The sequence below is a fragment of the Mytilus trossulus genome, unplaced genomic scaffold (genome assembly GCF_036588685.1).
Source record: "Mytilus trossulus isolate FHL-02 unplaced genomic scaffold, PNRI_Mtr1.1.1.hap1 h1tg000085l___fragment_1__unscaffolded, whole genome shotgun sequence".
Lineage (NCBI taxonomy): Eukaryota > Metazoa > Mollusca > Bivalvia > Mytilida > Mytilidae > Mytilus > Mytilus trossulus.
In genome coordinates, this window is record NW_026963295.1 from 5,607,448 (window position 1) to 5,751,626 (window position 144,179).

Here is a 144,179-nt window from a genome sequence, read left to right on the forward strand (position 1 = left end):
TGAGGTAAATTGTCTTACTTTTTGGTTGAAAATTGCATTACAAGCATCTATATGCTTAGATAATAAAATAATTGTCAATTGGAAAAACGGTTAAATCTTGTATATAAGCTTTGGATTTCAAATATGTTGGCCACGAGCATCACTGAAGAGACATGTATTATCGAAATGAGCATCTGGTGCAAGAAAATTGGTACCGTTAAATTTCTTATAGCAGACAAAGGTAACAATAACTTTATAGTATAATAGTAATTATAGCAATATTTTGACCAATGAAAGCGCATGCAGATAAAACATGAAAAGCATTACAAATCAAAGATTTAAAATAATACCAGCGTCATACATCAGCGTATATCTCCGACGTACGCCGGGCGTGTTGAAAAAAATCGTGTACGCTGTCAATACGCTAGTTATTTTGGATGCATTTAACCTGTCAATCATATCTGTAACGTGTGCACCACGAACCTTTATCGTGTGCTGCGCGTACGAAGCACGTATGGTTGCGTATGCCTGTCGTTTGTCGTAGATGGAATGCACGCTACGTGCCCTTAACGTGTCTCAAACATAACTGCAGCGCGTTAACGCACTTTTAGCTTCTTATAACGTGCGTGTAGCGTACATGTATACACTAGACACACGCTTGAGCTAGATGAAATGTTTTATGCTGCATAAAAATTTCCCCGAGATATAGCGTTCACAAAGCGTATACCTTAGTATTGCGACGCACTTCAAACTTGCAACGCTCGTTTACCGATTGCTTAGTGTTCCTCTGGCGTGCAACTAACGTATACTGACTTTTATATGCCAATGTGTGATGCCGGCATAAGACGTACACATATTATTTGGTCATGTGCAAACGATGTTACTCTCAGTGTCATTTGGATGCTCTTCTACACTTTGTTCCTTAGTTTAACTGTTCGTAACGTGCATGTTTTGCACACTACTGTCGATAGAAAGGATAGTGACAATCAATAACACAAATCACATCTTCAATTTACCAAACCACATATTAGTAACGATGTTTATAGTTCAATAACATTAGATAATTTAATATTCGTGCAGATGCAAATTCCAAGATATTGGTTTTTCTGCAACGTTTTCTAAGCATTGTTTTCGCAAAATAGAATATTAAGAAAATGTAATAATAGTTTAACAAATAAAGAGTGAAAATTTGAAAAATATCATTCTGGCTTTGCGCTTTCATTTTTAACCTTTTTACATTGCTACCTTGTACAGTTAGATACATTAAAAAAAAGTTTGGCAAGAGTGCCTTTGAGACAACTCTCCATCCATGTCACAATGTTTTAAGAATTAAACAAGTATGTGTTATAGTACGGTCCACAACAAGGAGCGGTTGCTGACACCGAACAAAAAATCAAAGAGGGCCCAACAATTACTAGTGTAAAACCATTTAAAGAGGAAAACCAACGTGCTATTGTTAATTAAAAAAAAAAGAGAAACGAAAAAAAACTTATGAAACACATCAACTAAACATAACTACTGAGCCAGCTGTATTTGACTTCGGACAGGAGCAAATAAATGAAGCGGGTGTAAAAGTCACCATAATCTGAAGTGGTAGTGTAACATTAAAACATAGAAAGAAACACGTTACAATGTCAATTGAAATGGCCTATATGAAACTCAATCAAAAAAACATTTACAAAAACAAAACATACGCTGAACGATTAAATTTGATCTATGACACAACATAAAAACAATGAAAATAAAACAAGGTCAGATGAAAACAATATCAGACATATGTATGTGAAATATTTTATAAGTAGTGATGCATTTTTATATAACCGACAGTAGATTACTGAAAATGTAAAAGACGATGTTGTTTTTCTAATTCTCACCATTTGAAGTTCAAACTATATATCAATAGAGATATGTTGTTTTAACAGGCAAGTAAATTAAAGTACTTAAGTCATTTCTACACATTTCATTTCAGGTTTTAGCAGATGAAAGCAATGGAGAAAAGGCAAGAGTGACAGAGATTTTGACAAAACAATGCGCACTACTTGCTAGTATTTATGGGTTTTTCTTACTGGAACTGACATGTTCTTTTCTGAAAAGTAGCACAAAAGACAAGGTAGACCAAATAAATGTATACTAAAATGTTTGTTGGGGATGCTGTTTAAAACACAAATACGTAAAATTGATTTTAGTAGCACAATGACAGTGTACAGAATAGAAAAGCACAAGATTTGATATCGTTTCCTTTAAGGGTTTTTCATTTACTTTGTTGAAATATTGTCTAGTATATTATTATGATTATATGCATGACACTTATTTATATCTTAAAATTTCCTAAAGTTCTGCCAAATACAGCTAAGGTATTCTGAGGTAGAAAAGCCTTAGAATTCCAATGAGAAGCATAATAAGTAACAATTTATTTGTTTTTAAATATTTTAAATGATTTTGAAATGAGCTGATACTGTCTTCATATTTTCGAATCCAAAAAACATCTCGCAAGAACTTGTGCTAAACAATTAATTTGTATTCTCCATTTAAAATAAAGATTGACAGTTGTACTATTTACATATAGTTCAATTCACTACAACGGACAGAAATAAGTTGATTACATCTCAGATATAGTGACTTTTTTAGTACAAAGTTACTCCCACATTTGGTTATATATGTCCCTTTTGTTGATATTGATCGTAACGATCTCATGTCTTTTAAGGTGGTACCTTACACTACAGGGAGATAACTCTGTAAAATTAGCTGAACGTTTTAATTACGTTGTGTCTTGAGGGAATATTTAGCTTCTCGATGATCAAAATAAGTATGTCAAACTGCTATATAACCAGTGTATTTTTTCTGACAAGACAATTGGTTAAATTATTTTGAAATTTTTATATTTTTGTCAAAGGGTCAAAGTAAATACTCTGTTAAATTAAATGAAAATTAAGTTTAGTGAAAATGTTCGGTACCACCTTAAATCATTTACATTCTAATAAAAGTAGTTGGATTTTAGTGTATCCTTGTAAATCTAGAAATATGTTCGGACGCAAGAAAGTAATCGAGAACAATTTTAATTTAACCGCTGTTTATTCTTGGTTTACAGAAAGACGATGATTACCAATGCCAAAACGAAGAGAACCAAACTAAAGGTCAAAGAGAAAAAGGTATTTTGTAATGGTAGCAGTCTTTATAAAAATGAAGATGTGGTATGATTGCCAATGAAACAACTGTCCACGAGAGACCAAAATGACACAGATATTAGCAACTATAGGTCACCGTACGACCTTTAACAATGAGAAAAGCCAATACCGTATAGTCAGCTATAAAAGGCCCAGATATGACAATGTAAAACAATTCAAACGAGAAAACTAACGGCCTTATTTATATAAAAAAAAATGAACGAAAAACAAATATGTAACACATAAACAAACGACAACCACTAAATTACAGGCTCCTGACTTGGGACAGGCACATGCATAAATACTGTGGCGGGGTTAAACATTTTAGGGGGATCCCAACCCTCCTCCTAAACTGGGACAGTGGTTTAACAGTTCAGCATAAGAACAAACTATAAAAATCAGTTGAAAAAGGCTGAACTCATCAGATGGACAAAAATAATGGTCGAAGTGGCCGGTTAAGTTTGTTTACTTCGGTGATTCTTTACAAAATAAATAAAATTTAGGATCGAAACTTGCATTCATAACAAGTTTTGTTTGTTTGTTCTGTTTGCATCGTGTCTGTTTTATTCACCCCCCCCCCCCTTTCTATAAAACTTGTAGCATTATTTCGACATCAAAGCAAGAAGTTCTGAAAAAAAAATGAAACAGGTAAAAGAGTAACTACATGTAGTTGAAGAAAGGAATGTTAATTGAATACTGACAAAGAATGGAACAATAGTTTTGCCTTTAAAATTGCAGATAAATCTGCCCTTGCTTGGATGGTGATAGTAGGGGACGCCATACATAATTTTGCAGATGGTCTTGCTATAGGCGCTGCCTTCAGTAAAGACATAACAGTTGGTTTATCTACCTCAATAGCTGTGTTTTGCCATGAATTACCCCATGAGTTAGGTTTGTTATTTTTTTTTATTTATTAGAGACAAAAATAGCTAAGAAAGAATCTTTTCGGCAGCGTTTCAGGGATGGCATGAATTGTCAACTTATTGTTTCTATATTTGTATAAATATATATTTTTTGAATACTCTTTCGGAAATTTTGGGGACCTCAGTGATTTTTAACTCCGTGCTTTTCGCCTTTTTAATTCTATTGATTCAATTGTCACTGATTAGTATTTGTAGACAAAACGCGCACATGTCGGCGCACGGCATGTTAATCCTGGTAACTCTTATGATTTATATAACAAATTGTCCTGACTGCCTCAGCATAATAGCATATAAAATACTCGAAGCTTGAATTCTAATTACTCACTATTTCAAAAAGAGACGAAATATACCTGACGGTAATTCAAACTCATTAGTCGAAAATGAACTGAACATTTAATGAGAAAGACAAGTTACATAACACAAACACATGATAGAAATATTTCAGGTAGAGCTACAGGGAATGCTCTTAAGTGTTCCAGAAGGGTAAGCACATCCTTATCTATATGTGGCACCCGTTGTGTTGTTCTTTTTAATACAAACCCGGTGATAAGTGTTAAGCTGAAATTCACATTCAGAAAAAAGGTTGACGGGATTGTTATAACGTTTCAATTTTATTCTGAGTCATCTTCGAAACATATTTTCCATTACGATTAATCAAATCGTAAAGCCGTCCAATATTTTGTCGAAGAGTGTACAAATGACAGTTTTATCAAGATGATTGTTATTAAAATGAAAAGGCTATTCTCTGAGCAACTGATTTGAAGTAGAAAAATTATGTTTTCCTTATGTTCATTGAAAAGTATTTTACTAAATATAAGCGGAGAAAATTCTGAGTACATTTGAACCACCTTTAATCCGATGACTTTCCATATTTATAAGTATTTCGTTCTTCTTGCAGGAGATTTTGCAGCCTTAGTGTCTAGCGGTTTGTCTATCAAAAGAGCCATGGTTTTGAATTTCATTTCAAGTCTGACAGCGTTTTTAGGGTTATATATAGGCATACTAGCAAGCTCAAATGATGTTGCTAGATCCTGGATATTCTCAGCTGGTGCAGGCATGTTCATTTATGTGGCCTTAGCAAACTTAGTAAGTATAACGTTTTTGTTTATGTTTTTGGTGACTGTGGTAAAAGTAATTATTTACACTATCATTAGCAATTAAACACAGTAGTTGAAGTTCAAACGACGCAAGTAGTTCGATCTCAATCTTTAATGATTTAAATTGCTAAAGTTCTCATTGGATTTATGTAGTTTTCTCTTGATACAAATAAATAATAGTTTATAAAATTACTTAGTACGTATAACACCTTTTTTGATGGCCGTGGTATTAGTAATACTCTTACACTATCATTAACAATTCGACACAACAGTTTAAGTTTAAACAACGCACGTAGTAGGTGCTTGTGATTCTTATCAATTATTACATTAATCGCAAGTTTTCCTGCCGAAGTTAAGCCAATTGTTCTATGAATATAACAGTTTATTTCCAATATATAAAATGGCTACCTAGATAGCTATGGGTACCGATTGGGCCCTTAAACAAAACCAGCAACAAACAAATTATTTACTATAAAAAAGATTATATTCTTTGAAAAAAAGAGTGGGCATTCAGTAAAACTAAAATATTCTCATAATGTAAACACGGTTTTATAAAAGACAACGATTCGAAAAACATGATTAATGTGTTTTAAGTAATCGACGACTAAAATGATTAGAAGGAAATGAGACCATTCAAAAAATCTGTGATAGGTCTCTTTTCAAACAAAACATCAAATCCGATCATGTACAAATTTATTTATAAACATAACAAAGTTGGTCAGCGAATGTTTTGAACTCTGTTATTTGTAATTGTATACCATACTCGCCATATATTCAAAATAAAATATTTTTAGTCAACTGCAAATGTCGATTATGTTTTCGCAATGTCTTATAATTGATGCCAAAAGTCAACTGTGTTACTGGCATCATCTTTCAAAAGTGGTATTATTAAACTATAATTTGTTGACGCTATTAGTTATAAACTTTAACAATATCAAATTGCATACCATGCACCTTATTGAGTAACCAGTCAACATCGGTCAAATAAGGATTTATAAAAGCTAACTTTTGTCTGTGAAAGGTAACTGAAAACCCTAACGAATGCGTTGTCTGTATTTTAAGCCCTCCTTAAGCGCAACATTTGATATCAAATATAATTTAATTTTCCATTTTTTTTAAATCAACTCATCATATATACCGGAACCTAATTTTGTAACCCGAATTTGTCTACAAAAGACCCATCAATGACGCTCAAATTTTACAAGTTTCAGAAGGTTAACCAAAGGAAGAAATTGAACGGCATTGAAAACCTTCAATTTTGAAAGGTTTTACAGGTTCGGTAATCTATTCAGGATATATTTTATTGGATTATTTTTTATTTCTTTTATTAAACTTGAAAATGGAAACAGCCAAACTTAATTTATTCCTTTTTGGTTTTTTTTTCAGATTCCAGAAGTACTGAGCTATTTCAAAAGAATACCAAATTTGTGTATGTTTCTGTCGTTGAACTTCGGACTATTATTCGGCTACGTCTCAATGTTGCTTTTGGCTATATACGAGGCAGATTTTAAATTACCATAAATCTGTGTAAATATTAGACTATCTAGCAGACATTATTCGTCCATAAAACAAATACTCAATGAAAGTTACACTCCATTTCCTTTGTTGGAAAATGTGCTAATGCATTGGTCCGTTTACACACTATCAAAATCTTATTAACTTATAACTCAGAAATTAAATTTCATTTTTGTAATTATTTGTGTACATGTTTAGACTTTCCCTCTGGTATCGTTCGTCCCTCTTTTAGGGTGTCGATTTCTCAAACATCTGCTTGAGATCCACAGCTTGTCTCAAATGCATTTGAATGAATAAGGGCACAGCTTTGCATATCAGAATATGGTTCCAGTCTTATCTACTGTATTGAATAATTGTACAGCTTCCTATTCATCTGAACAAGGTCTTAATATAATGTGATAATGTTGTATCTAGTGGTACCTGCCAAGATTGTACTTAATCGTATGTTAATATAATGTACCTAGTGTTATGTTTTAAGTGAGGACTTAGTGCTATGCTATAATAATGTACGTTTCATTGAGTAATTGTACAGGCGTTTTTATTCATCTGTCTGAGTACGTAATCCATAAAGTTCAGAATGTGTCTTATGTTATGTTATAAATATGAATTTAGTGCTATGCTATAAGAATGTATCTTGCGAAGTCTGATTAAGGTTAAAATGCTATGTTATCATATGATTTCTAGTGGTACCTAACAAGAATATACTTAATCTTTTGATATAATAATGTTCATAGTATTATGTTTTTACTAAGAACTTAGTGCTATGCTATAAGAACGTACGTTTGAATGAGTACGTGTGCAGTTTTTCTTTCATCTGATTGAGTACTATAGTTAAAAAGTTCATAATGTGTCTTGTCCTGTGTTATGTTATAAGAATGTACTAAGTGCTATGCTATACGAATGTATCGTGCAAAGTCTTTAACGAAATAAGTAACAACACACATTCTCATACATAAGATTGAGAAAGGATACACCAAAATTGATCGTTTATTTTCGATTTATGAGTTTGACTTTACCTCTGGTATCGTTCGTCCCTCTTTTAGGGTGACGTGTTTTCAAACATCTACCTGAGACCCACAGCTTGTCTCAAATGCATTTAAATGAGTGCTGTTACAACTTTGCATATCAGAATACATTTACAATCTTATCTACTGTATTGAGTAATTGTACAGCTTCCTATTCATCTGAACAAGGTCTAAATATAATGTGATAGCATTTTATCTATTGACACCCTCCAAGAATGTACTTAATCTTATGTTAATATAATGTATCTAGTGTTATGTTTTTAAGTGAGAACTTAGTGCTATGCTATAATAATATACGTTTCATTGAGTAATTGTACAGTTTTTTTTTATTCATCTGTCTGAGTACTAAAACTATAAAGTTCAGAATGTGTCTTATGTTATGTTATAAATATGAACTTAGTGCTATGCTATAAGAATGTATCTTGCGAAATCTTTAACGAAATAAGTAAGAATACACCTTCTCAGACATAAGATTGAGAAAGGATACAAAATATGTGTCTGTATGGCTTAGGGTGAAGCGTTCTCAAACATCTGCCTGAGATCCCAAGCTTGTCTCAAAGGCATCTGAATGAGAAAGGGCACTGCTTTGCAAACATATCAGAATATGGTTCCAGTCTTATCTACAGTTTATTGAGTAATTGTAAAGCTTCTCATTCGTCTGATTAAGGTTAAAATGCTATGTTATCATATGATTTCTAGTGGTACCTAACAAGAATGTACTTAATCTTTTGATATAATAATGTACATTGTATTATGTTTTTACTAAGAACTTAGTGCTATGCTATAAGAACGTACGTTTGAATGAGTACGTGTGCAGTTTTTCTTTCATCTGATTGAGTACTATAGTTAAAAAGTTCATAATGTGTCTTGTCCTGTGTTATGTTATAAGAATGTACTAAGTGCTATGCTATACGAATGTATCTTGCAAAGTCTTTAACGAAATAAGTAACAACACACATTCTCATACATAAGATTGAGAAAGGATACACCAAATCTGTCTGTTTGACCATTTGTGAGTAGCAACATTGCACCAGCACCTGCATACGATGTGTATATCTCATAATTGACACGCCATTCCCGTGTTTGCATTTCCTATCATGATGTTCTTGATACAAGGTTGTTATTCACAATGAAGCTTTTAAATCAAGAGTTCGAAATGGAGAATTTTAAATCCTATCTTAGTTAATTTTACGAACGCAATCACGACTTGGTTGACAGTTATGGAATAACCGTTTAACAAAATGATATCGGATAGGTTTCTTACGTCGTAACTACAATCCCCTTCCCTTTCATAAATGTGGCATACCGCATTCTACTATTTACCGGATTTGTTAAATCATAAGCAATACGACGGGTGCCATATGTGAAGCAGGATCTGCTTACACTTCTGGAGCACCTGAGATCACCCCTAGTTTTTGTTGGGGTTCGTGTTGTTTATTCTTTAGTTTTCAATGTTGTGCTATGTGTAATATTGTTTGTCCGTTTGTCCTTTTTATTTATAGGCATGTAGTTGATCGTTTATTTTCGATTTATGAGTTTGACTTTACCTCTGGTATCGTTCGTCCCTCTTTTAGGGTGAGGTGTTCTCAAACATCTACCTGAGATCAACAGCTTGTCTCAAATGCATTTAAATGCGTGATGTTACAACTTTGCATATCAGAATACAGTTACAATCTTATCTACTGTATTGAGTAATTGTACAGCTTCCTATTCATCTGAAGAAGGTCTAATATAATGTGATAGCATTTTATATATTATTATCCTCCAAGAATGTACTTAATCTACTGTTAATATAATGTACCAAGTGTTATGTTTTTAAGTGAGAACTTAGTGCTATGCTATAATAATATACGTTTCATTGAGTAATTGTACAGGGTTTTTTTATTCATCTGTCTGAGTACTAAAACTATAAAGTTCAGAATGTGTCTTATGTTATGTTATAAATATGAACTTAGTGCTATGCTATAAGAATGTATCTTGCGAAATCTTTAACGAAATAAGTAAGAATACACCTTCTCAGACATAAGATTGAGAAAGGATACAACATATGTGTCTGTATGGCTTAGGGTGAAGCTTTCTCAAACATCTGCCTGAGATCCCAAGCTTGTCTCAAATGCATCTGAATGAGTAAGGGCACTGCTTTGCAAACATATCAGAATATGGTTCCTGTCTAATCTACAGTTTATTGAGTAATTGTAAAGCTTCTCATTCGTCTGATTAAGGTTAAAATGCTATGTTATCATATGATTTCTAGTGGTACCTAACAAGAATGTACTTAATCTTTTGATATAATAATGTACATTGTATTATGTTTTTACTAAGAACTTAGTGCTATGCTATAAGAATGTACGTTTGAATGAGTACGTGTGCAGTTTTTCTTTCATCTGATTGAGTACTATAGTTAAAAAGTTCATAATGTGTCTTGTCCTGTGTTATGTTATAAGAATGTACTTAGTGCTATGCTATACGAATGTATCTTGCAAAATATTTAACGAAATAAGTAACAACACACATTATCATACATAAGGTTGAGAAAGGATACACCAAATGTGTCTGTTTGGCCATTTCTGAGTAGCAACATTGCACCAGCACCTGCATACGATGTGTATATCTCCAAATTGACACGCCATTCCCGTATTTGCATTTCCTATCATGATGGTCTTGATACAGGGTTGTTATTCACAATATAGCTATTAAATCAAGAGTTCGAAATGGTGAAGTTCAAATCATATCTTAGTTAATTTTACGACCGCAATCACGAGTTGGTTGACCGTTATGGAATAACCGTTTCACAAATGATATCGGATAGGTTTCTCACGTCGTAACTACAATCCCCTTCCCTTTCATAAATGTGGCATACCGCGTTATACTATTCACCAGATTTGTTAAATCATAAGCAAAACGACGGGTGCCATATGTAGAGCAGGATCTGCTTACACTTCTGGAGCACCTGAGATCACCCCTAGTTTTTGTTGGGGTTCGTGTTGTTTATTCTTTAGTTTTCAATGTTGTGCTATGTGTAATATTGTTTGTTTGTTTGTCCTTTTTATTTTTAGGCATGTAGTTGATCGTTTATTTTCGATTAATGAGTTTGACTTTACCTCTGGTATCGTTCGTCCCTCTTTTAGGGTGACGTGTTCTCAAACATCTACCTGAGATCCACAGCTTGTCTCAAATGCATTTTAATGAGTGATGTTACAACTTTGCATATCAGAATACAGTTACAATCTTATCTACTGTATTGAGTAATTGTACAGCTTCCTATTCATCTGAACAAGGTCTAAATATAATGTGATAGCATTTTATATATTATTATCCTCCAAGAATGTACTTAATCTACTGTTAATATATTGTACCTAGTGTTATATTTTTAAGTGAGAACTTAGTGCTATGCTAAAATAATGTACGTTTCATTAAGTAATTGTACAGGGTTTTTTTATTCACCTGTCTGAGTACAAAAACTATAAAGTTCAGAATGTGTCTTATGTTATGTTATAAATATGAACTTAGTGCTATGCTATAAGAATGTATCTTGCGAAATCTTTAACGAAATAAGTAAGAATACACCTTCTCAGACATAAGATTGAGAAAGGATACAACATATGTGTCTGTATGGCTTAGGGTGAAGCTTTCTCAAACATCTGCCTGAGATCCCAAGCTTGTCTCAAATGCATCTGAATGAGTAAGGGCACTGCTTTGCAAACATATCAGAATATGGTTCCTGTCTAATCTACAGTTTATTGAGTAATTGTAAAGCTTCTCATTCGTCTGATTAAGGTTAAAATGCTATGTTATCATATGATTTCTAGTGGTACCTAACAAGAATGTACTTAATCTTTTGATATAATAATGTACATTGTATTATGGTTTTACTAAGAACTTAGTGCTATGCTATAAGAATGTACGTTTGAATGAGTACGTGTGCAGTTTTTCTTTCATCTGATTGAGTACTATAGTTAAAAAGTTCATAATGTGTCTTGTCCTGTGTTATGTTATAAGAATGTACTTAGTGCTATGCTATACGAATGTATCTTGCAAAATATTTAACGAAATAAGTAACAACACACATTCTCATACATAAGGTTGAGAAAGGATACACCAAATGTGTCTGTTTGACCATTTCTGAGTAGCAACATTGCACCAGCACCTGCATACGATGTGTATATCTCCAAATTGACACGCCATTCCCGTATTTGCATTTCCTATCATGATGGTCTTGATACAGGGTTGTTATTCACAATATAGCTATTAAATCAAGAGTTCGAAATGGTGAAGTTCAAATCATATCTTAGTTAATTTTACGACCGCAATCACGAGTTGGTTGACCGTTATGGAATAACCGTTTCACAAATGATATCGGATAGGTTTCTCACGTCGTAACTACAATCCCCTTCCCTTTCATAAATGTGGCATACCGCGTTATACTTTTTACCAGATTTGTTAAATCATAAGCAAAACGACGGGTGCCATATGTAGAGCAGGATCTGCTTACACTTCTGGAGCACCTGAGATCACCCCTAGTTTTTGTTGGGGTTCGTGTTGTTTATTCTTTAGTTTTCAATGTTGTGCTATGTGTAATATTGTTTGTTTGTTTGTCCTTTTTATTTTTAGGCATGTAGTTGATCGTTTATTTTCGATTAATGAGTTTGACTTTACCTCTGGTATCGTTCGTCCCTCTTTTAGGGTGACGTGTTCTCAAACATCTACCTGAGATCCACAGCTTGTCTCAAATGCATTTTAATGAGTGATGTTACAACTTTGCATATCAGAATACAGTTACAATCTTATCTACTGTATTGAGTAATTGTACAGCTTCCTATTCATCTGAACAAGGTCTAAATATAATGTGATAGCATTTTATATATTATTATCCTCCAAGAATGTACTTAATCTTATGTTAATATGTTGTACCTAGTGTTATATTTTTAAGTGAGAACTTAGTGCTATGCTAAAATAATGTACGTTTCATTAAGTAATTGTACAGGGTTTTTTTATTCACCTGTCTGAGTACAAAAACTATAAAGTTCAGAATGTGTCTTATGTTATGTTATAAATATGAACTTAGTGCTATGCTATAAGAATGTATCTTGCGAAATCTTTAACGAAATAAGTAAGAATACACCTTCTCAGACATAAGATTGAGAAAGGATACAACATATGTGTCTGTATGGCTTAGGGTGAAGCTTTCTCAAACATCTGCCTGAGATCCCAAGCTTGTCTCAAATGCATCTGAATGAGTAAGGGCACTGCTTTGCAAACATATCAGAATATGGTTCCTGTCTAATCTACAGTTTATTGAGTAATTGTAAAGCTTCTCATTCGTCTGATTAAGGTTAAAATGCTATGTTATCATATGATTTCTAGTGGTACCTAACAAGAATGTACTTAATCTTTTGATATAATAATGTACATTGTATTATGTTTTTACTAAGAACTTAGTGCTATGCTATAAGAATGTACGTTTTAATGAGTACGTGTGCAGTTTTTCTTTCATCTGATTGCGTACTATAGTTAAAAAGTTCATAATGTGTCCTGTCCTGTGTTATGTTATAAGAATGTACTTAGTGCTATGCTATACGAATGTATCTTGCAAAATATTTAACGAAATAAGTAACAACACACATTCTCATACATAAGGTTGAGAAAGGATACACCAAATGTGTCTGTTTGACCATTTCTGAGTAGCAACATTGCACCAGCACCTGCATACGATGTGTATATCTCCAAATTGACACGCCATTCCCGTATTTGCATTTCCTATCATGATGGTCTTGATACAGGGTTGTTATTCACAATATAGCTATTAAATCAAGAGTTCGAAATGGTGAAGTTCAAATCATATCTTAGTTAATTTTACGACCGCAATCACGAGTTGGTTGACCGTTATGGAATAACCGTTTCACAAATGATATCGGATAGGTTTCTCACGTCGTAACTACAATCCCCTTCCCTTTCATAAATGTGGCATACCGCGTTATACTATTTACCAGATTTGTTAAATCATAAGCAAAACGACGGGTGCCATATGTAGAGCAGGATCTGCTTACACCTCTGGAGCACCTGAGATAACCCCTAGTTTTTGTTGGGGTTCGTGTTGTTTATTCTTTAGTTTTCAATGTTGTGCTATGTGTAATATTGTTTGTTTGTTTGTCCTTTTTATTTTTAGGCATGTAGTTGATCGTTTATTTTCGATTAATGAGTTTGACTTTACCTCTGGTATCGTTCGTCCCTCTTTTAGGGTGACGTGTTCTCAAACATCTACATGAGATCCACAGCTTGTCTCAAATGCATTTTAATGAGTGATGTTACAACTTTGCATATCAGAATACAGTTACAATCTTATCTACTGTATTGAGTAATTGTACAGCTTCCTATTCATCTGAACAAGGTCTAAATATAATGTGATAGCATTTTATATATTATTATCCTCCAAGAATGTACTTAATCTTATGTTAATATATTGTACCTAGTGTTATATTTTTAAGTGAGAACTTAGTGCTATGCTAAAATAATGTACGTTTCATTAAGTAATTGTACAGGGTTTTTTTATTCACCTGTCTGAGTACAAAAACTATAAAGTTCAGAATGTGTCTTATGTTATGTTATAAATATGAACTTAGTGCTATGCTATAAGAATGTATCTTGCGAAATCTTTAACGAAATAAGTAAGAATACACCTTCTCAGACATAAGATTGAGAAAGGATACAACATATGTGTCTGTATGGCTTAGGGTGAAGCTTTCTCAAACATCTGCCTGAGATCCCAAGCTTGTCTCAAATGCATCTGAATGAGTAAGGGCACTGCTTTGCAAACATATCAGAATATGGTTCCTGTCTAATCTACAGTTTATTGAGTAATTGTAAAGCTTCTCATTCGTCTGATTAAGGTTAAAATGCTATGTTATCATATGATTTCTAGTGGTACCTAACAAGAATGTACTTAATCTTTTGATATAATAATGTACATTGTATTATGGTTTTACTAAGAACTTAGTGCTATGCTATAAGAATGTACGTTTGAATGAGTACGTGTGCAGTTTTTCTTTCATCTGATTGCGTACTATAGTTAAAAAGTTCATAATGTGTCCTGTCCTGTGTTATGTTATAAGAATGTACTTAGTGCTATGCTATACGAATGTATCTTGCAAAATATTTAACGAAATAAGTAACAACACACATTCTCATACATAAGGTTGAGAAAGGATACACCAAATGTGTCTGTTTGACCATTTCTGAGTAGCAACATTGCACCAGCACCTGCATACGATGTGTATATCTCCAAATTGACACGCCATTCACGTATTTGCATTTCCTATCATGATGGTCTTGATACAGGGTTGTTATTCACAATATAGCTATTAAATCAAGAGTTCGAAATGGTGAAGTTCAAATCATATCTTAGTTAATTTTACGACCGCAATCACGAGTTGGTTGACCGTTATGGAATAAACGTTTTACAAATAATATCGGATAGGTTTCTTACGTCGTAAGTACAATCCCCTTCCCTTTCATAAATGTGGCATACCGAATTATACTATTTACCGGATTTTTTAAATCATAAGCAATTCGACGGGTACCACATGTGGGGCAGGATCTGCTTAAACTTCTGGAGCACCTGAGATCATCCGTAGTTTTTGTTGGGGTTCGTGTTGTTTATTCTTTAGTTTTTAATGTTGTGCCATGTGTACTATTGTTTGTCCGTTTGTCCTGTATATTTTTGGGCATGTAGCTGATCGTTTATTTTCGATTTATCAGTTTGACTTTCCCTCTGGTATCGTTCGTCCCTCTTTTAGGGTTACGTTTTCTCAAACATCTGCTTGAGATTCACAGCTTGTCGCAAATGCATTTATATGAGTTATGTCACAACTTTGCATATCAGAATATGATTACAGTCTTATCTACTGAATTGAGTAATTTTACAGCTTCCTATTCATCTGAACAAGGTATAAATATAATGTGATAGCGTTTTATCTAGTGATACCCTCCAAGAATGTACGTAATCTTATGTTAATATAATGTACCTAGTGTTAAGTTTTTAAGTGAGAACTTAGTGCTATGCTAAAATAATGTACGTTTCATTAAGTAATTGTACAGGTTTTTTTTATTCACCTGTCTGAGTACTAAAACTTTAAAGTTCAGAATGGGTCTCATTTTATGTTATAAATAAGAACTATAAGAATGTATCTTGCGAAATCTTTAACGAAATAAGTAAGAATACACCTTCTCAGACATAAGATTGAGAAAGGATACAACATATGTGTATGTATGGCTTAGGGTGAAGCTTTCTCAAACATCTGCCTGAGATCCCAAGCTTGTCTCAAATGCATCTGAATCAGTAAGGGCACTGCTTTGCAAACATATCAGAATATGGTTCCAGTATAATCTACAGTTTATTGAGTAATTGTAAAGCTTCTCATTCGTCTGATTAAGGTTAAAATGCTATGTTATCATATGATTTCTAGTGGTACCTAACAAGAAGGTACTTAATCTTTTGATACAAAAATGTAAATTGTATTATGTTTTTACTAAGAACTTAGTGCTATGCTATAAGAATGTACGTTTGAATGAGTACGTGTGCAGTTTTTCTTTCATCTGATTGAGTACTAAAGTTAAAAAGTTCAGAATGTGTTTTGTCCTGTGTTATGTTATAAGAATGTAATTAGTGCTATATATGCTATACGAATGTATCTTGCAAAATATTTAACGAAATAAGTAACAACAAACCTTCTCATACATAAGGTTGAGAAAGGATACACAAAATGTGTCTGTTTGACCATTTCTGAGTAGCAACATTGCATGAGCACCTGCATACGATGTGTATATCTCCCAATTGATACGATATTCCCGTGCTTGCATTTCCTATCATGATGTTTTTGGTAGAGGGTTGTTATTCACAATAAATCTATTAAATCAAGAGTTCGAAATGGTGAGGTTTAAATCATATCTTAGTAACATTTACGAACGCCATCACGAGTTGGTTGACCGTACTTGAATAACCGTTTCACAAATGATATCGGATATCTTCCTTGTGTCGTAAATACAGTCCCCTTCCCTTTCATAAATGTGGCATACCGAATTATACTATTTATCGGATTTGTTATCTCATAAGCAACAAGAAGGGTGCAACATGTGGATCATGATCTGCTTACCCTTCTGGAGCACCTGAGATCACCCGTAGATTTGATCCCTGCGCCCTTTTTGCTTGGAATTTCTTTTGGCAAAATAATTAACCCTAATAGATTTCGTGAACTTTTCCATTTTCCGAGTATATATTTTTATGCGACAATTTTTTACTTATAAATATATTGTCGCTGGTATTTACTGATTATGTCAAAGTCATGTGATACGCTATTGTGGAGTTGACTAGTTAGTAAAAAAAACGTCACTCAGGCATTTTTTAATTCAAATTACAGTAACACATTGCTTAGGCTACGGATGACAACCATTATACCTACATGAACAAATAAACTCATCATAGATACTAGGACTAAATTAAGTATATACACCAGATGCGCGTTTCGTCTACAAAAGACTCATCAGTGACGCTCGTATCCTAAAAAGTTAAAAAGGCCAAAAAAAAATTACGAATTTGAAGAGCATTGAGGACCAAAATACCTCAAAATTTTGCCAAATACAGCTAAAGTAATTCATGCCTCAGGTAGAAAAACGACGTAGAATTGAGCAAAATGTAGTGACTTCTATTTCGCAATTCAACCAAACAGAAAGTAATACTCTTACACACTCTCATGGAAAAATTCCACAGTAGTATTATTTACATACGAAAACGCCAAAGCCTAGTTTAAAAGGACATGATAGTTGAATAAAAAGATCCAGTCAATATAAGCTCTAGATAGATTTTAAGTCTAAGGTACGAACAATTCAATTTGAGGAGGTGGTCTAAGGTATTTGAGAGAAAAAAATCTGACTCTGATTTTTGCTTAAAACAAGAATTCTTGTCGTATCTGGATTAAAAACAATAATCTTGTCCACTTTTGTGCTAATAGGAACGAAAATGTCCAACAGAATTAATTAGCATTAAATGAAAAAGATGACTAAAAGATCTGCGCATTTATTTCAGACCGGGGTTTGCATGCCTGACCGGACCGTCTGTTTCGCAAAACTGATATATTGAATACTTTTTCCCAAGACCAGACTGCAACCTGCCTGATGACTGAGGCATTCATGTCTCAATGTGTAGACAGTCATTCATAAATTCGTTGTCATTTCAGACTCTTTCGTAGACATTGGTTGATTTTGGTAACCTTCTCTTCTCCTTATTTTGTGAGTGAAACATATTAATTTGACTTTTTTAGCTTGTGTCGGTTATTGTAAATTTCATCGAATATCCCGACTGTTTCTTGTTTGTAAGGTAATGGTAACTTAATACACAACAAACGAGACTGTTTCGTATCTACTTTTTACTGACAAGTCCCATGTCAAATATATAAGTACACAGCTTTGAATCAATACTATCACTTTATGATAAACAAATAATACGGGAGAATACAGCATAAAAACTGTCCAACCCTTACACTTTTATACAGCAACTATAGAATATACATGCCTCACGCCAGGTTTCGTTTAAAAAGTGCGTTTCACGCTCATTTTATATTTTTAGCCCACAAACGGTCCAGCAAATGTTTCGCCCCGCTACGCCCGGCAATCTTGAAGACCTTCGCCCCACCTTTTCAAATTTCGGGATCTGCGCCTGCGGCATTTAATAAGAATGTACTTATTCTTATGTTAATACAATGTATCTAGTGGTATCTCATAAGAAAGTAAATAGTGCTATGGTATCATAATGTACATAGTGTTATGTTTAAGAAAGTACTTAGTGCTACATGTATGCTAAAAGTACTTAGTGCTATGCTCAAAGAATGTACATGCTACAATAAGGATACAGTTTTTCAAGCTTTCTCAAATGCATCTGACTAGTAAATAAGGGCACAGTTAAAAAAGTTAATTCGTCACTTTATGATTCATATGACGCTTTACATGAACGAATTGCTGTTGTGAATTCAACTTACTCGCCTCAATATTCCCCTCCACAATTTAAATAAAAAAGTAATTGGCCTATAATTAGATAATATCTCATTTTCAAAAAAAAAAGCTATTACAACAATTTTATAGTCTTTCAGCTAATTGGAATCTGATACTATTGTAGGGAATTATCACTATTTATTTTGAAAAGAATGTCTATTTTTTCGGGATTAATTGTTAGCATTTTATATCTTATGACATCATGAGCTTATTCCGTATCAGAATATAAAAAATGTTGATATAAACTGTTTATTTTTTAATAAGACTGTATAACCTGTCGATCGGAACGGCGTATGAAAGTCTAAGAAAAAAAATATTTACTTTCTCTGGATAGATTCAGTCGATTTAGACTTGGGCAAAATGATTATTCAGACTGAAATCATTTAAATAGTGCTTAATGACCGTGTCAAACTGAAATCTTTTACTAGTGCGTCATGACCGTTTCAAATTGAAATATTTTAACTAGTGCTCAATTACCGTTTCAGACTAAAATCGTGTTACTAGTGCTTAATGATCGTTTCAGACTGAAATCTTGTAACTAGTGTTAAATGACCATTGCAGACTGATATCTTGTTACTAATGCTAAATGAGCGTTTCTGATTGAAATCTTGTAACTAGTGCTTAATAACCATTTCGGACCATGATCGTTTCAAACTGTAATCTTGTTACTAGTGCTAAATGATCATTTCAAACTGAAATCGTCTTACTAGTGCTTAATGACAGTTTTAAAATGAAATCTTTTTGCTAGTGCTTAATGACCGCTTCAGACTGAAATCGTATTACTAGTGCTAAATGACTGTTTTAGACTGATATCTTGTTACCAATGCTTAATCACCATTTCAGACTGAAATCTTGTAACTAGTGCTTAATGACCGTTTTACACTGAAATCGTATTACTAGTGCTAAATGACTGTTTTAGACTGATATCTTGTTACCAATGCTTAATCACCATTTCAGACTGAAATCTTGTAACTAGTGCTTAATGACCGTTTCACACTGAAATCGTGTTACTAGTGCTAAATGACTGTTTCATACTGATATCTTGTTACCAATGCTTAATCACCATTTCAGACTGAAATCTTGTAACTAGTGCCAAATCATTTAAATTATGGAATTAAAATACCTTTCTCCTCTAAAAAAGAAAGACTATTTTTCAACATTTCTCGTCGTCTCCTTGCACTCATCTTTCCATGCTTGCTGTTAATTGCGAATAATACTAATAAGTTGCAATCTACCTGATGGGCCATTCACGCTACGCTACAATAGCGTAGGCGTGTTATAGTTGAGGCGTGCTAATATATGCATGCTATAGTGTAGGCGTGCTAATATATGTTTGCTATAGTGTATGCGTGCTATTATAAGCGTGCTATGATGCAGGCGTTATATAGTGTAGGGGTAGCATGAGTGGCCTAGTAGTAAAGATTAATTAAATTCGGGTAAATCTCCAGGACATTTATTAGTTTTAATCAGTATTTTTAATTTTTTTCGGGTAGGTCACGTTATTTATGAGACTCGGAACCGTGATAGTATCGTATAGTGGAAGATATTCACGGGGTGTACATTATAGCTCATTTTCACGGATGGAAAAATCGCCAAAATAAATTCTGCCCATTTGGAAGTGTACAAGCAAAAGTATTGATAAAAGTTTTGAAGCCTCCACAATAATAAATGCCAAACATTTCGTATAACCTTTTCATTGAAAATTGCGATTTTTTTCATCCGCGAAAAAAACCCGCCATTCTGTACACCGAACCAAGATGTACAGGCTGAGGTGCGATGGTTTGAAGCTTAACTGGTCAACATAAACTTTACAGGTCGACGGAGACGTCAATTTGTTGTAAGAAAAAAATTTAGGATTTTATTTCTATGGGGTGTTTTACCGAATAGAAAGCTATAAAGAGCCACTAAACGGACTAATGTCAAACCTTTCAAACAGAAACAAACGGTATCATCTACATACAAAAGATCACTTATCAACCACATCGACACACGACAACCACTGAGTAACAGGTTTCTGACCTAGGACAGATGTAGTTAAATGATCCGGGTTTAAACGTTTTAATAGGTACCAACCTTCACCCTAGCCTGAAACATAATGTAACATAACAAAATATAGTGACGAATTTAAAAATATCAATTGAAATGGCTTAAGTTAATCGAAAGACATATTTAAACACAAACAAGTGAACATACAATGCAAGAATAAAATTACATACAATTCAGCAAGCAAGCAACCAAATTTCTTTATTCTTGGTCTTGTGTTCTTTTGTCATTACGAGTCATTCTGTTTACGTCATCTCCTTTCTAAGAAGTACTGTATTCCATGTGCTACAAATAACAAAACATATGTCCGTTCTCAATTTTATTCTTTACACAGCAATTTTCTTTATCAGTTAATGTTTTACCTGATTATTAAACTAATTTTAGTAATGGCATAATTTTAAATCATGCTGGAATCCTTCAGACATTTTCTGGAATAGAACATTTTAATGTGATTAATGATTATCAATCATCTCTTGAACATAACAAATACTGAAAGCAAGACATAATATAATCTTAATAATTCACAACAAGAGGCTGTTAGAGCGACAGTAAACCAGATTCATTCATATTTATTCGTGTCCTGGCATTTTTCAATATCACAAGAACCATAAGTGATGAACGGCGAAAGCGAAAATCTTCAATATCCGACTTTACCACCATTTTGTCATCCAGTAACAACATATTAAAATTCATTTGATTGAATGGTTCATGAGTAAATGAACAAAATGACTGGTAACACAATTTTTAATCTTTCAAGAACCAGAACACAGAAACAGTGAACATTGCCTGTATTAAACTTGACCTCCATTTTGTCATCAGTAACAACATCTTAACATTTTAAAATATTTGGTTGAACAGTTCATGAGTAAATGTGCACAGACAGGACTAGAAACGCCATTTTTCAATCTTTCAAGAACCATAACTCCAGAATCGTACAAGTCAAAATCGTCATTATTGAACTTGACCTGTGTTTTGTTGTCAGCAACAACATATTAAAATGTCAAAAGCTTTGGTTAAACGGTGCACAAGTTAATTCATGGACAGGACTGAAAACGCCATATATCAACCTTTAAAGAACCATAACTCCAAAACCGTAAAAGTTAAAATCTACATTATTAAACTTGACCTCCATTTTGTAGTCAGTAACAACATATTTAAATTTCGAAAACTTTGATAAAACGGTTCACGAGTAATTGTACGGACAACATTTGGCTGCCGCCCGCCCGACCACCCGACCGCCCGACCGCCAGCCGTACATCCCCAAAACAATAACCAACATTTTTTGTCAAAAAAATCCGGTTAAAAATACATCCCCCTTAAACTTTTTAGGTTAATTCCCCTTTTTATACTTTTACTTTTTACGAAGTAGCGAATCCAGATATCAAAAATATCATTCATTCCATCATGGAAACTTAACATTATCATTATCCACGAAAAGGTCATAAAAATGAGGTCGCAGTCAGATTAACCTTGCTAGAGGTACACATGACAAATGCCGATTGAGGATTTTGGAAAAGAGATTGAGTCTTGCGAATACCTTACCAATATTTCCGTACACCAAATATACTGGTTCGTTTGCTCATCATAAGTACGAGAAACTGACCAATATCAAAATATCAAGCATTGACCGATGAATCATTAAATTTTACGGACAAAAAAAATAGGTCAATGTGATATGAGCCCTTCCAAACAACATATATTCCTTACAATTAGTCCATACACCAAATATATGTTAAGTACTGATTAATTAAAGCTTAACTAACTGACGTAAACTGTTATCACAGAGATATGTCTGGCTTTTTTTTGTAATTTAGATAATGCAAATGTTGAAATTAGAATAGCACCACTCGAACATGTAAGTTTTGCAAATGTTTACAGTCACTGAACCATAACTGAAGGTACATGGCTGAACAATCTCCATGGAAATGAGATTTACCAATGATAATACACACTAAATATAGTGGCCTTATTGCTTATAGTGCCTTAAAAATAGACTACAACACCAGAGACATATATACACAGAGATTGGCAACTGTAACAGTGGTCAACGAAATCTAATCCACGACACGCATCTCACGAGACTTTAACGAGATCGCCATATTGATTCTAACACGACAAGTACACCACCACGCTTCGAATTTTATTACACATCAAGCATTTCAAAACAGCATAATGTAAGTATATATTTCAATTTCTACTATGAATTACCTTGTTTTATTCAGTTTGTAGTAGTTATTATCTAAAATATTGAGACGATTAACGTTTTATTGCAGTATTTAATAATGGTAAAAACTGGGCCGAGATGCACGTTATGGAAATTTTTAGCACGGTCGTAATTTTTATCAAAACATTTTCATTTGAAGAGGAATAAAACAAATTGTGTGATGAATTACTTTCCCCAGACATATTGAATTTGCATGTAGAGGTTGTTTTTATCATATTTTCACCCACTTTGATGCAATTTACAATTAAAAATCAGTATTATAGCTGACGGCCATGTTTATTTTCTTTAATATCAAGACAGACCCCTGTCCATGACTACAGTTTAAAACTTTTCCATCTTCAGAGAATAATTGTTCCCAGCACATTATTTTTTTTCCTATGACATACTGAATTTGCATATGGAGGTTGTTTTTATCATATTTTCACCCACTTTGATGTAATTTACAATTAAAAATCAGTATTATAGCTGACGGCCATGTTAATTTTCTTTAATATCAAGACAGACCCCTGTCCATGGCTACAGTTTAAAACTTTTCCATCTTCAGAGAATAATTGTTCCTAGCTCATTATTTTTTTCCTATGACATACTGAATTTGCATATGGAGGTTGTTTTTATCATATTTTCACCCACTTTGATGTAATTTACAATTAAAAATCAGTATTATAGCTGACGGCCATGTTAATTTTCTTTAATATCAAGACAGACCCCTGTCCGTATACACTTGATACTGTAAATTCAGAAATTATTGCGTGCATTTATTATTGATTTTCTCATTTTAAACTGAAATGCGATTTTAATTTTTACAACTTCTGTTAAGAATCCTGTTAAATTCATTCAAAATTTTTCAAAAAGTGAGTTTTAAACTCTTTCGCATTTTTCGCAATAATAAAAACCTTGCATTAATTTCTGAATTTACAGTAGACTTTTCCATCTTCAGAGAATTATTGTACCCAGCACATGCATTACTTTCTTTCATGACAAACTAGAATTGTGTATAGAGTTTTTTTTTTTCATTATTTCCACCACTTTGATGACATTTACAATTTTATATATTTTTACATTCAGTATCTGACAGCTTTCTCTTTTTTAACAGGGTCCTGCTTGCTATAAAAGGACAAAGATGTTGATCAAATTTACCTGTCAGTGCAGCATACAAGAGATATAATATCATACATGGGCTGAATGTAGGACTCCCAAGTCTTTCTGATTGAAAATAAGACTCCCTGGCAAACAGGAACAACTAGTGATGACTTTTTTCCAAAAGTGACGGCACAGTCATGTTGTGGACTGATTACTACTATCAATGTGATACTTAAAACTAACAATGGTTATGTAAGAGAGAAAAGTACATGTGCTTATCCTGACTGTAAAATGGATAAAAAAGCAAATAAATATCTTGTGTTCAACTTCATTAGTCTTATTTATGTTAACAAAATTTACATAGTTTTTACAAGAAACCATACATGTAGATGTATAACAATATGATGTAGTATGATTTCTAATGAGACAAGGATTTACATGTATGACTATCATTAGAAGACCACTCTATTCACAAATTCCTTCCTCTTCATGGAAAGTAAAATATGTAATTGTTTACATAAAATGACAAAATGTGTAGGAAAAGAAGCAAGAAATGTTCACTATACTTCTGTACACTAGTCGCTTACATTGGTCACCATCTATGTTTGTTTCAGTCCTTTAAAAAAATGTCAATGGTGCTTATTTATATTTATCTGTTGTGCTGTGTTGTTTCAGTTTTACATGTCCTCATTCTGTGATCACTATTTCACCTCTCCTGTTTTGAAAAAATGTTTATGCTAATATTTTCTGCAATAAGTTGAAAAGGCACAGATGCTATGACTAAACAGAAATGTGAGGTATATATGTCAATGGGACAACAACCCAACGACAACAATATTCTTTGCACATTTATAAATGTTTAAAAATTCTTGTGAAGGTCAAAAGCACATAACGTGTACTTATATTATATCCATGACCTGGTACATGTATGTACCTATTGATGCATTCCGTCCTAACTGACACAAGTTGTGGGAAGAGACCAAGCAGTTGATATGCTTATAAAAATCTGATATTAAAATGAATTCCTGTATAACAAATTCCGGGAATGAGACTTTTATTTAAAACAGATGAGATATTTGTGGTTAAGGTTTAAACAGAAGCAGCAGATGTCAAGGGGCAAATCAAAAAGTACAAGGTCGTGTAACACAGAGGAAAAAAATAACAAATGAAATGAAAATAACTGCACAGAAAATTACCTTGAACAACATAAACCCACAAAAGATCAGATAAAACTTGTGCACAATTTTAAATCTTTCTAATTTCAAACTCAAGATTCACTGTGTATATATGTCTCTGGAAAGAGTAAAGATAAGAATGTTGAAATACTCCAGTGGTTTATGAAACAAAACATTAAAATTCTACAGTTGAGCAGGAACATATATATTAACGTAAGATATATATACTGTTCCCAGAGTTGAGCAGGAACATATATATTAACGTAAGATATATATACTGTTCCCAGAGTTGAGCAGAGCATTTTACTGTACATATTGTTTTTAATCAAAGTCTGTGATATTAAGTCTTTAAAAAAATACAAATAATGACGGATTCATATTCAATATTTCATGGCGACAACACTATAATGTACGTTCATTGAGGAAATTTACGCAAATGTTCCATAAATAATTTTATTTTAGGTCAATCGACAATTAAACATTATAATTAAATTAAAACAGATATAAATTCAGTTTCTCACGAGACAAAATTCGGCCACAAAATTCTACTGGCTACATATTTTGTATATATGACCAGAGACATTAGATATGACAAAATTGCCTCATTTCTTTTTTTGACATGTTAAAAGACTCTTTTTGTTTTCCTGATTGAATATACACTATAGTATTGCCGAGTGCTTCTGTTAAAATAAAGTTCTGGTCATGGTTAAAATAGTATGTCAGAATTTGTTAATCTTTAAAAAACAATTGCCAAGTAATAATCCATTTAGAATTCACCTCCGGTAATATTCAGGTGATCGGAGGGCAATAAATTGTGTAATCGCACACCTGTGAATCAACAATCACAACTCTATTAAGGACCTAATTACCAGAAAATCGGACACACACAATTTCACTGTATAATTAAACAAACTATTGCAAAGATATATGCCGTACCGAAAATTTTCTTGTAATAACAATTGAGCATTACCAGATTTGAAATTTTAATTATGAAATGCATATCATATAACAATATTTTTCTCAATAAATGCTGAAAGATAAATATAACATTCAAGTATTTTTTATTAGAAAAGAAATTATAATATGATCTGATATAATTTTCCCATTGCTTTTCTTGATTATCTATCGAGGTTATTCATCCCCGACTTGATTGCATGTTCTAAATTTTATCGACGAGAATCTCATTCTGGGCCGCGATCTTTAACGGGATTTCACGGAGTTGCCAATCTCTGTGTATATATGTCTCTGACAACACAAACACACTAATATATATTCAATATACCATAAGATGGGGTCAAGGTTACAGAACACTATCAGTCTGCCATGCTCACCTAACAATCATTCCATACATAAAAATGTTCACTTATTACTTATAGCATCTGAGCTATAAATTTGACAACGAAAACATGATATGAGGACGAGGTTATGTTAACATTCAGTTGTCTGACAGACACGTTTCCATTGCAAGGAACCCTTAAGTTTCCAAGTGGTTAGGTAGGTAACATCAAACAATCTTATTATAATTATATTTTCGGCCTCATTCAGATATTTCAAACATTGCGATTCAAAATAAGAAGACGTAAATCCTAATTAAATATAATGTTGTAATCTGAAATTACAGTTAGAGTTATTATCAGACTCAAACTCGGCCTACATATCCAAAACGTATGTGCTTATGTTGTACTGTTATACCTCTGTCCAAGGTTAGGGGGATCCCGCTAACATGTTTAACCCCGCCACATTATTTATTTGTGTGCCTTTCCCAAGTCAGGAGCGTGTAAATTCAGTGGTTGTCGTTTGTTTATGTACGTGTTCATATTTGTTTTTCGTTAATTTTTTTACATAAATAAGGCCGTTAGTTTTCTCGTTTGAATTGTTTTACATTGTCTTATCGGGGCCTTTTGTAGCTGACAATGCGGTATGGGCTTTGCTCATTGTTTAAGGCCGTACGGTGACCTATAGTTGTTAAAGTCATTTTGGTCTTTTTGGGAAATTTGTCTCATTGGCAATCATACCACATCTTCTTTTTTACATGGTCGTATTTTTACATGAGCTTTGGGACTCCAATTTTTTATTTTTTTTATTTTTGGGTTATTTTTTGTTTGTATTAGTTTTTAGAAGATTAACTATTTTTACTTCTGTCTTTTTGTTTGTTTGAGGCAATGGATTCAATATAACACCAGAAGTAGTTTATATACGATGCCCTTTTATTGTTCTTCCTGATATGTTTGATTGGAGCTACATGTAGAAACTATAATTAAATAAGTTCAAATAAGTTTAAATATTAAGAATGTACTCTTGTCATGTTTTGGAATTTTTGTCAGATTTTCGGAATCATCTGGTTTTATTCGTTTGAATGCCTTAAAAGTTTTGCCTATTGACCCCCATTTTTCTTTTTGTAAATCTTTTGCACTCATATTTATAAGCCATTTGTAAAAGTCTTATAACATTTTATTTATTTTTTATTAGTTTTTGAGAATTTTAACTTGTTAAAAGTTAAACTATGAAAAATCAAGAGAGAAAATTTCACGCAAAAATGGATTGGCTAAATAAATATATCATGCAAACAAGCACATTGCATTCTATATAATGTTTTGCTTTTTTCTTATCCTTAGGGACGACATCAAAAGATCGATATAGGATTAAAAAAAAAACACTTAAATCAAATAGTTTGGGGATTGGGGGTCAACATTGCTACAAGTTTTGTTAATCTGAAATTGATTTTACATATATCCATACAGGTACATGTAAATCATTTTTTCCTTAAATTAATTTCAGAAGGAGGAAAGAGGGATCAGCGAAAAAAAATAGTCACAATTTAAAAGTATGTTGCGTTGGGGCCAAATAATGTCCATGGAAACGAATGTGCCCAAATGAATGATTACACAACTGTATTCCAAATATCAGTTTCAAATTTCTTAAATGCTGTTTTTCTTTCTTTATGGTCAACAGCTGACAAAAAATACTGACAAAGACTTTAGCTCTACTGGTATTCCTTATCGATGCTCAACATAGAATGTTTGAAAGAATTGCAAACTTTAATCCAAATGGAAACAATATACATGCACAGGGGGTTTGAAATATAGCATCTCACATGTAGTTAATTTGACATTCAATTTGGTTAGGGAAAAACGGACAATAGATTTGCATGTTAAAAAATAGATAACATTTCTCATTAAAGTATAATTTGACAGATTTCTTGCTTGACTCTCTCTGGTTAAGACTTCATGTATACTCAGGACGATCAAATCAGTAGAGACAAAATCCTGCGTTGGAGAAAGTAATTTTCAAAAAAGTAACTCGCCTACAAATCAAAAATTAAAACTAAATAAAACGCCTCCTACAGTGAATGGGACATTTGGTCTTCGCAACCAACGATCTATTTTATAGATTTTATAAAATTCTGACTATCCGTATTAAATTATAAAGTTTTCCGTCTGGAGCCACTTTATAAAAAAAATATCAAGATGCTGGTTATTTTGACTGTAATTGACCTATAAGGATAAAAATATTCAAGTATTTCATCAATATGTATAAGCTTTTAGCCTTTTCTGTAAAATAGCCAATGGAAGCTTATCGGTTTTTTCATTCTATTGTCTAACACGAACCTAACAGTTTCATCAGTCACTACTTGTAAGGGAGCTACCATTTGATTTCTAGGAGGGGGTGCTAGGATGAAAAATTCTGTCCTGCATTTTTTTTTAATTGTAATCTCTGTCCTGCCTTTTTATTTTTCACTCTTTCCGGTCTTGCTTCTCTTTTTTTTAGTTTATCCTGACTTTGTTTTACATAAATTTTCATCCTGACTTCTTTTTTTTGCAAGTGTGTCATCCTGCCTTTTTTTTACTCAAAACTCCTGTCCTGCCTATTTTTTTCAAATTTCATCCTATCCCCCCCCCCCCCCCCCCCCCATGCATAAAAATCAAATGGTAGCTCCCTAAAGATTAAAATCTAAATATAGATGGATAAATGAAAAAATTATCACCATGGGAACCCTCGAAATCACATAATTAAATATCTTGAGCCTTGTGTGCATGTCCTATCAATTCCTCACAAGAGAGTGCATAATATCCAGTGGCGGATCCAGCCATTTTAAAAAGGGGGTCCCAACCCAGAGTAAAGGGGTGTTCCAACTATATGCTCCCATTCAAATGCATTTATCGGCCAAAAACAAGGGGGGGTTCCCCTATATCTATAAAATGAGTATAACTTTGTCGAAAATCAAAATCAGGTAGTAATCTGTGTCATATCAAAGATTCAAGAGTAAACGAAAAAAGATTCAAAAGTCGTGTTTTACAATGAATAACATAAAATGAAAATAATCAGGGAGAGAATAAAGGAATAAATATTTACCTTGTATGTGATGCTGTTCGAACATTTTCCGATTTAACAAAGTCATATTCATCTTAAAACATGGCTGGCTAATTTGACTATTTAAAAGACTGTGGATCGCAAAACATTAAACCAATGAAAACCCACAGAACAAGACACACCCTTTACACTAAAACTACTCACAACATTCATTTGACTTTTGAATCAATTAACTTTTGGTCAATTAGAAAAATAGTAGCCTACGGACAAAATATATAATAAAGATTGAATATTCGTTGTAATTCTAAATAAGAAGAACTTAAAATATTTCATGATAGATATATTAATATGTTTAACAACATACATGTATAAACCAATGGAAGTTTCAAATACGAACTTAGGCAGCAACCATTTGATTTTTTTTTGGGGGGGAAAGGGGGGGGCTTTATATATTTGGAAAAAAAGTTTGTTTCCAGTTATTTTTTTTGGGGAAAATAATTTGTTTTTGACCCTGAGAAAAAAAATAAGTGTTTCCCCCTCAGCTGCCACTACATGTAATGTAAAAGTTAAAAGAAAAAAATTGTCACCCCCAAAAAAAATGGTCTTGCCAGAGGCGAAAAAAAAAGTTTGTCTGGAAAAAAATCCCTAGCCCCCCTCCCCCAGAAAAGGTCCATAAATGTCAAGTTGCAAGTGGAAATGTTCGGACTTACTTCCGACAACGATAAATCATAGTCCTGGCCCTACACCAAATGAGAGGGGGGTTTGGGGATAGGTGCCAATGCAAGGACTCCCCTGATTGAACTACATATAGTGTTAGTGTATATACTTCTCTTGTGTTCTACTCCAACCGTTTTCTAGTTTAGGGGTCCGATAACAGTGTACCCTTGTATCAAAATCATAATGACCATACGTATAGTTTTGTTTTAGTTTAGCATGTGCATGTTGCATATTGAAGGTGAGAAAAGCGTGTAAGGTTTCTACAATTAAGAAAGTCTGAGACTGGTTGGTCTACCATCCCTGAATAAGTATGTTAAATCCAGGTCGAACTCTTGGCTGGCTAGTTTGACGGAAACCATAAAAAGATTACGACAATGCTTTCGCAACTTGCAGAAAGCGTTATATTTATCATACACGGAGATGGATTTCATATTAATCATACTATTTGGTAGTTGTCCAGTTGCAAATATGTCATGATTTGGTACATGAATTTCTTATGATCGTTTAAACTTCGGTTTTATTGCCTGGAATAGAAAATATTGTCCTTTGTATATGCAGTGAATACATTTGTGAAAAAAGTAAGGGCACTAAGTACCGGGTTCTATCTTAAGGATGTATTCTTCTGACGATTTTAACGTAATTTGGAATCGGTCTACGGGAGATAACTCTTATCTTATCACAATGTCGCAAAATTGATGACAAAATTCATAGTTCGCCAAAAATAAATAAAAACTGTTAAATACACTTAAATGTTGTCTTTTTATGTTTTTTTGGGAAATACATGTTCAAAACTTAAATAGAAATTATTTTAAAATGTTGAACGAAACACTCACTTTCCCGGATGCACGGGTATGACGGGTCGCCAATGTAAACAACAGTTAACGGGACATAACTCATGAGGCAGCAGACGATAACATAAGATGGGACGCAAATTAAAAGGAGGATTCAAAACAAGACAACAGAAAGAAAGGTTAAAGAAAGTATCTGCGGGATTGTTAGAAAGGAGAAATAATGTCGATCTAGACCCCTCTGTCTTGCAGTTGCACGACCATTGTTATTCGTCTCTTGACAGTGAACAGAATGTCCCTTCAAACGTCAAGTCATGGAATTCAGGAAGGCGTATTGTAGAGCTTGGTGTACTCGCAGAGGGTCTGTCGGGCTGTAAGAAATGTGGACTACCTCTGCAATTGGCCTACGCATCTGACATTCTCACATATGGATTGTCAGCTATTATAAAGGTAAACACTACAAAACGTACACCAAAAGTTCGTATTTATTTCAAGTAATCTTCAGCCCTCATTCATACTGTTATCTATTTGAGTATTTCATACCCCAATCTCCTAACCTATAACATGCTTAAGAAGACACATTGTAAAAGGTTTATGGGCTTTGTTTATTTTGAAATTGAAAATGGTATGAGGACAAAGATGAGGTTAGTAGTTTTTTTACTTATTCTATCATAGGCACGAAATGGTGTATGGTTTCATGTTTTATAAATGAACCTGTCCCACACCAATCGTTTTCTTTCTTGATTCCAATATGTTGGTCTGCAATTAATATAGTTAAGGTTGAAGCGCACATTTCTTAGGGGAAGTGCTGCCCAATTTTTTTCATCTATGGACTCCCTGGCGGATCTAGAAATTTTCATAATTGGGGGCCCACTGACTGCGCTAAGAGGGTGCCCCCTCCAGTCACGCTTCAGTGATTCCCTATATAATCAACCTTTTTTTCCCTGGCCCCCCCTCTAAATCCGCCTATGGGACTTAATTCATTTCGGCCATTCCCCCCTCTACTATTGAGCAGCACAGACTGGAATGTTATCGTACTTGTAATAGAATTTTGATTGATTTTGGCAGTTTGATTGTACAACACCGTCAGGTTTATAGAATAAAATTGAGAATGGAAATGGGGAAGGTGTCAAAGAGACAACAACCGGACCAAAGAAAAAAACAAAAAAAACAACAACCAACAGGTCTTCAATGAGGCAAGAAATTCCTGCACCTGGAGGCGTCCTTCAGCTGGCCCCTAAACAAATATAATTATACTTGTTAAGAAGTCTGTATATCTGCTTTTACGAGACACTGTTTACAGTATAAAAAAATATTTTCAGGAGTATCAATTGAGAAAAGGGGTTAGAAGGGGTCCTGAATAGGCTGATCATGAAATCTTGGGCTTAAAACATGTAATCTGAATAAAGTTGCTATCCCCCCTCAAATAACTATTACCATATTTTTATAAGTTTATATCATGTTTAACAATACAAAATTAAAAGCTCCTTACTGAGCATCCACCAACCATAGTAAAAATAGATTCATCCAGGTAGAAATGTTACAACCAGAATTTAAGATTTATTTTATTTGCTGTTTATTTGAATAATAAGATATAGGAAGATGTGGTTTTTATGCCAATTAGAAAACTCTCCATTCAAGTATAATAATACCATTAATTCAGAAATTATTGCGATGTTTTGGTTATTGAAAAAAAATACAACTGGGTTTTAATCTCAATAATTTAAACTCACATTTTGAAATATTTTAAACAGGTTTTCTTTTTCGTGTCGCAAATATTAAAAACGCATTAAAGTCTTACAGCTAATTTCCTAATGCATGTAGAGCAACACTTTGGAGTTTTCTTGCTTTGTTTGTATAGTTATAACAGGATAAAATTCAATTGAATTTAAATATCATATATGCAAGTTTACATACCTATATGAAGATGTCAATCTAAAACTACAAGGCTTGAAATAAACAATTATACAAAAAAAGAAAGGAATCCAACCAAACTTTTACTCTACAAGCAGTAGGGAATAAGCTGTAAAGGATAAAATCACAATAATAAATGCACACAATAATTCTGAATTTACAGTATATAAAAGTAAACCATTGTAGGTCAAGGAACTATCTTCAACTTTGGAGAACTGTTAATTGTACATCTATTTTTACCCAGTACACACAACTTTGACACATTTTTTGTTACCAACATACAAAAAATCTACAATGCACTTATTATAAATTTAGCAAGGTTTTATTTTGAGAACACCAAATCTGCATGAGGACTACAGCTTTCCCGTACTAGATTATCCCTGTAAAAATATAAGTTGAATTGTACACATAAATCCACTGAATTTCTTCATTTTCTTTTAAAAATGTCATTACTACAGTTTATAGGCTGTTGCAAATATGTCATGATTTGGTACATGAATTTCTTATGATCGTTTAAACTTCGGTTTTATTGCCTGGAATAGAAAATATTGTCCTTTGTATATGCAGTGAATACATTTGTGAAAAAAAGTAAGAGCACTAAGTACCGGGTTCTATCTTAATTGTATCGTTTGGCTAAAAGCACCAAATTTTGAAAGTTTGAACATTTTTGTACTGTTACAACACTGTCCCAGGTAAGAAGGAGTGTTGAGATCCCGCTTACATGTTGTGTATGTGCTTGTCCCAAGTCCGGAGCCTGTAATTCTGTAGTTGTGGTTTGCAGATGTTTTACATATTGTTTTCCGCTAGGTTTTTGTACATTAATTAGGTTGTTAGTTATCTCGTTTGAATTGTTTGAATTTTGTCATATCGGGGCCTTTTATAGCTGACTATGCGGTATGGGCTTTGTTCATTGTTGAAGGCATTACGGTGATCTATACTTGTAAATGTCTTTGTCAGTTGCTCTCTTGTGGAGAGTTGTCTCATTGGCATTCATACAACATCTTCTTCTTTATATATATGTAGGACTCAAATATATGGTGGGTTCCAAATCTATGGCAGATTCCTAATCTATGGTAAATGTGTCGTCATGCCATCCCAAATCCATGGCAGATTTTTTACAATCCTAATCTATGGCAAGTTTTGTAGTTTCCTAATCTATGGCAGATTTTTGTTGTTTCCGAATCTATGGCAGATTTTGTGCAAATGTAGAACAATTAGGCAGTACATATACTATCACTAACTTGTCTTGAATAAGTTGACATGTACGACAATGGAAGCATGTCTAAATCATTTGTGAAATAAAAATTCCATAATGGTCAACCAGATTGTGATGTCCAACATAAAAAAAGTGTAAAATTGATATATACCATAATACCGACATTAGGATTAAAATGATCTTTCCTGGAAAAATAAGCATTTCTTGATCTGTGAATTGTGCCAGTTTAATCCATTTATTAAAACAACTAGACAAAAAAGTCCATTAACAATCAAGAAAGCAGTTTTTATATAAAACATTTCAACAGTTTGACTTTTCCTTGTTTTGACTTTTTACATTATATTTATTTTATTGTTAATCAATCTTTTTTAACTGGTGACGATTTGAGTCAACTTGGTGGTATCCTGTAATTTCATGTTCTCACTTTAAATACTTTGCTAGCCGTAGACGCTGAAATATTTACTATAATTCTATTCTCAAAATATCCACTACTAAAACAGCTGTGCCTTTCTTCATCGCGGGATTCGGACGGTTCCAGTATATCAAATAATTATTATTCGTCCTATAAGATAAAAGATCACAATTTTCTTTAAATTATTGGCAAATTGTTCTAGATGGATTTTTTTAAACACAGGACAACTTATATATGATGTGTTATTATATTGTGACGTTATATTTTACTCTTTTTCCTGGAAATTTACGTAGGTCATAAATCTGCCATAGATTAGGAGAAAACAAAAATCTACCATAGTCTAGATTTTACGTTTGTAACGTCATATTTGCCATAGATTAGGAATCTGCCATAGATTTGGAACCCGCCATAGATTTGAGTCCTACATATATATATATATATATTTGGATAGATATAGGAAGATGTGGTGTGAGTGTCAATGAGACAACTCTCCATCCAAATAACAATTTAAAAAGTAAATCATTATAGGTTAAAGTACGGCCTTCAACACGGAGCACATTTTTCACAAAAGAACAATTATGTGAAACTGGTAAAACATGATTCAAGGACTTAAAAATTAATTGTGTAAATACTATACAGCACAAAAAAAAAAAACTTTAATAACGATCTAGTCTATGGTGCAATACAGTACTGCTGTGTTCAAGGCACAACGACCGCATAGTTTCGTCCACTGGTTAGTCAATTTATTTTTAAAATCATAACATGTAAATGTACATTGTATCTTCGTTCTTATCTTGAAACTATATATGCATTTGCAAATGGCGACACGCATTTTGGTACGAAAGCAGTATAGCAACTCACATTGTCGAAACTTATCAACATATTTCGATCAAATTAAACCAAACACTTTACGCTATCATGCATTTGAATGTAATGCATAGTGTAACGGGTCTTTCTTATGTGTTTGCTTTGGAACTTACATTGTTTCGGATTTATGTATCCTGGATCGTAATCTTTGTTGCCCGTTAACATAGGGAACAAACTATACTAGTAAATTTTCGCCGTAAGCTCACTGTAAGAACTGTCTGCATGTATAACGAATATAAATGAGAAAAGAAATGGGGAACGTGTCAAAGCGACAACAACCCGACCATAGAGCAGACATCAGCCAAAGGTCACCAATGAGTCTTCAATGTAGCGAGAAACTCCCGCACCCGGAGGTTTCCTTCAGCTGGCACCTTAAAAAAAATTGTATACTGTATACAAAATATGTATAGCGAAGTCTGCTTAATGTTCACAATTCTATCATATAAAAGTACATGTATATACAATACATTTAAAGGTTAACAGTTTAGAATTCCAAAACAAAACGATATTTAATTTCAACTCTATAAAGCAACATGCTACTTCATTCTCATCTATAAGACAACTAGCTGTTACTCCATTCTCCTCTATAAGACAACTAACTGTTACCTCATTCTCGTTTATAAGACAACTAGCTGTTTAATACTTCATTCTCGTCTATAAGACAACTAGCTGTTACTTAATTCTCCTCTATATCACAACTGACCAATACATAAAGTTTTTACAAGATCGTGCTGTAAACATCTGTTCTTGATTTCAAGTCAAAATTGCTTTACCGTCTTAAACTTATAAATGTTATTGCATCTCTACTGTGCAACCCATGTACCGTTTAAACTGTCACATTTATCAAGATGAAAGATCATTAAACTGATTAAGAACTGACCATCAACTCTTTGACATAATTGACCACGCCACAATAAAATAACAAACCTAAAATAAGAAAATAAAAAGAAAAGGTTATAATTGCTAGATAACAATTATAAACACATTATTCTAATAACCCTATGCCACACGTCTTATGTATAGTTTATTTTTGCAGTGGTAGAATCCTCCTTGTGAAAGATTTAAAAGATTGCACCGCATTGAAAGGTAAGACACTGTATTGTTGTATAACACTTTCACAAACACAAAGCATGTTGAAGTTGTTGAGTTTTACTTTTAATTCAAAACTTAGGGGATTACTTCCGACAATTGTTTTATGTATGGCAAATTAACAATTAAAATAATTAAAACAGTCAAAAAAATTATATACAAGTTTAATTATGAATTACAACAAATACACTATAATTGCCCAACAATAACTTTACTACATGTACCTCAATATTTATTTATGTTACTATATTCTATAGAGGCATTTTGAAACATTGAAAAGTTGGAAGAGTTTTATGATCATTTATTGCTCCGTGCTTGTTGTAGTATAAACTGATTCATAATTGTCAATGGCATTTGTTAGCAAGTACTAAACTATCCCCACAAAAGTCCCTTAAATTTTGACGTCGATCGTCATAAAAAAATGTCTGAGGTCACAATGGAAAAGTAAACACCCGATACCAGAAATACCGGAAGTAACTTACACGAGAGGCACTACTCTGGGTTTTGGGCACGAGATGCATCTGATATAGGTTATCAGCCCGGTGGGAAATTATGGTTTCTGTACTTCCGCTTATTACACATATGCTAAAGCTATCATATCAGTGCTAAGTATATGATAGATAATTTTATTAAAGATATAGCAATTTTTGAATACTGTTTGGTACCGGACCATTTTAGCAATACCAATATATAACTTGGTGTATTCTCGTCCTCAATATATACCCTCATGCATTAAATGTTACGATGATAGCGATTAATAGATGGCCTTTTCCATATCGGCGCGGGTATCATCCCTCTACCCATATCAACACCTCAACTACATGTACGTCTCGGGCTGATATAGGGGTCTCGGGATGAAACCCGGGCCGATATGGAAAAGGCAGTGTATTAATCTCTATATACTATGAGGAAGGCGCTACCTTCAATGCCAGCTTTATACCAAGACAATGTCCTTTATATTGATTTGTTGTTGGTTACTTTACGTTCAGTGGCAAATATTTCATGCATGTTAAGGACAAATAAGGTATTTTTTTTCTTTTTTTATAAAATAAAATATCCAATTCCGAAATCGACATAAAAAAAAATCGATTGAAGCAGAGGACAAAAAAAATATTTTGAATCGAGATCTTCACCAAAAATGTTTTTTATCTTTCAGAGACTAGTATGCAAAATAAATTTAACCTTTATATATCTAAAAAGCATTTAAAACATCCCAAACCACATACAGGTACATGTAAGTTAAATGTTCACATAGTTTTTTACGTGAAAATGCGACCGTATTTGCAAATTTGTTATGATGAATCTTAATACTAGTGTTTAATTTTGAATAAATAATTTTAATTGATAGCGCTGAAGGGCTTGGTGAAAAAAAATCTAACTCTCACAAAAAACCTTGATTTCATATTCCTGATCATCTTCTGATCAGTTTGTGGGTTCTACATCAATGTCATGTACTAATAAAGAGTCAATTTTAGGTCATGTCTTGCATATATTTTTGTTGTTAGCTTTCTTTTCAAGTTGTATATGACAGTAAAATAAAATTGAGAATATGATTTATTAGGAGATGCACACAAACTAGGGTGTTTTAATTATTTTCTCTGTAATTTGTGCATTTTTCATATGCTGTGTACTTCTTCATAATGTCGAAGTGAGTATCATGATTAATTACCCCTTATGTAAGAATCCTGGGTTTTGATTGGTTGATAGCCGGTGTATTTTTCACCAATTCATTTTCATCAAATGAATATCGTTCATTTTTTAACGCCGCCGGGGTATTTGCCAAAAAAGATAAAGCCTTGTTTACCCTCTCTACTGTGGTATTTGCCAAAAAATACTCTATCCGACTGGACGCTTGTAACGTCACGATCATCAATGCGTTTTGGAACATTAACATTCGGTGTAATTAAACAGATATACCATATTCTTAAGGGGTATTTGCCAAAAATACTAGTCTTGAGAATGAATTTCCCTCGCCTTACGGCTCGTGAAATTTAACTTTCTCTCGACTGGTATTTTTCGAAAATACCCCTCCTTAACATGATATATATTCTGTTTAAAAAGAAAATATATTTGGTAAGTATATTCACAATTGACATGCGACAGTGCACCGCAAATATATCTTCTTTCCCTTTAATTCCCAAAATTGAACAAGACTTTTCTTTCTCACAGAAACACATGAGTTATTTGGTAAATGAAACACTTGTTATTGATTAAAACTTTCAGAAAATTAATACAAATTTAGTTTAGCCTATTTCAATGTTTCACTGATTGTGTGAAAATTTTAACAAAACATTTACAAAACACTAGATAGGACTAGATAAAATTGCATTATCTGCAGTATTATTGATAACTGTCCTCACTATATATTCACAAGGACATATAACTAACATATTGTCCATGTTATTTTGATCTGAGTTTTTATTTATAAAAATACTGGCATGGCTGGTGCTGTTCCAAGATGTCTTCTTTTTCTGTTTCTTGAAAAGTATTTGTTTAACCTGTTCAGTCACTATAAAGTGTTAAGATTCTTATTTAGACGCAACATATAAATAGTGACCAAAAAGGTACCGCTTGCAAGTGCTCCACGAAACCTTCTTCTAAATTATTAACATCTATTTCATCAGCAATCAAAGACGGGCTTCAAAGTTATCGTGAAACTGCCTATTCTAGATGTGGCGTGAATCAGATGTGGATACTTAAAATTCCAAAGATCTTTTAGAGTACATACAATATAACTCTCTTTCATCTTGTAACAGTATTAAAAAAAATGACTTTTCTACTCTTTACGCAAGTATTCAACATTCCAAACTAAAAGACAAATTGAAAGAGTTGGTATTACTTTGCTTCAAAAAAAAGAATGGCCAACGTAGATACAAGTATCTTGTCTTAGGGAGGGATAAATCCTACTTTGTAAAGAATCACTCTGATTCAAACAAAAAATTCTCTGAAACTGATATTATCAAGATGCTTGATTTCTTGACTGACAACATATTTGTTACGTTCGGAGGACGTGTTTCTCAACAGACTGTCAGCATTCCAATGGGAACAAACTGTGCCCCTCTACTTGTCGACTTGTTTCTTTATTATTATGAGGCTGACTTCATGCAGAAACTTCTTAGGAAGACAGATAAGAAATTAGCAATATCCTTTAACTCTACTGTCCGCTATATAGATAATGTTCTTTCACTAAACAATTCAATTTGGTGGCTATGTGGAACGCATCTACTGCATCGAACTAGAGCTGAAGGATACTACAGATACAGTTAAGTCGGCTTCATATCTTGACTTGCATCTCGAAATTGACAATGAGGGTCGGTTGAAAACAAAATTTTACGACAAAAAAGATGATTTCAGCTTTCCAATTGTGATCTTTCAATTTCTAAGTAGACACATTCCAGCAGCACCTGCATACGGAGTATATATCTCCCAATTGATACGAAATTCCCGTGCTTGCATTTACTATCATGATTTTCTTGATAGAGGGTTGCTGCTCACAATGAAGCTATTAAACCAAGAGTTCCAAATGGTGAAGTTGAAATAATCCCTTCGGAAATTTTACGGACGCCATCACGAGTTGGTTGACCGTTATGGAAATACCGTTTCACAAATGATATCGGTTATGTTCCTTACGTCGTAACTACAATCTCCTTCCCGTTCATGAATGTGACCTACCGAGTGAGACTATTAACCGCATTTGTAATCACATAAGCAACACGACGGGTGCCACATGTGGAGCAGCATCTGCTTACCCTTCCGGAGCACCTGATACCACCCCTAGTTTTTGGAGGGGTTCGTGTTGTTTATTCTTTAGTTTTCTATGTTGTGTCATGTGTACTATTGTTTTTCTGTTTGTCTTTTTCATTTTTAGCCATGACGTTGTCAGTTTGTTTTATATTTATGAGTTTGACTGTCCCTTTTGGTATTTTTCGTCCCTCTTTCACATGAGAGTAGCTAGAAAAAAATTAAATGTACACATTTTCAATATTTTGGTAGGACTTACTAATCGTATGAAATTAGGGAGATATGTAGTTAGAGACTTCTGCTGAATAGAAATGTTTGTGTTCACCTGATACCAGTTTTCAAATTAGTCCATATTGAAGTTTGAAGGGTCAAAATTAAAATATGTTGACATAAAAAAATGGTGTTCTCTATATGCTTAATATACATAATTTTGTATGTGGTCGTATCAGGATGTGTGTGGCGAAGCATTTTATTGCCTTAAGGTTAAACCTAAATGTTTGTGTTTTATTTTTTATTCTGGTCATGAAAATAAATTTGTAGTTTTGTTGTGAAGTAGCTAACATGAGAATACCCAAAGTGCACCTTTATTGTCAGTCCTTTTTTCACCAACTTTTGTTTATGAACCTGACAAAAGATTCTTCTGTGCTCATTTTGTATACTATTTTTGTTTACAATATAGTTTCACCAATTTAATTTTGAGTTCATGTAGAGTCATTTAAAAATAGGTTTGAACTGATCTCCAAACAATCCATGATTCTGTCATGAGGTCAGTGCCCAAATTCCATACATCATGGACATTACATCCTAAAAACTTCAAATATTGCGAACAATTTGACATTATTCCGTGCTTCAACTATTATTTTCTGAAGAAAAGGATGCTGGTTACAAATTTAATTTGCTTATTTTAAAAAGATGATAAATAGATAACTTCACAGGGTGAAAGAAAACTTGTAAAATTTCTGCAGCTTTTTTTGTTGAACAGGTTCATGCAATTTGGTTACTGAGTGCAATGTTGATGTATTGCTAAATAGGTTGAAATGTGAACCTGATCATATAGTGATAATCTGTGTGCTACATGTTTAACAGGAGACGGTTTAACCTCAGTATTTTTCTATGTATAAAATATCTTTCTTTTATTATATGTGTGTTTTATTTGTTAAAGTCAGCTATAATGTTAACTCAGCCTCTAAAACTATAGGTATTTCTACATCATTTATCTTATGTAAAACACCGAGAACCCTTAGTGATTAACCAATAGAAATCAACTACACTTTTTAGTTTACCCTGGATACGAACATGTAAGCAAAAAAATAACAATGAAAATGAATTGTAAATTGAAATAAGCCATCTAACATATAATTTTAGATATATAAAAACCGATTCCGCTACACATGAATAACCGTGATATATTATTTAACAGTTTCCGACGTCATTATCACTGTTCTTTGATATGGGGAAGTTATGTGGCAGATGAACGTAAAAAGTCATGGTCAACCAGTGCACCGGACTTGCCGGAGTTTTCCCCGCATGCCGCATGGCCAAAAATAACGAAATGTATTGCTTGCAGAGTTTTTTTCTGTGTTCCCATTGCTGGACGGAACTTTTACTCTAAATATGTTACCATTAATAATGATTTTGTGACTTTTAAATGAAGTACCTGTGATTATTTAGATAATTTGTTTTGATCTCACTGATAATTGAAAAATAAAGCAGACGAAACATGTCCTCAGATATTGTTGTCCAAACTTCGGTAATTTCCGTGGTACAATAAAATTTAAGATATCTAAACAAGTTATCAAAATTTCTGAATACTTGATTTCTTGTTTTTGTAAACAAATAAAAATTCATGTCGTTTTTAACATCGAAATTATTCCGATCTGTCCCGTTTTTTTTTAAGTTCGCGTTGAAATAAATTCGGCAGCCATTAGAACAAATAATCATACGAGATTTAATGAGAGTGACGACATTTTTCAGATGGGTCGTGAAGAGAGAGTATTTGTTCTTTATTCCAAAACGATGCTTCTACCATAAGTGCCACCTTCAGCTTGCATATGATCTTATGCTCATTTTTTGACAACGGATAATAGAACTTTTTATTGAAAATTCTATATTAGTTCCAAATTGGTGTTAGATGTTTGTAGGTAAAATGTTCAGTTACATATACCTGTTATAATGTTTTAAGATTTTGACATAATTTTGCAGATGATTTTTTCACCATTAGACTAAAACTTGAGGTTTAATTCACTGACAGATATCAAATGATTTGCAAAAGAACTACCATTATATAACAGCTTATCCAGGGGTACAATGTGAACTTTTAATTGAAAATTCTATATTAGTTTCACAGTAATGCTGGATGTTTGTATGTAAGATTCGGGTAAATATAATATAACTTTATATTTTCTATATTATGATAGGGTGCTCCCAAACAGGAGCACACCTTTAGTAAAATGTTCAGTTACATATACCTGTAATCATGTTTAAAGATTTTGACATAATTTTGCAGATGATTTTTTCCCCATTAGACATAAGCTTGAGGTTTAATTCACTGACCGATATCAAATGATTTGCAAAAGAACTACCATTATATAACAGCTTATCCAGGGGTACAATGTGAACTTTTAATTGAAAATTCTATATTAGTTTCACAGTAATGCTGGATGTTTTTATGTAAGATTCGGGTAAATATAATATAACTTTATATTTTCTATATTATGATAGGGTGCTCCCAAACAGGAGCACACCTTTAGTAAAATGTTCAGTTAGATATACCTGTAATCATGTTTTAAGATTTTGACATAAATTTGCAAATGTTTTTTTCCCCATTAGACTAAAGCTTGTGGTTTAATTCACTGACCGACATGAAATGATTTGCTGAAGAACTACCATCATATTATATAACAGCTTATCCAGGGGTACAATTTGAATAAACATCAATAAATATCATTGTTAATAAATTAAATATATCATAAATTGACTATTCCTCTCGTTCATGTTTGCTTATCATCTCGATGTGGAGCTTTTCGTTCCATACGATAATCACGTCATCTTGAAATTTGAACTATAAAACAGTCAGTTGTATTCAGTTCTATTAAGGTGGCACGATTTTTGATTTCTGGTCCACAGGGGAAATGCTAACCTTTTTTGAATTCGCAAGCTCTTTCTAATACTGCACAACATCCAAAAACTCGATTCAGAGAATACATTTGAATATACATAATGAGTAATTACTTGTTCTGTAATCCTTTTAACGCAAGGTCACTGGTGCTTAGGTCTTTTGTCATTCAGCGAATATAAAATTCTCAAAAATGAAATTTACCTTTTCGCCATGGCTTACACAAAAGAAAAGTCCATAAGATAAACAACAGCAGCTTGAACACAACACAGAACACGAAAAAGTGAGCTACACGAACTCAACAAAAAACTGTGCACTAATGAGTTTACTCGATGCTGACCAATATCAAATTATCAGCAATTTATTTGTTAAAAATAATGTATTAAACTATCATATCAGAGAGCCTGAACAGTAGTTGGAAATAAGCAACGACAAAACAGCACGCACTCAGCCATTGTCTCTGTAACCTTTGGAACAGGGTAAATCACCAATGTATCAGTAGCTCACGTTGTGTACTTTTATAGGTGATGACCAATTTGAGGTTATAAATTGACTCTCACCTGCCCAGATAAGCTGAATATTCATTATTGAGTGTTAAAAAGGTCTTACTTGTACATTGTATCAAGTGGATCCGATCACAATCTCACTGCTTGGTCGAATAGTGTTCAAGTTTTAAACTATTTGATTCTATATTTAGATTGCACAATCCCTAAATTGTGACAATATGAACTGAGCCTAGTAACATGATAGGAAACACAAGCTCTGAATAATTACATTACATGTATGTTTCATTATAATACGTTATTTTGATTGGCTAACAGCAATCTCGCGTCTTTCTGGAATGTACATTTATTTCGAAAGGCATTGTAATGTAAAAAAAATGAAAAACTTGATAGTAATCTAGTTTTCATGATCATAGCGGGAAAATGTAATCATAAGTATTGAATGATTCCGTAATTTCACAGATTATAAAAGCGTTTACTGTACGCACATTTGTTCGGTCAACGCTTTTACACCCTAATGAATTTACAAAAAGAAGCATTCAATTCTTAAATTGATAACGTATCTACTGTGAGAGAAATAATTGTATATATACTTCATATGCAAGCTTCTGAAATGTCGCTACATATATATGAATAGATAACTCACATTTAATTCCGAAATTATCCCTTTTTTCGAAATCGTTTTGATCCCAATCGATCTTTAAAATAGGTTTATTAGCAAAGTGTCCGTATACATGTTCTTTCATAAAACTTTGCTTGATTTTGAAATATCAAAATGCGAAATTTAGTTTGAAATATTAAAATGCGAAATTTAGATTCATTGTTATTCAATTGAATAAAGCTGATTTCTATTGGACGCAACTCAGTCTTTATAAACTTAGTCGACCACAAGTTTTTCTGGATTACAGCAAAAGTATTAATGCTCAAACTAACAGAAAAAAATATAATTTCTATTATTACAATCCGAACCTTAATGACCTGGAAATTGTATTCAACTGGATGCTCCATTTATTGGATGTTAGAAGAACAAATCAAATAGTTACGCCCGTTCGTAGTCGGGGTAAATGGGGATAAAATGGGATAGAAGAAAATTCGACAAAACAACTAAAGAGTAAAATGTATTGTGTTGATCAATTAGTCTGTTTTGTAGAAAATGGGGGCTTAAATAGGTTACATTCTCGAGCTTTTTCAATTATATTCGTGTCAGACCTCTGAGCAATGTTTATGCATTTGAATCACGATCGTCATTAGCTAACATACGCATCTTCTTTTTATGCAAACTGCAGACAGTAAACTGCAGATTACAAAACAAACATAAAACACTTGAGACTGTACAAAACCAACTCACAAAATATCATAGGTGATTTCAGGTGCTCCAGTAGGGTTAGCAATATGTTCTACTTGTGACGCTCGTTCAAATTGATATATAAAATAATAAACAATTAATCTTGAATATATTGTTCATATAACATGTGAAATAATATGATAACCTACATGTACGTTACGAATTTGTGTTTTTTATTTTATTTATTGATTTAAATTATGGTCCAGTATGGGTAAAGTCTAAATATGAATAGAGTTGGTCATGGATCGTTTCCTATGTATAAAAGTTAAGTAAAAATACCCTTTACATTATCTCCAAGATGACACATAGTCATACATGCAGTTAATACAGTAAACATAATACATGTACGCTAGCATATTTAAATTTTTTTTTGAAACACATTAGTATACCGTCATTTTATAACACTGGTTTTTAATTTATTTCAAAACGTAAAACCCTGACGATTTTAAAACAGTCATAATATACACAAGAAACATAAAATACATTAAAAAAACAACATGCATTTCTGTCTACTCATTTTCTCTTTTGTTTTTCTCTCAAAAAAAATGTATAAACGAATATAAATCAAAATACGACCTTTCAACATGTTAAAGCATTTTAACCATAGAAAATATAAAAAAAAAAAAGAACAAATGAACAAGTTATGTCAAAATAACGCGATATATCGAAAGCAGATTATTTTGCATTAATCTTTTTTAAGCTTTCATTATAAGCTTACACGACTTGTTCATTATTTCATCAAAAAGATTTTGGTTGTAATTAACCTTCAAAACAAACGTTTGACCTTACACCGGAAGACGTCTGATTGTACAAATGTAACATAAACATAAATAATTAAAGAAAACTCTTGAAAGAGCATTGAGATCATTATATACTATGACGAAAATATTAATAAAACAAAAACTGAAAAAAGAGAAGCACTCTATAAAAACGAATGATTAATAGTAAACAAAAACATTGAAGACAAAACAAAACGTTGAGAGAAGGGATAAAGGCATATAACTTTGAATAACACCTCCGATTATCAAGCCAGACACGTCATGTTCCTGCTGTTTAAAATAGTCTAGGGTGTAAAGGTAGAACATCTCACAAAATGATCCCCATTCAGAAGTTGTTTACAGACAACACAAAAATGATGTGAATTAAAACATCATAAGAGGTGCACAAATGCTCTACAATGTACAGGCACTACAACAGTGCATTCGTTTAAGGAATTTTATAATGCGTTGCAGACACAAGATATATATCCCTTTGATTAAATAACTGTACATTTGATGACTGTTTGGTGATTACACTATAAGACAAGTTGTGTCATTAAAGAACAATCTTGAGAAAGGCAAATAAAATATTAATTAGGGTGATACCTAACACTTTAACTAAAATTAATTTGGCTCGTTTAATTTTCTTAAAATTTTAACAAAGTATTTACCTTGACCCTTTGACAAAAATATCAAAATTTCAAAAGATTTGAACCAACCGTTTAGTCAGAAAAATTACACTGGTTATATAGCAGCTTGACAAACACTTATTTTGATCATTGAGAAGCTTAATATTCCCTTAAGAACACAACGTCATTAAAACGTTCTTTTGATTTTACAGAGTTATCTCCCTGTAGTGTTAGGTACCACCTTAATGTATCATCTGTATTTGGGACAACTCTTTTCTGTCTTTGTATAATTGGCGAATACTTTCAGCTAATCCGCCTTCGCCAACACTTTCAAGGGCAGATAATAACTTATCAACCTTGTTGTTCTTCAGTTGATCGAGAGCAGTCTTTAGCAATGTGAAAGCTTGCCTGTTACTTGATGGTACTTTTTCACAAATCTGGTCATATTGAACCTGTTTCATATCTAGATGAAGAACAGTTTCAAACATTTTGTCTGCATTAAGAAGCTTTCCTATAGCCATTATACCTTTTTCTGTCAGGAAATCTGAAAGAAATTTAATTGTTATGAAAAATTAGAGTAATTTTACGAAAAATATTCATATTTGAAGATTTTATACGATGTATAAATTAACATAGTTGATTAAACATGTTAAAAGACAATTACAAGAAGAAAACATAACTCTAAAAGCGAATGTCATGAAATATTGAAAATAATTCAAAACATCATCCCATTTATCTTTTTAGATGAACACCAAAATGTGTTATAAATATTTATCAAAGAACTTAAGTTGTATATATTTTGCATTAATCCTAGTTAAAGTATTAGCATGATAAAATTCTTTAAAACAAATCACATATAATTATCTGATTTAAAAACAGGATGCACACTGCTAACTGGATTATCATATTAGTGTACACAAGTGAATATGGCATGATTGCCAACAAATATAAAAAAAAAAGATAAGTGAAACATATGTGAACACTGCATACCTTTAATATAATTGTGTATTAAATTATACGCAATGTATATTTTATCAGTTATTTATGACATGCCGAATTATAATTTGAGAGCGTTGAAGCTAACAAATGTCTACCATTGAAAAATCTCACCAGTTCGTCAAATGGAGACTCTAATATCAATACAAAACTTATATGTATTCAGTGCAGATATTTTATAAGTAGCCGGATGGAAATATGACTTTTGCTATGTATCGATATGGACCGATTGCAGGACCAACGTTGTAATTAATTGTATAGCTATAATTTGTTTTCTTATGAGTTAGACTATTAAAATAAATTCAGTATGTGTATCGTTTTCATACCATCTTCACTGCATTGGCGAACTGACAAGGTTGGTTGTCTGCTAATGTAACTTTTTCCCTTCGGGGACGTCATTTGATCAGGTCGTGCCGTTCTAGCTCGTCGGTCAGGAGTATTGTGTCCTTTCAGTAGAGTTGCATTTGCGTATTCTTTGGTGCTCAATGTATTATAGCTTATTTCATCGATTATTTCTTGATCTTTGGTGAGTAACAAAAGTCCATAAACATCTTGATCAATCTTGTGTTTAATTTCGACTACGAATCGGGTAAAATTTTCCGCGGAGTTAGGTAAAAATGTCAGGTCTAATCTTTTCCTTGATGTAAAGCGTGGCAAGCCAAAACACCCTTTCAAATTGATATCAATTTTAATTTGTGGTTTGAAGACAAAATCTTTGCTTATCCAGTTCTTGAACAGATGAAAACCCCTATCTTCGCAACTTTGGCAAAACGCTTGCATCTTTGATTTTTCAATGCATGCCAGCAAAACAGTGAGGCCACGTGATGTCACATCGTTTACAAAGAATAGAATTTTACAAATTGACGTATGACCATGCATTTCCTCGATTGTTCCTGATAATTTTAGAGGGCCTTTCTTCAGTTCTTCCTTTCCAATCAAAGAAACACTAGTTCTGAAATAGATTAAACCCGGATTATAAATTATGAAGTCCGTGGTGTCTATACGTCATCATTATCGACCACTAGAGTATAAATAAGGTAAAGAAAAGTCCCCATTCAGGAGCCTCTGGTCAATGTTAGTTGTATATGGATTTTTTTTTTATCTAAATTCATTTATCTGTTTCTGAGTTTTGTGTGACGTCCATTTTCACTAAGCTAGTACATACTTGTGTGAAGTAGCCAGTTAAAACCCTCTTCCGTTAGCGTATTTTTTTGCTATGCTTAAGACCCATTTTTCGCCATTGGCAGTTTTTGCTCTTTGATAGGGTAGTTGTCTCTTAGAATACATTCTCCATTTCATTTTCCTTATTTTAGTGAAATTCAATCCTCGTTTCAATGTTTAGGTTAAAACAGATAATGGTTTCTTAACGTAATTAAGGTAAAAGATGAATTGTTTCAAAAGCAAAGGAACTTACCCAGAAATCTTATCCGTTTCAAAGACTGCAGTATGGTTTTCATCAACGGTGACCACGTTATCTGTTAATGTAAACTGACCATTGGTGTTCTGTCTAAATAGGCGGTAAACATAATCTTCATCTGTCTCGTATGGGTTTCTTATATCGTTGAGTGGTAGTTTGACTTGAACCTTCTTTTTCAATGGTGTATTTCCAGATGTGTACAAACAATCAGAGATTGCCAGAATTGCTTCTCCTTTCTTACTCCGTTCTTCATACTGTCTTCTCAAAATCTCTTTATTCACAGGAATAACCTAACAAATAGATGTTTTTTAAAATGTGTGAAACTATGACTCCTTCTCCCATTTCAAGCAAAGTAAAAATGTGATAATTTTCGATATTAAATCGAAAAAGACAGCTAAGTGTTCTGTGTATGCATCATAGCGTGTTTCAATTTTTTTTTTTTACCTTGTGAACAATTTTGTTTTTTTTTCAAATATGGTTTGTTGCTAAATTAGAATTTACTTGGATTTCATAAAGCATTGAAAACAAGTGTTCGTAAAAAATACAAAGACGTGTGAAATTCAAATTTTCTTTTTTTATTTAGATTGACAGTTGGACATGAACGTTCAAATTGACCTTAAATTACTTTGGCTTTTATTTTGATTTAATATCGCACGTTTCGTATTATTTATACAGTCATATTTTTCATAAGTTTAGTTTTAAGCTTTGAGAGGAAAATCAGAAATTAACGCATCGGACGTAGAAATGTAAAGTGATTGTTTTATTATGAAGATTTAATTTTATTAATTGAGACGATGAAGCTCCTATTGAATTTTGTAACCCTACAATTAAATCACCTGCATACAAACATTTGATAAAAACAATGTTTTCACGTTAATGGTAAACTATTTCTATAAATTTCAGAACAAGGTAAATATCTAAACATAGTCAAGTAAGATTGTAGTCGATTACAACCGATCGTAACCTTCTTATCGCGACTCATTTATAATTGAAATACGTACGTGTAAACATATTGATTCTTCTCTCTGGACAGCACCAGGAGGGAAAGTAATTTGAATCCTCTTGTCAGTTTGGGCAATATACTTGTAACCAGTTGGTAAAATATTCACCCGTTCTTTTATTGGATTGGATACAATACAGAGTGCATCTAGTTTGACTGTGTGAAAGGTCACTAATTTCTCCTGAAGAAATGTACATTTGAAATAATCAGATATACATGTTTAGTTAAAATTGTGTGCAAATTTTAAATGTTACAGTCGTTACATGTATAAACACGAATATTATCTAGAATCAACTATTGTGCCGGCTAAATAATTGCTAATACTTTATAAAACAATTCAACTAGTTATTAATCAAAAATATTTACGCTTATATATCGTTGAAACCTTTTGTCTGAACCATTTCTGTATTGCCCAAATACTTCTTCTTATCTTGCATTTTTGTATCTAGTTCAAAACAATTTTAAGGTAAGATCCCCAACATTGTGGAAACTTTACTTACATGTTTTACCCCGCCACATTATGTATGTATGTACCTGTCCCAAGTCAGGAGCCTGTTATTCAGTGGTTGTCGTTTGTTTTTGTGTTACATGTTTGTTAACGTTCATATTTTATATAGATAAGGCCGTTGGTTTTCTCATTTGAATTATTTTACATTGTCTTTTCGGGGCTTTTTAAGCTGACTATGCGGTATTGGCTTTTCTCATTGATGAAGGCCGTACGGTGACATATAGTTGTTAATTTATGTATCATTTTGTTCTCTTGTGGATAGTTGTCTCATTTGGCAATCATACCATATCTTCTTTATTTTACATTTACTGAACTGTGATTTTCGATTGGATGGATACACAGTTTTTCTTTGTACTCCTTATACTGAGTTTTCATATATATTCGTTGGTTCCTTATTTTCTTGGATATCGTGAATACAGGAGAATCACGCATGAATTTGAATGTTCAACGAATTCAAAGTTTTCTGAAGGCATTATGCAGACTTTGCCAAAACCACGAATTTAAATATCCACGATTAATCAAGTTTCCTTTAATCCACGAAAATATACATCAAGCAAGCTACAATCAACACATCAACTTTTGTGTATGATTTATTTAAGATATATTGCACTCAAAATCGGTCCTGAAATTTTTTAATCCAAGTCTAATGATGGCTGTGTATGATTAAAATTTGTGTCATCATATCAACTACATTACAATGGTAAACTACTACTAGTATGCTTCGCCGGAATATCATCGAACGATTTGTATTCAGAGAAAGACTTTTCCATATTTTTTAATCGGTATTTCATTGTAAATTCTTTTACGGTATTTGATAACGTAATGACAGATGAAAAATACCATTATAATAAAATCTGATGGACGCCATTTCAATATCAAAATTGATTGATATATCGATTGATGGTGTTAAACCCAATTTTTTGCACTAGTGACTTTTTTAATGGCGGCAATACTTAATTTACAGATGATGCAGGAATGTCTAAAGACAACCACCAACCTTCAACAGGAAAACCGACAATTATAGTAATTTTACGTGCCTTGTGTGTACCTTTGTACCATTGTTCCCTAAATTTCAGTGTTGATAGGTTATTGATATATGTGTTAAACTATTTACACCACCAGAGTGGTTATCGGAACGCAGGCATGAATCTGATGTACATAATTATAATACTGAAAACAATTGATCGGAAGTTGTGATCACATAATTATAATTGTTTCTGTCTTAAAAATAACCAGTTAGAGGTTGTTTGAATAATATTGATCATCAGCGTGTTATTTGTATCCTGTTCTTTATATGTCTATGACAATATGGTGTATGGTAAACGCCACTGAGCAGTCAACATATTGATAAATATGGGTTAAGACGGACCTACACGCTATTACATAGAGAAATATTATATACCTTTAACGAAGCCTCAACTAAACTCCACTTTGGTCCAAATTTAATGTAGGCCTTCAAATGCAGAAACTGATAATTTATCTCGTTTGGAAGCTTAACTCTCACAGTAATCATTCCAGAACTATCCTTCGGAAAACTCCGATTAGCTTTTGGATCTTTTGGCTCAATATGGAAAAAATCTGTCTCAAATTTGTAGTTGGTTAACGCAGCATCTGGTTTGTAAAAACGTTGAAAATCGTCAGATCTCCATCGTTTTGCTTGAAATATGCTGGAGACATCCGTTGATGAATAAATTTGTATTCCGCATCCAATATCATAGAAAGTTCTATCAATGAAATGCAAAAAAAGTTAATCAATTCCTTAAAAAAAATTATAAAAGTAATTAGTTTTTAACTTTCAACGGATGGCACATGTTGGTCAGTGTATTTTTACCATTACGGAGTGCGTGCAATTGTCAGTTTGAATTTTACTCTCGCGTTTGAAAAACCAAATGGTATCTACCACCTTTTATTCTTGCATTTGTCAAGTGATGTAATGCATTACATTCTGAATTAAAGGCATTGTAATACACATAAAAAGTAAAATCACAAAAATACTGAACTCAGAGGAAAATCAATTAGGAAAGTACATAATCATAGTCCATAAAAACTATAGCAATCGTATACATAAACCTACACATGCCGGCGTCAACCATCAGCATCTATCACTGATGTTTGCCGGTTGTGGTAAAGAAAACTTTCAAAGCTGCCATTATACTAGCAATATTGGACGCAGTCAACTTGTCATACATATCTGTATGGTGTGAACGGTTTTGGACGTACGAGAATCGTGCATAAGCATTTATCGGTCGTATGTTAGGCATTTGTCGAACGTAGATGAAATTCACGCTACGAAAGAAAAAAAAATCCTTTGAACATATTTGATAAGCAACCCTGTCGTATTAGACACGATTATCTGTGGCTTCGGCATGTCTGCAACGTGTACGTATGCTTAAACTACTTCTGGATAAACTAGATCTTATGATACCAACAACATATGCCACTCTATTGTGTGAGCAAGTTTCGTTGAATGTCAGAATACGCTAATAGTTATCAAAAGTACCAGGATTACAATTTTATACACCAGACGCGCGTAAAACGTAACACTACAAAAGACGACGTTACAAACACGACGTTCAGGTAAAAGTCAAAATAATTGCTTAACGATCTTAAGGAGCATACACCATGCCCTAAACGTGTCACAAACGTATATGTAGCGTTTAACAAATAGCGTGTACCGTATGTAGTACGTAAGTGTAGCAAACAGGTAAACGCTTGACAAACATTAGAGCTAGATGAATTTGTTTATGCTGCATACACATTTCCTGGAATTGTAGCGTTCACCAAGCTTATACCTCTGCATGTGGACCTTCTTTAAACTTGTTCAACGCGAGTTTAACAATTGCTTATCGTTCCTCTTGCATGCATCTAACGCATACGGTCTATACGCTAATGTATGATGCCGTCATTAAATGAGTTTATTGGTTCATTGTTGGATTTTATAACTATGATGGTGCACTTATTTCTTAATGATTTTCAAAATGTAAAATTTCATACAAACCCTGTAATCTCTGCACGTTTATCTTCAGTTTTTGGCTGGGGGATCAATGTTGACCTGTATATAGATATATAAGATACAATAACACAACCTAGAAAAACAATAACTGAGAAACACAAACATAAACAAAAATAAAACGAGTTCTTAGGTCCTGCTAAAATTTTAAAAAACCAACTCTTCGTGCAGTTTATGTAGATTCAGCCATAAGTAATATTTGTAGATGTCGCGTTATATGGTAAAGACAAGAGTGTTACTACGACAATATAAACGTGCATTTTTACACCAGCAATGAAAACCTTCTTTCCTTTACGGGTAGACTTTATATACATAAATTAAGTGGTACAAGAAAAGTAAAATGAGTATGTTAAATTTGATGTATGCCTTTTTTATGATTCTTCGTTACATTTGTTGTTTTTATAGTGATATTAAGATAATAACACAATATTGACTGCTGTACCCCTGTTTTTGACATTTTGACTCTTTGAGTATGTTTGTTTTGTTCATACATCGTTGACAATGTAATGGAATTTGATGCGACTGTCATACAAGTGAGAGGTTTGGCTAGCTATAAAACCAGGTTCAATCCACCATTTTCTACATTAGAAAATGCCTGTACCAAGTCAGGAATATGACAGTTGTTATCCATTCGTTTGATGTGTTTGGACTTTTGATTTTGCCTTTTGATTTTTGATTTTCCTTTTTGAATTTCCCCGGAGTTCAGTATTTTTGTGTTTTTACTTTTTTATATATTTACGTGAGCTATAAAACCAAGTTTAATACAAAGTGTTCTGCTACAGGAAATGCCTATATCAAATCAGGATTTTGACAGTTGTTTTCTATTTGTTTGATGTGTTTGAGTTTTTGATTTTGTCATTTGGGTAGCGATTTATCGATATAATTTTCTTTGGAGTTCATTGTTATTACACTTTTACTGTACTTTCGTAATACAAAAACATATCTAATTTTTTTCAACACTAACTCTTGTGAATTTTGCGGTGGCTAATTTTCACTATGAAAATGGTATGTGTTTCTAAGGGAACCAACAAAATCAAATTCAGCACATTTTTATATATAAAATAGACATAATCAAACACATTGAACTTATTTTAAGAAAGTTTGAGTTCATTTAGGTTCAGTGGAATTATCGAAACATACTCAATAATGTCTGGTGTTCTGCCGTTGACTTTTTGTTGCATAACTGGTTTTGCTATTTCTGTTGACCTGTAACATCGATTTTATAAATTGACTAATTACCACAAATTGACATCGATATAAAAATTGACTAATTAACACAAAAAACTATGCAGGCTTTCTTTTGTACCTTTATCGGTATTTGTTTGAGTTACTTCATATAACATTTGATACATTAGTAAATATATGCTAAACTTAATCACACAATTTTACAGAACACGCTGTGAGGGAACATTAAACATTAACATTAAACATGCTAAAGTGTTTATGAATTTCGGTCAAATCGATATAGTTGCAGAGGTTATCAACTGCAACGTTTTTTTCTGGAAATGACTCTTCAGTCAAGCTCAGATCTAAAACATTAGAAAGCAAAAAATGATTTTGATATCATTGTAGATCCATGATTACGCAAAGGATTTCCCAACTACAGCTATGGTTATCTTTTCCTTGGCGCACAGTCCTCCGTTTTTGCAAATACTAATGTTTTGAAAACAGTAATTTCAAAACATGACCATATAAATAACCGGTTGATAATAAACTTGGTTTTAGATTGATTTTCTCACTTTTCCATAGTAAATTTAGAGAAAATGAACAATACAGTGATATACACATGTAACTAGTTAATATAAAGTAAAAACAACTACTACATTGTTTTCTAGAGTACTTAACGTCAACTATCAATGGCATCTATTCTTCAGATTTTAAATGAAGCAGGTTTTTTTTAGGTGTTTTTTTTTTAGCGATTGTATATATTGTTTGACACCACCTAGACTGAACAAAAATGTTTTAACTGATATCCACAATTTAAGATTTGTATGGAAATCACTATCTGAACGCTTTTGTTAAAGGTAATATCAAGTTTTCTTAAAACTTATTATTTTTGTTTGATTTTCCGCATGATGTCTACTCATAACGATATCGAATCGAATTCGAGGAAAACATACCGAGATCGAAAACAGAAAATATAGTTACAATGTACCTTTTTTATTTAAGCTTTCCAAATAACCAATATTGCCGTGTTTCTTGCATACTAATGATAAGCATAGATGCATCTATCAAGTATGTACCATTTTTAATCGTAACTCATGTTTACATATTATAAGACGACTTGAGCAACTATAACATCTGATACAGGTTAACTGTTTATAACGTATACAATTATTGTACGTTGAAAATACATACTTGAAAATATCTGAACTATTGTCTTCGTCAAGCTCTGGAATTCTTTCTTCTGCGTCTGTTTCTGAAGTTCTGAATGTATGTATAATATAACTCACACAATGATTATATAAGAGAAATTTTCGACTGATATATTTGGTTTCAGACGTTGAACACCATTTGTACATCCTTTTTGTCGTAAACTGTTTTGTTGGTTTCGACTTGTTAAATCAGAAGTCTTATAGGATTTGTATATTCGAAGTCATGGGTTTGTTTGTTCACGGTTTTGTTTGGTATATTTTCAAATAACATTTTTTAGAGCCATTTTTAAAATTCAAAAATGTTAAAAATAATACATGAAATGCAGCAATTCATTATAAGATATGTTACACGGGCAAATATCTTCTTAATAGGGATTATATTTTAAAGGAGGTTCAGTACTCAGTTTCAAAATAACAAGCTTCTCTTAATACTAGTATATATTGATAGGGGATTATTAAAGGAACAAAAAGATCATAAAAATATATAGGTCAACATGCTTGTTTTCGAGATATTCGAGTACGTACCTTTCATCAGATTTTATTCTTTTCTTTAGAATAGTATTCAGGGTTTCTGTTAATTTGTTCACCATCATCTTGAAATCAAAGTCTGATTTAGCGTGTCTGAACAAAACAAAAACACAAACGTTATTAACGTAGCAGGTCAGGTCATATTAAGATACCTAGAACGAGAATTTACAAAAATCCAGTTACGGAATGATTTCAAACTTCCATTCAGACTTAAATAAGTCCTGTGTAAAATCATCAAATCGCAGGGTGTTCAAAATGTGAACATGGTAAACTAATTTTTAATTTGCGCTTCTGCAAATTCACATTATATGAATGGTATGACCATTAGTTGACCACAGTTAACATTAAAGATTTTGAAAACTGTCTCTGTTTATGGCAACCGTCTTTTTTGGCTGACTTTAAATATATAGTCACTCACCAGAATAGGTTTTCAAATTTGGCAATTGTCTCCTTTGCCTACTCGTGCTATTTTAATGATAGATGAGAGATATCAGACATGATACAAAATAACATGTCGATCCACGTTGCCTCACATTCAGTAATGCATTTGCTTTCATAGAAAATATTTTGGTATGTTTTTGGGGGATGGGAGGGAAGATTTCAAATGCATTTACGAGCTTTTACATTCTTCAATGTATCCAAAATTCTAGAACGATTATCAACTTTATCTGAAATTATGAGAAATAAAATTAATTTCAATGTATCTATCTCAACTGAAAGAATATGGTAAAAATGTATGGATGTATAGAATTTGCTAATCTCCTTACTTAACAACTAATCAACCTAAATAGAGTCACTGCCTTATAACACAGTATAGAAGACTTAATGCAATTTACAATTTGATAGTTTGCTTTTTTATGTTTTAAGAGGAATACAGTAATGAAGCAGACATTAAAACTTGTCATATACTTAAAATTGAGAAAGGAAATGGTGAATATGTCAAAGCGACAACCATCCGACCATAGAGCAAACAACAGCCGAAGGCAACCAATGGGTCTTCAATGTAGCGAGAATTCCCGCACCCGTAGGTGTCCTTCAGCTGGCCTCTAAAATATGCATAATAGTACAGTGATAATGGACGTCATACTAAACTCTGAATTATACACAAAAAACTAAAATTTAAAATCATACAAGACTGACAAAGGCCAGAGGCTCCTGACTTGGGACAGGCGCAAAATTGCGGCGGGGTTAAACCTGTTTATGAGATCTCAACCCTCCCCCTATACCTCTAGCCAATGTAAAAAAAGTCAAAGAATAACAATACGCACATTAAAATTCAGTTCAAGAGAAGTCCGAGTCCGATGTCAAAAGATGTAACAACAGAAAATAAATAAAATGACAATAATACATAAATAACAACAGACTACTAGCAGTTAACTGACATGCCAGCTCCAGACCTCAATTAAAATGATTGAAAGATTATGTCTTCATCAAATATGAATATCAGGTACAATCCCTCCTGTTAGGGGTTTAGTATCATACTATCATAAAATATATGAGAAGAACATAACCCGTGTCATGCCAACAACTGTTTTTAGAATACATGTGTTTAGTTCCGATGCAAAGACCCTATCAGTGAATCAATGTTGAAGCCAAAATATGCAATCTTTAATGACCTGACAACAGTATCGTAACTATATCCCTTTTTTATAAACCTATTTAAAGGTTTTGTTAGTTTCTGAGGAGAATACTGACATTTTTGTGCTTTATAAAGAATATTTCCATAAAATTTTGGATGTGAAATACCTGAACGTATAAGATGTCTGCATGTTGACTTATATTTACGAATTATTTCCTTATACCGGTGATAAAATTTAGTAAATGTTTTGACCAGTTTGTGATATCGAAAACCCTGGTGTAATAATTTTTCAGTAATACATAAATTTCTCTCGCTAAAATCTAATACGTTGTTACATACACGAGCGAATCGTACAAGTTGAGATATATAAACACCATAAGATGGTGACAAGGGAACGTCACCATCTAAAAATGGATAATTAACAATAGGAAATGAAAAATCATCTCTTTTATCATAATTTTTTTTATTAAGCTTCCCGTTTATGATATAGATATCAAGATCGAGGAAAGGGCAGTGGTCATTGTTATCATTAGCTTTATTTAAAGTAAATTTCTCTAGTTTACATACTGAAGTCGTCATTATTGAGAGCCAATATATCATCCAAATATCTAAAAGTATTGTTAAATTTTTGTATCAAATGTTGTTTTGATGGGTATTTGCTAATTTTAGTCATAAATTGTAACTCATAACAATACAAAAACAGGTCCGCAATAAGTGGTGCACAGTTAGTCCCCATTGAAATTCCAATAACTTTACGATATACGGAATCTCCTAAGCGAACAAAAATGTTATCAAGTAAAAATTCAAGCGCATAAATAGTATCAAAGCATGTCCAATTGACATAGTTCTTTTGTTTATTGCTACTAAAATATGATCTAAAAGAGTTTGAACATATGTACTCGCATTCAGACTTTTTAAATGGCCAGTTAATTAGGGATGTGATTTTTTTCTTAATAAGAATATGAGGCAAAGTGGTATATAGGGTAGACAAATCTAAACTTTGAACAGATTCAAAATCACCAATATATGCATGCAATTTATCAAGTACTTCCAACGAGTTTTTGACACTCCAAAAGTAATTAATTCCACTATTTTCAAAGGTCTTATTTGAACAATTTATTATCAGGTTGTACCAAGTGTACTAGTAAGTAAAACAGACAATTTAGAAGTTGAACAATGGCTAGAAGATGAAATAAATCTGAGAACACTTCATGTTTACCTGTTTTCCGATAAAAATTTGAGATTTTGCTTCAATCGCTGAATAATTCCCAAAGTGTCTTTGTCATATTCAATTACATCCCTAAATAGGAAAAACACGTATCAAAACAGATTATTATTTATGATTAATGTTAATGCTGAACAACTCTTCATAGAGTCAACTGTTTTCATCATTGTTTGTAATTTCTCAACTTCCAGTGTAGTCAATCAATAAGTATCATCAAAGATGGTATTTTTTGTATCGTTTATCTAAATTCGACGTTGTATTCTCATCGAACCTGTGAGATGTGACGTTCACATGTTTCTATTGGCTTGCTTTATTTCATCAAAGTGCATCAGTACATTGTAGGTTAATTTACTGACACGCGACGGGTGCCAGATGTGGCGCACGATCTGCTTATTCTACCAGAGCACCTGAGAACACTACATGTTAACGATGGTGTTCGTGTTGCTAAGTCTTTTTTATGTTGTGATTTTTTTGTACTATTGTTTGTCTTTTAGTTATTTAATTTTGTTTTAGTTTTAATGTCCTTCTTCTATCTAAAGCCTACATCATACTGTTGTGCTTACTGTTCAGGGTTATTTCCAGAATTTATCTTTGAAAAACATCAACCAATTACTTATTACTGCAGACAATGCAATCATAATGAATTATAAATAAATTATACATGTAATAGATTTGGCTTCCAGAGAAAAAACAATGACTATACATATATAACTTGTACCGACAAAACATATCAATTTCTATGACTTAGTAATTTATAACATAAAATTGAGTAATCCTTTTACAGTTACACTTTGAGATTGAATAGTCGATAATCAACCTTGTGATAACAAAATCGCATACATTCTGAAGCGTTTTTCACAGAATACCTGTGTCGTATCACATTTTGTTTTTTAAGACAATATTAACTAGAAAACAATTGATTTCAGTTGCTATAATTCATATTTCAAGATGAATTGAAGCCGATAAAATATATATGGTCATGCGCACAAAGTGTGTTTAAATGTTATTTTTTTCTCCCTTTATTGTTTAAACCTCACTAACAAGCTTTCGCCTAGAATTAACTTTTTTTTTTTTCACCCAATCAGAAATCATACAAGATTGTATTCTAAGAATCATCCTGCGATAAAAAATAAAACTTGACGGTAAAATGTTAACACTCAATTGATCTCTTGAACCATGATTATCCGTTGCAAACAGGTATTACATACCTCTCGGAAAGTATATTTAAGTATGTATGTACATTCGTTATACTTTCATTTAAAAATGTTTCTTCGGTTGAAGTTGGCGTATCACATCTACAATTACAAATAAATGTTTTATAAAAACTATATTTAACAATATTTGAAAGATTCAAATATCAGGTGGTACTAAATAGCTTCGAGAAAAGCATGGCGCTTATACATTAGTAAACACTGTCATACAATTGAAGCATTAAACATAAATTGATCATGTGGGTGACAATGTTGACGAATACATCGTTCAAAAGTAGCAAAAACTTTAAAGTTTGAAGTGCATTTAATGTACATAATACAGATGTAACTAAAACCATCATAGATACAAAGAATGAACATGTTTGCAATATTTTGTATGTTTTTTGGGGTTTTTTTTCACTCTGAATTCCTTCTTTCTTTCTTATAAGTGAATCGGTTGTGGAGACTCTGATTAGATTTAATAATTTATTTGAAATGTAATAATAGTTCCACGAATCTATATCTTCATTATGGAGTTGAACACACCAAATAATGAAAGGCCGAGTTTACTCATTTTCCGAATTTCTGTTACTTCTACATTTACGGTTTTTTGTCTTGATACCTGATTTGTTACCACACTTTATATGTTTATGTTGACATTTTTGCGAATGAAATATTTTTTGCTACATATACACCTACTTTTTTAGAACACTTTCCCTAATTTCTGCCAATTTGAGAATAAGTTGCTCTGTTTGTGCTTTATTAAAGGGGTCCATTCCTAGAAAAGAACAACCGATAATTGTCAAACATTTATTGTACATCGAAACCTGACTAAACAGAATCCTGTATCAACAGAAAAACCTGTATAAACCAAACATGTTCGTCATATCAAATAAAGAGCTTTGTGAACCTGATTTAACCGAACAAAAAAAGTCCAGAAGAGGTTCGGTTAAAACAGGCTTCACTAGTGTATTAGCAAATCATATTGTAGTGTTTATCATTGCTGACGTTATCACAATTACCCTTAGTTGGAAAAAAAAGTTTTTAAGTTCTCGATATTTGAGGTTTTCTCGAAACGAAATGGATTATGATTTATTATCTGCTAAAACATATCAATCATTTTTCTAAGCATCAAAAGCTCAACATTCTGTAGTAAATGGGTGTTCATCATATTGTCTACCGTTTGGTTTTTTGCTGAATCAACATCTGGTTCGTGTTCCCGCCAAATCATTTGATTTACCTGTGATATTCTGTAACAACATAGACTATACAATTTTAATCGATTGTCATCTCGACAATTGAAGTTTCTCCATTGATGCTCGAGACCCAAAAGTAAAAAACAGGTTTTAAACATTAATCTGATCAAACAAAAATGACCGAAAATAATCCCAAACTTGCACGCATTTATAATCTAATGTTATAAAAGACATTACTATTTTACACTAGTTCCCAATACCATTTGTTTAGGTTTTTCCCTTCCGAATTGATACTTTCAGTTCTAAGTTAACATTTCTCACTTCAAAGTTAATATGAGACAATATACTTATAACATTTGAATGTTGTTCTTCAGGTAAAACCTGTTGTTTCTCATTTTCTTTTTAACATACATTTTGTAACTCAGTTCGACTCAGTGGTGAGAAATGTTCTCTTGGAACTATATAAACAGTGTATTTTAACAATGTAGTGTCCCTATCGGTCTTTTGTTTGTATCAATTTCGTTTCAATTTGCAGAACATTGACATCAGTGAATTTTTGCTCTTCCTTATATTTTGACGTGACAAAAATAATAAGCTTTCATCTATCTGAATTCTAGCTTGTGACAATTATCTTTTTTTTGTTGGCTATACAATTAAACTAAATGAATTAACAATTATCAATTTAAAACGATCATGGCATCATTCCGTTGATTTTCAAATTGTTTAATCAACACATATAAATTATACATGCGTCAAACTATGTTATTAAATTACGATTAACTACCTGGTCAAATGTATTGTGTTACAAGTCGTACCCTTCTGATTTATGATATGAATCTTTGTTAGGGATGCATCTTCAATTTCAAGTCATATAATCTTTCTTATTTAATAATTGTATGATAGATATTAAAGATAACGAACATATAATCATCCGTTGTTTGAAGTACTTTAATGACTGATCATTTATGCAATAATTGGAATTAATTCAAGTTATATGACAGTTTTATATACAGAATATAAAGTGTGTTGTATATATAAATATATAAAAAGATGCTTAAAAGGAAGAGTTCAAAGTATGTAAATAAGCATACAATATCTTAAGGTCTGCTTAACTTAACAATATATCTATATATCTATTTGAGTTTATTCTAAAAAGCTGTGTTGAACTGTTTTGATTATTAAACATCATTAGCTTGCAAAGCTAAATACACAAATTCAAATCGGATGCATACAATAGAAAAGGAGTCGTTTTTATGTTACTGTCAGCTTAATCATCTACAAAATTACCTATTGGATTATCTATGGATATAGGAAGATGTAGTATTATTACCAATGAGACAACTCTTCATCCAAATATCAATTCATAAAAGTAAACCATTATAGGTCTTCAACACGGGAGCTCACACTGAAAAACAAGCTATAAAGGGACCCAAAATTACTAAACGTGTAAAACCATTCAATCGGGAAAACCAACGGTCTAATCTATATAAAAAACGAGAAACGAGAAACACGTATAAATAACATAAGCAAACGACAACTACTGTACATCAGATTCCTGACTGAGGACAGGTGCAAATATATGTATTGCTTTAAATTCAGTTTTCAAAATTAAAAGTTGAATATTTAATCTTTTCCCCATCACAATTGATAATGAGTAGAAATTACAAATGTCACTTAAGTTATCATTAATAAATTTCCCCGCTTGAAAAAGCATGATAAGGAGTCTTTCAAGTCATTTGTCCTTTCCTTCTATTCTATCACATGGGAACATACCTGACCTCTTGACCGCAATTGTTACCGCTTTGAGGATGTATACCTTACATGTTAGGTAATTCTTGGCATTGATAGAAAAGTTCTGATGAAATAGAAGTTTTTTGGGGTTAAAAAATAGCTTAAAAGAACCATTATTTAATTAAATATTATAGGATTTTAAACATGCTGTGGTTGACGGTCACAGCAAATCGAATTCACAAATCACAAATCTTAAAAGTTATATACACCAAAACTGATCTAAAAGTGTTCATGTTTCGTCAAATAACTTTATATTTAACATATGTATATATTGCAATCTTTGAACAATGTTTTTATAATATATTTTGTTTATAACAAATCTACATACAGTGTATTTACCTTTGTCTTGATATGTTCGATGTTAAATCTTCGGTCGATCCGCGCTTTCTGATCAATTAAAGAACTGCTCAGTTTTTTAGACTGTATGAATTGTTTTCGCTAAAGGGACATTGACTAATAATAAGATTCCGAGAAATATGCTATCGATACAGCTATATATATAGTATTAGCAAATCAAATTGCAAGCACAATATGAAATATGAATCTGCAATTGATGACCTCTTGTTACTAGTATCAAAGATCAAATTTTAAAAACAAAAGGGGAACATATACCTAATTGATATCATCATTCATTATCTGATACCATAGATATTCGGTTGAGATACTAATGTTTAGTATTCCCAAACATACATCTATACTCTTAAAATGTTTTAAATATACCAACTGTGTTATTTATGTTTAACTTTAAACACCTATATACTGTAATTATGTCAAATCATCTTTAGTCCTATGACATGAAAACATGCATTTAAAAGCCAAAACGGGAATATATACTTAATTAATATCATCGTTCATTATTTGATACCATTGATATTCTTTTGAAATACTAATGCTTCAACGAATTTCAATGATTGATCTTAAGGAAATGAGTTAAATAGGGAAGTATACAGTATCAACTGCGTACATTTGTCGTGTAATATCTAATATAAAAAAGAGGATGTAGCCTGGTAACAAATCATCCCTTCGTAAATTTTACGGACGCCATCACGAGTTGGTTGACCGTTATGGAATAACCGTTTCACAAATAATATCGGAAATGTTCCTTATTTCGTAACTACAATCCCCATATCCCCTTTCCTTTCATGCATGAATATATATTTGTTTAGGGGCTAGCTGAAGGACGCCTCCGGGTGCGGGAATGTCTCGCTGCATTCTCTTTGACACATTCTCCATTTCCATTCTCAATTTTATGAATGTGACCTACTGATTTAGACTATTTACCGGATTTGTTATCACATAAGCAGCACGACGGGTGCCACATGTGGAGCATGATCTGCTTACCCTTCCGGAGCACCTGAGATCATCCCTAGTTTTTGGTGGGGTTCGTGTTGGTTTTTTTTAGTTTTCTATGTTGTGTAATGTGTACTATTGTTTGTCTGTTCGTCTTTTTCATTTTCAGCCATGAAGTTGTCAGTTTATTTTCGATTTATGAGTTTTACTGTCCCTTTGGTATCTTTCGTCCCCCTTTTACCGAAATATTACGTTAGTCTTATTTGATTGGTTTATTCTAAATAAAGGTGTTCAACTGATTTTGTTCCTAAACATATTTGGCTTTTACATAATTGCTTTTGAACGTTTATGACAAATGCTCCAAAACTAGCAATTTAAACATAAGATAGGAGGACTTATAAGATAAGCTATATAATCATTGCTTTTAACTAAATGTTGCCAAAAATCAGTTTGATATTTATTATTGTCATCGCGAATTATTAAGCCTAGAAATTAACAAACTCACAATGTCTTTAATTTTTTTGAAATACTTCTCTTGTTTGTTCGTCTTGGAGTTCGTCCTTTTTGTTCTACTTATATTTTTCTTGGCAAGTAATGTCTAACATGATGTTCTTGTTTAATTTGCTAGAAATGGAAATAGTTTTTTTGTTGAAAAAAAATACGCCAACAAGAACCTTAATTATATCAAACATTAAGGGATCGAAACAATAAATGTGACGATTAGATATAAAACGATCAGTACAATCACAACTGTGACAGTCCTTGTAATAGTGATTATGATAGATCTGCATATCGACGGGTCAATAACAGTGTACCCAGGTATAGTAGAACAAACCGTCAAATTACACCGATTACATGAGTTTTATATGTCATTGAGTATTTGCATTTCATATATATGATAAATATCAGTAGTTTCATTATTATATGTTGTGGTATTTAAATTATGTTTGGTACTTCTGGCGTTATATTCAGTACATTTTTCATTATGTTCAGTACTTTCGACATTATGTTCAGTAGATTCAATCTTATTTGCAGTACATTATGTAATACCTTCAGTAGTCCCGGTTTCTTTATATCCAGTAGATTATTCATTATGTTCAGTAAAAGCATCGGTATCATATTCGGTTTGTTCAACTTTATGTTCAGTAGTTGTTACATTATGATGATGTAGTAAAAGTCGGGAAGTCAATATTGGAAATTGTCGGGGAAAAAACGAACGTGGATTTTTGACGGACGTTTTATTCATGATACCTTTACGTGATTGGATGAAAATGGAAGAAATGAAAGCAGTTTCAAATCGGTGTGGTTTACGTTCGCAAGTTGGCTATTCCACCAAGAAAAAATAACTCCTGACTTAATTTGTAACTTGTCGCTACAATATTTCGCATATTTAGGTATAAACGACAGAAGAAAGTAAAGGAATGAAGAATAGCTTGTGTACATTTCAGCAGCTATATTTTGACTAAGAATTCTATCAAGTTTTTCATTCCCAAAGAAGCACTGGAATACCTGCTTTAAATCGATTTAACTGTTCTAGAAATTAGTGAGATGTTTAGTGTATCGGAGAGAACAATTTATCGGAATACGAAATTGTATTTAAATTTTAACCCCTACTTTAAATTATTCAGGTTATGTGAAATTGTAAATGACAACTTATCCAAAGCAACGAAAATTCTGACCTGGAATTATAAAAAAAAGATAAGGGGCGGATCCAGCCATTTTAAAAAGGGGCGTCCTAACCCATGTCAAAATAGGAGAGGGGGTTCCAACTATATGTCCTCATTCAAATGCATTGACAGTCCAACAATCACATAAGTCCATCAGTTTTTGATTAACGAAGCGATCTTGCTTCCTTCAGAACACATTTAAAGCATACTATGGCTAATAATATCTGTACCAGATCTTTATTTAATTTTTATATATTGATAATGTCAACAATTCCAACTAAATCAATGTTCATCGTATCATATATCGTGATTTTCAGATCTATTGTAAATGTCTGTAATCATCATATCCATATCGTCAAGCCGGGAATTATAGATCAGAAACATCCTAGTGTTTAAAAACATTCAATTGAGGACTGGGGTTTGGGAACAAACCTTAATGTTTTGTTATGCTAATATCTGCTTTAGAAGAATCACTCCACAGCAAGGAAATTCCACTACCTGTTTTGCAATAACATCATCTAAATCCTCGTCATAAATGTTAGAAAATTCAACTTTACTCAAATTATACATTTTCATATTCCGATAAATTGTTCTCTCCGATACACTAAACATCTCACTAATTTCTAGAACAGTTAAATCGATTTAAAGCAGGGATTCCAGTGCTTCTTTGGGAATGAAAAACTTGTTATAATTCTTAGTCAAAATATAGCTGCTGAAATGTACACAAGCTATTCTTCATTCCATTATTTTTCTCCTGTCGTTTATACCTAAATATGCGAAATATTGTAGCGACAAATTACAAATCAAGTCAGGAGTTTTTTTTTTCTGGGGGAAAAGACAACTTGCGAACGTAAACCACACCGATTTGAAACTGCTTTCATTTCTTCCATTTTCATTCAATCACGTAAAGGTATTCATGAATAAAACGTCCGTCAAAAATCCACGTTCGCTTTTTCCCCGACAATTTCCGATATTGATTTCTCGACATTTACTACATCATCATAATGTAACAACCACTGAACATAAAGTTGAACGAACCGAATATAATACCGATGCTTTTACTGAACATAATGAATAATCTACTGAATATAAAGAAACCGGGACTACTGAAGGTATTACATAATGTACTGCAAATAAGATTGAAGCTACTGAACATAATGTCGAAAGTACTGAACATAATGAAAAATGTACTGAATATAACGCCAGAAGTACCGAACATAATTTAAATACCACAACATATAATAATGAAACTACTGAACATAATAACTAAAGCACCGAACATAATGTAAAAACTACTGAACATAATATGAAAACTACTGAACATAGTATGAAAACTACTGGACATTATATAAATACTACTGAACTCAATGCATCAAGCACCGAACATATTAAACAATCTACATCAGAAGACAGTCATGGCGTTCCATACAAATGCATGTTTTCGGTTTTGATGTTATATTTTTTATTCTCATCGGATTTTGCCTAATGCTTAGTCCGTTTCTGTGTGTTAAATTTTAATGTTGTGTCGTTGTTCTCCTCTTATATTTTATGCGTTTCCCACAGTTTTAGTTTGTTACCCCTATTTTGTTTTTTTGTCTATATATTTAGAGTTTTGACCAGCAGTATACTACTGTTGCCATTATCTAAATGATTGATGTAAGTAGATCTACATGTAATACTCCACATCCCATGCAGAATAATGACATGCAATACAGATCGTCAATGAGCGCAACAAATTCTAGCATCTACCACAAGCTACCAAAATTGAATTTACCATATTTTAATGGCAATTTGTTAAACTGGCAACCTTTCTGGGATGCGTATCAATCAACAATACACGATAACCAAACATTAACAGACGTGCAAAAATTTACGTATTTGCAAAATCAGATTCAGGGAATAGCCGCGCATTGTATCGCCGGTTTACCACTCACAAGTGCAAATTACTATCAAGCCGTATCAATACTGAGAGAGAGGTTTGGTCAGAACCACAAAATCACGAACGCATATATTCAGAATTTAATTGATTTACCCGCACCGAGGTCAAACGCAGACAGTTTGAGAAACGTTTCCGACAGAATTGAGTGTAGCATACGCGGATTAGAATCGTTAGGAACAAACGAGAGTACATTTGGAGCCATTCTTACGCCTATAATATACAATAAGTTGCCGTCCGATGTACGAAAAAACATAACCCGAGACCGCGGAAACGACGACTGGGACATCGAATCATTGAGAACAGCAATAAAGAGGGAGGTATGCGTACAGGTCGCAGGACAATCTACAGGTTCAAGTAATGAAGATTTAGAAATTTTACCGACCGCTTCGTTTATTGCCGAAACATTTAAAGGAAAGAACGGAAAACAGTCACGTAAGAAATGTTTATTTTGTGAAGAATCCCATCATCCAAATACATGCAAGATGTTGAGAAACGAATAGATATTGTGAAGCGAAAAAAGGTATGTTTTAACTGTTTCGGAAGTCAAAGAGTAGCTGAATGTAAGTCTGAATTTAAATGCCGCCAGTGCGGAAAGAGACATCACACGAGTATACATGTACAAGTACATAACACAGAACCAAAGAGCTTGACCGAAAACCAGTATAGTACACAAAAGACTGTAGCACATACCGCCGTAGAGGAAACGCCACTGGAGCTAACCACATCCTTACATTCTACTGTTACTGCACATACAGATGTTTTACTGAAAACTGCCGTAACTCCAGTTTGGTCCGAAAATCGATCGATAATGACAAATATTTTACTTGACGAGGGAGCACAGAACTCATTCATAACTGAAGATTTAGCTAGAAAATTAGAAATTGAGTCCACCGAAAAGATTGCACTGAATATATCTGGATTTGGAGGAAACGAAGGACAAGTTCGTCATCTTGATAAAGCAAACATAGCTATTGAAACAGTTGACAATCAAAGAATAGAAATTGAAGTAATAATTGTACCAAAAATTGCCGCTCCTATTCACACAAAATCACAAAAGGAAATCAAAGCACTGCCATACTTACGTGGTTTACGACTCGCACATCCGATATGCGCAGAAGACAAGTTTAACATATCTTTATTGATTGGCGCAGACTATTACTGGTCAATAGTTGAAGATGAAATAATAAGAGGAAATGGACCGACCGCAGTAAAGTCGAGAATAGGTTATCTCTTGTCGGGACCCGTACTTACTAAAAACGGAAGTACTTCAAAACAGTCAGCAATGCTGAATATTTTGACTGATCACAGAGCCGTTGTTTGCGACTTGAAAAAGTTTTGGAACTTAGAAGCGTTGGGGGTTTCAGGAAGCGATACCATTAAAAGTCAGTCTGAAGTTGTACGAGAATACGGAGAAAAGTCTATAATACTAGAAAATGGAAAGTACACAGCTAAGTTACCATGGAAACCAGATTTCCTTCCGCTGCCTCAGAACAGGGAATAGGTTAAACAGAGGACAAGTAGCGTTATTAGGCGTTTAGCAAACAAACCTGATTTATTAAAAATGTATGGAGATAGCATAAGGGAGCAGGAGAGACGACATTTTATTGAAAAGGTTGAGGAAACAAAACTTCCTACCGATCGACCTGTACACTATATCCCGCATCATCCTGTTTCCAAGGAATCATCTACTACGCCAATACGCATTGTTTATGATTGTAGCTGCAAAGATGGAAGAGATAATCCAAGTCTAAATGAATGCTTAGAATCACACCCACCTGTTATGAATGATATTACGGGAATACTTATGAGATTTCGCGCTAAGAAATATGCTACAACTTCAGATTTAGAAAAGGCATTTCTACAAATACAGCTCGACGAGAAAGACCGAGATGCAACGAGGTTCTTATGGCTTAGCGATCCTACAAACACATCAAGTCCGCTAATAACATATCGCTTTAAGTCCGTACTCTTCGGAGCTACATGTTCGCCATTCATTTTGAGCGCCACACTTCTCAAGCACTTTAAGGAAAATCCGGGGAAACTTTCAGATACACTTGAAAATGGGTTATATGTGGACAACATTTTAACTAGCTTTGATAACGAAAGTGACTTAATAGATTATTACAGGAGATCGAGAGAATTACTTACGAAAGGCGGATTCAACCTACGCTCATGGAATTCAAACAGTCCAAAATTACAAGAAATCGCTAGCAAAGAAAAAACCTTAGACAAAGATGAGCTTACTAAAATTCTTGGTATGAAATGGAACGCTAAATCGGACAAGTTGTTTTATCAAAGTAACACGTTCGAGATGGACAAAAAAGGAAAACTGACTAAAAGATATATTTTACGGCAATCATCCAAGATTTTCGATCCTTTAGGACTATTAAGCCCAGTTACTGTAAAAGCGAAAATCTTTATGCAATCACTTTGGAAGCTAAACTTGGAGTTGGACGAAATATTACCGGAAGATATCCAATCAAAATGGATATTAATTTCACGAGATCTAGCAACGAGCTTAGAAACAGAGATTCATCGAAGTACTCAAACACAGAACGAGAATAACAGAAATTTACCAACTCTTCATGTATTTACCGATGCTTCAACTCATGAGTACGGCGCATGCGCGTACATCTTGTATGACAGAAAACCAACAATAGTAATGGCAAAGAATCGAGTTGCGCCTATCAAGACTATAACTTTACCAAAACTAGAGCTTATGGGGGCTGTAATTGGAGCAAGACTTGATGATCATATCTGCAAAAACTTTCCAGAAACTTTCAGTGAAATACAATTTTGGAGTGATAGTCAAATCGTACTTAGTTGGCTTTCATCCGTAAAACCACAGAGACAATTTATCAAAAACAGAATTGAAGAAATTAAAAGTTTGTGTGGAGATAATGTATGAAGAACTGCAACAGAACGAAATATGGTTTAGTGGACCTAAATGGTTAAACAGCAAAGAAGATTAGCCGACATGGAACGAAAATAACGTAACGTCTAGTGTATGTACAACTATTTCGGAGAACGATGACAAAATTGAGTCTATGGAGAAAAATCAAAATGTATGTATTGGTATAGGAGAAATCATAGATATTGAACGGTACAATTCTTATAGAAAACTAACCCGCATTACCGCATATGTAATGAGATTCGCAACAAACTGCAGAGCAACCGAAACTGAACGAAAGAAAGATTTGTTACGTAGTGATGAAATTGAAAATGCAAAATTCCTATGGATAAGATATACACAAGGTAAAATATTTAGTGACGAAATAAATTGTATAGATAATTCTACAAAACGTAAAACACTTGTGCGACAATTAAAACTCTTTCTAGACGAAAAGCAATTATTACGATGTGGTGGCCGCCGAATAGACAATGCGACAGTAGGAGAAACAGTCAAGTTTCCATATATGTTACCGGCAAAGGACCGTCTCACACATTTGATAGTGTTAGAAGCACATGAGAATACACTACATTCAGGAATAAATATCACTCTAGCATACATACAACAAACATTTTGGATTCCGAAATTAAGACAGTGCGTCAAATCTATATTGATGAAATGTGTAACGTGCCGAAAAGTAATCGGAAAATCTTATCCCGCACCAGAAATTCCACCATTACCAAAAGAGAGAGTTCAAGATGCCACACCCTTCAGCATAACCGGTGTAGACTTCACAGGTGCGCTAACGACAAGAAACAGACACAACGAAGAATCGAAGGTTTACATTTGCCTATTTACATGTGCTGTCACTCGAGCCGTACATTTGGAATTAGTTTACGATCTCAGCGAAGAATCTTTTTTATTGTGTTTCCGGAGATTTGTAAGTCGACGATCAGTGCCGAAAATAATGATGTCAGATAATGCGCTAACAAAGCTGCTTCAAACGAAATTTCACGACTTTGCAATTCTAGAAAAGTTAAAGAAAATATTCAGAATTATGGCATTGAATGGAAGTTCATCCCAAATAATGCTCCATGGTTCGGAGGCATGTGGGAAAGAATGATTGGCTTAACAAAAATATCAATTAAGAAAGTATTAGGACGTGCACATGTCAACAATGAGACTCTAAGGACTGTATTAACAGAGATCGAAGCCACACTCAACGATCGACCAGTGACGTATATTTCAACAGATATCAGAGATCCGGAGCCGCTTACACCATCCCATCTTATACATGGACGAAGGATAACAACTTTACCGTATGGATCGTCAAAAAGTGCTATTGACAATCTAAATATTTGTGAATTAACACACACAAACTTGAACAATCAAGCGATACGACAGAGACAATTGATTGAGAACTTCTGGACAAGATGGAAAGGAGAATACCTTACTTCATTGCGAGAATATCACCAAATAGCTGGAGTCGACGTTCGGAAGATCAACGAAGGCGATGTCGTTCAGATACACGACGAATCAAAGCGCGTGCATTGGAAACTTGGAGTTGTACAGGACACTATTAAAGGCAAGGACGGCTTAGTACGCGTCGCTATGGTGCGTACCAAATCAGGAATTACAAATCGACCCGTGACGAAACTCTACCCATTAGAAGTCAACAGCATGGACTGTTATCTGAGACGAAGTGAACGAAGAAACTAACGTGTGTGAACAGACTTGTTAATTTTTCTTATTTGTGAAAAGACTGTAAATTCAAAGAGTTTTTTACGTAATTTAATACTTTAATCCTTTTTTCATTATTTGTCAGATCAATCTATTTGTGTTCTTTCCGCATGCCACTACATATCACAGCTAATAGACATTGCATCTGGTGGCCCCGAGTATGTCGGTGATTTAGAGACAGTTTTAACTTACGCGTCAAACGTTAACACTACTTTTAACGCCGTTTCCATTCACATTGTTAACGTCATCATTATCTTCTGTTAACGTTGTGCTATTGTTATGTATCATGTTACTATATTGAGTTGAGATTATACGATCAAACGAACCAGACGTTATTTTACTGCCTGTCTAGACTTTTAGCTTACCCATCCGTCACAAAATCATTTACAATGTTCATGACCATTTAGAGATATAATTAAAATATACAGTTGTAATATAAGCGTTGTGGTTGCAGTTTACACAATGAACATTAAACAAAAAGGTAATACAGAAAATGACCAAAGAATCTAGTACAGCTAATAATATATACTTAGATAAAAACAGTATTACCATTTGATAATCTTTATCTGTTATATATGTACTGCGTAATTTTATACAAAAGGTGAGACGTTAATAAAATATTGATTTCATTTTGATAATTTGAACATTATGGGTATATAAATACATGGAAGGTTAAAGTACAGAAATAATGACCCCCCTCTGTCAATACCTTCATAATTGACAGAGTTTTCATTGCTGCGACTAATGATTGACAGACGTGAAATAATAGAATAACAGACAACACAATTTCTATCAATCAGACCGTGGGATCAAATAACTAGAATACATTGATCTTTTGTCAGATTATGAACCTTTAATGGTTTAAATTAACTTTACGCGTTCAGTTTACTAGTAACAGATAGAAGGATTAAACGATATCAAATGTAACGTTATATATAACACATCGTTTTTATATATAAAAAAGGTCTAGGTTAAGCATGCAAAGCGGAAATAGAAGTAGTGGTTACAGTACTCTAGTTGTCATTACTTATCATTAAATTATTTTATTCTTATTGTTGTTTATTCTCATTTTGATAATAATTATTTTTCATTTTTCATTATTATTATTATTAGTAGTAGTAGTATTATTATTATTTATTATTATTATTATTATTATTATTATTATTATTATTATTATTATTATTATTATTATTATTATTATTATTGACAGAGTTTTCATTGCTGCGACTAATGATTGACAGACGTGAAATAATAAGATTACATACAACACATTTTTTATCAATCATACCGTTGGATCAAATAACTAGAATACATTGATCTTTTGTCAGATTATGAACCTTTAATGGTTTAAATTAACTTTACGCGTTCAGTTTACTAGTAACAGATAGAAGGATTAAACGATATCAAATGTAACGTTATATATAACACATCGTTTTTATATATAAAAAAGGTCTAGGTTAAGCATGCAAAGCGGAAATAGAAGTAGTGGTTATAGTACTCTAGTTGTCATTAATTATCATTTAATTCTCATTTTGATATAATTATTATTATTATTATTATTGTTATTTATTATTATTATTATCATGATTATTATTATTATTAATATTATTATTATTATTATTATTATTATTATTATTATTATTATTATTATCATTATTATTATTATTATTTTATTTACCCTGAGACTACGTAAATGGTCATTTGTTATGGCAACTAGTAGTATTGGTATTACATTGTATTAAGCAAAGTATAATAGACATGTTTGCAACCAAATTACTGTAAAAACACATAAAGATACTACATTTAACAAATTCTAAAATTTGATTTTAAACAATGTAGATCATTTTTCCAAACTAATAAAAGTATGAAATAAACAATTAACAGGGCACGGGCATGTAAATACATAGCTTTGCTTCGTGTGCATTTACGTCTAGTCGCCCTCCAAATAATCATCGGGTAGACCTCTAAAGCCATCCGATGACCATAAGCGATGTAAGCATAAATAAGGATATAAAAAGATTACTCAAACCCGTGCTATTGAATTATTCTAGGACTACTTAATTTCATATTATAGATGCAAAATAATGTTTATCAACGTTTTAACCTGTTCAAGAAGGATTTTTTATGGACCGAGTCGATCAATTCAATTATTCATCATAGGGGCCCGCTTGTCAACCTGTAGTATAGAATTTGTTCAAATAATATTAAAATGAATGCAAATACCTTATAAAATAAAAAGCATAACAAAAAAACGACATCCGAGGTATATTTCAAAAGAAGAAGTCCACTTAAAATAGACAAAATCAAACGTTAACAATTGAGGAGACAAGTGAAAATTGCCATATTGTAGAAATGTTATAGAAAATCCACTGCCTTTTTCTTGTACCCTCATATTTGGCAATTTGATGATTAATAGACATGCAGTGCTAACATTCATTTCCTTCAAACAAAATTAATTGAGGTGCAGGTGTTTGGTGGGATTCTAGTTGGTAGTTCTGTAGATTTCAATGTTGGGATTTCTACCAGTAGCAATGAGTACATGAGTAGGTAACCAAAACTAATTATCTAAGAATATATAATATCTCACCAAAACAGGCGTGGTTTATGAAACAGCTGTATTTAAAAATTCAAACATCTACTTTCTACGATATCAATTTTAACAATATTTTATTCCTCGAACAAAATCAGGTTATATAAGAGAAAACAGTATATACAAGTAATAGGTGTAAGCTTTCTAAACAAAAACATATAATAAACAAAAAATAAAGTAGTTTGGGAAAAAAAGGTTTACATGAAGGCTTTACAAAACATACGGTTTATAAAAGAGTAGCGAAAAATACCAAAAAGACATTTGAACTCATAAGTCGATTTAATAATGTTCTTTAAAAGCACTTCTCTGTATATATACCTTACTTTATAACACTTGTATCATTATATGTTTAAGTTAATGAAATCGTTGAGAGATATATGACAAAACTTATCTAATTGGTACAAGGAAATATTGTCCTTGTTACTTTTGTATTTTGGACAGATCCTGTCGCTCTTCGTATAGTTCGCGAATACTATCAGCTAACCCACATTCTTCGGCGCTTTCAAGGGCAGATATTAACTTGTCAACCTTGTTACTTTTCTGAAGATCTAAAGCTGTTTTCAACAATGTGAAAGCCTGTCTACTGCTGATCGATACCTTCTCACAAATCTGGTCATATTGAACTTGTTTCATATCCAGATTTATTACGGTTTCAAACATTTTGTTTGAATTAAGCAACTTTGCTACGGCCATCACACCCTTGTCTGTCAGGAAATCTGCAAAGTACAAATATATTATTGTTTTGTGAAATAAGAGAGAAAGATATCGGCAAAGCAGAAGGAATGGAGACTTTATGATTAACAAATTAATCAAAAATCAAAAAAGCAAGTGAATATTTTTTGAAAGGTACTAAGTGTCAATCTAATCGAATGAAATGAAACATATATTATCAGGAAACTAAGCGGTAAAGTGAATATTAAACGTTATGAAAGTACAGCTATCGTATAAAAATGTTTAACTAGATATAAATATAGATGTTAGTCATTTTTTTTGTCAAGGGACGAATATGAATGTTTTTCACTATTTTTCATTTGTTGGTAACGTTTTATTTTGTCAGTTTTTATGGATTATCACTTGTTGCATTTACCTCGGTGTTCACCATTTTCTACATTTTAAAATGCCTGTGTCTGTCAGCAATATGACAGTTGTTGTCCAGTCGTTTTGTATGTGTTTTGTTATTTGATTTTGCCATGAGATTGGGGACTTTTCGATGGAATTTTCCTTGGAATTCAGTTTTTTTGTGTTTTTACTTTTTCAGTATTTCTTTTTTATTTTTTATTCTCACTGTAAGTCACAATGCATACTAGTTTCATTGAAAAATATATGATAAATGATGAATAATATGTGTAAAACTCATATGTAAGAAAGCTTTATTGCTAGATTACACAAAATTTGGTAACAATTATCGGACCAAAAAAATAAGGTTAATTAAAACTTCTGCGAAAACACCCTATATAAGTTGACTAATAATTCTGCGTGAAATTATTAAACTCAATGTGATAGAAAAATGGGATGTGATACAATCATATTTTTACAAGTTATATAGTTAATACAAAATAAATCAGAAAAAATATGCATACACCTTAGTGAACTATAAAACTTCAAAGAATACGACTGAACTTATGCAGCATTTGACAGTATAAAACGAATATATATTCTCTTCAATTGTTAAACATTTAAACGCCACTGACGCAGTAAAGTTAATGTTCTTCTAATGAATCTATATATAAGATTGTAGGATAAAAACGGTAATAACGATTTAATATATTTGTAACAATTGTAATAAATTCATTATTGGTTTGCACAAGGTCATGTTTTTCTCTGGCTGTTTATGACGTCTTTACACTAAATCCATTGTATGTTGGATGTGTACGGATTGAGTGTTTAGTCTTAGAGGCATGATTTTTGTATTAGTTGTTAGTGGCTTTGAACTAGCTGTCAGATAACTGCGAGTACTCTCAGATCTGTTCATTGTGTCTTTTTGTGTCGGGATTTATAAATACCCGGCCACGTCCACTTGTATTTTTCTATCTGATGAGTTAAGCTTTTTTTAACTGATTTTATAGTTCGTTCTTAATTTGTACTGTTATACCACTGTCTCAGGTTAGGGGAGGGTTGGGATTCCGTTAACATGTTTAACCCCGCCACATTATTTATGTATGTGCCTGTCCCAAGTCAGGAGCCTGTAATCCAGTGGTTGAATATGTGTTACATATTTGTTTTTCGTTAATTTTTTACATAAATGAAGCCGTTAGTTTTTTCTTTTGAATTGTTTTACATTGTCTTATTGGGGCCTTTTATAGCTGACTATGCGGTATGGGATTCGCTCATTGTTGAAGGGCGTACGGTAACCTATAGTTGTTAATGTTTGTGTCATTTTGGTCTTTTGTGGATAGTTGTCTCATTGGCAATCAAACCTCATCTTCTTTTTTCTATTGCTATTCGAATTGTTTTTCGTACCTTCCTCACTGTATTTACTAACTGGAGGTGCAGCTTGCTTGTCAACGCTCTCTTTTATAAACGTCAATTCTCGGCCCGCTCCGAAATCCATAGTATTTCTTCTGGTAATGGATAATGATGCATGTGCATTATAGCTTATTTCATCGATGATTTCCTTATCTTTTGTGAGTAACAAAATACCGTATGTATCCTGATCGATTTTATGTTTAATTTCAACTACAAATCTGGTAAAGTTCTCCGACGAGTTTGGTAAAAATGTCAGGTCTAATCTTCTCCTTGCAACGAATCGTGGCAAACTGAAACATCCTTTCAATGCGATGTCAATTTTTATTTGAGGTTTGAAGACCAAATCTTTACTTATCCAGTTCTTGAAAAGACGATATCCTCGTTCCTCGCAATTTCGACAGAACGCTTGCATCTTTGATTTTTCAATACAAGCGAGCAACACTGTTAGCGAACGTAGCGTGACGTCACTAACAAAGAATAGAATTTTACAAACGGAATTATAACCATGCATTTCCTCGAGGTTGCTAGATATTACTAATGGACCCTTTTTTAGTTCGTCATTTCCTATCAGAGAAACGCTTGTTCTAAAATGAAAAAAAATCAGGTTATGAATACCAAAGTACTAAATAAATATAAAATATAAAAAGTTTCGAGTATTATAATGGTCATAAATGGCTCAAAGTACAGCCTTCCATACGAAGCATTGCCTCACACCGAACAGCAAGCTTTAAAGGACCATAAGAGCACTTGACTAATTGTAAACCACCCAAAGCAGAAATTTAAATGTCTATTATATATAAAAAGTACATTAATGAACCACAACAACAACAAACAAAGACCAATGTACACGACGTTCCTGATTTAGGACAGGTGCAAACAAATAAAGCGGTTTCAAAAGTTTATACAGGAGCCAACAGTCACCTTATCGATGTATCCGTATCAGTCCGTCCGTCACATGAATATTTTTCGTCGCATTTTTCTCAGGAACTACAATACAAGGATTTCTGAAATTTGGATTCAGGGCTTATCTTCAAAGGAAAACTATTGTGCCGAGTCAAGAGTATGATATATGGGACCTTTGATTGCCATTTAATTTGGGACTTTCCGTTTTGAATTTTACTGTATGTTTTAGTAATTTTGTGATTTCAAGTAAATTTTTGATTTGTGTTTGAACCCATATATTTTTTAACAATATAAAGGATCAACTGATTACTATCGTCTTATATTAAAGTCAAAACATATTCAAACGAGTCAAACAATTAATCAGATGCATTAGTTAGTACGTTGTTCTTCAAATAAACTAACCACTCTTAGCGTACCTTTGTTATTTGGTATGCAAGCGTTTGTCACGTAGGATTTCATCGAACTCAGTAACACTGTTTTTCTGTTATGGAGTATTATAAGATGTTTTTAATTTCAGTAAAAATGAAGAAATTGTATTCCTGCTTTTTTATCTCATTTCTTCCCAACTTTGGCATTATGTATGGGTTCTATCTTTTTTTCTAATATAATTTGGCATGTATTGACTCAATCTCTTATAGTACAGTTTCTAGCATCACAATGTCTCATTTCCAAAAACCGCATCTGGTGTTGCAATGTAAAGTACACGTGGTCTCGATTAAGGACTTTCCATTTTTAATTTTCCTCGCTCTCAGTATTTTTGAGATTTTACGTTTAATGCTATTATTGGGGTTATTCATACAACGAATTAAATCATAGTTAACCATATTTACCCAGAGATCTTATCCGTTTCAAAGACTGCATTGTGGTCTTCATCAACAGTGACCACGTTATCTGTCAGTGTAAATTGTCCGTTGCTGTTTTGTCTGAAAAGTCTGTATACATAGTCTTCATCTGACTCTGTGGGTTTTCTAATATCATTCAGTGGTAGTTTGACTTGAACCTTCTTCTTTAGGGTCGCATCTCCAGTAGTATACAAACAATCGGAAATAGCCAAAATTGCTTCTCCTGTCTTAGTTCGTTCTTCGTACTGTCGTCGTAAAATTTCCTTGTTTATTGGAACAATCTGACAAGAGAAGATATTTGAATGATAATATCACTTCTATTTTTTATACCAAATGATGCGGATGATTTGAAAAGGGAAAGTGTAATGCCATAATCAATTTAGGATTTGTATAACACTTAATTTTTTGCAGTTGTCCTCACTTAAAGTTCGTCGTCGTCGTTACGGTATAAAACTACTAATTCGTAGCCCCTAGCATTGCTTTCTATGTTGAATTCTGCAATTTCAAGCACTCCTTTAATTGAATATAAGAGCGTGCTGGTTCCCGGATGTTTGACAGTACAAAAACAGAAACTTCAGATCTGAACAACAGGCTAAATGTTCCCTCCTATCATAATTTCTTTAACTTCTTTATTATTTTAATAAATCTTTCAACAAGGGTTCTACAGTGATCCCAAGTCCACAAGCGTTCATTTGATACAAAAACTACCCAAATATGTATCAGCTATTGACAAAGATACAGTTATGAGCAGTAACTATTTTGTTTAAAATATGTACTACTTTCTTGTATGTTCTTTCCGACCAGGCATGACTTATTGGTTGTATACCTTAATTTTTTTTCAATATTTTTCTCCATAAAACAAAAGCTCAATTTACTACATACTGACGAATGCTTTAAAGATGACTTAGTATAACAAGATGTTCTACCTACTTCATGTATGTACCAACAAAATAAGATGAATGCTTGACAATGCATTGCTATTAAAAGACGAATGTTATCCAATTTTAAAATTTTGGCTTTTAACTCAAAATTCCATATTAGAAAGGTAGAAACTTTTTAACGCAAACAAAATAACAGCATGACAAGTTTTAGCCGTAAAAGGAGTTCCTATGGTAAATTGCATTGTCTATATTAACAAAAATGTAACCTAAACATATAGAACACTTCTATACGTACATGTAAACGAATCGACTCATCTTTTTCAACTGCACCAGGGGGGAACACTATTTGAATTCCCTTGTCAGTTTTTGCGACATACTTGCAACCATCTGGTGTGATATGTATACGTTCCTTTATTGGTTTTGAAACAATACAGAGTGCGTCTATTTTAGCAGTTTGAAACGTGACAGATTTCTCCTGAAATAATTTCAAAAAAAAAGAAAAAGACAGTCGAGTTTATTTTGGAATGTTGCGTATTTCCTTAAATATTAAACACACCACTAGTCTGCTAGAACACAAGTCTAATTTTTTTTTAAAACAACTTGAAACTTTTAAACTGGTAAGAGATTTGAATGAAGGTTTGTGTTTACTTATATAGCGATTAAGATGAAATAATCAATGAAATATCATAATAGTTATCAAAGGTACCAGGATTATAATTTAATACGCCAGACGCGCGTTTCGTCTACATAAGACTCATCAGTGACACTCAGATCAAAACAGTTAAAAAGCCAAACAAATAAAAAGTTGAAGAGCATTGAGGACCAAAAATTTCAAAAAGTTGTGCAAAATACGGATAAGGTTATCTACTCCTGGGGTAAGAAAATCCTTAGTTTTTCGAAAAATTCAAAGTTTTGTAATCAGAAAATTTATAAAAATGACCATAAAATTGATATTCATGTCAACACCGAAGTGCTGACTACTGGGCTGGTGATACCCTCGGGGACGAAACGTCCACCATGCAGCAGTGGCATCGACCCAGTGGTGTAAATAGTTATCAAAGGTACCAGCATTATAATTTAATACGGCAGACGCGCGTTTCGTCTATATAAGACTCATCAGTCACGCTCAGATCAAAACAGTTAAAACATAATAATGGACAATAATTTCACCGTATTTAAAAATTGCCATAGGATTTTACCCTCAAATTGTTAAATCAAACTCAAAAAAATAAACCTCTTAACAATAGATAGTTTTAAAAAAATCAAATATGGAATACCATTTCAAGGCGATACCTTCACAAAAGTTGTTTTCAGAAATAAATATAATCATTCCAACTTCATGTAAAATTGTTTATTCTGGGTGGTAGGATGAAACAACCCTATTTCAACTTATGGAATTGATAAAGGAGTGTTCTTAATTACTAATATCCAGCATTGCCAAATGGAAGCCACACTGTGGTAAAGGTGGTAATGCCTGTCAGAAGGAGACAACATTGACCATTTTTCTATTCCTTCGAAGAATCGTTAAGGGACTATATTTTTATTCCACAGTTACCTTGAAAGTCGTTTCCACCATGTTCCACTTTTGTCCAAATTTAATGTAGGCTTTCAAATGCAGAAACTGGTAGTTGATGTCATTTGGAAGCTTTACTTTCACAGTGATCATGCCCGAATTATCTTTCGGAAAATTCCCTTTGTATTTGGGATCTTTTGGCTTGATATTAAAAAAATCTGTCTCCAACTTGTATTGTTTTACCGTTGTATCTTCTTTATAAAAACGTTGAAAATCATCCGATTCCCATCGAATTGCCTGAATAATGCCCGAGACGTCTGATTCTGAATAAAGGTATATTCCGCATCCAATATCGTAGAACGCTCTAAAAGGAAAACGAATACACAATATGACATACCTGAACCGTAATTCAAATGATTTAACATATTCTTGTTAAAAATATTCGCTTTGCTATACATTTTTCCAGTGACTTAGTATTTTTATTAAAACATGCAATACATTCTGTATCAAAAGCGAAGAAATTTAGATACGTCTGTTCAGATAGTGTACAAATAAACACACATACACTAGTAAATTTATTGTTAATTTCTCCATTGTTAACGCAGATATAAAGATTGACGTGGGTATTTTCATACACTCAATTTGATACTTAAAATAGCACAATTTATAGATATCAGACGCTCTTAATAAATCATATTTTGCATTTTACATATTTCAGAATCTGTATCCACAGTCTATCGAGAGACCACTCCATAGAGTAAAGCGTTTTAATTTTCAATCATTCTAAGGGGCAAATTTGCATGCCGGTCACAAATCAAGGCTGTTAATGTAAGGAAGACGAATATAGCACTTTCAGCTTCTCGATATATTGAATTATACAGTACTCTGCGTGCATTTTAAATGTAAAACGTCCCAGTGGATTTTGTATAAGATTTCGCACTCTATATATTCTGCTAAGTCTAAGGTTTGAGGAGACGAAATGTGCGTCTTCCTTTCCAAATTACACGCCTGATACCATTATTATTATTTTTTGTAATTTGCAATACGCAATACGAACGGTCATGCAAATGTAAAAGATATACATCATACACACCCAATAATCTCAGTACAATGTTCATTCGTGTTCTGCTGTGAGGTATGTGTTGACCTATAGAAAAAATAAATTTAAAAGAACACTATGAAAACCAAACATTACTTGTACTTTAAAAAAAAGTTATTCTTTTGCAATAAACATATGTTAACAAATGTGTTGACGGTTTTTAAAAAATGTTTTTATCTTTATAGTCAACGTCAGATATCCACAAAAACTGGCTACTGTTGATATAATTAATTTTTGATTAGATTGCTTACGTTCTTATAGAAAACATATTTTTTTACTTTTTTGAAAAGACATTCAATTGCAAGTAGATGTATATTTATATAAATGGTATCTAAAGAAATCACTGACTTTCATTTTGTCAATAAAACTAATACATACCTGGGAATTTCTTCACATTTTTCATCAGTATCATCCTGGACGATATTTGTTGAACTTTAAATAAAAAAGTTGATTTAAAAAATCTTATGAAAAATACTAATCATGCTAATAGCTCATTTAAATAGGTTCTCCCTAATCAATGCACATTAAAAAAATCACAACTTAAGATTCGATATACTGTATAGTCACATATCTATTGTTGAAGACATTTTTTTGTTTTTCAATTTTATCTGTATACTAGTTCTTACATATGGAGTCAACATTTTATTGTACTTTTATGTTAAAAAAAAAAAAAATAATTAGGTAGACGATTACGTAACAAAAAATACATGCAAAGTAGTAAGCAAACTGACAACGTCATGGCAAATGGAAAATAAACGACCAAGTGACATCAGTTTAAATACCAAAAACAACATAAAAAATCAAAGACTGAGCAATATGAACCTCATTAAACTCCAGTGTGATACATTCAGAAAAGTAAGCAGGTTCTTCCACATATTTTACAGCCATCTAGTTGCTCATGTTAGTAACTTTCTGGTGACAAACATGCCCACTAAATTAAGAATATGTAAGATAGTTACAGAAATGCTGTAGAGAAACTGCCTTACAGTTGATAGCGTTCTCTCATTTTTTTCAATCGAATGGTTATACCGCCCAGACATTACTGCTTCAAAATGGCATAAGCTCGTAATTAATCATCTCATTATGTTAAAAGACGATTAACAGCGTATTAATTTGAAATTCGTAGACGACCCCGTCAACTATATTTGATTTGACATTTGATTTGAGTGGATCCAAAACTTGTGTCTGATATTTCAGATTGAATAGATTTATATCTGATTACTGCCAAATTGGATTGTATTTCCATTTGTCGTTGGACATGTTACGAAGTTTTAAAAAAGAAAGATCTATACAAACCCTGGTATCTTTGTGGATGTTACTCCTGTCTTCTTCTTTGATCTATTTGTTGACCTGTTTATAAAGAAAAACGTTACTAGTACAAAATGCATATAATAACCAAGCCCTATAGACATTTCATAAGGTTTTGAGGTTTTATAAAAAAAAAAAAGCTTTTAATAAAATATTGACCGATTCGGAAAGATTTTGTAAAGAGTGTGTCATCGTTTCATAAGAAACCCAATTAAGTCGCCAATCGGACTCCATAATCAACAATACCATACATGTATATCAACTAAAACGAAAGTTTCCTTATTCAAAAAAAGTGAGTACAACATTTTATAAATTTCAAGCATTCGATGAACCTTTTCTGTATTTGTATTTACTATACATCACTTTCTTTATCATGTTTGAGCTCACCTGGCCCGAAAGACAAAGTGAGCAATCTCATCACTTTGCGTCCGTCGTTCGTCGTGTCGTTAACTTTTACAAAAGTCTTCTCCCCTGAAAATACTAGGCCAAATTAAACCAAACTTGGCCACAATATTGTTCAATCTTATTATAGTGATCTGAATGGTTATTACGGTCATACATTGATACTTCAAACGTGATAATCTCATCCCTTGTGCAAAAATTTACTGCGAATTAATATGAAATTCATAGACGTCCCTGTCAACAATATGTGGTTTGGCGTTGAACTCTAGTGCAAATATAGAGTTTTGTGGATCCAAGACTTGTGTCTGTTATTTTAAATTATATACATTCATATCTGTCATTGGACGTGTTATGCGGGTTTTTTTTGAAAGAAAGGTCTATACAAACCCTGGTCTCTTTGTAGATGTTACTCCTGTCTTCTGCTTTGATCTAGATGTTGACCTGTATGTAAAGAAAAACGTTACTAGTATATGAAAACCAAGCCCTATAGGCATTTCATAAGTTTTTGCGCTTTTAGTAAAACCTTTTCTAAAACATTATATATGAAAAAAAGCATACATACCCAGAACTCTCTGTACAATTTTCTTCCGTCTTCTGTTGATCGATATCTGTTAACCTTCAATTGGGAAAATAAATGAAACCATAAAGAAATACGAACAAAAAGTATACATCGAACGCCTAAGTCACCATTCTTCAGTCTTTTATAGGAAATGCTAATGTCTGATTATATATAGTTATCAAAGGTACCAGGATTATAATTTAGTACGCCAGACGCGCGTTTCGTCTCCATAAGACTCATCAGTGACGCTCATATCAAAATAGTTATAAAGGCAAACAAGTACAAAGTTGAAGAGCATTGAGGATCCTAAATTACAAAATTTTTTGCCAAATACGGCTAAGTTTATCTATTCCTGGGATAAGAAAACCATTCTTCAGTCTTTTATAGAAAACATTAATGTCTGATTATGCTAATAAATTAAGGAAGCAGAATATTATTTTTAATGCTACTGGGGTAAATTTTTTTTGATTGCATTTTGTCATACAGTATAGAAAGAAACATAATCTATTAAAATGTTTACAAACCTAGAAATCTCCGAACAATGATCTTCTCTCGCCGGCTGACCAATTTGTGTTGACCTTCATTTAAAAAAAATAAAGAGAAGATCTCAACTCAAATCTAGAAGCAAACCAACACTCGTTAAAATTTTGACATCTTTTTTTTTTTAATTATGATTTTAAATTAACAGCTCAAACTTTTCCCCCGAGTGTTTACATCTAAATAACGCATTACCAAATAATGTCTTAACGTGTCAACAAAACATTTGATATGAAAATAAAACGATGAGGCATGATTGCATAGGAAACACCTTACCACAAGAATCAAATCACGTGAATATAAACAATTATTATAGCATTGCATTGTGCATGATTTGTGTCAGATATTCAAGCTTATTAATATTATATGCTCTTTCGACATCCAAGATCAGTATGTTAAAGCTATCATTTATGTCTGTGTTAAACGTGTTGTTTTTCATTTTTTACATAACTGGGTCGATACCTCTGCTGGTGGACTATCAGTCCCCGAGGGTATCATCAGCTCAGTATTAAGTGCTTCGGTACTGACATGATAAAAACACACTTTACTAAAATTTTAAATTTTAAAATCATAATGAAACTAATGTTTCATCTCTCTCAGACAAAGTTGGCTTTAGATGAATTTGGCTATTTATTTTAGGTATTTTTACATATAGCTCTTCAACGATGATCGGTACTTATACATCTCCGGATTTCAAATGTTTGACTTTGAGCGTTCCTGGTGAAGTTAGATCCAGAAAAGCGCTTCGGACGCAATAAATTATTAAACTTTTGGTTTTCAATTTTTTAACATGAAACATATCTTGTTTTGCCTCCCAACTGATTCGAGCGATGCCTAGGAGTATCTTGGTTAAGAATAAACAGGCGCATGGCGTTTCAATTTATACCAGGTATCTTTAAATTATTACTTTTTATGTGTCAAAAGAAAAAAGTTCATACAAACCTAGGCCTAGGAATATGAGTATATTTTCCTCTGGTCAACTTCGGAGAATTATTAGATGGTCTAAAAAATAGGGGTAAAAATGTAAAATGTAAAGGAATACAAACATTATTATGCTTCCAAAGTTAATCGTTTTTGTTTTTAACTGAAAACTTTGTTAACAAATATGTAGAATGATTCATTGTGATTGATTGCTTGTTAAAACTCTTGACTGTTAACGTGATTTCAAATATTAAGTGTCACGGACTGAAGTATCCGCATTTCGGAATGACGCCTTTTTAGATATAGGAAGTTGTGGTTTGTTGTTAAGTATACTTCTTTTGTATCTTAATCTTCCGTTAAGGAATACCACGGATTTTTTTTGTATATCAATAAAACTATTCTAAAATTTGGCACAGGTGTTGTGAATATCAACAATAAAACTATAAATTTGTTGTTCGATAAAACTTCGTATTCCTCATATACAGGTACTGGAATTGTGATGTACATACTGTTACTTGACGAAACTGTCATGTGTGCTACTGTTGATACAATTATGTAGTAAGTTAAGAATATGATTTTGAGTACGGACTTTTCATTTTCAATTTACTCGTAGCTCTGTAATTTTGTTATCTTACTTGTGATATTGATGTTAACAAGATAATCCCCTTTAAGTTCAGTTTATCTTCACCACCAGTGATAAAATAGAACAAAGAAAATTACACAAACCCAGAAAACTCTGCACATTGTTCTTCTGTCCTTCGTTGGAAGATATCTGTTGACCTATAAATAGAAGGGATAAACATATATCATAACATGGGAATTTTGTCGTTTTTGATAAATTTTTGGCCCATTACTTTGACACATGTTTGATATAAATTTTTCAACTTTCTGACCAACATCGTTTCTTTGACCTACATTTTGCATATACATTTGTATATAAATAAGTCACTTCACGACTTTCAACAGTATTCAGAACAAATAGTAAATAACATGAATTATAAAAGGGAAAAAAAGGTGACAACATATAAATTTCAATCTAATGTCTGTCGCCAGTAAGGACTTCGAAAATGTTCTTTGGAATATATGATTAAATTGTTGTATTATTTAAACATACTCAATGATATCTGGTCTTCTTCCATTGCCTGTCTGTTGTTGTATAAACGTCAGGTATGAGTCTGTAGACCTACACATTAGATAGGAAAAAATACCAATCTATTAAAAAGGTTATGTACTTGAACATATAGATATTGGAAGATGTGGTATTAGTGCCAATGAGACAACTTTACATCCAAATGACAATTAATAAAAGTTAACCATTAGATGTCAATGTACGGCCTTTTTTCAATATCATCAAACAAATATATAAATCTGCCAAATGATACAGTGGATACCGAACAATCTGACTAAAAAAGATACCGGTTGAGAAACTTGTTTGTCAACCGGGTGCGATAATTTCTCGCTGCATTGAAGACCTGTCTGTGACCTTCTGCTGTTGTCTTTTCTATGGTCAGTTTATTGTCTCTTTGACACATTCCCCATTTCCATTTTCAATTTTATTTGATCATTGAGAAGCTTGATTTCACTTTACAAATCATGTGTGATTGAGAAGATAAGTAGATTTTAAAAAATAATCCTCTTTTTTATTGTGTTTCCCCATAAATTCTATAAACTATAAATTTATTTTAGCTTCGTCATCTTATGACTGGTGTACTTATGCTGAGGTGTAGTTCTATGAAAAATAAGCAGACGGTGCAGTTTTATTTTTGATGAGACAAAATGAAGCAGATGTTATAATTAATAGATTGGCCAATTTAAACCTGCCAATATGTTTACTATTTAAACTGTAAAACAAACCTTAAGGAGGCTCACGGGTACAAACATTTTAGCGAAAAATTAAACATTTGTTTTTTCATTACAAATTTTATTTATCACACTTTAGTCTATAAGTTATAATTTTAGGATATGGTTCAAAAATCAACCACAAAAATCGATTTGGTTTGGCCCCAGATGACTTTTAAAATGTTTATATCATTGAAAAAGCTCCAAATTATCTCCCTTTGGTGCAAACATGCCGGGTTTTTTTATATTAAAACAATTGAAATATTTTTTAACTCATCGGTGACCTATATTTTTTATTATTGTTTTAAAATAAGCTGTACATAAACTAAATAATTGTACAATCTAAGCGATTTCTGTAAAAAAAAAATTATTTCGATATATCCTCTATTTCTCCTATTACATGTATTAGTTCAACATAAAAAAAAGTCATTAACAAATATGTATGCTTCTTTCAGAAAAAAGTCAAATCACAAAAATACTGAACTCAGAGGAAAATCCAGTCGGGAAAATCACATGGCAAAATCAAATGACAAAACATTCAAAACCTAATGGACAAGAACTGTCATATTCGATTGTGAGCTTAAATGAACGGTGAACCTATTTTTTTTAATTCATATTTCTTGTAAGTATATGCTAAAGTTCATTATGAAAAAAGTATAGCGAAATCCTATATTAGAAAAAAAAATGATTTATTTCCGCGAGCCCCCTTAATTTGAACTAATTATCGATAGAAAGCTCATAACATAACCAAAGATCACGGTTTTTTCATTAGTATAATTTCCAGCAAATTAAATAATAAACCTTCACAAATGTTTATTGTTAATACACGTATTGCTCGGTGTTCAACATTTGTGCAAAAGCCTCAATTGTAACTGTATTTTGTCTCGCTTTGACAGATTTAAATCCATAAAGCAGAATAAAACTAAGTCTAGATCTTTAATACATACCTAGGGGAAAACTCTGAACTATCCTCAAGGTCTGGAACTGTTTCTTCTGTAGGTGAGTTTTGGCTGATAATTTGAGAAAATAATAATTGACAGCAAATAGATATTTCAAAGTTTTTATAATTATCTAATAAATTAAGGTTCATATTTTACAGCTATTACTATTTGGAAATGAAAAGCTGACTTTCTAAAGCACAACCGTTTTGACAGGGAGGGAGCAATTCAAGCTGTATTCCAATATATATTTTTGTTTAGTCTTTTCGTTTATTCTCACTCATTGACGATTGTGTATGATGATCCTCCTTCAACTTTTTGTTTTTTAAACCTCCTTGATACCTTTTTTTTTCTTTTTATAAGCACGAAACATAAAAAGCAGTATATTTTGTACGAGGTAATGTAGTGGTATGAAGAGGTATTTGTATTTCAAAATTTTACTTTCATTTTGGGCTTGAAATATAAATGAGTATCTATGATTTTGTTGTATATAACTCTATTTTGGTTAGCTTCATGACGTCTATATTACGATATGCACAAGTAGTATTTTACATTTAACACGCTTTTGTCTAATTACCATCTATAAAATGTTAAATCCTCTGAAAGATTGAGGATGTTGAACAGTTGAACAATCTTTATTGCAAGACAACACCTCCATACAGAAGAAATAGTTTACTAATGAAGATTTATAGTGACGATTCTATAAAAACCAACCTGTCCACAGGTTTTCTACATTTCTTTAGCATTGTGGTCAGTGTTTCTTGTAATCCGTTCACCATCATTTTTAGATTAAAATCTGATTTAGTGTATCTGGAGAAAAGAAGTATGTATTTTAAGTTGAAAAAGTAACACTGACAATATGTCAAACGTTAGAATTTTAATTTTCTCTTGGAATATTCAAATGATATGATAAGTGATATCACCTGGCCCATGAAGGGGTGTTGACTTTCAGACTAAGATAATGATCAGTGTATCAATACATAGGAGAAATTGTTCTTTCTGATATGTTAATAAACAAATAGCTTTATCACTATGACGCCATTTTGTTTACTGACTGAAATTCCATCGGTACTATTTTGTTCATGACTAGTGGGTAACTTTGTCTGCACTTAAATAAACCAGAGTTCATACAAAACGTTTTGGAATTCAAAATAAAAAACCATCTTACGATATTCTTTAATTTCATTTTTCGATGACTTGGTGATGTAATGACTCTCAATGATAAAGTTGAAACGTTACATCTCATATTCACCGGCGAACGTTAAACTGACAATACTTCTAAAAATACAAGGTTTGGTAATGATGTTGATATTTTCCTAAATATCTACAAACTAGTTACTATGATCAACACGATAATTTCATCTTCCCATTTCTTAGCAGTAGATAACACAGTTTATAGGCTTCCGATTTTTTTTTCTTAACTACTATGGTTACATTACAATTGCCTCTATCATATAATTAAACATTTAAACTATATACATAACTCACACTTCGCATAATATATGACATTGAATATAGACTTGAATTTACAGTATTTACCTTTATGAAAAAAGATGGATCGATTATTTGATTGAAATGATCATTCTTCGTATATTTCGATTCAACATATAAACATATTGTCCGGTTGGTGCAGATATAGAGCAGAATTGCTCACTTGATGACGAAAGCATGAAACTTTGCACTGTAGTTCTTGGTTATATACCCTTTGATTTCAGCTATAGACTCACTCAGAAAAAATTCAATATGGCTGCCATTTTCAAGATGGCGGAAAAACGTTATAAAAAATCTACAAACCTGTTTTCTGATACAAATTTAAGGTTTTGCTTCAGTCTCCGTATTATTCCTATAGTTTCCTTGTCACACACGAGAACATCTCTGAAAAATAATCCTTGTTTGTATTTTTTTAATCGACTGGGTTTCTGCTTTTTTTTTTTGGGGGGGGGGGGGGGGGGGAAGGTAGGGGGTTTAGGATGGTCTTTCTTTTAAACTGATAGATAATCAACATTACCAGGTTATTTTTAAATTGCTCATATTAGTTTTAAAAATTGGTAAAGTACTATTGGCATGAACTTTCCTCAAAGAAAACAACAAAAAATCTCTTTTGCCAATTCAACGCTTATAACTCATTGTCATATGTAACCGTTTTAAAAGTGTTTGGTGTTTGATTTGTGATGTCTATTGCTCATATGGATATTCCACGAAATTGAAACATAAGTCTTTATTTCAAGAACCAATCCTCCTTCGTTTGTTCCATCCGTTTCATTTTATCATTTATTTGATGTTTGTCCCTCGCTTTTCCGTGCAAAACACAAGTGTGTGTTGTATACGTTAGTCTTTTGTTTAGAGACACAAAGATGTGGTATGAGTGCGGATGAGACAGTTCTCCACTCTAGAAGTCGTTGCTCACAATGTACAGTAAGATATAAAGGGCCCAACAATGGCTAGTGTTCTTATCTTATCTATTAAAAAAGAATAACGAGAAACACTCATGAACCACACCAACAAAAGTCAACAACTGAACAACAAGTTTGTCTTTATGTCTTTGTCTTCCCGATAGCTTTTGTCAGGTTATTATTTTCTTTTGAGCTTTAATGTCCATATTGTTATCTATCCCCTTTCTGTGTTCCCTTTATGAATTTAAAAAAAAATGGTAAATACATACCTCTCTGACAGAATATTTAAGTAAGTCTGCACATTTGTTATACTTTCATTCAAATATAATTCTTCTGTTGTAGGCACTTCTTGTTGTCTAAAATCAATGGACAAGTATATTATGGTTGTGGATACCCAAAGCAAAATCAAATGGCTACTTTTTAGCTTAAAGTACGTTTATATCTGATATGCTCAGTCATAATAACCTTCCATCATTACCGAACTGAACAAAGAAATAACACGACGGGTGAAGTATATGCTGCAGGAAATGCTTACCTTTCCGAAGCACCCGATTTCACTCACGGTTTTTAGTGGAGTTCGTGTTGTTTCTTAATTATTATGTATTACTGTTGATGTAAATGTCCTTTGGTTTTGTGAGTCTTTGTTAAATCCTTGGTTTTGATTGTTATTGTCTTTGTATCCGTACGTAAAGTATTTTCACTTTAACAAATGTTTGAAAATATAAGAAGATTAAAAACATATTAATTAATACTGTTTTGGCTGTGTGGTCTTCTAAAGTATACATAATGTCTGCTAACTAGTAACTTACAGGTTAAAAGTATATAATTTTTTAGTTTATTTTTATGTAATTGTGACCTTCACTTGAGGTAATTTGTTTTGAGCGTTCTATAATATTGAAGATATTGAAAATGTATTGTATTTTGTGGTTTACACAAATACCTACCTTATACGAACACGCTCCCTCATGTCTATCAATGTTTGAATTATTTTCTCTGTTTGGGCTCCAGTCAAGACATCCATGGCTAAAAACTAAAAAAGATGTATCAACCATAATACGTGGCAACAAATTATAGTGGACTGTGCCAAAAAATATGTCATGGAATAAAAACTTTATGATTACTAACTTATCATGGGAATTTCACGTGAGCAAGTTTTGCCTGTGTATATATTTTTATTCCCGTGAGCAAGTTTTGCCTGTGTATATGTTTTTATTCCCGTGAGCAAGTTTTGCCTGTTTATATATTTTTATTTCCGTGAGCAAGTTTTGCCTGTGTATATATTTTTATTCAAATTACATAATTGGCTGCATGACATTAAACATATATCGTGATCTTATTAGAAACTTATTATAGGTGAGATTATTTTCAAATGATCTGTATTAAAAAAAAACATCCGATCCACTTTGTACAGGTTAATAGGCACAAATTAATGAAATAATTTGTCTGTTATAAATCACTATTTGAAGCGAGATTGTATAATAAAATATCTATGTCAGTTCTAGCCATTTACCTTGTTTACCTTCAGTTTATTTTAAATCTGTATATGCACTAATGAATTGTACATAATATGCAAGTCATTCTATTACTGTACATTGTAAAACAAAAACCAATTATCAACGAATTAATTATGTGACAGAATCATTTTGTAAAAAGTGAAAAAGCCATATGTAATAGTTTTTCAACTATAAGTTAAGTTACAGTGGGGATTACTCAACACACCAACTCATTAAGAAAAACATTTTCCTTTACCGAAACTGATGATAATGGCTGCATTATTCTCTAATCTGTGTACCTATGTATCTAGTCATACTTTGAATGACAAAATTATTTCAATTATTAATGTTACTTTTACTGTTAAGTCTTTTGTTTTGTGATATACATTTGACGTGACTCTGTACTTATTTATCCCGTCATACTTTGAACCACACTATTATTTTATTTATTATTATTACTTTTACTGTTAAGTCTGTTTTTGCTATATCTATTTTACGTGACTGTATTTATGATTCCCGTCATACTTTGAACGTCAAAATTATTTCATGTCTACCTGTGCGAATTTCAAACGCGCAATTTTACACCAGTACTTAAAACCATCCATCTTGTATGGGTGCATTTTACATAGATAAATAAAATCGTATAATATAAGCAAAATGAAGATGTTAAATTTTATGTATTCCTTTTTGTGCTTCTTCGTTACATTTGTTGTTTTTATAGTGATTAAGATGATAACACAATGTTGACTGCTGTACCCCTATTTTTGACATTTTAACCAATTGCGTCTGTTTGTTTTGTTCACACATCGGTGACCATATAAAGGAATTTGATACAAATGTCATACAAGTGAGAGGTTTAGCTAGCTATAAAACCAGCTTCAATCCACCATTTGCTACATAAGAAAATGCCTTCACCAAGTCAGGAATATGACAGTTGTTATCCATTCGTTTGATGTGTTTGAACTTTTGATTTTGCCATTTTATTGGGGACTTTCCTTTTGGAACTTTCCTTGGAGTTCAGTATTTTTGTGATTTTACTTGTTTCTTTAGGCGCTATTAGATCTTCTTTTTTTCTACCTGACAATATCACACTTATTTAGAAACATTATCTGCGTGTTGTGCTAATTTTTGTGAAATTCGTTGGGAAAGGTCAAATGTTCAGCGTACACAGTTCAAACTTTCTGAAGCCTTTTATTCATATCTTTGCAAACCATATTCAAATATTCCAAAAAGCCAATATTGCTAAATCAACGAAAATTTATTCTGACGAAATAAGATGAATTCACAATATATATTTTGTCAGTTCCATAGTAGAATTGACAGTAATGTTACTCGTTAGTAAGTTCCTGTCAACTTTTTTGCTTTGAAAAAAAAATATTCAAAAATACCAAGTTGAAAATTGCTTACTAAAGGGGAACTCATGAAAAATGAAATAAATGTAGAATATTTTTTTAATTTAAAACATATCTTGATATAAGTTTTGCATTTTTTGTGCAGTCAAATTTAGTTAAATGTGATCAGATAGAATATATTTAATGAACCCATATTTGATCCTATAATCAGGTTTCCAAAAATAAAAGTTCTTTATTAATATATTAAAAAAACTGTCATGTTTGAAAAGCTTGAAATTCAATCAAACGATAAATAACGGTTTTAAAGTGGCATTTGTTATTGTGCGAATTTCTAAATAGTAAGACAATGATAATTATGATAATAACAATTTGTAGATAAGAACATATCGAATCGTAGAACCGACACCAGAGATATGTTCCGCGACCTTAATTGAATATAAGACAAGATATCCTTAATTTAAGACGCGAACCAAAAATCAGGGACGCGTTAGTATTATTCTGAAAAGGCTATTATCGAGGTTCTTAGAAAGAGACATCTAAGCTAGCCAAGGGTTACGATTCACTCACGAGAGCGTGAGTGGATCGTAACCCTTGGCTAGCGAAGATGGGGAAAAGACAAATACAATGTGATCTCATTTAAAGTGGTAAAATCCAGCTTTTCGAACGCAAGTCAAAACAATTTCTTATCGACAACTGCAAGCTTCGCCTACAGAAATCGGTACTATTTCGATGCTACGATGAAATTATTTTTTTTTCTTCAAAGTTTCGAAATCTCTTAAAACTGCCATCTGTTCACATGGTATTCAAACAAAACTACCATTTTATATGAGACCCACACACAATACGAACATAACGAAGAACATTTCCTCGTCATTAAGAAGATAATGAATGATACGCGTGTATGATATTTATGTTTTGACGAAAATGCAAACCTCCAACGTAAAAAAAAAAACTTATCTGTTATATGTCAAGTTTGATGTGAAATAGGTTTCACATGGACATTTCACTTACATTAGTTTCACATGAAAAAACACACTTGAATCTCGCATGAATTTAATTTACTTTACACCACAGGCGAAATTATACATGACGTGGAATCACTTCCTGTAAGTTTCAAGTTAAATCTAATATGAGTGGTACGTGAATTCCTGTATAAATGACGTGACATTCGTGTAAATTAAAAATGATAGTTTTTTTAATTTACTTTTAAAATTTTATTAAAATCTAAAAGAAAATGGTAAATTTCACGTGAAATTCATGAGAAAAACTTCATGTGATTGTCATGTACAACACGTTGGAGGTGAACCACAAGAAAACTTGTTTAAGCTGATTTCATATAGGAATCATGTGAATGCACGTGAGCAACATTTTGTCCTTATGTAGGTAAAAACCTTATATCATGTTTTGGCACATTACCAAATTTAGTTATTTCTTACAAATGAATGATATTCATCAAAAAGACAATATTTTAGTTTAAAATAATTTCGCCACGTAAAATCAATAGCAGTTCAAAAACTCGCATTTCGTCCTTTTTTAACAATTTCAAAATTCTGAACTTTTATTATTGCATTTAACTATTAGAATTGTTTACCTTGCTCACAATTGTGTCTTATGTGTTGTTCTTACTGGTGCGTCTTACCACTGCTGTTTTACGAGTGTTCTCCGGAGAATACAATACATGTAAGATCTTACACTGGCAACGTCAAACGACGCATTCTTACATTCAAATCAAAGTGCCCACACATTATTTTTAGTTGGTTTTTGTCGACAATCAAGCAAATAGGAAAATTTTGATTGGTTACGTAAGAAAATCTTCTTACTGTTTCATAGAAAAATAACGTAATACGAGGAAGGACCTTGATCTAATTAAAGAATGTATGTCTATTAAAATTATAAGTAAAACATTTATAGAATCTTTTGTGTAGATTGATCAAATTACTCTTTGTTTTAAATGATTATAAATACAATAGTTCAGAGGGTCTAGGTGGGGTTTACAAAATAAAGAATAACGAGCAAAAAGAATACAATGAATCGAAGGGCAATACACAAAAGAACAGAGATAAAAAGGAAATTTAAATAACGAAAAGAGAATAAAGTAATGTAAAATATTTTAAACGTAAAGAAAATCAGGCAAAATAAATAATTAATATAGAAAATTTCCTAAAGAATTAAACAATATCGAATTGAATTATCTTTCATCAGAGCCTCAATAAGGTCATTATGTCGAATAATTAGACTAATAAATCAGGATAAGTTATGTTATTGATACTTATAAAGGCCTTTCATTATAACACCTGTTTTTACTTTTTATTGTCTGACTTTAAGTGGTTTTTCTTTCTTTTGTGACTAAAAGTACAACAGATGATTCGTGCGATTATTCGTTTATTTATAAATTTACGCTACAAAAACTGAGAGAGATGATTGTAACTTTTAAAGATTATGATTGCAAGTAAAACGTTTTTGGCAAAGTGAATACTTGAAAAGGAAATATTTTCTACGGACATTTAATAGTGAGGGTATCTTGCATTTGTTTTCTCTCAAAATTCTTAAATTAAATAGGGATCTACAATTCATAAAGGTAGAACAATTTATACGAAATGGGTTTTATTTCTAAATCATGTTTTTACAAAACTAGAAAAAAATGACAACTTGTACTAAAATTAATAATGGAAATGAGGATGTTTCAAAGAGATAACAACCCGACCAAATAGCAGATAACAGTCAAAGGCCACCTATGAGTCTTCAATTCAGCGTGAAAATCCCGGCCCTTAAACAAAAAATGTAAACTAGTTCAGTGATAATGGACTCATAGAGAAATACATAGATGAAACTAAAATTTGTAAATTTGTGTTTTGGTTTTGACAACAACAAAAGACGTGTAATAACTGAAATTGTCTCAGACTTAATAAATGTATGTGTCATTGTTTTAATTATATGATTGTAATGAGTAGCATTCCGTGAAATAAACTATTATTATGATAAGCATTATTAGCGTATATCGTCGTAGTATGAAGAATTTATGTAAAAATAAAGGTCAGCTCTTACAATCGAAATACCTGTAACGGTGGATTAATTTAAAAGGGATGTCATCAATCAATAAACAATACCCGTAATTCGATATTAAAGAATCATTGCTGCGTAAATAAACAAATATATCGGTATTTGTTTTTAAAACAATGGATTAAAAAGTCGTGTAATCGGTGAAGTAGGTTTTTTGTTTACTGTACTTATCTTTTTTAAGTAAAATTACCGAGTAGACAGTGAATACTTTTTATATTCTGTTGAATAAATAAATGTAATTATTCTGGAAGCTATGTTGATTCCTTTTTATCCGGTACATTCTTGTTATGACAAAAGTATCATTATTGCATATTCTTTTAATTTGTCAAGATTTTTATCCCATCAAACAATTTTCTTCATAATTCGTTTTTAGACTTTACTAAACCTTCAAAAGCCCCACCACATAACAAAGAATTACCTAAAAGTTACGCATCGTTGTCAATATAATTGATTTGATGTGAATGTCACACAAGTGAAAGGTTAAGCTAGCTATAAAACCAGGCTCAATCCACCATGTTCTACATAAGAAAATGCCTGTACCAAGTCAGGAATATGACAGTTCGTTTCTGTTTGTTTGATGTGATTGAGCTTTTGATTTTGTCATTTGATTAGGGACTTTACTATATGAATTTTCCTCCGAGTTCAGTATTGTGGTGATTTTTTATTTAACATGCGATTCATAACTACACGATAAAATGTTAAATAACAGCCATATCGAACTCCAAGAAAAATCCCAACGGAAATTCATTCATTACATGACAGAGTCAAAAGCCCCTGTACATAAAGCGAATTGAAAACAATTGTCATATATCTGACTTGATAAAACATGTCCTTATGTAGAAAATGGTGAATTAAACTTCGTTTTATAAATAGCTAATCTCTCACTGGTATGACGGTCGGTGGTGTCCATTTTCAATTATAGTGGCAATTCAAGCATATAATGATTGGAACAAGCTAATATAATATATGTTATAACCTGGTTATAATAGACCAAAGGGCTGATTTGGACATTTAACGTGCTGATTTACTAAGTGACAGTCAATCGAGACCGATGGTATCCTACCATAAACAAAGTACTTTGCCTCAATGCCGACAAGTGTCAGTTCTCCTTGATGCCACGTGTTTATTTGTCATGTAGAAACAGTTAATAACAAACTCTTTTCTTTGATACGGCCAGTGTTGAAACCATGATTTCCTGCACGAAGATTGAAGACGCGTTCACGATACCATCAAGGCTGTAAACAAACGTAAATTAAATCTAAATCGGAATCAAATTCAAAAGACAGATTAATGAAAAGGACATACAGTTCTGACTATAGTTTTCTACGGGATAAACTGTTATACATTACTGTGTTCTTTTAGTATAATTGGGGTGTCATATCAAACTCTAATCAATATTGACATATGTCTATTATAGAAGACCACGTGTTGATGGTTGACAGGCGCATTTGCGTACACCCAACATCTCAATGTTTACATATTTCAACCCAATATTTGATAACGTATTACATTAATGACCCGTTGATGTATTTTTAATAGTAATAAAAAGAATAAAAGAAAACAATTGCCCTATCAAGGCCCTTATGGTTGATAAAGTTTTCTTTCTGTAGCTTATGATTGACCCACGATAATGTAAACTCTTCTTTGTGTATTCAATATGATTTTAAACAACATTATTTCGTTCTATCATATCGTGAGATCGAATCATCAAGAACTCATTATACACGGATCTTTAATCAGATCATGACCTTTAAGTGGTATTTTAAAAGAGGTGTTACATCCTTAGTTTCACGGGTCAACATATGTGCGGTAACCTAATATATGTCATTGATGTGATAAAGAAAAAGTTATGTGATCCACACGATAGATATAATATAGACATGACAGTGTTGTTTCAATACAGTATACTGATTTTCTATTCCTTCCTTCTCTCATTTATATTGGATTCATATTATTAACAAATGTATTAGGATAATTTAAAGGTATCATTGTCATTAACGCAACCGATAAATTATCAATTTGCCCATAAACATAATTTGCTGAAAAGTTATGAAAAGTAGAACATATCTGAATATTTTGTATTGTTAAATGTCTTACCATGTTTCTGGTAAGAATGTATAGAAATTAACTTATCATAGATACCAGGATTAAATTTTGTATTTACGACAGACGCGCTTTTCGTCTACAAAAACTCATCAGGAACGGTCGAATAATGTTGGCACCATGCGCTATATATATATATATATATATATTTACCTCTTTATGCATGTTTGAGTCTTTTTTTGTGCTTCTCATTTTTTGCAAATTTTATCGTCTTACTCCTGTCGATTCACACGGTTTGCTCTTTTTATAGTTTACTCTTATTCCTATCTTGTTAGAGGACGTATTAAATTTGATCATCGATACACCCCTACTTCCTTAAATTCTGATTTAAATAGATTGAGGATACATTATGAGTGTAAACAATCTCAAAAGAAAGTCTAGCATATCCAGTGTGACAAACTATTTAGATGTTATTACAATTAATTCTTATTTCAATCTGCTAAACATTCATTGTTTAACCCTTTAAAAAGTGACACATTACAATCAAATTATTAACAATTTCTTGTATCAAATGACTTCAGTTAGTAAAGTTGTGTTATCTATTCAATCTACTTTGACATACATGATTAAGTAAAATAAAACGACAAGCAATTAGTTAAAACGTATTCATGTTATATTTGTCACTTTTAAACTGTTCAAACCCTTTCAAACTTCTCTTAATAAACAATCAACATGTATGTTCTCTCATTTTTTATCGAATTAAATCCATGTGTCTTTCAAAATATTAAAAAAAGGAGTCTAAAAATACCAACGAGATATCCACAACACATAGTGAAATAGACACAGACATAGCTTTGGGAAAACACGGAAAACCGACGGAAAGACACACAATAGTTATCAACATTCTACTGAAAAGAAACTCCGAGCAACAAAAGCCCAAGAAATAACTGGAGATGATTTCAGATTCTTTGGTAAAAAAGTTATGTTCCTTCTGTATATAAATACGAATATTAAAATGATTATACAAATATGTATGTGACACAACTCAACCATGCATTATCGATGAACAATCAAAACCAATATAAAAAGACTAACAGACCATTTGCAATCCAATAGACAATGCAAATGTAATAATGGTATGAATGTTTTTAGCCAGGGAAATTTTATCGGAATCTGACTTGACTCAGATTTTGCTGCGGAATGGTTACTATTAGTCGTATTATAAGTTATAGATCTTCTTATAATTCGATTCAAGACAATGACCAGGTGCCATACTTAAACAGATTGTAACAGATTGTATCCTAATATACAATAGCAGATAAGCCTTTAGACAAGAACTTAATTTTAAATTTGATGAAATGTTCCTCAAAACATTTATAGATAAGACATAATTCAAATATTCAATTTCTCTCCTCTATGGTCATGCCTTCCTCAAAACAAATAGATCTAATGATTCGGCAATATTTCTGATTTGTTCCTATGAGAATACATACACTCAATTGAACTAAATAGTTTGAAAACGAAATCTTCACTTAATTATTTCGGTGGGTTGGAAATATTTTTTCAGTATTTGTCATATCTGAATGCTAAAATCTACATTTATAAAACCCAATAATGTACTCGAATGCTGGAAGAGTTGTAGAACAGTAAGTAATCAAAAAGTCTTCCAAATAAATTGTTCATGTTACTTCTGTACTTTTGACAGGTCTCCTTGCTCTTCAAAGATCTGACGAATACTTTCAGATAATCCCCCTTCCTCGGCACTTTCAAGTGCGGATGTTAACTTGTCGACTTTGTTTTTCTTCAACTGATCGAGTGCAGATTTTAGTAATGAAAAAGCCTGTCTATTACTCGATGGAAACTTTTCACAAATTTGATCATACTGAACTTGTTTCATATCCAGATTAAGAACAGTTTCAAACATTTTGTCTGCATTAAGCAATTTTGCTACAGCCATAATGCCTTTTTCTGACAAGAAATCTGGATATACAAATAATTGTTATTATATAAAAAAAAAAAGTAAAATCACAAAAATACTGAACTTAGAGGAAAATCAATTCGGAAAGTCCATAATCACATGGCAAAATCAAATAACAAAACGCATCATAAACGAATGGATAAGAACCGTCATATTCATGACTTGGTACAGGCATTTTCAAATGAATTAGTATTAACGAAAAGTTGAATAAAGTATCAAAACAAAATGACAAGTATGATTTATTTACCCATTTAGAATTGCGCAAATCAATAAAAACAAACAGTTAAACATAGGAATAGATGGACACACTTAATTTCAACTGCAAACAATTAATAAAAATGAGAATATAAGTGCTATACAATGTCAACATAAGATTCGTGACTTTTAGTTTGGTGATGAAGAAACTCTATAGAAAAATAAAAATGGTAAACAACATCGACGAAACAAGCATATAGTTTGTTACGGCAAAAATATTTCGCTTAGATATGCCCTCTAGGTCGTTAAACATCTTTACAATTCTTCAATTTTGATGAGACGTACCTGTAACAAATTATTCTCTTATCAAAGCGTTTGATTCTTGTTCATAGGTCAGCTAAATGTAAACTAGCTATTGTTATCTTTGTTTTTTGTATTTGTTTGTATTGAGGTTAGATAAAATTGGAAGTATATATCTTAAGTTATGCGTAAGAAATAGAATAACTATTTGTATTGTTTCCCTTACCATCTTCGCTGAATTGACGAACCGGAACAGTCGGTTGCCTGTCTATAAAACTTTTTCCTTTGGTTGTCCTTAGATCAGACCGCTGTGATCTTTGTCGGTCAATTGGTTTTCTGGGCGATGAAGCGTTTGCGTATTCTTTGTTGAGTAGTGTATTATAAATTATTTCATCCAAAAATTCCTGATCCTTGGTGAGTAACAAAATACCGTACACATCTTGGTCCATTTTTGGTTTAATTTCTACTACGAACCTTGTAAAATTCTCTGTGGAATTTGGCAAAAAGGTCATATCTAATCGTTTCCTTGACGAGAAACGTGGCATACTGAAACATCCTTTAAGATTGATGGATATTTTGATTTGTGGTTTGAAGACTAAATCTTTGCTTATCCAGTTCTTAAAAAGTTGGAAGCCTCTCTCTTCGCAGTTTTGGCAAAACGCTTGCATTTTTGATTTTTCAATACAAGCGAGCAGAACTGTAAGACCACGTGACGTCACCTCACTTACAAAGAATAGAATTTTGCAGATGGATTGATGACCATGCATTTCCTCAATGTTTCCAGATATTTCTAGTGGACCTTTCTTTAGTTCATCCTTGCCTATGAGAGAAACGCTTGTTCTAAAAAAAAAAAAGGATAGAAACTTAATTTTACATTCTAATGATTATGTTAAGTACAGAGTATAGCGACATACAAATGTAAGTAAGACGGCATACACTGATGTTAAACCTTACTTCTGTAAACTAACTGATAATCGTGAGTAAAACAATAACGCGAATATGTAAAAAAAGGAATGTTGCCTCATTTTACTATATCAAGCAGCTTAAAAATCACCAATTTAAATCCTCTCGCAGTGGACTGGAATGGGCTCAACGCGATATACAATGTATACAATATATTCATGAACAATGCATTGCCGTTTTTGGCACAACTTTTTGAAATTTAAGATCCTCAATGATCTTTATCTTTGTACTTGTTTAGCTTTATAAACATTTTGATATGAGCGTCACTGTTGAGTCTTATGTAGACGAAACGTGCGTCTGGCGTACAAAATTATAATCCTGGTACCTTTGATTACTATAATGCAACACTCTCTGACTGAGCTATTACAGTTTTTTTTTTTTTTTAATTTAACCTTTTTGTAACCTGCTTAAAAGGCGGTGAAAGATACCAGAGGAATATTCAAACTGCTGCTGAGACTGCTTTAGAAAAACGTGGTCGGTGGAAAACAAAATAACACACTTTTTAACACTTGGTGGGTACTGATACTCGTAAAGTTGCAGTATAATCTAAATGATAAATTATTGGTTCTACCACATGTTATGGTGTTTTAAAAACCATTACATGTCTTTATTGATACAGCTTGATAAAAGCTAATTGATATTGCAAATAGAGGACCACAGCTATATGTATGTATTTCAGCTATCGGAAAGGCAATCATTCCTGATCTAGTTTGACTATGTTATAGCTTTTACATCTGTTTTAATATTGCGCTCTGAAACATATGTTTCTATCAAATATATACGGAATGTTGATTAAGGAAGCTGGCTTGTCCTGTTTTTGGTTTTTCAGTAAGATTTTCGGAATCCTCTGGTTTTATTCATTTGAATGCCTTGAAAAAAATTGCCCGGTAACCCCCATTTTTATTTTTGTAAATCTTTTACAGGTATAACGATACGCCATCTGTAAAAGTCTTATAAAATTTTAATTAGTTTTTAACAGTTTTTGAGAACTTCAACTTGTCAATGATAAAGCTATGAAAAGATCAAGAGAGAATATTTTCCCGCCAAAATTTCAATGGCTAATATCTCAAAAACAAGCACGGTGACCTTATTGTTGTTTGCTCTTTGGATTTCTTTATTAATCCCCTATCAATATAAACTAGTGTTTTGAAAAATTAAGTACTTTGAAGTTGAGAAGCCCACTACCTTAAACATTTATATTTTGAAAATAAATATAAATATAAATGTTGTCTTTGATCAATAACTAGTTATAACAGTTGCATCGAAACTAACACTTTTTATAAAGATAAGCTACATTTTTTAATCTATAACTGACATAGAACTGGGATATTTTGTTGTCTACATGAGACGATAAGAGGGTACAGGGTTTGAGTCTAACTATAAATGAAGACAATAGTGTGTAACCCACTGTTCAAAAGTCATTTATCAATCGAGAGAAAAAAATTCAGATCACAAACTAAAACCGAGGGAAAACACAACAATTTTAAGAAGAAAACATTGGATCAATAGAAGAACAACAAAAACATCTGATATTGGAAAGACTGACAATGCCACAACTATTCACAAGAGATTAAATGACACAAAAAGTAACAAATGTTTGTCACCGGATCCTTACTTAATGTTTCAACATATAATTTTTTTTAATTAAAATTTAACTTTACAAACAAGCAACATATGCATGCCATTATCATTAACTTCAAGCTGATAATGCAAGGGAAGGAACACACATCATATGAGTATTCAATACATGTACACCAATAATTTCACCATGTTTGTCTGCTGTCCACTGCAACAATTAAATGTTTGCTATATAAAAAGACCTTAACAATCAATAATGACTAATTATGACGTTTGAATACAGTTATAAAACTATAACGCAATTTTAAATAACATGCAATGAACTAAATATTTCCAGGAACATATTGTGGGAAAAGGGATTTTTTTCTCCAGTAGTCGATTCTACATTTGAGGACTAAAATCGTTAGGTATCAACAGCCATATACTATAGCTCTGAACTGATGTATTGTCGTGCAATTCGAAAATTTTATCTTTTTGTTGAATTTCCTGTAACAGATTTTAAATTCAGAAATATATAAATGAATCTCCTTCATACGTCTATTTGAAACCTTTACGAGGATATTGCTAGATTTTTTTTAGATTTTGAAAGACGTAATAATTATATCACTTGAAAATAAACATTGAACTGCGAATCAACCATGTTGATGTTATAACTACAAAATTTAAATATGCTAGCCGATACCCAGAAATCTTGTCCGTCTCAAAAACTGCGGTATGATTTTCATCAACCGTAACCACGTTATCTGTTAATGTAAATTGTCCATGTGTATTTTGTCTGAAAAGTCTGTACACATAGTCTTCATCTGACTCTGAGGGTTTTCTGATATCATTCAGTGGTAGTTTGACTTGAACCTTCTGTTTCAGGTTTGTATCCCCAGTAGTATACAAACAATCAGAAATTGCCAGAATTGCTTCTCCATTTTTACTCCGTTCCTCGTACTGTCTTCGCAAAATTGCTTTATTCACAGGAATAACCTAGCAAAAAAGTTTTTGAATGATGAAAAAATGTAATAACTTCAAACCGAATTTGAAGTTTCTACATTTTAAAAGATAAAATTTCAATGCCATAACCCTTACATTTATTTTGTTTCATCTTTCTTATTAAATCATGCATTTGCAGTGACAGACCTATATAAGAAATGTATCTTTGTAAAGGTCCGGACGATATAGTCAGGCACTCTATAATCGTCGTGCTTACATATGCTCGTTGTTGACGCCTTTTTATTCATTTATTTTCTATAAATCTGCCAATAAGACATGATCTTTTATCGAAGAATAATTGTATAAATTTCATCACCTGTTTGATTCGACTGTTAATTAATTATTATTTGTTTGGTACCAATGTTGTGGATTTCTTTGTACCAGGGAAGAACGAATGCAACATTCAAAGAAATAAACAATTTTTATAGGGATTTAAGCAAACTATGGTAAAATCACGAAATCAAATATTAACGAAAAATCTTTCTCAATCGATTAAAATTGATTACCACGAAAATAAATGCACCCACAGTAACCCGAATTCAGAATGTTTATACTGTACGTACGTGTAACGTTACAGATTCCTCACTCTCAACTGCACCAGGAGGGAAGGTTACTTCAACTCTGTTGTCGGTTTGCGCTACATACTTGCAACCATTTGGTAAGATGTTTACACGTTCTTTTAATGGTTTTGATACAATACAAAGTGCATCTAATTTAACAGCTTGAAACGTCACTGATTTATCCTGATATCGAAAAGAAAACAACAATCAGATTAAGAAAAATCATGATTACCTGTGTTACGGAATGGTGTGTTCTCTTTATCAATTGACATCCTTTGTCGGCACGATTATCAACTTTAAAATAAAAATGCATCAACATCTCCAGCCTCCTACATTGATATTGATAAAAATAAATAAACGAAAAACGGAATACATGTTAGCACATTTACTTATTTCAAATTTACAGGGAGCATTGATTAGTTCAAGTAATTCCAACTTAAAAGATAAACAAAACCATGAAGTGATTTTAAAAATTCGGTAAGTAAAATTCTGGCTAAAGGTGTAGGAATTTTGGGTTGATTTTCGGAGTGAAGATTTAAACTCCTTACTAAGAACGCTTGATGTAAAGGTTCCATTGTTTGTAGCAACCCTCTAACAAAGAAATCATGACTGGAAATGCAAGCCGTAGAATATCGAATCAATAAAGATATGTATATTTCAAATGCAGGCGTCGCTTAAATAATGGAAAGTAAAAATGAAAAAAATATGAAAAACAACACGTTTTGTAATTTCATGCGTCCGAAGCGCTTTTCTGGATATTTATCTTCATCAGGAACGCTTAAAGGTAAATATTTGAAAGCCGAGGATGTGTAAGTTTACAATTGGAAAGCTCTTAGGTTAACCTGAACTAAATTGAATGCAGCATGGTACCATAAAATGGAAAAACTCCTTGATTATTTTCTTTTAATGCAGTTCTGCAAAATACCTTTAAAGTAGCGTCGACCAAATTCCACTTGGGTCCAAATTTAATGTAGGCCTTCAAATGCAGAAACTGATAGTTGATGTCACTTGGCAGCTTTACTCTCACAGATATCTTCCCTGAACTATCTTTTGGAAAATTCCGGTTATCCTTGGGATCTTTTGGCGCTATATGGAAAAAATCTGTCTCAAACTTGTAGTTCTGTAACACTGCATCCGGTTTATAAGACCGTTGGAAATCGTCTGATTTCCATTGAATAGCCTGGATAATGTTAGAGACATCCGAAGTTGAGTAGAGTTGAATTCCGCAACCAATATCGTAAAAGGCTCTAGAATGGAATGCATTTATATAGTCAACAGCGCTTGTAAAATATATCATGTTGTATTTGTTAAGTGACTGAATATTTTAAAAGGCATTAATTTCTGTAAATCCCGAAAAATAGTGTAGATTAATCTAACCAAACTGTGTAAAAAACAGAAAGTAATGTTGAAATATTAAAACAGGCTATACAATCATTATTTTATTAGAAAACATGACTTCATCTCGCAACGTCTAATTAAAGACGCCTCCTAACAATTGAAAGCTTTCATTTATATATGAAAACTTTGAACTATATGGCATGAGAAAAAACATTGCATCTATTTTGAAAAGACAGTCGACCCTGCGGTGAGGGGTGTTTTATTTTGAGTAAGAGGTTAATATTTTATAGGTATTAGTAGCTGTATTTATGCGTGTTCCCTATTATTCAGTTTGTCTTTAAAACATACTGATGTTGTTAAGGAAGAAAAAGTCCATACATACCCAGGAACAGGCGGAATCTCAGTACGTTTTTCATCTGCTTTCTGCTTGTCAATATAGGTTGACCTTTGAATAAAAAACAATACACACAAAGATATGCACCATGTCCAGAAACATTGTAACAAAAAATTGTGTTATGCAAAATGAATCTTAAGATTTGTATAAACGAAATAATATAGTTTGATTATTTGATTACCACGTCATTGACTGATGGCTGTGTGTCTTCACAAAATTTTCATATGGAAAAATAGATTGATTGATTGGTTGAGGTTTAAAGTCAATTTAGGACTGCTGTTATGTTTTGTGGCGGAAAATTTTTAATGAGGGAGAGAACCACGGATCTTCTATATGGAAACTGAAAATTATTAGGAGAAGTTGGCACCTGCCATGTTCGGGATTCGAACTAAAGACCTTAAACTAGTGATATAGTAGCTCGACTACTTAGACCCCTTAATCACTGATGATCTTTGTAAAGTTGGAAAAAAAAGTATTGCAAACTTATGGGAATTCCTTTTCAAAATAGTAAATTACTACAGTTGTAGCTGACTAAATTCAATAACATCTTCTGTGAAATATTGTTCAACTACAACATCTATAACTATATTACATTTTTTTGCGAACTTCAATTAAGCAGAAATAGTCGAGTTCATGTTGTGCATATGGGAAATGCAAAAACATCTATCTGATAACTACAATAGTTACAAAACTAGATGTAATTAAATCCAGGCATTTAACTGCTGTTGAGCTACAACACTAGTTTGAGACAGGTTATACGATTCAAAAACCTATAACTAGCCATTAGTGTAAAGCATACATAGACTGATTAGACCGTTGGTTTTCCCGTTTGAATGGTTTAACACTAGTAATTTTGGGGGCCCTTTATAGCTTGTTGTTAGGTGTGAGCCAAGGCTCCGTGATGAAGGCCGTGCATTAACCTTAAATGGTTTACTTTCATAAATTGTTATTTGGATGGAGAGTTGTCTCATTGGCACTCACACCACATCTTCCTATATCTATAATCAGCTTCACATACTCAATAATATCTGGTGTTCTTCCTTTGTCCTTCTGTTGCATTGCCATTGATGTCTGCACATTATCTGTTGACCTAAATATAAAAATTGGACGATAAGAACAATAGCTTATGTTTACTTTCTTTTGTACTTTTAAATCTCTTCAATATAGATTTTAAATTATATAAAGGAGCTTTACTCCATACGTATCATCAAATATTTAGAAATAGAGTTTTCATTAAATTGCATTACTTAATCTGGAACTATGTTAAAAGCCCAAAGTGTGAATTGATAAAAATTCACTAACGCATCTTTCAAAGAACATTTTAGTTTGTAAAACCAATTTTTAACATTTTATTTTCTCTATACTATTTTGCATACTTTTTTAATGAAATAGGGGCCAATATTTTGTTTGAAAATTCTAGAGAAAATCATTTTCCGCGCCATGTTTGCAATAGCTTATATCTTAAAACCAAGAACTTTGGCCGTCATTTTTTGTATTCGTTTGCTTTACTTGTTTAGAGGGGGATTTCATTTTTGCTATTGATATACCTGTAGTAGCCCATAAAAACAGGCCAGTCAACGTCTTACCATACCGTCTTGCAAATAAGAATGCAAACTATTAAAAAGTAGTCTGTATCGAACTAGTAAGACTACGTTCACAGTACTAAGCTTTTATTTCTATAGAGGTTTCCATGATCACGTATTCTTTTGTCTTTTTCACGGGTTAAAAGACAATAACAATCAAAGTATAACATAAGTATCTATTGGTAAATACATACCTGAAGGGGTCGGTACAGCTTTCTCCATCTAGCACGTCTGTGCATGCATCTTGATCTCTGCGTGTGTATTAAATAGAAAGGAAAAATTACCACGTGAAGATTATTTAAAATTGGTCAATTATTGTAAAAGAAACCACTGACATTTTTTTGTATTATTGGTTCATCTTTTTAACAAGCCTGGGTTAATTCAAATGTTCATGTTTCACTAGTGGAGTTGAAACTCTTCGCCGTTCCATAGCACCATCGTGTTTACGGAGTGAAGAGTTCGCTGTTAATCTCTGAACGAATGAATCAATTTCCACAGACGTGCATATAACTATACTTGTATAGGTTTGTTGATTTATTCAAATTAGAATATTGTGATACATAAATGACAGGTCAATTACTTAATTCACGGGATAGCAGTTATCTGGTGGTTAGCTTATGTAATAAAACTATAATAGAACTGTGAAAATGTGTGTATGTGACTTGAAATTATAATCTGTAAAATATGAGTTTTGGATGATAAAATTGAGAATTGGATGATGTCTATCAAATAGTGAATATCATCAATTGATTCTTAACATTAATCTTTCATATTATAGCCTCATTTTTTTAAGCCACGGAGACAGCATGTCACATTTCTGTTCCACTTTTGTAACTTGATGCTCATTTCAAATGCAATTATTTCAATTATGTTAATATAAACAATCAGTCCAATCCTTTTGTTACAACGCAAATAGTCATAGAAAATAATTTCAAACACCAAGTAATAGTTGGTATTATTTTGAGAACGTACGTGCTGTCAGACTTTTTTCTTTTCTGTAGTATCGTATTCAGCGTTTCTGTCAATCTGCCCACCATCATCTTGAAATCAAAGTCTGATTTAGCGTGTCTGAAGATGACCAAAAAAAATATTTATAAGAAATTATGTAAAATTATTATACATTACCGAATTTCAAAGCTTTATTCCGGAGTACTTGATATCAACGTACTCCGGTTTAGTTCGTATTATTCAGTCTTTAGTTGTGCTTTTGTATATTGTTGGGTTTTGTTTTTCTTTGATCGTTTTCCGTTGTTTGTTACGGCATTTCTTAATTGTTTTCTAGTAATGTGCTTAAATATCCCTTTGGTATCTTTCGTTCCTATTTTACAACTTAAATTACTGTTTTAAGCTTAATATAACAGCATTTATCAAATGAAAAATTTTAATGTAAATTATAAGACATTATAATTTTAATGCAAATTTTAAGACAAGTGTTATTTTCCTGTAAAATGTAATAAGTATCTGTTTGTTTTTTTAATTTGGTTATTATTCATTCTAGCACATTAAGTCAATACTGATGATTTACATTGGACGTTGATAAATATTTTGAAAGGTTATTCTCCGCGTTCTTCAAATCCGTAAATAAGGAAAAAAAACTCCATGTTAAATTCCATTTTTTTTAGTTTTTTTTTTTAGTTTGTGATTTTTCCAAAATAAACCAAAAAGGTTACATTTAGTGCCTTCGAATATACATGTTGTCAATGCTAAAACCCACTTAAAACAAACGTAAAACCTTTCGGAATGTACGAAAAGTATAAAAACATCAAGTGTTTAGGTTTGCATTTGGAAGTATACAGTACCTATGATGTCAGTTTGTTTGAGATGCCAGAGACTGTACAACATTGCGGCGGATTTTATTTTTAATACAAAAACCAAAGCTAAAAAATGTAAATAAACTCATCATAGATACCAGGGCTAAATTTAGTATATATGCCAGACACGCGTTTCGTCTACAAAAGACTTATCAGTGACGCTCGAATCCTAAAAAGTTAAAAAGGCCAAATAAAATACGAAGTTGAAGAGCATTGAAGACCAAAACAACTACTTACCTGTTTTCTGATAGAAATCGTAGATTCTGCTTCAATCGCTGAATAATTCCCAAAGTTTCTTTGTCATACTCAATGACATCCCTAAATACAAATAATAATACATCTATATTTTGAAATTTTTGGTTTGATTCACTATTTGATTGTGAAATAAATTCATTAACTGTGTATTAAAGAAGGATCTTTCCCGTAAAATAATAACCGATTGTTAAAAAGGGTCTCAAAGATATTGACCTCTTTTTCCCTAACGTTTTTAACAATCAAAACCATATGATTCATTTATAAAACAGTTGCCAAAGATATTGGCATCGAGCATCGTCTATTATACTACTGCTGGGTTTTTTTAAGAGTTAAGAGGCAATAACAAGCTGAAATGCGCATCTAGTGCAGTCGAATTATTATCGTCTTGTCAGAGATGGTGGGATACTCTGATGACACTCTAAGCAATGTCAAACTATATGTGCAATGTCAATATGGGTATTAGCAGCGATGAAGAAATGCAACATTGACATTCTAATGTGTAATTAGACAGATAAAAAAATGATTGCTGTTATCACAAAATCTGGCTCCTGTACATATATTCCGTACCCATTTGGTTCACACATCGTTGTAAATAAAATGGAATGTGAACGTACTGTCAGACAAGTGAAAGGTTTAGCGCTATAAAACCAGGCTCAATCCACCATTGTCTACATTTGAAAATGCCTGTACCAAGTCAGGAATATGACAGTTGTTGTCAATTCGTATGGTGTGTTTTATCATTTGATTTTGCCATTTGATGAGGGACTTTCCGTTTTGAATTTTCCTCGGAGTTTAGTATTTGTGTGATTTTACATTTTTCATCTACCGTTGCAATATCAGGATATGCGATTGGTGAACTTGTTCATTCCTTGAACGTGTATGGAAAGCATCAACAAATTAAAGAACTATGTGATAACATTTTAAGCTTTTAAAGAAAGTTGGACTGACTAATACAATGGTATAAATAATGTACAAATATTAGACAGAACTGTAGAGAAATATTGACGAAAACTTAAATAAGTCTAAGATGTTCTGAACTTATACAAATATGTGTGTTAGCTTGGGGAAGGGACCAAAGTAATAGTCATACACAGGACAGTTTTTTTGTCAACAATTGACACAAACACAGTATACATACCTATCCGAAAGTATGTTAAGGTATGTCTCAACGTTCGTTATACTTTCATTCAAAAATAGTTCTTCTGTTGAAGGCGCATCATTTCTACAAAAAATAATCAATGTGTTATTAATGGATATAGAATCAAAACAAGTTTCAGATTGATCTCCAATTGTCATGAATGTTGGTACAATGTATAAATAATACAGATGATTATAGTAAGATGTTAATGAGGTGTAATTGGTAAAATTAGTTAATTTTTTTACCACAGTTTTAAAGCTAGTTCTAAATCATTTAACGACATGATTAGCATAAGTCATCGGACTCAAATCTGTTGAGAAGATAGTTTAGTAATGGTTTAATCAAGTGGTTTTTTTTTTTCTTTTGAACGAGACTCAACTAATCTAACGTTAGGTGTAAAGTATGAAACCTTATTACATCTGGTAGAACTTTCTGTTATTATCTAAAAGGTCCTTATTAATTTATGTGTAATGCCATTTTCACGACTTTTTCTATTGGTGAGAAGACGGAATACTCGGAATGAACCACTGACTTTTGGTAGGAAAACTAACAAGCCTGTTCATTTAAGATTAAAGCCAAGCGCACCTGCCATAAACAGGATTCGAACAAATACCTTCAGTGTTAACAGGCTAGTGATACAGTAGTTCGACTAATAAGAAAAGTCGACACCGAAGCAGCATTTAATTTCGGTATAGTATTCAACATCCTGCTTTAACTGACACATTTTCCTCGTCCTAAAATAGACCTATTCTTGCAATAAAACCTGAGTATTCTGAAACCCTGCTTAATCAATCTTTCCTGGTTCCAGTGTGTCGCATTAGACAAGTTCCACTGAACTAGTATCTATAATGTAAAATATACTATTTCTGGAATCGTTTCATTCACTTGAAAAGATTGTCGATTTTGCACGCCTCTTTAACAGTTTCAAGTACTTGCATAGTCTTCATTCTGCAGGGTAATTAACAAATAAGTTTTATTCTGTAACTTACATCATCTGAATGAAGAAAATGAGCGGACAACACTACGACCAAAAACTGATGAAGAGTTGTACTCGTTGTTCTATGAATTAGATATACCTACTTTTTAAGGACACTCTCCCTCATTTCTGCCAATTTTTGAATCATCTGGTCTGTCTGTGCTCTATTCAAAACGTCCATTGCTAGAGATAAATAAATAAACTTATCATAGATACCAGGATTGGTATGTTGTATGTGCAACAGACGCGCGTTATGTCTACCAATAACTGATCAATGACGTTCGATTCGAAAAAAGGGAAAAAGGACAAATAAAGTTCGAAGTTGAAGAGCATTGGGGATTTTAAGGTAGAGAAGCCGTTGTTTTTCAAATATTCAACTTTTGTAAAGTGTTACGGAGTTTTATGCGGATGGCAGCTGATGGATCCATTTCTATCTCAAACAAAATATATTATCATGTGATTACCAAAATATGTCCTGACTTTTTAATTATTTGATTATCTAGACATGTAAATAAACTCATCATAGATACCAGGACTAAATTTAGTATATACGCCAGACGCAATTTGGATTACTTGATTATTATGTTTAAAAATAAATATTTATGATTATGTGATAATAATGACAATTTATTTTTGAATATAAAATAACTTGACACCTGAGGGGCCTCTGTACTCCTTGAAACAGCTTTGTAATTTTAAATCGCGTACCGACTCTATATAGCAACAGCGGAAACTATATGCCCATCAACTCACCATTTTAACTGCATGCCTTCATTTTGAACAATACTGGTTGATTATTGGTTAATCAACATCCATTTGCACATTTGTCATGCATATTTAGAACAGTAGTAGATTAACAATAACATAATCGGTAAACATTGTAAATGACGCCGTCTGGGATGGTGGTCGAAGAATTTGGACTGCCACTAGAAAATGCGGAATATATAGTTGATAGGGACAGACATTTTGCCTTAAGAAGACCACATTAGGACCCTCAATGAGTTGTTTCATGGTACTCTCTCTACATGATTCATTGGATTTAACAGCCCCGTTTGGACCGGACATAGCTGCAGCGTGATACACCCCGATCAACCAAACAGACGCCCAACTTTATTAAAGGTTTTGCTGCCAATCGGAAGGAGACCTGTAGCTACCATATTTTCATTTTCCATTCACCCTTGGAACTAGAAGTGAGTTTAAAGATAATAATGTGTTTCGTAAAGTCTAAAGATTATAAGCCTGTGAATGACCGGAAAATATTTGAATGTATAATTTAAGGAAATATCATCACGAATGCTATGGCCAAATTTAGAAGAGTCTTGAACAAATCTTGAAAAATTAATGTTAAAAGTATAAATCGAGGGATGAGCTAGATGTTATGTTAACGACGAGCTTTTACAAATATGTGACTTGTTTTATTTTTGAATTCTTTATACTAGGGGGGGTTGTTAAAGTAAATTTGATTCTTTCGTTTCGCATCAAGAAAACGAGATTGCAACACTAATATCTACTTTTAAATTCTGGATTCACGTTATAAGAACTATTTTCTCATTTTTATTTCAAAATTCTACAGTTAGTTCTTTAATTTTATTTTACAATTTTGAAAGACAAAGTTATGTGTTATATATATATCATATCTTACAAAATCTAAAAGTTTTGTAAGACCATGCACCTGTAGCTTAGAAAACAAAACCAAATACGTTGCTATGTTTTATCATATTTTTGCCTAACACTTGATTTTATCAAAATATTAAGAATAGCCTTTGAATTAAATCCCCATCTACCGTAAATCAAACTTTATTAATATTTCTTTGCAGAATAAATTATAACGATGACCTAATTTATTTTTCCATTTATAATTAGAACAAGGTTGTTAACTTCCTTGACAATATAATTGGACTTTGACCTTGGAAAATATCGTTTGCTAAAATAAGGTTTATTATAGTTTAATTAGACAGTGATGACCATCTGATATTACGTTTTGTATTAAAGGCCATGCCATTGTGAATTAATATGTTTTATGTAAATACTGCCAAGTTTTGACACTTCATAATTGTTCATGTTGTTATGTTATGAAAATGCTTTAATAATTAAAGTACATTAAAAATATTATTCAATAATTATAACTGGAATTTATTCAAACATTATCTTAATCGTTTACAATTAGATAATTGATCAGAGTTCTGTTTGTAAACATTTGTTAAGTTTGTAAAAATACTGAAATTTAAAAAAAACAAATCATCGAATTGACTAATTCTGTTTTATGCAATTTGTATAAAAAGGATATCATAAAGATGCATATGACAAGAGTATGAAAAACTAATGGTTCGGTAGAAATAATTAATTTTTCAAAAACCAGGTGAGAAAGTTTTCGTGTCTTCGGAACTGTTTTTTTAAGTGAAACTACGTTAGGTATGATTGTACTCACTCTGTATTTCAGATAGTAATTAAATTGATTGATTTTTTTGGTCAAAATGGGAGGGGAACAAGTTGTTCTTAAAAAAGTTTTTCTTTTGACAAATCCAGATCCCAAAACTGTGAAGTGAAACAGTTGAAGCAGATAAAAGCAGTGTGTTTTCAAATGAATGTTTTTGTTTGTTTGCTTTCAGTAGCAAATAGTTAATAGATATAGGAAGATGTGGTGTGAATGAATGCCAATGAGACAACTCTCCATCCAAATAACAATTTAAAAATTAAACCATTATAGGTTAAAGTACGGCCTTCAACACGGAGCCTTGGCTCACACCGAACAACAAGCTATAAAGGGCCCCAAAAGTACTAGTGTAAAACCATTCAAACGGGAAAACCAACGGTCTAATCTATATAAACAAAACGAGAAACGAGAAACACGTATATATTACATAAACAAACGACAACTACTGTATGCATTTTTAAGACAAAAAAAGGTTGTATGCGGCACTCATGGGCATAAAGTTTTCTGGTCTGTGCGTCCGTCTGATTGTTCGTCCTTCTGTTCGTTCGTCTGTCCCGCTTCAGGTTGAACGCTTTGGTCGAGGTAGTTTTTGATGAAGTTGATTTCCAATCAAGTTGAAACGTAGTACACATATTACCTATGATATGATATTTCTATTTTAAATGCTAAATAAGAGTTTAGACCCAATTTCACGGTCTACAGAACATAAAAAGTGATAGTACGGATGCGGCATCCGTGTACAAGGGACACATTCTTGTTGATTATGTATATGGGTTATATCTGCATTTGGTTAATCTCGAACTGTACTTTGAATCTTTTACAAACATAGTAAGAAAAAAGTAAAAACACAAAAATACTGAACTCCGAGGAAAATTCAAAAAGGAAAATCAAAAATCAAATGTCAAAATCAAAAGTCCAAACACATCAAACGAATGGATAACAACTGTCATATTCCTGACTTGGTACAGGCATTTTCTAATGTAGAAAATTGTGGATTAAACCTGGTTTTATAGCTAGCTAAACCTCTCACTTGTATGACAGTCGCATCAAATTCCATTACATTGTCAACGATGTATGAACAAAACAAACATACTCAAAGAGTAAAAATGTCAAAAATAGGGGTACAGCAGTCAATATTGTGCTATCATCTTAATATCACTATAAAAACAACAAATGTAACTAAGAATCACAAAAAGGCATACATCGAATTTAACATACTCATTTTGCTTTTCTTGTACCACTTAATTTATGTATATAAAGTCTACCCGTAAAGGAAAGAAGGTTTTCATTGCTGGTGTAAAAATGCGCGTTTGATATTCGCACAGGTAGACATAAAAATAATTTTGTCATTCAAAGTATGAAGGCATACATACTTGCATCGCTATAAAAACAACAAATGTAACGAAGAAGCACAAAAAGGCATACATCAAATTTAACATACTCATTTTGCTTTTCTTATACCACTTAATTTATCTATATAAAGTCTACCCGTAAAGGAAAGAAGGTTTTCATTGCTGGTGTAAAATTGCGCGTTTGAAATTCGCACAGGTAGACATAAAAATAATTTTGTCGTTTAAAGTATGAAGGCATACATACATGCATAGTCCTGTAAAGTTGATATAGCAAACAACAGACTCAACAGTAAGTGTAACAATAATAAATAAAATAATGTGTGGTTCAAAGTATGACGGGATACATACGTACAGTTTCACGTCAAATGTATAACATAAAAAACAGACTTAACAGAAAAAGTATTATAATTGAATAAAATAATTCTGTCATTCTATAAGAAACGAAGATGTCAATGTGAGATGTGTTAGTTCATTGCGAACCCGTCTGTTGTTGAATGTAAAGTGTTTCATCAGAAAAGTTAATGAAAGTGCTAAAAATCCGGGTTTCTACAAATGTGCTTGAAAAGCATAAACCAGATTTTACGCCTATGAATGTATTAGTAAGAATCAGTAAAAATATTGTGTAAGAGTTCTATCATCAAAACATTTGAAAAATAACACTTAATTGTCAAGTTCTGTGCTTGTATAAATTTGGAAAATTCAGTAAAAAAAAAATTATTATTGCAACTCAACTCTTATATTGCAAGATTTAACGTTCAGTAATTATCATAAAAAAACTGCTCTGTTGTTTGAAGCTCTCAATGTTTTTTATAAAACAATGTGTCTTAAGTCAGGAGCCTCTAATACAATGGTTGTGGTTTGTAGATGTGTTATTAAATGTTTGGTTTTTGTTCTTGTTTTTTCCCATACATTAGGCCTTTAGTCTTCTCGTTTACATTGTTTTACGTTTGTCATTTTGGAACCTCCTTTCATAGCTGACTATGCGGTATGGGTTTTGAAGGCCCTACGGTGACCAGCTGTTAATGTCCATGTCATTTGGTCTCCTGTGAATAGATGTCTAATTAGCATTCGCACCACATCTTTTTTTTAAATAAAATAATGTCATGCACTTTTGCCTTTTGTTTTAAACTTTTTACTTCTCATCTACAATAGTATGATCTTGCTTCAGAAACAGTTCGTATTTTCAGTTCGAATTCATATTTCACATTTCTTATACAAATAGATCAGCTTTTATAAAAGCAAAAAAGACCAAAAAATTGCAATAGATGAAACCGTATAAAAGCACATAAATATTAAAAAAACACATCATATTAGGTTACTTTAAAACCAGAATTACCTGTTTTCCTTGATGTTGAATCTTTGATAGTTTCGGGCTTTCTGATCAAAAATGGACTGTGCGCTTTGTTGGATTCATCGTTATTAGTAATTAGTTATGTTGTTTGTATTATTAAATGATATAGTAATGATCGAGATAAATTAACGATAAGATTCGAGGAAATAGGCTATTTACGGATGTTTATATAGGTTACATGTAGCAGTATATCTGTTTAAAACACAATACGTGTAGTGTAATTATTAAAATCAAGATAAACATCTTGTGGGGAAACAAGGTCAGATTTAAAATAGTGCATGAATTCAAAATAGTATCATTACTAAATATTAGGAACTTTAAACTACTATCATACAAGTGGGAGATTTAGTCTAACTATTAAATAATTTTTGATCCACCATTTTCCTCGCAAAATGCATGTACCAAGTTAGGAATGTGACGGATGTTAATCACTCATTCTTTTATTTTATAACGTTTGAGGTCATCAGATTGTTTTCATGAATTTCTTTAGTTTTAAATCCTTGATTTCAGTTTTTTTTGCTATACCATTGAAATTTTATTGAGGAATTAATGGTTCTTCACTCGATCAAAAAGTATATCTGACGAGTGTTATTGTTTTATTGGTACAAGACACTACGCTATCTACTAAATTAGTGATGAAAATTGCAAATGAAAAACTCTTAGAATTAGACAATCAGGAGTGGAAAAAAGATTTATTCAATGACAAAGCCAACGAGATAAACGGCAATAAACTGCGCACATGCAGACTCTACAAAAACAATGTATCTGTGGAACCATATGTTCAGCAAAATTTACCGAAATCGCAAAGAAGATTAATGGCTATGTTCCGCGCGGGCTCGCTACCGTTAGCGCTTGAAACAGGACGTTACTCCAGGCCGCCAGTACCAGTTAAAAACAGACTTTGTCAATTCTGTAATTTAAGCGAAGTTGAAACCGAAAAACATTTTCTAATGAAATGTGACTTGTACAGTGATTTAAGATTTGACATTTTTTATGAAGCTTCAAAACATATTGTTAACTTTCAAAATATTAGTATGGACGAAAAAGTTATTGAAATTATGAATTGTGATACGATTCAAAAACTATTATGTAAACAACTGCATAAATTTTTCACTCGAAGGAAACTGTATGTAGATATCTGATCGAAAACTTTGGTAAACAACTTTTATCGAAGAATTTTTATTCAAAAGTAAACAACATATTTTTATTAACTTATTGATCTTGTTTAGTATTTAAATTACTTGTCTATGAATTTTTATCATGAAAATACTCTGTCAATCACATATTTTTAATATTTTACTCTTTTTTTTTAAATTTTGTTCTAAACCTGAAAGGTTTTTTTTTTACCCAGTATTTTAAAAAGAATATTGATGAAACAATTCAATGAAATGAAAATGGTTATTAGTATACATGTTTATAACTTTGTAATATATTTTTACAGTGTCTCATAAGTCAATTTGTTTGGCTGGGTGTTGATTATTTTAAATATTGTATATGTTTTACTGTATGTTGTTCAGATGTTAATCAATACGTGACACTTTAATAAAATATTTTTTTTATTCTTTATGAGTTTATGATTTTGAAAGAAATACTAAATGAACAAGTAAAACATGTTGAGGATTCCTAATATTCCTTTTCATGATTTGATATTATTATAGTTCGTGAATATTTCTTCATGTTTTACGGTGAAAGCTATAATATAATTATTCAAACTGTGCATTTTTTTTTTAATTTCTGATATTAACTCGAATATTCAAACTTCCATACATGATGGTTGGATTAGGGAGCTACCATTTAATGTTTAGTGGGCTAGCAGGGATATGTATGATATCATGTATTTAAATATCTCAACAGGGATACTAGTACACAAAATGTATGTATGGAATCATATATCTGGTTACATAAGTCAGCATGGGTATGTAGGAGTTTATCTATCCAGTGTAGAAGGATATCGTAAAAAAAAGATATCTTCGTTTGTGTTCAACTTGAACGATTTTTCTTTTTCTATATGTATTACAAGTTAGAAGTTTAGCGCTATAAAACCACGTTCAATCTACCATTTTCTACATTTGAAAAGGCCTGTACCAAGTCAAGAATATGACATTTGTTGTTTATTCGTTTGATGTGTTTTATGATTTGATTTTGTCATTTGATTTTCCATTTTGAATTTTCCTCGGGGTTCAGTATTTTTGTGATTTTACTTTTTTCAATGTATTTGTTAAAAACAATCGTTTTCTTGATTTTCGAGGTTCAGTTCTTATTTAAGAAAAACAAACGAAATCCATTTAAAAATTTAAGAAAGTTTAATAGGCAAATATTTGTTTATAGATATAGGAAGATGTGGTGTGAGTCCCAATGAGACAACTCTCCATCCAAATAACAATTTAAAAATTAAACCATTATAGGTTAAAGTACGGCCTTCAACACGGAGCCTTGGCTCACACCGAACAACAAGCTATAAAGGGCCCCAAAATTACTAGTGTAAAACCATTCAAACGGGAAAACCAACGGTCTAATCTATATAAACAAAACGAGAAACGAGAAACACGTATATATTACATAAACAAACGACAACTACTGTACATCAGATTCCTGACTTAGGACAGGTGCAAACATTTGCAGCGGGATTAAACGTTTTAATGGGTCCAAACCTTCTCCCTTTTTCTGAAACAATAGCATAACATCACAACATATAAAAACATACGATAAAATATCAATTAGCAGACTTAACTCAATCAAAAAACGTATTATTACACAAAGAACGAATAAATTTGATCTGCGATATCCGATTTCTATTGGAAATATAAAAAAGGGAATGTGTATGATTGCCAATGAGTCAACTTTCCACAAGAGATCAAAATGACACAAAAATTAAGAATTATAGGTCACCGAACGGCCTTCACAACGACTAAAACCCATACCGCATAGTTAAATGTAAAAGGCATGAAGTTAAACAAGTGAAACAACTCAAACGAGAAAACAAACACAATTCATCAGTTTGTGGCCACTTTATCTAAGGAAAGAAAGCCCAGTTTGTACCATCCATTAAGATATATACATCGGATAAAAACAAACAAAAATATCGTGGAAAAAAACTAAATCAAAACTTTAACAAACATTAGGCTTAAGAGCCTGTGTTGATCGCCTGCATCGTTAACAATGGACTTTATTTAATCATCATTAAACCTTTACTGACAATTTTAGCCATTTTGATATTCTTATAGATCCTATTCTTGTAATAATTTTTCCTTTTCAAAATTTGTATTTATCTATTATGGCTTTCGAGATAATAAGCAAATTTTAAACATTTGGATAAGATTTTAAAATTATCATGTAACTTAAAGGGCAATAACGATTCGATAGAAGATTTTGGCTTTTTGCAGAATTGTAAATTTTAAATGTTATTTTGGATGATCTGTTTCTATGTGTCTATTACAGTTTTCAAGTTATTATTAAAACATTTGCAATAACATCAATAGGTAGTCGAATAACGATTTCGGTCATGTCTGACCACTTTGAAGACATTGTCTGGTGGGTAAACTTCGTTTCTTAGAGTACTAATTTATATCAAAATTGAAAATATATTAAGCAAAATCGCATGTCATGTTGATAATTTTCGCGATTAAACATCCGTACGTCAAATCCGGTTGCATACGAAAGGAGGTCGAGAAAAAAGTATTCCCTTGAATTTGAAGCATAATTTGTTTCTTATTTGGTTTTACTATATAGATTACTTTGGGAACATGTGGTAACATGGTTACTAAAATTTGAACAAAGAAAAAAATTAAAGGGTGCAATAGTGATGTAAATTTTCTTATTTGAAATGAAATGTTAATATGTGGATTTTTGCCAGACTCTGTAGTAATTGACAGGATAACTTTAGGGAAAACGGTAGTATTACATTTTCCCAGCATTAGGTTGGCCTTTTGTGTACCCAAGACAGGTGAAGGAAGTCAACTTAGGAGGGCTGTGATTGGATGTAAGGGTACAATATATATTTTTTTTATTATCTATGAATAACTGCAGTGTGTAAATTTACAATATAAATTTTAAAACTTTTTGAAATATTTTCTAGAGATTTATTTGAAAATGCTTCCAAAATTTCATAAATTTGGTGTAAAATGACGGTGGGCATGGATAACATAAACAAGCTACATTGGAATTTGGTCATGATACTTTTTGGCTTCAAAGTACTAAAACCACTCATTACTGTCTTATCCAGGTTTTTATAATAAAAACTGGTAATTTTAAAAATGTTAGTATTGTCGCCTATAGCAGAATAAATAGTACCGTTTTCCCTTTACTCAATTATTTTTGTTAAAGTATAAAGTGTAATAGGGGAAACAAAAGCGGTAGTACTTGTTATGTTCAAATGGTAACGTAAACAAGCATTTTCACTATGCAATTGAAGAGGGGATTGTCACTAAAAATGTATATTTGTGGGAGAAAAAAAAAACAGCTAAAATTTGATAACATCAGAAAAGCCGAGAAATTTACATTAGAGGTATAGAACCACTGATATAGGCCCGGTCGGAAAGATATGAAATTATGATAGGACGGCTCATTTGGCCTGTTGTTCAGATCAGAAGTTCCTGTTTATGTTTATGTTAATTTTTTTCAGGACAAGTCAGGATAATAATATCGATAAGGTACAGTTTTGACATTAAATAAATGCCATTGTATTTGAACTTAAGAAAAGGTTGCCATCAGTGCTTTAAATTGCAAAATTTAACATAAAAGGCAATAGAGCTACCATTTAGTGTTTTATACATTATGTACCTGAAATATTTCCATTTTTATTCAAATATGGGGAAAATTCATTAATATCTGAAAATTTTTGTGATTTATTATCTCCCTTTCAAAATCGTCTAAACTTAGCTTGGGATACAAACATCGACCTGATCAATTATGACACTAATCAATATTCAACGACTATCTCATATGTTCTAAAACATCAGAAGCTCAACGAAGAGATGCGATATGACACTTATCAATTGTTGACACCTTAGACCTTAAATACAAAGATTTGATGTAAGATTGTCAGAACGAACATTTCATCTGAAGAAGAAAGTCGAAAATAAAGCTGAGATCTTCCCGGGTACTTACTAAGTGCTAATGATAAATGTACATTAGCACTAGTCTGTGCTTGGAGAGGGGACTGGCAATTTGCATCTTAGAGGAAGAAGAAAAAACAGATGAAAATTTGATAACATCAGAGAAGCCGAGAAAATTACATTGAGATCTTTCCAGGTACTTGTTATGTGCTTATGAAAATACAACATTAGCACTAGCCTGTGCTTGGAGAGAGATCAAAGGTTTAGCATCACAACAATAAGAGATACTGGAAAAGAAAAGCGAGACGAAGACGAAGACTAAGTCGACAGATTTACAGATCAATCTGATATCTTCCCAAGTACTTGTTATGTGCAAATGATAAACAAGCATTAACACTAGCCTGTGCTTGGAGAGGAGTCGGAAATAACTTCACCACAGAAATACAGAAGAACTCAAAAGGTACCACCTATGTCCAAAATGTTTCCAGGTACTTGTTATGTGCTCATAATCGATACACATTAGCACTAGCTTGTGCTTGGAAGGATTACGGAAAATTACCGACAAACATAAGGCAGAAATACATGTATAAAGCAACGATTCATTTTCCCAGGGACACGCTGTGTGCAACTTTCTTTAACATAGTAGCACTAGCTTGTGCTTGGAAAAATGGGCTTTACTTCGTCATAAGGAAGTTACAGATTGATACAAGAAAATGAACGTGAACTAGTCTGCATTGGGACAAACGTGTGCAAATAGTAACGAAAAAATATATCATTTGTTAAAATTTCAATATACAAAAATAAACGTAAATAAATTCATTAATATCTGAAAATTTTTGTGATTTATTATCTCCCTTTCAAAATCGTCTAAACTTACCTTGGGATACAAACATCGACCTGATCAATTATGACACTAATCAATATTCAACGACTATCTCATATGTTCTAAAACATCAGAAGCTCAACGAAGAGATGCGATATGACACTTATCAATTGTTGACACCTTAGACCTTAAATACAAAGATTTGATGTAAGATTGTCAGAACGAACATTTCATCTGAAGAAGAAAGTCGAAAATAAAGCTGAGATCTTCCCGGGTACTTACTAAGTGCTAATGATAAATGTACATTAGCACTAGTCTGTGCTTGGAGAGGGGACTGGCAATTTGCATCTTAGAGGAAGAAGAAAAAACAGATGAAAATTTGATAACATCAGAGAAGCCGAGAAAATTACATTGAGATCTTTCCAGGTACTTGTTATGTGCTTATGAAAATACAACATTAGCACTAGCCTGTGCTTGGAGAGAGATCAAAGGTTTAGCATCACAACAATAAGAGATACTGGAAAAGAAAAGCGAGACGAAGACGAAGACTAAGTCGACAGATTTACAGATCAATCTGATATCTTCCCAAGTACTTGTTATGTGCAAATGATAAACAAGCATTAGCAGTAGCCTGTGCTTGGAGAGGAGTCGGAAATAACTTCACCACAGAAATACAGAAGAACTCAAAAGGTACCACCTATGTCCAAAATGTTTCCAGGTACTTGTTATGTGCTCATAATCGATACACATTAGCACTAGCTTGTGCTTGGAAGGATTACGGAAAATTACCGACAAACATAAGGCAGAAATACATGTATAAAGCAACGATTCATTTTCCCAGGGACACGCTGTGTGCAACTTTCTTTAACATAGTAGCACTAGCTTGTGCTTGGAAAAATGGGCTTTACTTCGTCATAAGGAAGTTACAGATTGATACAAGAAAATGAACGTGAACTAGTCTGCATTGGGACAAACGTGTGCAAATAGTAACGAAAAAATATATCATTTGTTAAAATTTCAATATACAAAAATAAACGTAAATAAATTCATTAATATCTGAAAATTTTTGTGATTTATTATCTCCCTTTCAAAATCGTCTAAACTTACCTTGGGATACAAACATCGACCTGATCAATTATGACACTAATCAATATTCAACGACTATCTCATATGTTCTAAAACATCAGAAGCTCAACGAAGAGATGCGATATGACACTTATCAATTGTTGACACCTTAGACCTTAAATACAAAGATTTGATGTAAGATTGTCAGAACGAACATTTCATCTGAAGAAGAAAGTCGAAAATAAAGCTGAGATCTTCCCGGGTACTTACTAAGTGCTAATGATAAATGTACATTAGCACTAGTCTGTGCTTGGAGAGGGGACTGGCAATTTGCATCTTAGAGGAAGAAGAAAAAACAGATGAAAATTTGATAACATCAGAGAAGCCGAGAAAATTACATTGAGATCTTTCCAGGTACTTGTTATGTGCTTATGAAAATACAACATTAGCACTAGCCTGTGCTTGGAGAGAGATCAAAGGTTTAGCATCACAACAATAAGAGATACTGGAAAAGAAAAGCGAGACGAAGACGAAGACTAAGTCGACAGATTTACAGATCAATCTGATATCTTCCCAAGTACTTGTTATGTGCAAATGATAAACAAGCATTAGCACTAGCCTGTGCTTGGAGAGGAGTCGGAAATAACTTCACCACAGAAATACAGAAGAACTCAAAAGGTACCACCTATGTCCAAAATGTTTCCAGGTACTTGTTATGTGCTCATAATCGATACACATTAGCACTAGCTTGTGCTTGGAAGGATTACGGAAAATTACCGACAAACATAAGGCAGAAATACATGTATAAAGCAACGATTCATTTTCCCAGGGACACGCTGTGTGCAACTTTCTTTAACATAGTAGCACTAGCTTGTGCTTGGAAAAATGGGCTTTACTTCGTCATAAGGAAGTTACAGATTGATACAAGAAAATGAACGTGAACTAGTCTGCATTGGGACAAACGTGTGCAAATAGTAACGAAAAAATATATCATTTGTTAAAATTTCAATATACAAAAATAAACGTAAATAAATTCATTAATATCTGAAAATTTTTGTGATTTATTATCTCCCTTTCAAAATCGTCTAAACTTACCTTGGGATACAAACATCGACCTGATCAATTATGACACTAATCAATATTCAACGACTATCTCATATGTTCTAAAACATCAGAAGCTCAACGAAGAGATGCGATATGACACTTATCAATTGTTGACACCTTAGACCTTAAATACAAAGATTTGATGTAAGATTGTCAGAACGAACATTTCATCTGAAGAAGAAAGTCGAAAATAAAGCTGAGATCTTCCCGGGTACTTACTAAGTGCTAATGATAAATGTACATTAGCACTAGTCTGTGCTTGGAGAGGGGACTGGCAATTTGCATCTTAGAGGAAGAAGAAAAAACAGATGAAAATTTGATAACATCAGAGAAGCCGAGAAAATTACATTGAGATCTTTCCAGGTACTTGTTATGTGCTTATGAAAATACAACATTAGCACTAGCCTGTGCTTGGAGAGAGATCAAAGGTTTAGCATCACAACAATAAGAGATACTGGAAAAGAAAAGCGAGACGAAGACGAAGACTAAGTCGACAGATTGACAGATCAATCTGATATCTTCCCAAGTACTTGTTATGTGCAAATGATAAACAAGCATTAGCACTAGCCTGTGCTTGGAGAGGAGTCGGAAATAACTTCACCACAGAAATACAGAAGAACTCAAAAGGTACCACCTATGTCCAAAATGTTTCCAGGTACTTGTTATGTGCTCATAATCGATACACATTAGCACTAGCTTGTGCTTGGAAGGATTACGGAAAATTACCGACAAACATAAGGCAGAAATACATGTATAAAGCAACGATTCATTTTCCCAGGGACACGCTGTGTGCAACTTTCTTTAACATAGTAGCACTAGCTTGTGCTTGGAAAAATGGGCTTTACTTCGTCATAAGGAAGTTACAGATTGATACAAGAAAATGAACGTGAACTAGTCTGCATTGGGACAAACGTGTGCAAATAGTAACGAAAAAATATATCATTTGTTAAAATTTCAATATACAAAAATAAACGTAAATAAATTCATTAATATCTGAAAATTTTTGTGATTTATTATCTCCCTTTCAAAATCGTCTAAACTTACCTTGGGATACAAACATCGACCTGATCAATTATGACACTAATCAATATTCAACGACTATCTCATATGTTCTAAAACATCAGAAGCTCAACGAAGAGATGCGATATGACACTTATCAATTGTTGACACCTTAGACCTTAAATACAAAGATTTGATGTAAGATTGTCAGAACGAACATTTCATCTGAAGAAGAAAGTCGAAAATAAAGCTGAGATCTTCCCGGGTACTTACTAAGTGCTAATGATAAATGTACATTAGCACTAGTCTGTGCTTGGAGAGGGGACTGGCAATTTGCATCTTAGAGGAAGAAGAAAAAACAGATGAAAATTTGATAACATCAGAGAAGCCGAGAAAATTACATTGAGATCTTTCCAGGTACTTGTTATGTGCTTATGAAAATACAACATTAGCACTAGCCTGTGCTTGGAGAGAGATCAAAGGTTTAGCATCACAACAATAAGAGATACTGGAAAAGAAAAGCGAGACGAAGACGAAGACTAAGTCGACAGATTTACAGATCAATCTGATATCTTCCCAAGTACTTGTTATGTGCAAATGATAAACAAGCATTAGCACTAGCCTGTGCTTGGAGAGGAGTCGGAAATAACTTCACCACAGAAATACAGAAGAACTCAAAAGGTACCACCTATGTCCAAAATGTTTCCAGGTACTTGTTATGTGCTCATAATCGATACACATTAGCACTAGCTTGTGCTTGGAAGGATTACGGAAAATTACCGACAAACATAAGGCAGAAATACATGTATAAAGCAACGATTCATTTTCCCAGGGACACGCTGTGTGCAACTTTCTTTAACATAGTAGCACTAGCTTGTGCTTGGAAAAATGGGCTTTACTTCGTCATAAGGAAGTTACAGATTGATACAAGAAAATGAACGTGAACTAGTCTGCATTGGGACAAACGTGTGCAAATAGTAACGAAAAAATATATCATTTGTTAAAATTTCAATATACAAAAATAAACGTAAATAAATTCATTAATATCTGAAAATTTTTGTGATTTATTATCTCCCTTTCAAAATCGTCTAAACTTACCTTGGGATACAAACATCGACCTGATCAATTATGACACTAATCAATATTCAACGACTATCTCATATGTTCTAAAACATCAGAAGCTCAACGAAGAGATGCGATATGACACTTATCAATTGTTGACACCTTAGACCTTAAATACAAAGATTTGATGTAAGATTGTCAGAACGAACATTTCATCTGAAGAAGAAAGTCGAAAATAAAGCTGAGATCTTCCCGGGTACTTACTAAGTGCTAATGATAAATGTACATTAGCACTAGTCTGTGCTTGGAGAGGGGACTGGCAATTTGCATCTTAGAGGAAGAAGAAAAAACAGATGAAAATTTGATAACATCAGAGAAGCCGAGAAAATTACATTGAGATCTTTCCAGGTACTTGTTATGTGCTTATGAAAATACAACATTAGCACTAGCCTGTGCTTGGAGAGAGATCAAAGGTTTAGCATCACAACAATAAGAGATACTGGAAAAGAAAAGCGAGACGAAGACGAAGACTAAGTCGACAGATTTACAGATCAATCTGATATCTTCCCAAGTACTTGTTATGTGCAAATGATAAACAAGCATTAGCACTAGCCTGTGCTTGGAGAGGAGTCGGAAATAACTTCACCACAGAAATACAGAAGAACTCAAAAGGTACCACCTATGTCCAAAATGTTTCCAGGTACTTGTTATGTGCTCATAATCGATACACATTAGCACTAGCTTGTGCTTGGAAGGATTACGGAAAATTACCGACAAACATAAGGCAGAAATACATGTATAAAGCAACGATTCATTTTCCCAGGGACACGCTGTGTGCAACTTTCTTTAACATAGTAGCACTAGCTTGTGCTTGGAAAAATGGGCTTTACTTCGTCATAAGGAAGTTACAGATTGATACAAGAAAATGAACGTGAACTAGTCTGCATTGGGACAAACGTGTGCAAATAGTAACGAAAAAATATATCATTTGTTAAAATTTCAATATACAAAAATAAACGTAAATAAATTCATTAATATCTGAAAATTTTTGTGATTTATAATCTCCCTTTCAAAATCGTCTAAACTTACCTTGGGATACAAACATCGACCTGATCAATTATGACACTAATCAATATTCAACGACTATCTCATATGTTCTAAAACATCAGAAGCTCAACGAAGAGATGCGATATGACACTTATCAATTGTTGACACCTTAGACCTTAAATACAAAGATTTGATGTAAGATTGTCAGAACGAACATTTCATCTGAAGAAGAAAGTCGAAAATAAAGCTGAGATCTTCCCGGGTACTTACTAAGTGCTAATGATAAATGTACATTAGCACTAGTCTGTGCTTGGAGAGGGGACTGGCAATTTGCATCTTAGAGGAAGAAGAAAAAACAGATGAAAATTTGATAACATCAGAGAAGCCGAGAAAATTACATTGAGATCTTTCCAGGTACTTGTTATGTGCTTATGAAAATACAACATTAGCACTAGCCTGTGCTTGGAGAGAGATCAAAGGTTTAGCATCACAACAATAAGAGATACTGGAAAAGAAAAGCGAGACGAAGACGAAGACTAAGTCGACAGATTTACAGATCAATCTGATATCTTCCCAAGTACTTGTTATGTGCAAATGATAAACAAGCATTAGCACTAGCCTGTGCTTGGAGAGGAGTCGGAAATAACTTCACCACAGAAATACAGAAGAACTCAAAAGGTACCACCTATGTCCAAAATGTTTCCAGGTACTTGTTATGTGCTCATAATCGATACACATTAGCACTAGCTTGTGCTTGGAAGGATTACGGAAAATTACCGACAAACATAAGGCAGAAATACATGTATAAAGCAACGATTCATTTTCCCAGGGACACGCTGTGTGCAACTTTCTTTAACATAGTAGCACTAGCTTGTGCTTGGAAAAATGGGCTTTACTTCGTCATAAGGAAGTTACAGATTGATACAAGAAAATGAACGTGAACTAGTCTGCATTGGGACAAACGTGTGCAAATAGTAACGAAAAAATATATCATTTGTTAAAACTTCAATATACAAAAATAAACGTAAATAAATTCATTAATATCTGAAAATTTTTGTGATTTATTATCTCCCTTTCAAAATCGTCTAAACTTACCTTGGGATACAAACATCGACCTGATCAATTATGACACTAATCAATATTCAACGACTATCTCATATGTTCTAAAACATCAGAAGCTCAACGAAGAGATGCGATATGACACTTATCAATTGTTGACACCTTAGACCTTAAATACAAAGATTTGATGTAAGATTGTCAGAACGAACATTTCATCTGAAGAAGAAAGTCGAAAATAAAGCTGAGATCTTCCCGGGTACTTACTAAGTGCTAATGATAAATGTACATTAGCACTAGTCTGTGCTTGGAGAGGGGACTGGCAATTTGCATCTTAGAGGAAGAAGAAAAAACAGATGAAAATTTGATAACATCAGAGAAGCCGAGAAAATTACATTGAGATCTTTCCAGGTACTTGTTATGTGCTTATGAAAATACAACATTAGCACTAGCCTGTGCTTGGAGAGAGATCAAAGGTTTAGCATCACAACAATAAGAGATACTGGAAAAGAAAAGCGAGACGAAGACGAAGACTAAGTCGACAGATTTACAGATCAATCTGATATCTTCCCAAGTACTTGTTATGTGCAAATGATAAACAAGCATTAGCACTAGCCTGTGCTTGGAGAGGAGTCGGAAATAACTTCACCACAGAAATACAGAAGAACTCAAAAGGTACCACCTATGTCCAAAATGTTTCCAGGTACTTGTTATGTGCTCATAATCGATACACATTAGCACTAGCTTGTGCTTGGAAGGATTACGGAAAATTACCGACAAACATAAGGCAGAAATACATGTATAAAGCAACGATTCATTTTCCCAGGGACACGCTGTGTGCAACTTTCTTTAACATAGTAGCACTAGCTTGTGCTTGGAAAAATGGGCTTTACTTCGTCATAAGGAAGTTACAGATTGATACAAGAAAATGAACGTGAACTAGTCTGCATTGGGACAAACGTGTGCAAATAGTAACGAAAAAATATATCATTTGTTAAAATTTCAATATACAAAAATAAACGTAAATAAATTCATTAATATCTGAAAATTTTTGTGATTTATTATCTCCCTTTCAAAATCGTCTAAACTTACCTTGGGATACAAACATCGACCTGATCAATTATGACACTAATCAATATTCAACGACTATCTCATATGTTCTAAAACATCAGAAGCTCAACGAAGAGATGCGATATGACACTTATCAATTGTTGACACCTTAGACCTTAAATACAAAGATTTGATGTAAGATTGTCAGAACGAACATTTCATCTGAAGAAGAAAGTCGAAAATAAAGCTGAGATCTTCCCGGGTACTTACTAAGTGCTAATGATAAATGTACATTAGCACTAGTCTGTGCTTGGAGAGGGGACTGGCAATTTGCATCTTAGAGGAAGAAGAAAAAACAGATGAAAATTTGATAACATCAGAGAAGCCGAGAAAATTACATTGAGATCTTTCCAGGTACTTGTTATGTGCTTATGAAAATACAACATTAGCACTAGCCTGTGCTTGGAGAGAGATCAAAGGTTTAGCATCACAACAATAAGAGATACTGGAAAAGAAAAGCGAGACGAAGACGAAGACTAAGTCGACAGATTTACAGATCAATCTGATATCTTCCCAAGTACTTGTTATGTGCAAATGATAAACAAGCATTAGCACTAGCCTGTGCTTGGAGAGGAGTCGGAAATAACTTCACCACAGAAATACAGAAGAACTCAAAAGGTACCACCTATGTCCAAAATGTTTCCAGGTACTTGTTATGTGCTCATAATCGATACACATTAGCACTAGCTTGTGCTTGGAAGGATTACGGAAAATTACCGACAAACATAAGGCAGAAATACATGTATAAAGCAACGATTCATTTTCCCAGGGACACGCTGTGTGCAACTTTCTTTAACATAGTAGCACTAGCTTGTGCTTGGAAAAATGGGCTTTACTTCGTCATAAGGAAGTTACAGATTGATACAAGAAAATGAACGTGAACTAGTCTGCATTGGGACAAACGTGTGCAAATAGTAACGAAAAAATATATCATTTGTTAAAATTTCAATATACAAAAATAAACGTAAATAAATTCATTAATATCTGAAAATTTTTGTGATTTATTATCTCCCTTTCAAAATCGTCTAAACTTACCTTGGGATACAAACATCGACCTGATCAATTATGACACTAATCAATATTCAACGACTATCTCATATGTTCTAAAACATCAGAAGCTCAACGAAGAGATGCGATATGACACTTATCAATTGTTGACACCTTAGACCTTAAATACAAAGATTTGATGTAAGATTGTCAGAACGAACATTTCATCTGAAGAAGAAAGTCGAAAATAAAGCTGAGATCTTCCCGGGTACTTACTAAGTGCTAATGATAAATGTACATTAGCACTAGTCTGTGCTTGGAGAGGGGACTGGCAATTTGCATCTTAGAGGAAGAAGAAAAAACAGATGAAAATTTGATAACATCAGAGAAGCCGAGAAAATTACATTGAGATCTTTCCAGGTACTTGTTATGTGCTTATGAAAATACAACATTAGCACTAGCCTGTGCTTGGAGAGAGATCAAAGGTTTAGCATCACAACAATAAGAGATACTGGAAAAGAAAAGCGAGACGAAGACGAAGACTAAGTCGACAGATTTACAGATCAATCTGATATCTTCCCAAGTACTTGTTATGTGCAAATGATAAACAAGCATTAGCACTAGCCTGTGCTTGGAGAGGAGTCGGAAATAACTTCACCACAGAAATACAGAAGAACTCAAAAGGTACCACCTATGTCCAAAATGTTTCCAGGTACTTGTTATGTGCTCATAATCGATACACATTAGCACTAGCTTGTGCTTGGAAGGATTACGGAAAATTACCGACAAACATAAGGCAGAAATACATGTATAAAGCAACGATTCATTTTCCCAGGGACACGCTGTGTGCAACTTTCTTTAACATAGTAGCACTAGCTTGTGCTTGGAAAAATGGGCTTTACTTCGTCATAAGGAAGTTACAGATTGATACAAGAAAATGAACGTGAACTAGTCTGCATTGGGACAAACGTGTGCAAATAGTAACGAAAAAATATATCATTTGTTAAAATTTCAATATACAAAAATAAACGTAAATAAATTCATTAATATCTGAAAATTTTTGTGATTTATTATCTCCCTTTCAAAATCGTCTAAACTTAGCTTGGGATACAAACATCGACCTGATCAATTATGACACTAATCAATATTCAACGACTATCTCATATGTTCTAAAACATCAGAAGCTCAACGAAGAGATGCGATATGACACTTATCAATTGTTGACACCTTAGACCTTAAATACAAAGATTTGATGTAAGATTGTCAGAACGAACATTTCATCTGAAGAAGAAAGTCGAAAATAAAGCTGAGATCTTCCCGGGTACTTACTAAGTGCTAATGATAAATGTACATTAGCACTAGTCTGTGCTTGGAGAGGGGACTGGCAATTTGCATCTTAGAGGAAGAAGAAAAAACAGATGAAAATTTGATAACATCAGAGAAGCCGAGAAAATTACATTGAGATCTTTCCAGGTACTTGTTATGTGCTTATGAAAATACAACATTAGCACTAGCCTGTGCTTGGAGAGAGATCAAAGGTTTAGCATCACAACAATAAGAGATACTGGAAAAGAAAAGCGAGACGAAGACGAAGACTAAGTCGACAGATTTACAGATCAATCTGATATCTTCCCAAGTACTTGTTATGTGCAAATGATAAACAAGCATTAGCACTAGCCTGTGCTTGGAGAGGAGTCGGAAATAACTTCACCACAGAAATACAGAAGAACCCAAAAGGTACCACCTATGTCCAAAATGTTTCCAGGTACTTGTTATGTGCTCATAATCGATACACATTAGCACTAGCTTGTGCTTGGAAGGATTACGGAAAATTACCGACAAACATAAGGCAGAAATACATGTATAAAGCAACGATTCATTTTCCCAGGGACACGCTGTGTGCAACTTTCTTTAACATAGTAGCACTAGCTTGTGCTTGGAAAAATGGGCTTTACTTCGTCATAAGGAAGTTACAGATTGATACAAGAAAATGAACGTGAACTAGTCTGCATTGGGACAAACGTGTGCAAATAGTAACGAAAAAATATATCATTTGTTAAAATTTCAATATACAAAAATAAACGTAAATAAATTCATTAATATCTGAAAATTTTTGTGATTTATTATCTCCCTTTCAAAATCGTCTAAACTTAGCTTGGGATACAAACATCGACCTGATCAATTATGACACTAATCAATATTCAACGACTATCTCATATGTTCTAAAACATCAGAAGCTCAACGAAGAGATGCGATATGACACTTATCAATTGTTGACACCTTAGACCTTAAATACAAAGATTTGATGTAAGATTGTCAGAACGAACATTTCATCTGAAGAAGAAAGTCGAAAATAAAGCTGAGATCTTCCCGGGTACTTACTAAGTGCTAATGATAAATGTACATTAGCACTAGTCTGTGCTTGGAGAGGGGACTGGCAATTTGCATCTTAGAGGAAGAAGAAAAAACAGATGAAAATTTGATAACATCAGAGAAGCCGAGAAAATTACATTGAGATCTTTCCAGGTACTTGTTATGTGCTTATGAAAATACAACATTAGCACTAGCCTGTGCTTGGAGAGAGATCAAAGGTTTAGCATCACAACAATAAGAGATACTGGAAAAGAAAAGCGAGACGAAGACGAAGACTAAGTCGACAGATTTACAGATCAATCTGATATCTTCCCAAGTACTTGTTATGTGCAAATGATAAACAAGCATTAGCACTAGCCTGTGCTTGGAGAGGAGTCGGAAATAACTTCACCACAGAAATACAGAAGAACTCAAAAGGTACCACCTATGTCCAAAATGTTTCCAGGTACTTGTTATGTGCTCATAATCGATACACATTAGCACTAGCTTGTGCTTGGAAGGATTACGGAAAATTACCGACAAACATAAGGCAGAAATACATGTATAAAGCAACGATTCATTTTCCCAGGGACACGCTGTGTGCAACTTTCTTTAACATAGTAGCACTAGCTTGTGCTTGGAAAAATGGGCTTTACTTCGTCATAAGGAAGTTACAGATTGATACAAGAAAATGAACGTGAACTAGTCTGCATTGGGACAAACGTGTGCAAATAGTAACGAAAAAATATATCATTTGTTAAAATTTCAATATACAAAAATAAACGTAAATAAATTCATTAATATCTGAAAATTTTTGTGATTTATTATCTCCCTTTCAAAATCGTCTAAACTTACCTTGGGATACAAACATCGACCTGATCAATTATGACACTAATCAATATTCAACGACTATCTCATATGTTCTAAAACATCAGAAGCTCAACGAAGAGATGCGATATGACACTTATCAATTGTTGACACCTTAGACCTTAAATACAAAGATTTGATGTAAGATTGTCAGAACGAACATTTCATCTGAAGAAGAAAGTCGAAAATAAAGCTGAGATCTTCCCGGGTACTTACTAAGTGCTAATGATAAATGTACATTAGCACTAGTCTGTGCTTGGAGAGGGGACTGGCAATTTGCATCTTAGAGGCAGAAGAAAAAACAGATGAAAATTTGATAACATCAGAGAAGCCGAGAAAATTACATTGAGATCTTTCCAGGTACTTGTTATGTGCTTATGAAAATACAACATTAGCACTAGCCTGTGCTTGGAGAGAGATCAAAGGTTTAGCATCACAACAATAAGAGATACTGGAAAAGAAAAGCGAGACGAAGACGAAGACTAAGTCGACAGATTTACAGATCAATCTGATATCTTCCCAAGTACTTGTTATGTGCAAATGATAAACAAGCATTAGCACTAGCCTGTGCTTGGAGAGGAGTCGGAAATAACTTCACCACAGAAATACAGAAGAACTCAAAAGGTACCACCTATGTCCAAAATGTTTCCAGGTACTTGTTATGTGCTCATAATCGATACACATTAGCACTAGCTTGTGCTTGGAAGGATTACGGAAAATTACCGACAAACATAAGGCAGAAATACATGTATAAAGCAACGATTCATTTTCCCAGGGACACGCTGTGTGCAACTTTCTTTAACATAGTAGCACTAGCTTGTGCTTGGAAAAATGGGCTTTACTTCGTCATAAGGAAGTTACAGATTGATACAAGAAAATGAACGTGAACTAGTCTGCATTGGGACAAACGTGTGCAAATAGTAACGAAAAAATATATCATTTGTTAAAATTTCAATATACAAAAATAAACGTAAATAAATTCATTAATATCTGAAAATTTTTGTGATTTATTATCTCCCTTTCAAAATCGTCTAAACTTAGCTTGGGATACAAACATCGACCTGATCAATTATGACACTAATCAATATTCAACGACTATCTCATATGTTCTAAAACATCAGAAGCTCAACGAAGAGATGCGATATGACACTTATCAATTGTTGACACCTTAGACCTTAAATACAAAGATTTGATGTAAGATTGTCAGAACGAACATTTCATCTGAAGAAGAAAGTCGAAAATAAAGCTGAGATCTTCCCGGGTACTTACTAAGTGCTAATGATAAATGTACATTAGCACTAGTCTGTGCTTGGAGAGGGGACTGGCAATTTGCATCTTAGAGGCAGAAGAAAAAACAGATGAAAATTTGATAACATCAGAGAAGCCGAGAAAATTACATTGAGATCTTTCCAGGTACTTGTTATGTGCTTATGAAAATACAACATTAGCACTAGCCTGTGCTTGGAGAGAGATCAAAGGTTTAGCATCACAACAATAAGAGATACTGGAAAAGAAAAGCGAGACGAAGACGAAGACTAAGTCGACAGATTTACAGATCAATCTGATATCTTCCCAAGTACTTGTTATGTGCAAATGATAAACAAGCATTAGCACTAGCCTGTGCTTGGAGAGGAGTCGGAAATAACTTCACCACAGAAATACAGAAGAACTCAAAAGGTACCACCTATGTCCAAAATGTTTCCAGGTACTTGTTATGTGCTCATAATCGATACACATTAGCACTAGCTTGTGCTTGGAAGGATTACGGAAAATTACCGACAAACATAAGGCAGAAATACATGTATAAAGCAACGATTCATTTTCCCAGGGACACGCTGTGTGCAACTTTCTTTAACATAGTAGCACTAGCTTGTGCTTGGAAAAATGGGCTTTACTTCGTCATAAGGAAGTTACAGATTGATACAAGAAAATGAACGTGAACTAGTCTGCATTGGGACAAACGTGTGCAAATAGTAACGAAAAAATATATCATTTGTTAAAATTTCAATATACAAAAATAAACGTAAATAAATTCATTAATATCTGAAAATTTTTGTGATTTATTATCTCCCTTTCAAAATCGTCTAAACTTAGCTTGGGATACAAACATCGACCTGATCAATTATGACACTAATCAATATTCAACGACTATCTCATATGTTCTAAAACATCAGAAGCTCAACGAAGAGATGCGATATGACACTTATCAATTGTTGACACCTTAGACCTTAAATACAAAGATTTGATGTAAGATTGTCAGAACGAACATTTCATCTGAAGAAGAAAGTCGAAAATAAAGCTGAGATCTTCCCGGGTACTTACTAAGTGCTAATGATAAATGTACATTAGCACTAGTCTGTGCTTGGAGAGGGGACTGGCAATTTGCATCTTAGAGGAAGAAGAAAAAACAGATGAAAATTTGATAACATCAGAGAAGCCGAGAAAATTACATTGAGATCTTTCCAGGTACTTGTTATGTGCTTATGAAAATACAACATTAGCACTAGCCTGTGCTTGGAGAGAGATCAAAGGTTTAGCATCACAACAATAAGAGATACTGGAAAAGAAAAGCGAGACGAAGACGAAGACTAAGTCGACAGATTTACAGATCAATCTGATATCTTCCCAAGTACTTGTTATGTGCAAATGATAAACAAGCATTAGCACTAGCCTGTGCTTGGAGAGGAGTCGGAAATAACTTCACCACAGAAATACAGAAGAACTCAAAAGGTACCACCTATGTCCAAAATGTTTCCAGGTACTTGTTATGTGCTCATAATCGATACACATTAGCACTAGCTTGTGCTTGGAAGGATTACGGAAAATTACCGACAAACATAAGGCAGAAATACATGTATAAAGCAACGATTCATTTTCCCAGGGACACGCTGTGTGCAACTTTCTTTAACATAGTAGCACTAGCTTGTGCTTGGAAAAATGGGCTTTACTTCGTCATAAGGAAGTTACAGATTGATACAAGAAAATGAACGTGAACTAGTCTGCATTGGGACAAACGTGTGCAAATAGTAACGAAAAAATATATCATTTGTTAAAATTTCAATATACAAAAATAAACGTAAATAAATTCATTAATATCTGAAAATTTTTGTGATTTATTATCTCCCTTTCAAAATCGTCTAAACTTAGCTTGGGATACAAACATCGACCTGATCAATTATGACACTAATCAATATTCAACGACTATCTCATATGTTCTAAAACATCAGAAGCTCAACGAAGAGATGCGATATGACACTTATCAATTGTTGACACCTTAGACCTTAAATACAAAGATTTGATGTAAGATTGTCAGAACGAACATTTCATCTGAAGAAGAAAGTCGAAAATAAAGCTGAGATCTTCCCGGGTACTTACTAAGTGCTAATGATAAATGTACATTAGCACTAGTCTGTGCTTGGAGAGGGGACTGGCAATTTGCATCTTAGAGGAAGAAGAAAAAACAGATGAAAATTTGATAACATCAGAGAAGCCGAGAAAATTACATTGAGATCTTTCCAGGTACTTGTTATGTGCTTATGAAAATACAACATTAGCACTAGCCTGTGCTTGGAGAGAGATCAAAGGTTTAGCATCACAACAATAAGAGATACTGGAAAAGAAAAGCGAGACGAAGACGAAGACTAAGTCGACAGATTTACAGATCAATCTGATATCTTCCCAAGTACTTGTTATGTGCAAATGATAAACAAGCATTAGCACTAGCCTGTGCTTGGAGAGGAGTCGGAAATAACTTCACCACAGAAATACAGAAGAACTCAAAAGGTACCACCTATGTCCAAAATGTTTCCAGGTACTTGTTATGTGCTCATAATCGATACACATTAGCACTAGCTTGTGCTTGGAAGGATTACGGAAAATTACCGACAAACATAAGGCAGAAATACATGTATAAAGCAACGATTCATTTTCCCAGGGACACGCTGTGTGCAACTTTCTTTAACATAGTAGCACTAGCTTGTGCTTGGAAAAATGGGCTTTACTTCGTCATAAGGAAGTTACAGATTGATACAAGAAAATGAACGTGAACTAGTCTGCATTGGGACAAACGTGTGCAAATAGTAACGAAAAAATATATCATTTGTTAAAATTTCAATATACAAAAATAAACGTAAATAAATTCATTAATATCTGAAAATTTTTGTGATTTATTATCTCCCTTTCAAAATCGTCTAAACTTAGCTTGGGATACAAACATCGACCTGATCAATTATGACACTAATCAATATTCAACGACTATCTCATATGTTCTAAAACATCAGAAGCTCAACGAAGAGATGCGATATGACACTTATCAATTGTTGACACCTTAGACCTTAAATACAAAGATTTGATGTAAGATTGTCAGAACGAACATTTCATCTGAAGAAGAAAGTCGAAAATAAAGCTGAGATCTTCCCGGGTACTTACTAAGTGCTAATGATAAATGTACATTAGCACTAGTCTGTGCTTGGAGAGGGGACTGGCAATTTGCATCTTAGAGGAAGAAGAAAAAACAGATGAAAATTTGATAACATCAGAGAAGCCGAGAAAATTACATTGAGATCTTTCCAGGTACTTGTTATGTGCTTATGAAAATACAACATTAGCACTAGCCTGTGCTTGGAGAGAGATCAAAGGTTTAGCATCACAACAATAAGAGATACTGGAAAAGAAAAGCGAGACGAAGACGAAGACTAAGTCGACAGATTTACAGATCAATCTGATATCTTCCCAAGTACTTGTTATGTGCAAATGATAAACAAGCATTAGCACTAGCCTGTGCTTGGAGAGGAGTCGGAAATAACTTCACCACAGAAATACAGAAGAACTCAAAAGGTACCACCTATGTCCAAAATGTTTCCAGGTACTTGTTATGTGCTCATAATCGATACACATTAGCACTAGCTTGTGCTTGGAAGGATTACGGAAAATTACCGACAAACATAAGGCAGAAATACATGTATAAAGCAACGATTCATTTTCCCAGGGACACGCTGTGTGCAACTTTCTTTAACATAGTAGCACTAGCTTGTGCTTGGAAAAATGGGCTTTACTTCGTCATAAGGAAGTTACAGATTGATACAAGAAAATGAACGTGAACTAGTCTGCATTGGGACAAACGTGTGCAAATAGTAACGAAAAAATATATCATTTGTAAAAATTTCAATATACAAAAATAAACGTAAATAAATTCATTAATATCTGAAAATTTTTGTGATTTATTATCTCCCTTTCAAAATCGTCTAAACTTAGCTTGGGATACAAACATCGACCTGATCAATTATGACACTAATCAATATTCAACGACTATCTCATATGTTCTAAAACATCAGAAGCTCAACGAAGAGATGCGATATGACACTTATCAATTGTTGACACCTTAGACCTTAAATACAAAGATTTGATGTAAGATTGTCAGAACGAACATTTCATCTGAAGAAGAAAGTCGAAAATAAAGCTGAGATCTTCCCGGGTACTTACTAAGTGCTAATGATAAATGTACATTAGCACTAGTCTGTGCTTGGAGAGGGGACTGGCAATTTGCATCTTAGAGGAAGAAGAAAAAACAGATGAAAATTTGATAACATCAGAGAAGCCGAGAAAATTACATTGAGATCTTTCCAGGTACTTGTTATGTGCTTATGAAAATACAACATTAGCACTAGCCTGTGCTTGGAGAGAGATCAAAGGTTTAGCATCACAACAATAAGAGATACTGGAAAAGAAAAGCGAGACGAAGACGAAGACTAAGTCGACAGATTTACAGATCAATCTGATATCTTCCCAAGTACTTGTTATGTGCAAATGATAAACAAGCATTAGCACTAGCCTGTGCTTGGAGAGGAGTCGGAAATAACTTCACCACAGAAATACAGAAGAACTCAAAAGGTACCACCTATGTCCAAAATGTTTCCAGGTACTTGTTATGTGCTCATAATCGATACACATTAGCACTAGCTTGTGCTTGGAAGGATTACGGAAAATTACCGACAAACATAAGGCAGAAATACATGTATAAAGCAACGATTCATTTTCCCAGGGACACGCTGTGTGCAACTTTCTTTAACATAGTAGCACTAGCTTGTGCTTGGAAAAATGGGCTTTACTTCGTCATAAGGAAGTTACAGATTGATACAAGAAAATGAACGTGAACTAGTCTGCATTGGGACAAACGTGTGCAAATAGTAACGAAAAAATATATCATTTGTTAAAATTTCAATATACAAAAATAAACGTAAATAAATTCATTAATATCTGAAAATTTTTGTGATTTATTATCTCCCTTTCAAAATCGTCTAAACTTAGCTTGGGATACAAACATCGACCTGATCAATTATGACACTAATCAATATTCAACGACTATCTCATATGTTCTAAAACATCAGAAGCTCAACGAAGAGATGCGATATGACACTTATCAATTGTTGACACCTTAGACCTTAAATACAAAGATTTGATGTAAGATTGTCAGAACGAACATTTCATCTGAAGAAGAAAGTCGAAAATAAAGCTGAGATCTTCCCGGGTACTTACTAAGTGCTAATGATAAATGTACATTAGCACTAGTCTGTGCTTGGAGAGGGGACTGGCAATTTGCATCTTAGAGGAAGAAGAAAAAACAGATGAAAATTTGATAACATCAGAGAAGCCGAGAAAATTACATTGAGATCTTTCCAGGTACTTGTTATGTGCTTATGAAAATACAACATTAGCACTAGCCTGTGCTTGGAGAGAGATCAAAGGTTTAGCATCACAACAATAAGAGATACTGGAAAAGAAAAGCGAGACGAAGACGAAGACTAAGTCGACAGATTTACAGATCAATCTGATATCTTCCCAAGTACTTGTTATGTGCAAATGATAAACAAGCATTAGCACTAGCCTGTGCTTGGAGAGGAGTCGGAAATAACTTCACCACAGAAATACAGAAGAACTCAAAAGGTACCACCTATGTCCAAAATGTTTCCAGGTACTTGTTATGTGCTCATAATCGATACACATTAGCACTAGCTTGTGCTTGGAAGGATTACGGAAAATTACCGACAAACATAAGGCAGAAATACATGTATAAAGCAACGATTCATTTTCCCAGGGACACGCTGTGTGCAACTTTCTTTAACATAGTAGCACTAGCTTGTGCTTGGAAAAATGGGCTTTACTTCGTCATAAGGAAGTTACAGATTGATACAAGAAAATGAACGTGAACTAGTCTGCATTGGGACAAACGTGTGCAAATAGTAACGAAAAAATATATCATTTGTTAAAATTTCAATATACAAAAATAAACGTAAATAAATTCATTAATATCTGAAAAT

The 144,179-nt window shown here is 32.8% G+C and overlaps 6 protein-coding genes and 3 long non-coding RNA genes across 9 annotated transcripts in view; 4 read left to right on the forward strand and 5 right to left on the reverse strand.

Annotated features, from left to right (window-relative positions):
• LOC134699808 (zinc transporter ZIP12-like) overlaps positions 1 to 6,727 on the forward strand; it is a 6,835-nt gene extending 108 nt beyond the window's left edge. The window contains exons 1-6 of the mRNA XM_063561223.1: positions 1 to 4; positions 1,949 to 2,089; positions 3,068 to 3,128; positions 3,882 to 4,034; positions 4,965 to 5,152; positions 6,550 to 6,727. The exon at positions 1 to 4 is cut by the window's left edge and continues 108 nt beyond it. Of these exons, the coding sequence (XP_063417293.1) occupies positions 1 to 4; positions 1,949 to 2,089; positions 3,068 to 3,128; positions 3,882 to 4,034; positions 4,965 to 5,152; positions 6,550 to 6,684 (682 nt within the window). The 3' untranslated portion in view covers positions 6,685 to 6,727. The remainder of the gene's footprint in view (positions 5 to 1,948; positions 2,090 to 3,067; positions 3,129 to 3,881; positions 4,035 to 4,964; positions 5,153 to 6,549) is intronic.
• A 16,064-nt stretch (positions 6,728 to 22,791) lies between these two features.
• LOC134699763 (uncharacterized) lies at positions 22,792 to 24,421 on the forward strand. Its single transcript, XR_010103661.1, has 2 exons — positions 22,792 to 22,960; positions 24,104 to 24,421. It is a non-coding gene; the product is annotated as an uncharacterized LOC134699763 (long non-coding RNA).
• Positions 24,422 to 45,686: 21,265 nt separating this feature from the next.
• LOC134699749 (uncharacterized) lies at positions 45,687 to 56,586 on the reverse strand. Its single transcript, XM_063561175.1, has 9 exons — positions 56,502 to 56,586; positions 55,960 to 56,028; positions 54,742 to 54,807; positions 53,590 to 53,643; positions 51,994 to 52,315; positions 50,085 to 50,264; positions 49,081 to 49,373; positions 47,993 to 48,618; positions 45,687 to 47,214 (listed from the first exon to the last, which is right to left on the reverse strand). The coding sequence occupies exons 1-9, from the start codon at positions 56,567 to 56,569 to the stop codon at positions 46,913 to 46,915; spliced, it is 1,980 nt and encodes a 659-aa protein (XP_063417245.1). The 5' UTR covers positions 56,570 to 56,586; the 3' UTR covers positions 45,687 to 46,912.
• A 2,716-nt stretch (positions 56,587 to 59,302) lies between these two features.
• LOC134699810 (uncharacterized) lies at positions 59,303 to 61,278 on the reverse strand. Its single transcript, XR_010103679.1, has 3 exons — positions 61,198 to 61,278; positions 60,517 to 60,603; positions 59,303 to 59,383 (listed from the first exon to the last, which is right to left on the reverse strand). It is a non-coding gene; the product is annotated as an uncharacterized LOC134699810 (long non-coding RNA).
• An 8,664-nt stretch (positions 61,279 to 69,942) lies between these two features.
• On the forward strand, positions 69,943 to 71,289 carry LOC134699881 (uncharacterized). Its single transcript, XM_063561283.1, has one exon. The coding sequence runs from the start codon at positions 69,943 to 69,945 to the stop codon at positions 71,287 to 71,289; it is 1,347 nt and encodes a 448-aa protein (XP_063417353.1).
• Positions 71,290 to 71,527: 238 nt separating this feature from the next.
• Positions 71,528 to 72,394, forward strand: LOC134699882 (uncharacterized). Its single transcript, XM_063561284.1, has one exon. The coding sequence runs from the start codon at positions 71,528 to 71,530 to the stop codon at positions 72,392 to 72,394; it is 867 nt and encodes a 288-aa protein (XP_063417354.1).
• A 3,352-nt stretch (positions 72,395 to 75,746) lies between these two features.
• LOC134699744 (uncharacterized) lies at positions 75,747 to 93,225 on the reverse strand. The gene is made up of 19 exons (XM_063561173.1): positions 93,147 to 93,225; positions 92,472 to 92,558; positions 91,604 to 91,684; positions 90,524 to 90,619; positions 89,819 to 89,881; positions 88,147 to 88,215; positions 87,759 to 87,812; positions 87,054 to 87,113; positions 86,099 to 86,152; positions 85,578 to 85,631; positions 85,403 to 85,456; positions 84,602 to 84,655; positions 83,684 to 83,737; positions 83,300 to 83,353; positions 82,249 to 82,570; positions 80,989 to 81,168; positions 79,801 to 80,093; positions 78,062 to 78,651; positions 75,747 to 76,317 (listed from the first exon to the last, which is right to left on the reverse strand). The coding sequence occupies exons 1-19, from the start codon at positions 93,221 to 93,223 to the stop codon at positions 76,022 to 76,024; spliced, it is 2,592 nt and encodes an 863-aa protein (XP_063417243.1). The 5' UTR covers positions 93,224 to 93,225; the 3' UTR covers positions 75,747 to 76,021.
• An 8,219-nt stretch (positions 93,226 to 101,444) lies between these two features.
• On the reverse strand, positions 101,445 to 103,297 carry LOC134699793 (uncharacterized). Its single transcript, XM_063561208.1, has 2 exons — positions 102,850 to 103,297; positions 101,445 to 102,130 (listed from the first exon to the last, which is right to left on the reverse strand). Exons 1-2 carry the CDS (start codon positions 103,289 to 103,291, stop codon positions 101,835 to 101,837), a joined length of 738 nt encoding a protein of 245 aa, XP_063417278.1. The 5' UTR covers positions 103,292 to 103,297; the 3' UTR covers positions 101,445 to 101,834.
• A 4,588-nt stretch (positions 103,298 to 107,885) lies between these two features.
• LOC134699747 (uncharacterized) lies at positions 107,886 to 109,532 on the reverse strand. The gene is made up of 3 exons (XR_010103653.1): positions 109,456 to 109,532; positions 108,426 to 108,488; positions 107,886 to 107,952 (listed from the first exon to the last, which is right to left on the reverse strand). It is a non-coding gene; the product is annotated as an uncharacterized LOC134699747 (long non-coding RNA).
• Positions 109,533 to 144,179: the final 34,647 nt, after the last annotated feature.

Bases quoted from the DNA above. Each gene is read 5' to 3' on its own strand.
- LOC134699882 (XM_063561284.1), top strand. From the start codon at position 71,528: ATGAGATTCGCAACAAACTGCAGAGCAACCGAAACTGAACGAAAGAAA.
- LOC134699793 (XM_063561208.1), bottom strand. From the start codon at position 103,291: ATGCAAGCGTTTTGCCAAAACTGCGAAGAGAGAGGCTTCCAACTTTTT. The intron at 102,131-102,849 runs GTAAGGGAAACA...TTGTATATCCAG, and splicing joins TCGTCAATTCAGCGAAGATG to ATTTCTTGTCAGAAAAAGGC.
- LOC134699881 (XM_063561283.1), top strand. From the start codon at position 69,943: ATGTATGGAGATAGCATAAGGGAGCAGGAGAGACGACATTTTATTGAA.
- LOC134699749 (XM_063561175.1), bottom strand. From the start codon at position 56,569: ATGATGGTGAACAAATTAACAGAAACCCTGAATACTATTCTAAAGAAA. The intron at 52,316-53,589 runs GTTTGTATGAAA...TTTCATTGATAG, and splicing joins AAACGTGCAGAGATTACAGG to AACTTTCTATGATATTGGAT. The intron at 47,215-47,992 runs GTATGAAAACGA...AATTTCTTTCAG, and splicing joins TCGCCAATGCAGTGAAGATG to ATTTCCTGACAGAAAAAGGT.
- LOC134699744 (XM_063561173.1), bottom strand. From the start codon at position 93,223: ATGGATGTCTTGACTGGAGCCCAAACAGAGAAAATAATTCAAACATTG. The intron at 92,559-93,146 runs GTAGGTATTTGT...CATTGATTTTAG, and splicing joins AGGGAGCGTGTTCGTATAAG to ACAACAAGAAGTGCCTACAA. The intron at 87,114-87,758 runs GTTTGTGTAATT...CCTATTTTTTAG, and splicing joins CAATGTGCAGAGTTTTCTGG to ACCATCTAATAATTCTCCGA.